This window comes from Chiloscyllium plagiosum, unplaced genomic scaffold, assembly GCF_037043375.1.
Source record: "Chiloscyllium plagiosum isolate Xiang-an unplaced genomic scaffold, Cpla_swu_hap1 HiC_scaffold_30, whole genome shotgun sequence".
Lineage (NCBI taxonomy): Eukaryota > Metazoa > Chordata > Chondrichthyes > Orectolobiformes > Hemiscylliidae > Chiloscyllium > Chiloscyllium plagiosum.
In genome coordinates, this window is record NW_028270168.1 from 46,615,026 (window position 1) to 46,759,204 (window position 144,179).

Genomic DNA, 144,179 nt, shown 5'->3' on the forward strand with positions numbered 1-144,179 from the left:
CTGTTTAATCACAAGGGTGTAGATTGCATCATGCCACACAGATAACAGAACTGTGTATACTTTAGTTGAACATTAACGTTCAAGTTTCAGTCTGGAGGACACGGGCCAGAGTGAATCTCAGCACTTTCAGATTATAAGCCATACTGAGACTTGCAGCTTTTTGTGTGGTCTTGGATCATCATAAAAGCAGTGAAAGGTAAACAGTGGGAATAGGAGAGTGCATAGTATGAGGGGATGCTCTCAAGACGGTCCTGAAGACCCAGGTTAAGCTGACTGTTCATCTGTTTCCCTGGACATTTTTGCCAGTTACAAAAATACAAACGTTATCTATTAAATTTTTTACTCTAAGCTTTTGGCCATCTGATCGAATCTCCTTAACTGGATTGTTATCATATTTTGTTCTAGAACAATGTTGGAATGTTTCATTACACAATAGGTACCATAGAAATAGAAGTTGTTATTAAAGGAAGCAACACCACCTATTGGTGGCTTTGCTGCCCAGCCTTATTATCTAGAACATTCTTTAGGTAGCTCTGCCTCTATTTCATTACAAACCCTGTTCAAAATCCCTCTGTGATCAAATTTTAAGCCACTATTTCATTCCTATATATGGAGAAACGTCATTCCTTATCATAAACTGTATGATATGAATGTTAGCTGTTGCCTCTGCATTGGATATAAAATTGCATTATAGGAGAGCTCAGAATTCAATGGATGATTATACTAATTCACTCTGGAGTTTCCTCTTTAAAAGTTTGAACTGCTAGTTTTATTGACTGTAATCTCAGTTCAAAAATATTTAGTTGGGCTACCCAGTGCCAAAGCAAATCTGAAAGCTTGTGATTTCAAATAAACTTGTTGGGATGATAACCCGGTATTGTGCCACTTGAGATTTAAAGAAAATTTCTGTTTGGGGAAACATTTGACTATTGCCCTTTCAGACTTTCAGGATTAATCGATACCAGAGTTCTTGCTTCTTCATTCACAACAAACTATTTGAAGACCATGTGTAATGCTACTGACCACTGCTTTTTATCAATTTCTGCATTGGGCAGGTTAAATCCATAACAGTAACCCCTGAGATGTTGCTGCTGGAAGATTCAGTGAAGTCACATCAGAATTGAGACATTAACTGCTTTCCCATATGCTGCCAGACCAGAGTTTCCCCAGTGCTTTATTTTTATTTCAGATCTCCAGCATCTGCAGTATTTTATTTTTGCTATTTGACACTTTAGTTACATTTTAGCAACTATTTACTGAATTCAATTGGATTTATTTTTACATTCAATGAATTTTAACTGGACTGTTGCCATGGCAACACCTGGATAGCAAGTGTTTTTAAAATTTGGGAGGCTGTGCATCAATGGATTAAATTAGCATTGCATCAATGGGCAGAAGGCGTGCACTGAACATTACTATCAAGCAACTTGTTCAGCAATACTTCGCTCAGTGACACTGAGCTTATATTCCACTGTGACCACTCATTGCAGCTTTGATTCGAGCATTGACAACAGTCAAATGCCAGACCTGAGATTTGACTGCCAGGTTTACACCCCAGGAACCCTAGCAAAACTGGAGTTAATGGGAATTCAGGGAAAACTCTTCACTGGTTGGACTCAACCAGCAGAAAGGTAGCAGTCATCTCAGCTTCAGAACTTTCTGCAGGAGTTCCTCAGGCCCACCAATCAACAGCTGCTGTAGCAACAGTCATAGAATCCCTACAGCACGGAAGCAGGCCATTCAGCCCATTGAGTCACCCAACGATCTACCCTGGCCCTATAACCCTGCATTTCCCATGGCTAATCCACCTAACCCGCACATCTTTGGACTGTGGGAGCAGCCAGGAGGAACCGCACGCAGACATGGGGAGAATGTGCAAATTCAACAAGTCGCCCAAAGCTGAAACTGAACCCAGTGGATCCCTGGTGCTACTAGGCAGTTATGCTAACTGCTGAGCCACTATGCCGCACCTTCATCCTAAGGCCATAAGTGTTTGCAGATAATTGCAATGTTCAGCACTATTTGCAATTCCTCAGATACTAAAAACGTTCATGTCAAAATCCAGCAATCATTTGTAGGAGCTGGAGTTGGACTGGGGTGGACAAAATTAAAATCACAAAACACCAGCTAATAGTCGAACAGGTTTATCTGGAGGCACTAGCTTTCGAAGCTCTGTTTTTTCATCAGATGGTTATCCTGTTGGACTATAACCTGGTGTTATGAGAGTTTTAAAAATGCAGCAACACACAGACAATATCCACGTTTGGAGTGACTAGTAGTAAATGACATTTACATCACACAAACATCAGGCAATGACCACCTCCAACAAAAGAATATTTAACCATCACTCCATGATATTTAAGGATACTACCATCACAATCTCCCATTATCCTGGAAACCACTGACCAAAAACTGAACTAGGCCAGTCATACAAATACTGTGGCTCCAAGAGCAGGTCAAAGGCTAGGAATCCTGCAGAGAGTAACTCACTCTGTGACTCCTCAAAGCTTGCCCACAATCTGAGGCACATGTCAAAAGTTTGATGAATAGTCCCCACTCATCTGGATGAGTGCAGCTCTAACAGCCAAGGAACATGACACCAAGATAAAGCATCCAGTTTGATTGACACCACTCACAAACATTCACTCCCTCACCATCAACACTCAAAGAGTGTACCATCTTCAAGATGTATTGCAGATATCCATCAAAGCTCCTTGGACAACACTTTTCAAACATACAAGCTCTACCATCTGGAAGGCCAAGGGCAACAGATACAATGGGAACCTGCAAGTTCCTCTTCAAACAAATCACTATTCCTTCACTGTCGCTGGGTAATAGAGTAACACAGCATGGAAACAGACCCCTTCAGTCTAATCAGTCTGTGCCAAACATAATCCCAAACTAAACTAGTCCTACCTGCCTACTCCTGCCTCATATCCTTCGAAGCGTTTCCTATTCACGTACTTATCCAAATGTTTTTTTTAAACATTGTAATTGTACCGACATCTACCATTTCCTCAGGAAGTTCATTTCACACATGAACCACTGTTTGTTAAAACGCTCCCCTCATGTCTTTTTTAAAATCTCTGTCCTCTCACCTTAAAAATGTATCCTCTCGTCTTAATCCCCCATCCTAGGGAAAACTCTATTAACTCTATCTATTAACTCTAAATCCATTAACTCTATCTATACCCTCTTTATTTTTTAAATTTCCATAAGGTCACCTCTCAATCTCCTACACTTCAGTGAAAAAGGTCCCAAGCCTATCCAGCCTTTCTAGTCTCTCCTTAATGTTTTTGGGGTCTACCTATACCAAATATGGTTCAAGAAGGCAGCTCACTACCACCTTCTGAACAGGCAAATAAGGTTGGGTAATTACTGTGCCTGGCCAATAATGATACATTAAAATTTCTTTATGCCCCACTATGAATGAGAATTGAGACAAAGCAGACCCAATAATGGAAATTCACGACTATTGACGCTGGCACAGAAATTTAATTAAAAATTGAACACAATGCTTTGAACCTCAGCAAGACTACAGTTTGAGGGGGGGCAGAACAGAGTTAATACAGAATGATATTTGAGAGAAGAAACCATGGTAACGAATGGAACACAAATAATTGGAGAAATACAAATCGATTAAATTCTGGACAAGAATGGATTTTAACAATTTTAAGTGATAAGGCAGTTCAGCAAAATTTTACAAAAATAGTGCAACCATTATACTCCTCCCAATGTGTTCCCCTCCCCTCAAATCCACTTACTTCTACATGTATAAAAAAATTCAATAGTTATTGCAGTCAGAGCACGTGCCACTTATTTTCAACTTTTTAATACACGTTAAAAAGATACAAATTAAAGAGATCAAGCAAGATGCGGTGAGAGGAATAGGGGAGGCTAGGCATGGAGAAGAAGTGAGATATGTGATTGTCAATATAAAATGTATTTTAATGTTTATCCAATATCTTTTTTTAACATTAATCCCAAGACCTAAAGCAATAAGCAATGTAACATTTGAATTCAGACAATGCAAAGAAATTCACAATAATAAAACTCAAAGAATTTACAATCCTGTTTTGATATTTGCACTCCTTTCCCTTTCCTTGTTTGCAATTGACTATTCTCCTAGTCATGCTACTGACAGCATTTACAGAGACATCATTCAACAGAGTGGTTCACATGGCAGGTGAAAGAATTAAGGCCAGGAGAGAAGGAGTATAACGTTAATGTTCTGGCTTTAGATTGGGGCTCGTGTGCTTTCTAGGCCTGCATTTTAAGAAGATTATTTGAGAGTCAAGTGACAACATATAAAGAAGGGCATCTGCCAAAGGTAGATGGGGTCAACTGAACTGCAAAGCTCCAAAGGGTAAAAACCACTGCAGTTTTTGTCTATATAGTAGGCTTGCTTTATCCACATGCACAGTAACAAAATTCCAATTTGTTGAAATTAAGTAAGGGCATTACTGTTGCAAATGTCTCCTGTTACGCAAGACTGCACTCACTTTGATACTCACTTTTTGCCACATGAATGAGCAATCAAGGATAAATGATACTGATACATGTTTCATGGAATTATTTTACATTCCATCTCTTTGAGACTTTTATTTTGCCAAAGTTTGAAGGGCAATCCGAGGCCAATTGAATTCTCCAGTAATGCGAACCTCATTTTTCTATTCCTTGTCTAGCCTCTCCTCTCATGCAATTGTCTTTGCCAACAGTGGCCTATAAGAGGGGAAAACAGTGGAGGTTTGATGCAGATTTTAAAATTTGGTACAAACAGCGTATATACCGCCTTTTGTTTCCTTCTCGATTGGTAATTCCCCTCTCCACCCATCAAGCTCTTCCCTCCATCAACTTGGTAAATATCAAGCCTGTTCTCACCCAAAATGCAAACACATTTGCTTTACAGTGTAGGTTTCAAGACTGTGATCAAGAGTAAAAATGCAGACTGATTCGCTGCTCAGTCTAATGACCTGGCACCAAATCGTCAGCCATGGTGAGACCAACCAACTCAACTGTGATCCAGGAGCTCCATCACTGAATATATTCCCCGAACCATCAGAGACTTCTAACCTTTGAACAGATCTTAGTCTAGTCCATTGGAGAGATTAGAAAGGGGTAGGGAGAGGGGGATTTAAAGTCGTTAACGTGGACTGTTCTTTGCTTGAAAAATTAGGACAGATTAATGGGAAGTACCACCTTTCCCTCCACTCGACAAATAAACACAATACGAGGCCCAAGCTGCATTGCCAGTTGTGTTTTTTTTTTAGAAAACAACTTAAAAACAAAAATACCGAAACAATTGCTGCCATCAATCACATCCGTGAAAAAGCACAAGCCAAGCGTCGCAACCAAATATGTAGATGGGCAGATCCCAAAAGGAACTAGGGGCAAGAAATTATTAAGGATCCTGGAAACTTGTTCAGCTCTAAAGCCGGCTTCAAAATGTGAAAGCATTTTAAAATCCAGGTTGTTAAAAGAAGCATGCGGAAACATCCAGGGCTCAGTTTTGGGGGAGAGGATCCTTCTACTGTACGGGGTGAGACTTAGAGTACACTTATTTCTTGGTCAGTTCCACATTTTTGGAGCAGTTTCCTACTTCAAACCGAATCAGGTTGCAGTGTAATTATCAGGGAGCACTCAAGTCGCACCATCATACATGTTCATAATTTAGTTTTCAAAATATTTTGGGAGGGGGGGGGGGCAGGTGAGGGGAATTGCACTCCTAGGACGACCTGTAGCTTTTCGATGTCAGCTAATGGGATATCTTACAAGACAGGTACAACACCTGGGGGCGTATACATATTTGTAAGTCGCATTAAAGACAGGTGTTTTTGGTCCTTTCAATCCCAAAGGGTTCTTTGCCTTTACCCCCACCACAACAAATAACCTACTACGTTGTAAACCCTATGGAGATCTGGACAAAGAAATCTCTCTCAGTCTGATCCTAGTGACCAGACTCTATGATCAAATTGATGCAGAGACGCCAGAGGCAGGCCCAGTCCCTTTTGGCACTACTGTTCCATAGTGCCCAGCTTTTTCTCTTCCTGGGTTGCAATGCTGCCAACTTGTCCGTCCTCCTCCTCTTCCTCCTCCTCCTCTTCTACGCCTTCCTGCCCGCTGCCTTGATATTTGTCATGTGTCCACTTGGGGCTGGTATTGGACTTTTTATATAGGAAGCGACCCCTTCCTCGCTGGAAGGTGCCACGGCCCCTTTTATTTGCCCAGTAGTTGTCCCCGTCTCCCTCACGATCATCGTGCTGCAGAGAAACAGAAGGAAAGAAACAACATTACATTAAAATACATATGGTCCAGTCCAGTCAGATATCTACTCTACAAACTGATCTTCTGAACAGTTCAAAGTAAACCTTTAGAAGTACCACAGGACTGGTGTGGGGAATTATAGTCTGTGCAATCTCCTCTCTCCAGGGTCACCACAATGACAGATTGTGTTTCAGAGGATGGGGATTCAATCTGGGTCTAAGGTTAGCATGATAACAATTAGGGGTCAACCTTGGTTGCCTTGGTAGAGATTCTACCTCCAAGTTCAAACTTTTCAGGTTCAAGCCCAACTCCAGTGACTAGAACACTGGCTGGCATCCAATGCATTTTTGAAGGAGATGCTATCATTTGGATAAGACATTAAATGGATGCCTTGACTACATCTACCCTCTAGGATGGATGTAAAATTCTGTCTGGGAAGCCGATGCTCTACTTCAGAAGCAGGTGTATGCTCTCCAGTGACCTGACCATATCCATTCAACTAGCATCTACAAAAAAAAATTAGTAGAGGTTGATCTTGCTTTGTGCAAGTTGGTGACTGGATTTCCCACAGCACAACAGGAAGTACATTTCAATCTATTTCATTGCCTATTAAGCACGTTGAGAAGTCCTGAGGCAGCGAAAAGTGCTATAATAAATGAAACTCCTTTATTCCAGCAAAACATGTGCCCAAAGGAAAGATGCCAACAATTGGTAGCTAATAAGATTTTCTAACAGAGGTAGCTGGATAGTTTCCTGAATTGAAGTCTGCATTCACTCTCCATAAAAATAGTGAACGAAAACTACTGGAAATCAGCTGTTCTCCCAAAATAAAAGGCAGCAATTTTTTTTTGGTGTCCACATTCCCAAATTCCCAAAAGAAAAACTGCTGCCCCTTCAGTTCCAGATCAGGCAGGGTCACCTCAAATTCTGATGGAAAGACAATGGGCATTGAACATATCCGATTGCTTTCAGCTGGAGGACAACTAATTTCTCTCTCTCTCTCTCTCTCCTGACTTCCCCAAAATATGCATTCCTAAACATTCAATATTGGACTGTTTCCTTCCTTTTTACAGGACAAACAAAAAAATCATTCGGGCCCCTTAAACCAATTTCAGCTTCCATATTCTATCTGGGCTGAGAGTCTAGTGCCTTTGGGTGAGATGTTGGTGCAAAGTCCAAGGAACAAATAAAAGCTCTCAAATTCCCATAAAGCCTGCACTCCTCTTCCTCAAGATTTAGCATGTCATTAAAGTCACAAATCAACAGGATTAAGAGGAGACCATTCTTTCCCCTCCAGCCTGTTTCAGCATTCAATTAAATCACTGCTGATCAACTCTACTTATCACCTTAGTTCTATTCCTTTACATGACCCTTGCCTACTAATCAGATTTTTGAAACTTCCAAATGATTTTCCTTCTACCTAGTCCCTCAGCCTCAACACCATCTTTGACGAGTTCCAGATTTCCATCATTCGGCATGTATAGAATTATTTCCTGACATCAACCTTTTAATGATTTAGCTTGAATTTTAAGGTGTGCTCCCTTTGCTCTAATTGTATAATTAGAGCCAGGTCATATCGGGCTGAGGTCAAGAATCACCTTCATTAGAAAGACCAGGAGCCTGCCTGCTCTGCACAGCCTGACTGTTCACTGGATCAACTTGCTGAGCCATTAGGGAACTTGGCTGAGCCTGGTCTGGTTACAAAATAGCTCTTGGAAGCTCACTGACATTTCTTCCTCCAGCACAGATAAAACAACCTGAGCTCTGGATGCTTGTGGACACGTACCAGATAGTACTTTTTGCTTTTTGGTGTGTACTCGGGATCCCAGTCCTCTTCGCGGGGCCTCTTTTGGAAAGTTGGGTTACCGGGGTTACTGCTATTGCTGGGACCAGGAAACGCTCCCCTGCCATATCCTCTTCCTCTTATTCTGAACTGCTGCATTAGCATAAAAAGGAAGGTGTAATTGGGACAGGTATTCAACTTTAATGAGTTACATTTTCAGACCTTGATGCAAAATACAAATGAAGGAGAATGGAAAGTCTGCTTACTCAGCATGCCAAGGTGACAGCACAGGACACTCACTCCATGCTAACTTGGCAAAACACCTCAAGCCAAAAACCTCCCACCCCACAAAACTGCCCCTTCACTGCCAGCAAGACATTCCCGTACACCAAAATCTCAATTGTGATATTTTTAATGTGAAAAAGACAGAAGCGCCAAGCTTTACCACCAGGCTTGGCCTTCCACTAGGAAAGAGAGAGAGAGAGATAGAGTCCAAGACTCAAATCAATAAATTCAGAATTAGCCAATCCTCTCCCTGAAGCTGCTCAGTGCCACTTCCAAACCTTGGAGACTGTGTAATTCTAACTGAGATTTCCACATTAATTAGGAGCAAATGCTATACAAGCCGTAGGTTGGAGGTTTAAAGCTGTGAGGCGAGAGGGAAATTGACAAAAAATTCTGGATGGAAGCATCGTAATCTTGATATAGGAGATCCAAAAAAAGCCTTGTAACTCAGGATCCATAGCGAGCCAAGGCTCAAGAAAAATGGTCTCTTCCAAGAATCACATGTTGCCATCCAGAAATGTCTGCCCAATTTGAAATCTGTCCCTGCTGCATTCTAAAACAGAAGGGACTATAAAGCTCCACTTCTGAAAAACAAACACAAGCTATATTATGAACATAGTACAGTTCAGTAACCTAACAAAGTATTTCCAGTGCTGGGTTCAGTAACTTTTACCACCAAATGTAGCACCAAAACAATATCAATATAATCTGGACAAATCATCTCAGATTCCTAGAATTAACAAGCTGCCCAACCTCATGTAATAAAACATCAACCGAAAATCAGGAAACAAAACATCTGAGGGATTGACAGCACAAAGCATCAGTTTTCACTTTCTGCTTACAAAGATTCCACGCGCTCTGCCTCGTGTTGGTGGGCCAGTAAACTCTCTCGTTCCAAGGCGAGCTTTGTTAAAGCCAGTTGAGGTCTCCTCCCGGCCCACTCCCTCTTCTTGCTCATCTTTTCCCTCGTGTGACGGAGATGAAGAGGAAGATGAAGTGGATGATGAGCTGGTTCTTGGTCTGGTTTTCTTGCGCTTTCTGTTCGAAAGAAAATTGCACAAAAATAAAAACGTCATTTTACAACACCTCCAAATTCGCGTGACACCCTGGGCCTTCAAGTGGCAGCACATTAGTTTGAGACAGGTTGGCGCTAACTCAAATACCACATCCAAATCTGTTCATCCTCAAATGACCAAGTGTCAGCTGGCATGTTGCATAGTTGCCAGATTATATCCTCACTTCCTTTGGCATGTAAACAATGCTGTTTTGCCAACCAATTACCACTATCCCACAGACATGACTGAACCTCAAATCAGTGCTGAGAGGGGTGAACTGAACACTGGGTCAGAAAACAGGCTTGGACTGGCACAAGAGACAAACAGAGCACCTTGTGTACCTCTGTGTGGCAGTGAATCAGAAGGCTTCTGTCATCACTACAGCAATGTGGCAAGATCAGCAGTTACTCTGAAATCCAAGATGCCACGACAGCGTAACCACCTGGGACTCCGACCTCCCATGTTACCTTTAAAACATTTTCCTCTGGTCAAGAACAGGAAAACTCTTTAGGCTGTGAAACCCATTGCCATTGCTTCTTCACCGATCCTCCCACCATGAGATCAGAAATGGGGATACTGACTGACGAGTGGACAGTATTCAGTGTCATTTGCAACTTGTGTGCAACAAGATCTGTAAACTTACAGGGTTCAAGCTGGTAAGTAGCAGGTAACATTTGCACTATAATACCAGGCAAGCACAATTTTCAACAACAAAAGAATCTTAAGCATCTCTTACCATTCACAAAAACACAAGAACGAACAAACAGGATTACCATCATTGAATTCCTCCACCTTTCACACAATGAAGACCTAACATTCACCGGAAACTTAAATCGAAGCAAAATACTATGGATACTGGAAATCTGAAACAGCGATGCTGGAGAAACTCAGCAGGTCTGGCAACAACTTTGGAGAGAGAGAAACTCAAGTCTGATATGACTTCTTCAGAATGAAGACTCCACAAATAACCAAGTACCACCTGGCCAATCTTGAAGACAAAATATGAGAGACTCAAAAGGCTGACTGCTTTTCTCTCTCCATAGATGCTGCCACAGACTTGCTGAGTTTCTCCTACATTTTGTGTGCTTGTTGCACCATAAATTTAACTAAACCAAAAACAAATATTATTGCTGCAAGAACAGGTCAGATTCTGGAAATTCTGCATCAAGGACTTCAGTAAGGCATTCAACAAGGCTCCCCATGGGAGATTGATTAGCAAGGTTAGATCTCAAGGAATACAGGAAGTAGCCACCATTTGGATACAGAACCAGCTCAAAGGTAGAAGACAGAGAGTGGTGCTCGAGGGTTGTTTTTCAGACTGGAGGCCTGTGACCAGTGGAGTGCCACAAGGATCAGTGCTGGGTCCTCTACTTTTGTCATTTAAATAAATGATTTGGATGTGAGCATAAGAAGTACAGTTAGTAATTTTGCAGATGACACCAAAATTGGAGGTGCAGTGGACAGCGAAGAGGGTTACCTCTGATTACAACAGGACCTTGGACCAGATGGGCCAATTGGGTTAAGCAGTGGCAAATGGAGTTTATTTCAGATAAATGTGAGGTGTTGCATTTTGGGAAAGCAAATCAGAGCAGGACTTATACACTTAATGGTCAGGTCCTAGGGAGTGTTGCTGAACAAAGAGACCTTCGAGCGCAGGTTCATAGTTCCTTGAAAGTGGAGTCACAGATAGATAAGATAGTGAAGGCGGCGTTTGGTATGCTTTCCTTTATTGGTCAAAGTATTGAGTACAGGAGTTGGGAGGTGATGTTGCGGCTGTACAGGACATTGGTTAGGCCACTGTTGGAATATTGTGTGTAATTCTGGTCTCCTTCCTATCGGAAAGACATTTTGAAACTTGAAAGGGTTCAGAAAAGACTTACAAGGATGTTGCCAGGGTTGGAGGATTTGAGCTACAGGGAGAGGCAGAACAGGCTGAGGCCTGTTTTCCCTGGAGCGTCAGAGGCTGAGGGATGAGCTTACAGAGGTTTACAAAATTATGAGGGGCATGGATAGGGTAAATAGGCAAAGTCTTTCCCCAGGGGTTGGGGAGTCCAGAACTAGAGGGTTTAGGGTGAGAGGGGAAAGATATGAAAGAGACCTAAGGGGCAACTTTTTCACGCAGAGGGTGGTGCGTGTATGGAATGAGCTGTCAGAGGAAGTGGTGGAGGCTGGCACAATTGCAACATTTAAGAGGCATTTGGATGGATATATGAATAGGAAGGGTTTGGAGGGATATGGGCTGGGTGCTGGCAGGTGGGACTAGATTAGGTTGGGATATCTGGTCAGCATGGACGGGTTGAACCAAAGGGTATATTTCTATGCTGTAAATCTCCATGACCCTAAGTAATTCACCGCCTGACTTTTCAAAGCTCATTCACCATCTACAAGACACACATCGTGAGTGCTGCTCACTTGGCTGATGACAGCATCTCCAACATGCTAGCAGTTTATCATTCAGGACAAAGCAGTTTGCTTAATCTGCAGCATATACATCCATTCCCTTCTCCACCAGCACAGACTGTGCACCATCAATACTGCAGCATTTTTTGAATGTTTCCTTCAACAACAGATCAGAAATTGTACAAGGGAGGGTAACAAAATAGTGACAGTGTAATCTGGTATTCTGCCTGGGCCCATGGTGACTATCTACCAGGAAGAAAATCCTAAGATAACCAGCAGAGGCAGACAGCCCAGCACGACAAAGGATACAGAACATTACCTGTGCTTTTTAGACTCCTTGTAAGCTTTGGGAATTTTTCCAGACTTTTCCTTTGACCGTTCACGTGAATGGCTGGAATCTCTTGAATCTTTGGAACTATCTTTTTTATGCTCTCCTTCCTTGCTTTTATATTTCCTTCGGTGCTCAATATCTAGGCGAAGGTCATCAGGTTCATCCTTTAATTTCCCTCCTCCCTGCTAGAAAGCATTGCGGATAAGAAACAAGAAAACAGATTTAAGATGAAGTCTGGCTGACGAGAGGCAGGAAAAGAACCCAAAGAGTCGCCTCAAAGGCAGCAAAGTGGTTTCACATTTCCATGCTTTTGTAAAAAGATAATAGCATTTGTACAATCTACCTTCTATCAGGGCTGTTGGAGTATACCTAAAGAGTGTGTGTGTGTGTGTGTGTGTGTGTGTGTGTGTGTGTGTGTGTGTGTATACACACACATTATATACTACACACACATACAAACACAAACACAATAACTGGAACTGAGAAAATGCTTTTAATACTGCTGAAGGATATGTCTTCCACTTCTAAATGATTCCTTTAACTTTTGAACCCAACCAGAAGAACAAGCTGATTTAACACTGGTCAGCATCCCTGTGGAATTCTCAGATTACACACAGGCATCCCAACACAAATGTAACATTCTATTTTAAAGCATGTGGCTGAAATCAACGTCACTATTTACACACCATAATTATCCTTTCCTTCTTCTCCAACTCCAAACTCAGCAGAACAATTTCTGAGGAGAAAAAAATAACTACCTGTCGATGACGCCAGGGCAGTTTGAACACCCACTGACGTGAAGGAACTAATACACGAGAACAAGATAGTCAGCCAAGGACTGAGCTTAGTGAACATGGCCAGATTATGAGAAGGGGTATCCCCTAGTTTGTGTCTGGGTTGTCATTTCCTCAGCTCATTACCACCTCCTGATTTTCCTGCTCCATAAATGGAATGTCTTCACTGCTCTCAATCTCTTGTTCTCACACCCCCAACTTGGATTCAGGTAGCCAGCTGGAGCAGTTTAATAGTTTAAAATCACTGCTGGGTTTTTCCAACATGTCCATTACACACATCAACCATTGTTGGGAAACAAGGACAGAAGCGAGACAAATTCACCACTTAAATACAAGGAAGTGAATAGGAGACAAAATTAGTGATTTATGAGGGTAGTAAACAGGATTTGGGAGGGAAAGGGAAGGAAACAATTAAAGATAAAGAATATAATTTCTTCAGACAGTCACCGATTGTTGGTTCAGGCTGCTGCCTTTTGCAATAGCAATGGGCTAAAGCACAAACTGCAGTTTGGTTACTTTGCACTTCAGCAGGGAGTGAAGTGGCAAGGTTTAGGGATTAGACGGAAAATTCCTAGGCAGAACAGGATGCTTGTAGGCTAAGTGACCCCTACTTTATGGCAATACCCCATTCTTATGGTAAATGTTATACCTGGACCCCAGAAAAAACTATACTGGTCACTACCATTTATGGTGGATGTCAGACCTAGGAATGGAACAGGCAGAATGCTTGCCTTCTCCCTGCAGCTTGTGTGAAATCAGTGATATGTATCACAAAATGTTAACATGCAGGTAAAACAAGCAATCAAGAACACAATTCAGCCTTTACTGCAAAGGGATTGAAGCGCAAGCCTAAGGAGGTCTTGCTCTAAGTGAAGAAGGCTTCAGTTACACACCTGCAGAACTACGGACAGCTTGTATTTCCATACTTGCCTTGTAGGGTGGCAACAAAAGTTCATCAGATTGATTTGAGGGATGAGGAAATTAATTTACAAGGAGAAACGAGTACAATGGGCCTAGATTCCCTAGAGTTTAAGAGCATCTAAACTGCTTAGAGGGTGTGACAGAGTAGATAGTAAGGCTGTTTCTGTTTCTGGGAGAATCTAGGAGAACAAGACATAGGCTGATATTGAATGTAGGGGACATTTCTCATTGAGAGGATTGAGAAGGTTTTTAATTATGCTTCACCATGGGTGAAGCTTTCCCCGTAACCACAGCGAGTGACGAACAATCATGCTGGCCTTGGATAGAGAGAACCTGGGCACTTAGCATGGTGACCACATCCCATCAGGTTCAATTTGCTTTCTTTGTTTTAGCAGCTCGTTGGATAACCCTTAAAAGTCAATCTCAGTTGGTGAGAACAGCCCAGCAATTTTTTCTCGCTCTAAAATGATGCAATTGGAAAGTTGCACACTGACCAGCACAACGCTGCAACTGGATAGCAGCCAGCTTCTGGCAAAGTGTTATAAGCAGCTGAGAGTCCAAATGCTTAAAACACAAGGCCTTGGCCCTCTAACAAAGACTCCCATTGTGAGTGTATAATAGCTTACATCCACCAAGGCAATGTTCTAACACAAATGACCAATGCAACTGTGTCTGTCAGAGAAGTTTCCAAACAAAGAATTAAGTGCAACACATCTGGAAAATTAGTTCTGGGCAGACTTAAGTTTGTAGGCTCCATCTAACACTGTATCCAGGCTAAATGTCATAACACTATTTTAAAAAAGCCTTATTTTCCACCTTCCCCTCCTGAAGATACTGGGGTTATTTCACGAGTGCCAACAGGCTGTTACCTCACCAAAGGGGCATCAGTGTGTGCCTGAATTATATGAGCATTAACAGATTACTCAAATATATACAGGACACCAGATCAAGCTTCAAAATGAAAAATAATTACTCGTCAAATCATTGCCCCAGAACATTCCAAATTTTTCTAGAATGTTCTAGAATTGCAGCACTTGGAGCAGATGAAGAGTAGTGGGGAAGAGTTAAGTAAATAGGAGGGAAGAATGAACAACTCATTTGTACACAGTAACTATAACATAGCAAAACAGTTCAAGTTGCTTAGCAAGAGCATGTTCAATAAAAAGAAACATTTCTGACACTGACTGACATGAGGAGATATTAGGATAGGCAATCAAAACCTTGATTCATCAGGTAGGTTTCTAAGGAGCATCCTGAAAGAGGTGCCGCGGGGGGGGGGGGGGGGTGGTGAGTGTGCGTGTCTGTCTGCGTGGTGGTGGTGTTGCCAGAGGGAGAGAGACATCAGTTCAGAAAGCGAATTCAGGGATTAAGGTCAAAATACTTGAAAGCAAGGGAGTCAATGGTGGAACAATTAAAATCACAAATATTAATTGGCCAGTATTACAGCAGGATTTTTCGGGGATGCAACAGAGAATACTGAAGTGAGGGGGAGGCTCTTGAAATGAAGGCACAATCAGTACAAGTCAGCAAGACAGGGGACGGTGAGTGAACAAGACATGGACAGCAGAATTGAATATGCTGCAGATTATAATAGGGTCAGGGAAAGGCCAGAAGAAACTAGGAAAGAAGTGTAAATAAAATTTGCTCTGCACATGTTATTTCATTGAGTCTCAAACCGAAGTTGCCATTAACTCTGAACACAGAACCAGATGGTGGTAATAGTATGCAGTCAACACCAGAACCGTCAGGCATGCTCAACAGAGAGCAGGTTTGATTAAATAGTTCAATGCCATATATTATCAGGTGACTAAAGCCTACTGGCCTGATGAAATATAATTCTGATTGAGCATTACGCTCAGTTGAATCCAGGTGTATTTTTATTTTTAGTTCACCTAATGTCACAGACCTGAATTGCCAATCTCCACATACAGCAGAGATAGGGTCCAACAGATAGAACTGCTCAATTCATCAGTTTTTGACTTAAAACAATGGCTACGGCAGTACAGACATTTACCATTAGACGTCACTGGCACATTCGATATCACAGAACTGATTTCAAAAGAGGGAAGGTGAAACTCCCAAACATTTTATACAAAGGGCACAAATAAACCTTCCTTCCAAGTATGGCAAGAGGAGAAGGACAGTTTCTAATCACTGCACTAACTCTCTTGCTCAGATTCAATCCACTATACATTGTTTGGAGATTTTGGTCTGCAAATTAGAAATGAATTCTTAGTTCCAACTGCAGGCTCTGGCACAAAATGAGGTTCAAAATCACTTTCAAAACAGATATCTGGTATCCAAGCAAACTGAGCACAATATTTCAACTTCCTAATTTTAACACAACCCCCCAGTCAAAGACAACCTGTTAATACAAGTAAATGTAAGTAACCTCACAGCACAAGAAATGACACACAGAATTCTTAAAAATGGCAACTATATTTAAAATTAACATTTTCCTCAGAAAAAATCCAAAATACTTACAGCTCAGTCAGAAAAGAAGTTTTCCTGCATCAGCCACTCGCATTTTTTTATATATGTTTGCATTTTCCTAAAGTTTTTTTTCCAAAAATGTCTCCCAGTGTCTCAAGCTCACCTCAACAGGCTCTGACAGCATCTGCCATACTTTTAAGCACGTCACAGAGGTGAGGATTAACTTAATAAATTAAACACTTTTGCAGCTCAGTTTTTTAGAACAATTGTTTTGGGGCCTTAAAAGAAAAACACAAACTTATGATAGGAGAAACTCCAAACAAAAACAAAAGAGTCATTTGTCATTGTACAGACATTACCCAATATTCATGCAATAAAAGCACAAACACAGCATTAGTAAGTCCACAAGCAAGTTACCTTGTAGCTGCTCTCCTTCTGGTTCTTTATTTCATCACGGAGATGCATACGTTTCTTTAGAGCACTGGGTGAAATATCAATCCGCCTTAAAAATGGAAACGACCATCAGAACCAAGAACATTAAGGGTGCAGTGTCTTTAAAGGTCTGGTCTGAGGGGGACTGCATTAATTTTGAGGTCAACGAGATAAGAGCCGCTTCCAAAAAGAGTAGAACATTTTGCCACTTCGGTATTCAGCAGTGAGGTCTCCCATATCAGATGCAGCACAGCGAGATGCAGAGTAAAGCGCTCTTTATACAATGTACCTAAATTTCAAATCTCTGACGAGCTCTTGCTACCATCAGTATGGCATTTAGATATTCCGCACGCATTGTCCTCTCAGCATTTGGGCAAGATCATCAAATTAGTTCCAATTAATACAGAGTTAGGGACATCTTTGCGCTGGAAGCTCATGTCCATTCGGAAGTGGATACAGACTGTCCAAAACCCACTTCACACTCAACCCTTGGAAGTCAACAGACAGAGAGAAACTTTAATCTCATCATTGTGGGTTGAATTCAAACCTAGTTCCAGGAATGAAAGGACAAACTGACTGTGCTACTCACTTTCCCATCTTGTTTTAAGTTAGCCAAAGCAAATTATAATACCTCGTCAAGTAAAACAATAATCCAGAAGCTGTGTCTTTTAAGTAGTAAACAAAATGTTACCCATCTTCTACTTAAACCTTCCAAACTTGTACTGTGGGTAAAGCAGATAAACACGTTCTCTTAAACTACAAATACTTCTGTCTAACTAACCAGCAGATCCTGTGAACCCTTCTCTGTGCCACCCCATAAGACAATCTGGTTGAAATTGGGAACGCAGCGAGAAAATGGTGGAATTTACAGCTTGGTGACCATGGCACTTTAAAACACATCACAGGCAATAAAATACTTATGAAATGGTTGCTATGCAAGGGAACACATCAGCCAATTTACGTGAAGCAAGCTCCCGTAAACAAATGTGATAAAACATTTACATCATTTTCATGATCTTGGTTGAGGGATCAACATTAGGACAGAAGCACATCTACGTTCTTCAAAATGTTCATGAAGAATTACAGGATCTTTCACAACCTGCTAAAGAGGGTAGGGGTCTCAGTGTAACGTCCCATTTCAAAGTTGAGCCCTTGGAGTGTACAGAAGTCCCGAAGTACTGCAAACTTAAGATTTTGCGCTTAAATTGTGGGACTGAACCCAAAGGCTCCTAACCTGGAGGCAAGAGTGCTACCCCCAAAGCCAAGTACCAGCAGGTAATTCTGATACAAGATCAGAGCTCAGTAAAATAAAAGGGAAGTAAAGTGCCTCAGATTGGTCTGGCAGTAGTGATGTGTGGGTATACAGGAGAATTTACAATGATTCTATTACTAACTGTACTTCAGCAACTGACTACAGAGCAGCATCAACAGAAACCAGGGAAATTTCACTGCCTTGCTCCAGAGACATGCTGCAGTGAGGAGAAAAAAAATGGAAAAGGTCAAAATCCAAGAGCCACACAGCAGACTGGAGCTTCACTGCACCATGTGCTAGGTGATCAAATTAATCAACAAGCAGTGAAATCAGGATTTGAACTTATGAACCTGTGCGTATATAGCCCTGGCATTATATCACTCAAGTTTACTAACCCCTTTCTCAAATAAAAATCCAAACCAGGTACCTATGAATCTCTGGGCTCTTCTGTCTGGGCACTTCTTGCTCGGCGGTTCTCCTTTGGTACATTGTAAAGCGTTCATTTAATGTGACTCCTGCAGACTTGAAGTAATGCTCTGTTGGTGCCAGAGAAGAAAGACTTACTAGTGAGGAATCATATTTTACAGAAAAAAATTCCAGTGATTAAAAATTAGGCACTGTGAATATAACCCAGAGGAGAGAAGCAAAGCAACATCTGGTTGTACTTCAACTCTGACAACTTTTGGGAATAGCTGAATACATAATTTCAAAGATGCTGAAATAGCACAGGAGACATGGATTTATCTCTAACTGAGGCTTGGTTTACCAGTTAAGCTCTGACAAAGGCTCCTCACCACCACCTTTACAAGGTGTGAGAGTGCAACCATCAATAATTTTCTTGTGCAGCACTGCATTCACTCCCAATGTATGTGCAACAGATCAACCCAACAGCTTAAAAACAAACTGTTTTACACTTGCATGAAGAGTGAACAGGAAAAACATGAAATTTTTAAACAATGCTAGTTAAATGCATACAGCAACTGGTCAATCATCTGCTGCCCTCCACAAGATTGGCATTAAAAGGAGGAGCATGTATTGTTTCCCCTGCTCCATCTTGTCCACCCCACCTCTTCTTCAGTTTTATCCAGTTCTGATTTGCTTTGTTTTTGGAAAACAAAACTTTGCTCACTATCACTTTTTATTTCCTTTTCACAACATATTTGTTCAGTTTGATAGGCCCAAATCTCCACCAGCTTTCAACCACTTCTGGTTACAGGACCTGGACAGTGCACAGCATGGCTGACGGTGGAATTGTCAGACAGCAGAATACAAAGCACCTGTCAACATTGCCAGTAAGGTTCAGAGGCGGGACCATCACATAGATAGTGATCAAAAGTCAACGTTCAGGATCAGTAAGCTAACAAATATTGCATTTTTAACATGGAACCCATCAGTGAGAACGTATCAACTTCACTCAGGCAATTTTGACAATGAAGTTCCTTTAAAAATTTAATTATTTGGTAGTTATCACCACTACTAACAGTTTAGCTCCACTAATTATAGCGGTCAAGTGTCTCAGTCAGCAGACAATCATCGTGAAGTTACCCGCATCTTATTTTAAATTCCTTGTAAACCCACAATCAGGGAATAACCTGCAAAGTTCCGATGTGAATTAAGTTCCAGAAAAATATCACTTGTTGGAGTAAGCTTACATCACATATCACTTCACTGGCTTTAGTCACATCTATATACAAACATCAGCAAAAAAAATCAAGAGGCAATTTAACTGATATAATCAGATTTCTGCAGACTGTCAGTATGCTTTGAAGGCAAAAAATATTCAAAACACACTGCAGATGGTAGATATCTGAAACAAACACAGAAACCATTGGGAACACCCAGCAAGAAAGAAAATGCTCAATTCACGCACAGGACAGTTCAAATGGATAGCTATATCTGAAATTCCCAACATTTACTTTTTGTTATAAATACTGCACAACTTGATGAATGTTTACATCATTCTTGCTTGTATTTGATACTAAATTGACTGTGTTCATTTATTGACCAATTAACTGGAGAATACTGAATGCATTAAAGTTGGAAGAGAAATTAGACAAAGAGGAGAGGGCACACAGATTCACTGACTTAAGAAACAGGAATTATTAGAACAATTTGTTTCATAGACAGTGAGTAGTTCAATTCATTAGAATTTGTATAATGCAAGTGGATAGGAAGGGGCCTTATTCCATTTGGGTTCTCAGGGGCAATAAGAATGAGATATTTACTAATAAAACTAACAAAGAATTAAGGAGAAACATCTTGACACTAGGACTGGTGACATTGTGGAAAACATAATTACACAGAACAGTTCAGTCAAATAACATTGATGCATTAAATGCTGCCAAACACATCTTGGCAAAATGGTTCCATCTAAATTCTATCATGGGATCAATACACAACTGGCATTGTAATGAAGGTCCAAGAAAAATCATGAATTACTTTGTTTCATCAGCATTCAACATACAAGATGAGCATTCATTCCAAGAGTGACTTTTACAGATGCTAGAATACCTACAAACTGAAGCACATAAAAATGCACAACTGCAACACATACCTCAGCCACAGGAACAAGATGTAAAAACTTAACCAAGCAGTAACTGTTACTAATGTACCTTTCACGTGGTGAACCAGAGTCACAATGTGCTGAGCAAACAGCTCAGAAGGACTACGTCGAGACTGTGCCATCTGAATATGCTGGAAGATAGAACGAAACTCCTGATCTTTTTTGGGTTTGTGAACAAGGTCGCGACAGAGGCGTCGCTCATGGGTCAGAATGTTGGCAGAGCTGGAAAGATAACATGAAGAGCTCCTTGTTATGAAAGGCCATTGCAAGGCAACTCTCTAAGCCTATCAATGCAGTATGGTCTTCAGTATTACTAATGCCTCACTTTTCGCATCATCTCGACTTTCGTGGGATTTCGCTTCGCATCATGCAGCAATGACTCTAACACAAGCACACTGGTTGTCACATTTAGGTAAAACATATATCTTCCAATTTTAAGTCAATTTTGCTGAGGAGAAAAAGAACTCTTAAAAAGTGCTCAGTAAACTTTGCAGAAAAGTGCATTTGTGAACATGCTTCGCAGAGGAAAGAAATACTCGCTACTATGATAACATGAAATGCAGTCACTAGCTAAGTACTGTAAGGCGTTATTCATCACTGCACTTAAGGAGTAAAAGATGGCAAGAAAATTCAAGAGTGATGGAAATATGAACACAGTAAGGACCCATGTGCTAAGTGCAATACATTATCATTTATCACTTACATTTAAAGGTCTAAATTACACAATAATCAACTACAAATTACAGAGCTGAGAGTGGCTTCAAGATCATAGTCTCAGTTCTCACAAAATCTGAGTGTTCAATGTCAACTCTAAATATAGAATTCTACTTTATGGGGATGATATTAATCTGCAGACAGCCACACTGTTGCTACACCAGACTGCGGTAGGCTGAGTTTCCGACGATAATTCCCTGAGGGGGTGGGGGTGGGGGGGCGTTTATCATCCTTGCAAATCATGTGGTAATGACAAAGCTTAGTCTTCACAAGTGGTTACTTGAAGTGGTATCCAATGAGTTGCTAATTCAAGGTACTGATATTAACTGCTTAGCAGCAAAGAGGAATAATAACTCATTGGGACTGAACTGACTGGACCACTGCCATGTGCCTTGTCAGCTGAAGGGCACATTTTTGAACATCAAGCTGCTCTTACGTTTGGGTTACATAATTAAAATGATTTGGAAAGGCTCCTTTTCTCCCTTGGGAGGGGTGAAATGTTTCCATGCTCTGTAAAATCAATTGGGACATGTAGCTGAACAACTCGTTAGTTGACAATAAATAGCCTCAGCCCTTCCAGGGTTCAGAATGCCTCTCTTTTTATATAAAAGTCTTTCACTGTTCTGGTAGCATAGAAAGAGGTGAAACTGTTTGATTTTGCAAAAGCATCAGTCATGGTCGGAACAAACATTAACTCGACAAACAAACACACAGCATTCAATCCAATTCTTACCCAAGAGAGTCATCGCCAAACTGCAACGAATCCATTTTCAGTGTCACTTCTGTTGGACGATGAGTTGGTTTAAGCACAGGGGTGCTTTCCTCTTGAGCAGCCACGCCTTCCTGCTCTTTGCTATCGGAGCTTTTCCTTGGGGGAGGAGGGCTTTCTGCTCGGCCTCCCTTATACTTTAACGTTTTTGCAGGTGACATTTCCCGATATCTGCTCCCGTCAGCTTTCTTTGATAGAAATCGCTCCTCTTTTTTGAATTTCTCAGGCATTAATTCCTCCTCCTCCACCTCCTCCACCTCTCTAAACTTCTCCTTGGAGATGGCGATGTGCTTAAAGAAATTTATATCTTCCCGTTTGCGTGGTCTATCATTGTCATCATCTTCCTCCTCCTCCTCATCCTCCTCATCATATCGCTCCTGCGTTTTACTTGCAATTAATTTGCTCCTGTACTTGAGCTCATCCTCATACCCATATTCCTTTTGATTCTTGGCTGGGTAGTCCTTGTCATGTTCCTCGACCTCTTCTTCATCATAGTCAAATTTGTGACGCATCTCTGCTTTTGAGATTTTTTCAAACTCCTCGGCAACTCCACCCTTGAACCGTTTTGGGGATTGGCTGCTACGGCTGCCTTTCTCTGGAACGTTTTTCACATGGAACTCCGTTTTCACCACACTGCAAGCAGAAAGCCTATTGTAAGCACTGGCCTGGTCTCTCCCTTTCTCTTTTTCTAAATCTGTTCCTTTCACATCCTTTTCTCTTCCATTCACCCTATCCTGCATTAAAACTTTAGCTTTCTGATCCTCTGTATACCTGTGGTTCAACAAAAAAAAAGACAGAAACACACACACACAAAAAAGAAATGCAACGCATTACATAATCAGGGGATTGTGCTTAAACGAACAAGATCTTATGGCAAGGGGTCCATCTCAAAAGGTCTTGTTTCTACCCAAGGCTGAAGCTAGGACTCTCATGAGAAGTCCACTCAGGTACTTTCCATCAAGAAACTTAGGTGAAAGGCCATAATCCAAATGGTAAGACATCAAGGTTTGAAACAGCAATGTAAATGTCGAGATTAGGACACAAAAACTTTGATTTTAAAAAGGAACTAGGAATAACAGCAAAGAGGAAAGACTGACTATTAAGAGTTTCATAGTTTTGAGATCATGAGATTGCACACCGTTTTGAGTCAATGAGTTACACGATCTATGTACAATTTTAAGGATTCCAACTTTGGGTTCAATGAGGCGCTGAGGTGAAGCACGTGTCATCCTGAGTTCTACTTGATGCTCAACAACACTGGTCTTATGACACAGTAAATTAGCAGCAGATCCTTTTTGCATTTACTGGATAACATTACGAAGATCTCTCCATAGGTCATTGGGAATGATCTAACAGCTGAAAAGTTCCCTAACACGCTTTCACCGAGGGAAATAAGGAAGGGCAATGTCCTCCATTAAACACCATATATTTGCAGCAGAGCAAGAGCATTTGAGACAGTCCCCACCTCGGAGGAAATTCTAACCAAACATGCAAGGAGGAATGGACATTGACGGTTGTTAGATACTGAAAGAGCATTCTAGAATCAGACTCATCAAACGTGCTGGTCCATGTATAAAAACAGTTGTTTTTAAAAGGGGTCTTCACAAATCTTAAAAAGCATCAGCCAAAATATCCATGGCATCCTCAATCGAATGATAAATTTCTACATATTAAAGACATCAATAGATATGGAGAAAATGCAGGAAAATGGTGCTGAGGTAGAAGATCAGCCATGATCCAGCTACTCTGTTCAGGATTGATGGATCAAATGGACTAATCCTGCTCCTACTTCTTAGATTTCTAAACCCAGCTGCATCATCATCATCATGGAGAGGCACTAAGGCAAACTGAAAGCATGTACATAATGGGCCCAAGATATTTACTGTATAAAAAGATTTTCATGTTCATGCCTTATTCTTTGTTCACCTGATGACTGAAGCATAAGGGACAAGTACACAATCAAATCACTGCAGGTGGCAACTTTAATAGGTGTCAAACCACTCTTGCTGGGGCAAAGACTGAACTCGATAGGTGCATGCACTCACACCAGCTTAGATGGGGATGTCAGACTTGAGCTCATGCCACTAAGAGTACCAAACTGTAAACGGATGTCCTTGCAACTCAAATAACCAGCTTTTCCTTTAAAATGCAGGCTATGCTTTATTTAAGATCACTAATGTAGTTTGATTCCAGTGTACTCTTTTACCCAAACAGTCACGCATCCCAGTTAGATGCTTGGAAATTTTCAATTTAAGGTACATACTTTGAAGGAAAAAAGGAATTAACAAAAACCTCTTCCCAAACCAGCTGAGTCAGTACTGAGAAGATTAAGCCCCAGGTGAAAGCAGAAGTATACTTCTGTAAGGATTTTCCACATAATATTGATAAGACCAGATGAATTTGACCCAATATTATATTATATCTCAGGCATTCAAAAGATATTAAATTCTCGGCTATCGAGTTGTTCAGACTATTTGAAAGGATATATCACATACATTATGTGTAGAATCTGCCCAAGAGTCTCAAATTCTCACCTTTGGAATATCCAGATTATCCGTTACTTGATTCCATTAGCAGCCTGGAATTTCTGACAATTTTTGAAACAGTGCTCTTCACACAATTCTTTACTTCCAAACAAACAAAAGAAACGAGAAAGAAATCAAGGATTTAATACTGACCTTCTCGGAACATACCTCTTTAGATATGAAGAGATAGTTGGGGCCGTCTGTTCCACAAACAGGCCAGACATTCCTGGCCTTATTTCCTCTTTCTGTGCAATGCCTTGTGTCAGGCCCACTGGTGGGCTGTGGTTAGCTGGGGCCTGCCGCGACACATTGCGAATTGTAGAGCTGAGTGATGGTGGGCTCTGGTGAGATGCGTTCGGTCTGGTCGGGCTGCGGCTCTGTGGGCTCATCTGCCCAGGGCTCCCGTGAGGTGAAGCATGGCGTGCTGTGCCCGCCAACGAGGGGCTCTGCTGGCTTGGGCTGGAATGCAATGCCGGACTGGTCTTCAACACTACAGTAGAACGTGGGGCTGGACTGGGATGTTTAGGGCTGGTGTCATAAGCAGTTAGGCCTTTCCATGAGTCACTGCGTTTGGGGGCCAGGCCGGCAGGGGCCTCAGAGCTGCCATTACCGGCCTGCCCATCCTCAGATGACCGTTTCTGTTGGTCTTCTCCCTCCTGGACTGGGGGTTTAGAAACAGCTGCCTCTTTCTGGGAAGATTTGGTTTTCTTGCTCCTTCGTTTAGGGGAAGCTGAATGACTGCGGTGAGGTGAGGAGCGAGACCTGGAAGATGATGACCTTGCTGACCGGCTTGATGATGATTTGTCTGTGTATCTGGAGCGACTCCTCGATCTCGGTGATATTGAGCGCCGCTTTGGTGAGCGCGAACGGGACCGGCCGCGCCGTGGGCTGTAGGTTGAGCGGTAGTTATGCCAGTTGGGTCGGTAATTGCCATAATGGTTGTAACTGCCATAGTTGCCATAACCCCCACGGTTATTCCAGTTACCTCTCGGATAATAGCCTCGCCCTCGGCGCTGGATAAAGGGCCGCCTGTAGCCCCGATGGCCTCGAAATTCCCTGGGTTGGTATTCCCGTTGGTAGTTACGTTCCCGGTTATGCTGCGGAGAGTACGACCTGGAGCGAGACCTTGGGCTAAAAAGCAAAACAGAAACAAAATTTAAAAAGCACGTCAAGACAAATTAAAATGACACTTCAATGAAATATTTACTTTCTGGGGCAGTTGGATACACTTTCTACTGTAGCCCTTCATCAATCCCATTACAGGTGACAGTAAAACAACTTGCATTTCACAACACTTTTAATCGATTAAAGCACCTGAAGGCCACGTGTCAAAAGAAGTACTACAAAGTACAATTCTCTTATCAAGCCACAAGAGAGAACACAGGCGGACAAATGATTGACCAATTAGTCGAGGAAACAGCTTTTATTTGAGGGTGCATGTGTTTTGGTGTCGGTGGACAGTGGTTAGTGATTTAGGGACAAAATTCTAGAGTTTGGGATTTAGAAATCTGTAAGCATTGACACCAATGGGGTTGCAGCCACAAAAATGGCAGATGTAGAACTGGGCAATCACTGATGGATGCAGGGATTTCAGAGAGTTGCAGAAGGCTACAGAGTTACTTGTGTTTTTTTTTTGTTTTCCTCTTCCTCTGCAATGATATTAGAATCAGATGTTTGGAAAGACATTTTTTAGTGGTCCCCCACATGGTCAGGTTTTCCAGATTATTGGTCTCACCTGGTGGTTACACAGCATCAGGTGAAGACTATTAATGTTCTAGCAACGACCTTAATCAAGGACAGGGAACTTGGTGTAGACTGGCATTTGCAAACTGGGATCTTTCTGGATTGCCAAGATTGTGTAAGGTTTTAAACCGTATCTTTTCAAAAATAAACTGTAGAGTTACACCAACATGATGGTCACAATACCTCAATGCTTGAGCTAAGACGTGCCTTGCCACCAACTGGTTGAATGATGTAGTGTATTGACATTACTCATCATGATCGGTCAATTTGGCACAGTGATATCGGGCCACACTGGATTGGGTTCCCCAGCAAACAAACTAAAATCCATTCACACCAGTCTTTTCCGATATGTTTGCACTCCACAAAAATCACCAAAATTGTTGAATTATTCCTTACGATTTTGGTGCTAGCTATGGCTCAGCGGAGCCTTCTCACATCAGTTAGAAGCTTTGGATTAAAGTGCTATTTCGCATAAGAAACATACATGATACTGATTGCCACATCAGATTAACCAGAAGTGTTGGTTTCTGATGAATCAATAAATCTCAATACCATCCGTTCTCTCAGGTGAATGTACAAAATCTTACGGCATGACTTTGATGATCTGACATGAAATTCTCCTAGGCAGCCTGCTCAATATTTGTCCCTCAACTATAATTATCCAGCACTATCAAATTATTGTTCATGGGAGGTTGCTTTTGTAAAATAGCTGCTTTGTTTCCTTCAAAAGTGTGTGGCCTTAGCTGTGCTTTCTGATGTCGTAAGATTGTAAAAGGTGCTATTCAAATGCAAAATCTTTATTGTGGAACTCTGAGAATGCCCTACTTCCCGTATAAATTGAAGGAACATCCACACTGGTGAGGGTGACATCATTATAATTATCAACCTCATCTCATCCCTTTCAAGCAAGAAGTCTTATCTCACGAACAGCTTGTTGTTCTACAGTCAGGTTCAAACCAGAGAAACATTTACTAAGAAAGAGCCACAGCTTGGAACCTTGTGAAGTGGTCAGCAAGGACAGCTGATGTGTACATGGAAGTCGGAAAGGCTGATTAGCAAACTCCCAAGAGTAATTTAGTGTCAATTTGACCATCTCTAAACATCCTGGTAAAAGATTGAGAAGCTTTGATGGAGTTAAAAGGAAGAATGGATGCAGTAATCAGAAGACAAGATTATTGCCAAATAAACCAGGGGAGTGAGCAGATTTTACACAGTTATGATTTGGTAGAAGCCTTCAATTAAAGCAGACAGTGAATGATTTGGAATGCACTGTATGCAAGGGTACTGGAACCAGATTCAACTGCAACTTTCAAAAAGGAACCGAAATACTTGAAAAGGAAAAACATGCATGGCTACTTGAACAACTCACTGGGAAACGGGATTAATTGGATAGCTCAAAGTTCCTCAACAAGCACAGCAGAACGAATGGGTGGCTCCTGTATGAGGGATTTATGATCCTAACCATTAATGAGTTGGCCGTTTCAGTGCTCATCAATTATGCTCAAGTTTTTGATTTGGGTTAAACATATGCACCTAGTCAAGATGTTGTTGATGTATTAACACAAAATGTAAAAATATACAAAGTAAAACTTGAAATAAAAGATAAAGTGCTAAAAGAACATGAACTTCCAATCAGCCCCCAAATGAAGATGACAATTTGATATATTAGTGCATACATTACATCAAAATTCTGGGCAAACTACTTTGTAGTTCAACATTTCTGCTGCTTTTCTAAAAGGCTCATTAGGATTGTGACAAAATCAATGATATGGCAAGGGAGTGGAATAGTTGGCAACAGGCAGACACTGTGATAGCAAAACACGCCAGTATTGGCGTGCAACTGATCAATCTGTCTGTGAAATGCTGCTACCTGGTATTTTAGGAGGCATCAATGCAATTTTGATGTTAAAGAGTTTAATGCCTCCACTGATTTGTGTTCTATCCCCAAAACTGCTTATTTCCAACTCTACCCAACCCACCTCCATGCCACTAAATTTATTATTTGTGCTTTTACCTTCAGAATTTGTTTTAGTCATTCAGGGATTTACGGGCAAGCCATCCCAAGAATCCTCGAGAAGGCAGTGCTGAGCTGCCACTTTGAACTGCTGCAATCCATTTGTTCTAAGTACAAGGCTGTTGTGGAGGAATCTCCAAGGATTTGACCCAACAACAGTGAAGAAGCACATATTTCCAAGCCAGCATGGTGAGCAGATTGGAGGGGAACGTGTTCGTCATATTTGTATATGATGCCTTTGTTCTTTAAGACTGTAGTAGTCATGGATTTGGAATGCTAAGGAACTTTGGTGAAATCCTATACTGCATCTTGTAGATGCCCATCTGGTTTGCAGCTTCTCCCCGTGCCATACTGACATCCATAGTTTTCATCAGGGACTGCCCATCCAACAAGCCCCAGACACATTGCTAGAACAACCACTCACCTCTAGCATTGATGCTGCTACTGCTCATAAACATCTTGCTGCTACTGTGCATTGGTGGAGGAGGGAATGAATCTTTGTGGATGTGGTGTCAATCAAGGGGACTGTTTTGTCCCATATGGTGTCAAGTTTGAATGTTGTTGGAGCTGCACTTATCCAAGCAAGTGAGTATTCCATCACCTCCTGACTTTAATTTTGCAGACGGTGGACTGACTTTGGAGAATCAAGAGGCACATTACTCACTGCAGGGTTCCTAGCCTCGGACCTGCTGTAGCCGCAGTATTTAACTGAATATGCCAGTTCAGTATGTGGTTAATGGTAATACGCAGCATGCTGATCATGGGAGATTCAGCGATGGTGATAACACTGAATGTCAAAGGGCGATGGTTAGATATTCTCTCGTTTGAGATAATTATTGCTTGGCATTATGTAGTGCAAATGTTACTTGCCACTTTTCATCCTGAGCCTATTGTCCTGGTGTTGTTGCATTTGGACACAGACAACGTTCGTATCGGAGTCGTCACAAATTGTGCTGAACATGCTGCAATTGTTCTCAGTCCTCAAAAACTCCCCCAGCCACACACAATCTTTCCACAGAGGAAAAATTGACATAAATGCATGTTCTTAAGTTTCTACTCATCCATATCTTTTACTACCCTCAATTACAACCTCCGCCACTTCCCTGAACTCTTCACCCACTTTGGTTTGAATGAGTGGGACACCTAATCAGCATTTTCACCTTCAGAAACCTGCTCAATACCTCTTTCCTTCCAACGGGATTTGTGATACATCTGCCTCGCACCCCACCATCTGACAACACAGCCGGGGAGGTGGGGGAGAGAGAGGGAGAGAGGGAGAGAGAGAGAGAACTGACGTTGCCACTGTCCATAAGCATCTCCTGACAGTTTACCACCACCCTCACAACTAGCTCGGCCATACTGGAGTTGCCACTGCTGGTCAACAGGGTGGTAGCCATGCCTGATCTCATCAGTCGCCCCAAACTGGACACTGGCAATTTCAGGAACAAATTCTGGTGAGGCAGTGGTTGAAATTGCAGGTCCTTTGCAATGGCAAACTGCAACCTACAGTTAACTGAACAAAGTAGCAGTGTAACCAATTCCATCCAGACTCGGAGCCAGCTACAAGGGGAATCCCACTGGCAACAGCCTGAGTGGGCCATGTAGGTAACAACAGCCAGCAAGAAAGGGCACCGTAAACCCCTACAAAAGCACTACCAGGCAGCAGCCATAATACAGACAGAAACAAGCAAGGGCCCCAGGGTGCAGCCCACTATTCAATGAGCAAACCCCTCTACAACATGGTTGGTTTACACAATAGCCACAGTCATGACAGTTCCTAAGGTGTGGGACTGTGCCTCTCAATCTTGGGTACAAATCTTAGCAAACACAATTAATGAACTTATCAGATGGTTGAGTTCCTGCACATTTTTTTTGAAAACTCCGTCAACTGCTTAACTAAAAAGGAAACAACAGATCAGGAAATAAGACTCTGCTACAGATTTAGTTTGATATTCTGTCTGAGAAGTACTCCCTCACCAGCAGGGTCCAGTATTGAGCTGAGTTCAGCATTGCTTATTTGGAAAGGGACAGCCCCCCCAAAAAATGCTTTAAGTTACTTGAGGTCTCAGAGGATAACGGAATACAGACAATGGTCTTTAGAAATGTCCCTCTCATTCAGAAAGGTGCAAGGACCCAATAAGGTGCCTTACAGAGTTAGTTTCTATATTGTACAAGCTACTCCCTTATGAAAGTAACAGGTAGCTTTCTGGCTGGTCAAACTGATTATGTTCATTAGAAGCACACAGGCCAAGACAAAAGATACTCACTGAAAACAACCAATGCTGGAGATCACAGCAGACAGCATCCATGGAGAGAGAGAGAGAGAGAGAGAGAGACAGCGAGAGAGAGCGAGCGCAAGCTAATGTTGAGACTAGATGATACTCCTACTTGAAGCGTTAAATTATAAGAGAATGTGCTTCATGATCGTCCATTTAGGAAAGGAGGAGAGATTTAACTGAATGCCTTACAATGATAAAGTGAGTTGATAGGATATGTACAGAAGCTATTTCCTCTAGTAGAGATTCAGAATGATATTAAACAATCATAAAATTAGGTAGAATCCTGTAATTAGTATAAAACATTAAGGACTTTCTCACAAAGAATAGTGAAAATTTGGAACACTTTCAAAAAGTTGTGAATGCTGGCAAGTTTTGCAGACTGAGATTAATAGACTGTTATTAGGTGAAAAGATATAGAGTTGAGATACAGATCATCCACAATCTAACTCAATGCTCCAGCAGGATCATGGGGCTGAATAACCTCTGGATGTTATTTTCTTAGTAATGACTCTATACTTAATTATTGCCATGCAGAATGAAGCAGGATTCTTTTCTCTAATCCCATCCTGAAGCTCTCAGGATGACTGAATTCAGTTGACTGAATTCTCCACATTTGCTGCACTGGGCAGCACAGGCATATATACGGGGAGGATTCCTCACCATCACAACTTAGATAGATGCAGTTCGTGTAACCTCACTGCTGGTGATACCACACAGTCTCATTCCTTAACTTCTAAAGTTCATTTTGCAATGCAGCCTGATACCTCAAATAACTTGGAAACCACTGGCCCAGAGGGGTGCTCAGCAAGAGTCTTCAGTGAGTCACCCACTGTCTTTTCCCTTAGCAAGGCAGCTGGCAGAGCAGCTGCAGGGAAACAGACAGCAATAACAGGGATACGACAACCGGTAGTTCCTAAGTGACATGGGTGCACAATGATGACGTCAACAGCACCAATATCCTGTTCAAATATACCATTGCCAAATAGTTCTCCCCATCACCCATCCCACCAAACACTTTCATTGGTTCTCAGAGTTCTAGTATCTTTCACTGTGTTTCAATCTTATCCATGTCATTCCAAACAATGAATGTTGTATGTTTCAAGAGTGAGGCAAAAGCTGACAAAACAATGCCAATTAGGAGGAATCTTTCAGGGCTTGTAGAAACTGACTCAGGGTGCAAGGGTGGCAGAGGAGAGAAAGTGATTCCAAACCTTCCTTTCATATAATTCTAACACCAGGAACCTTGCAACAGTAACAAAACCTGGAGATATGCACTGGGGTGGAAATAGTCTCCCCAACTTCCCCACATTAATTTCCACCCAGTAACGGTAGCATGGCTAGATCAGCAACACGGTATGGCCAAGCCAGAACTCGGAACATTATTTCTAATGACTCAAACTAACAAAGATTATGAGGGGTAGTACAGATACAGACAAAACAGCATATCAACAGTTAACAGACAAAGCCTCCCGCTCTCCTCACCCGCAGCTGCAGTTAACAGAACAAGCCTCCCCGTCTCTCTTTTTCTCCCTCAACCCCATCTGCGGCCTCTTAAATATGAAAACAATCAATCAATCAGAAACAAAAGGTGCGGCAAGTTTTCAATCTGCTAAAGCTCAAAACATTTAATCTCCTAACAAATATCAAGTTTTGTTAATCTTATTCCAAGTTACTCAAAAAGAGAAAAGTGAACAGATACTTCTCATCTGGCACATGTTCTTTCAGTTGTATGCAACTCCAAATTACCAGCATTTTAAACACACGAAAGAAACAAATTTTAAAAGCTAACACAGGAGCTGTGCTGGCAGCTAAACTAGCTGTTCTACAAAGCTGTCCCTAGGGTAACAGAGGGAAAAGAAACTCTCCAGCTAAATAAATTACAAATTAAGAAGCAAAAAAACAGATTGAGAAGTTTGAATAGTACTGCTTACCCAGCGTAGCTTTTCATTGAGAGGAATGTGTGCCCCGGTGATCAACCACATTGCGAGGAATGACACTGCTACAGCCTGCCTGCTAAATCCATTTTACCAGTATCAAGTGAACAGCTCACCTCAGCTCTAACTCTCACAGGAAGAGGCCGGCTGTTCGGAACACAAGCCAGTTAGGGATTGAACATTTTTTTCAAAGTCTTTATTTCTGGCACCGGTTCTGCCAACAAGAGTCAGAGTGAATTAGCCAAAAGATTTCATTTACTGTGGAAAGAACGGATTTCACTTAGCTGCCTATATATCAAGCCCGAGACAGCTCCAAGTATTTAGCAGCTGGTGAGTTGGTTAGTCTTAATCTACTTGAGATTTCTGTTGTTCTGCAATTGGGTCACTTGCTCCTATTGAGTCCACAGGGATCAGAGGAATGGGAGTAGCCCTGGTTTAACGGCTGTCTATTCTGTTTATTAATGCAATTTCAGCAAAGCATAGGGGCTTATACCAATTAAGACATGATAGGAGTAAAAAAAAAATGCACCGCTCAATGGATCGATTGTGAATGCAGTCCGATGCGGTACTATCCCACGCAGACAAAGGTAGATTCTAATATAAAGTCCCAATTTGTAGAGTTGGCTGGTCTTAAGTCAGAGTGCAACTAGGGCAAGTACCAAATTCATTGCAGCTTCTAGCCAAACATGCTTATCTGCCTCAGTGCTGAAAGGGAATTTCATCAAGTTTGCCCTTTAAACTGGAGTACAATTTTTGGTCATGGAATCGCCCCCAATTAAATGTCATTTCGAGTGCATGCTTGACTATAATTAATTGGGTACAATGATATAATGGTAACATTCCTAGACAGGCAATCCAGAATCCAATTTTCCCAACTTTCCCATGGCCTACTCAGAATCTGAGTTCAGTTTGAATTTCTGAATATAAATAATTAGTTTTCGTAAGAGAGACAGCAAATCTTACATTGTCCAAAAGTGGCAAGACCTGGATAACATTCAAGCTGGGTTTGATAAGTGACAAGTACCAGTTTGCAACTCAGTTCCAGGTGATGACCATTGCCAACAAGAGTGTCTAATCATTGCCCCAGGACATTTATAGCAAGCTACTTCTGAAACCCACCAGAAAACAAACTAGAGCATTCATTCAAACATTGTAGTTATAAAAGCAAGTCAGAGGCTGGCAATTCTGCAGTGAGTGACTCCCCAAATCCTGTCCACCATCTATAAGGCACAAGTCAAGAGTGTGATGGAATACTTGCCTGGATGGCTGCAGCTCCAACGTTCAAGGAATTTGATACCATCAAGGACAAATCAGCTCATCTGACAGGCACCACATCCGCAAACATTCACTCCTTCCAACACTAATGCTCAGTAGCAGAAGTGTGTACAATCTACAAGATGCACTGCAGAAATTCATCAAAGATCCTTAAACAGTACCTAAACGCATAAGGCTAACAGATGTATTCATTTTCTTTTCTTTATATTCACTCTCGGGACATGGGCATCACTGACTGGCCAACATTTCGAGCCTATCTCTAGTTGTCCTCGAGAAGATGGCAGACAGCTGCCTTCTTGAACCACTCCAGTCCATATGCTGTCGGTTAACCCACAATGCCCTCAGGGAGAAATGACTGTCAGGTGGTGAGTTTCTTGCCACAGCATGCTAATCCTCTGATCTGCAATTCTAGCCACTGCATTTACATGACAAGTCCAGCTGAGTTTCTGGTCAATGGTAACCCCAGGGTGTTGATAGTGGGGGGATTCAGTGATGGTAGCCCCAATGAATATCAAGGGTAGTAGTTAAGACTCCGGCTTATTGAAGATGGTCATTGCTGGGCATTTTATGGTACAAATGTTACTTATCATTTTGTACGGATGTGCTGGGCTTTTCCATCATTGAGGATATTTGTGGAGTTTCCTCCACCATTCATGACTGGATGTTCAAGACTGCAGAGCTTACATCGAATCTGCTGGTTGAGAGATCACTCAGCTGTCCATCACTTGCTGCTTATGCTGTTTGGCATGCAAGTAGTCCTGTCTAGTAGCTTCACCAGGTTGACCTCTTATTTTTAGGTATGGCTGGTTCTGCTCATGGCATATCTTCCTGCACTGTTCACTAATCCAGGATTAATCCCCTGGTTTGATGGTGATGGTTGAGTGAGCATATGGTCATCCATGAGGTTGCAGATTCTGTTGGAATATATTTCGTTTAATGTTGATGGCCCTCATGGATGCCCATTTTTGAATAGCTAGATCCTTTGAAGTCTGTCCCATTTAGCACAAAGTTAAAAATAACAACACCAGGTTAAGTCCAACAGGTTCATTTGGAAGCACTAGCTTTCAGAGCGTCGCTCCTTGATCAGGTCGACTCTGTTAGGATGTTGTTCGACTAGTCTGTGAGACAGGAGGCCTCACCTTCATTCCCCCTACGCTCCCGGATTAACGAATTCAATACGGCGAGACATCGAACAATTCTTCTGCCGCCTTCGCCTCCGCACCTACTTCTCCAACCCGGACTCCCGCCCACCCTCTGACGACCCCTTCTCCCACCTCCAACACACCCCATCCACCTGGACACCCCGTGCTGGCCTCTTACCTGCCCTCGATCTCTTCACAGCCAACTGCCGCCGTGACATTGACCGCCTCAACCTGTCCACCCCTCTCACCCACTCCAACCTCTCACCCTTGCAGCGTGCAGCCTTCCACTCCCTCCGCTCCAACCCCAACCTCACCATCAAACCGGCAGACAAGGGAGGCACGGTGGTAGTTTGGCGCACTGACCTTTACACTGCTGAAACTAGACGCCAGCTCGCGGACACCTCCTCCTACTGTCCCCTTGACCATGACCCCACCTCCCACCACTAAACCATCACCTCCCAGACCATCCATAACCTCACCACCTCAGGGGATCTCCCATCCACCACCTCCAAGCTCATAGTCCCACAACCCTGCACCGTTTCTACCTCCTGCCCAAAATCCACAAACCTGACTGCCCTGGCCGACCCATTGTCTCAGCCTGCTCCTGCCCCACCAAACTAATTTCTGCATACCTTGACACGGTCCTGTCCCCCTTAGTCCAAGAACTCCCCACCTACGTTCGGGACACCACCCATGCCCTCCATCTCCTCCATGATTTTCGCTTCCCCGGCCCACAATGCCTTATCTTCACCACGGACATCCAGTCCCTATACACCTCCATCGCCCATCACGAAGGCCTCAAAGCACTCCGCTTCTTCCTTTCCCACCGTACCAACCAGTACCCTTCCACTGATACCCTCCTTCGACTGACTGAACTGGTCCTCACTCTTAACAACTTCTCCTTCCAATCCTCCCACTTCCTCCAAACCAAAGGAGTAGCCATGGGCACCCGCTTGGGCCCTAGCTATGCCTGCCTCTTCGTTGGATATGTGGAACAGTCCATCTTCCACAGCTACACTGGCACCACCCCCGACCTTTTCCTCCGCTACATTAATGACTGTATCGGCGCTTCCTCGTGCTCCCACGAGGAGGTTGAACAGTTCATCCACTTTACTAACACCTTCCACCCCGACCTCAAATTTACCTGGACCGTCTCAGACTCCTCCCTCCCTTTCCTAGATCTCTCCATCTCTATCTCGGACGACCGACTCAACACGGACGTATACTATAAACCGACTGACTGCCACAGCTACCTAGACTACACCTCTTCCCACCCTGCCCATATAAAAACGCCATCCCATATTCCCAATTCCTTCGCTGCATCTGATCCCAGGAGGACCAATTCCAATACCAAACAACCCAGATGGTATCCTTCTTCAAAGACCGCAATTTCCCCTCAGACGTGGCTGACGATGCTCTCCACCGCATCTCTTCACTTCCTGCTCCTCCGCCCTTGAACCCCGCCCCTCCAATTGCCACCAGGACAGAACCCCACTAGTCGTCACCTACCACCCCACCAACCTCCTGATACATCGGATCATCCTTCGTCATTTCTGCCACCTCCAAACAGACCCCACCACTGATACCCTCCTTCGACTGACTGAACTGGTCCTCACTCTTAACAACTTCTCCTTCCAATCCTCCCACTTCCTCCAAACCAAAGGAGTAGCCATGGGCACCCGCTTGGGCCCTAGCTATGCCTGCCTCTTCGTTGGATATGTGGAACAGTCCATCTTCCACAGCTACACTGGAGCAGGAAGTGAAGAGATGCTCTCCACCGCATCTCTTCACTTCCTGCTCCTCCGCCCTTGAACCCCGCCCCTCCAATTGCCACCAGGACAGAACCCCACTAGTCGTCACCTACCACCCCACCAACCTCCTGATATATCGGATCATCCTTCGTCATTTCTGCCACCTCCAAACAGACCCCACCACCAAGGATGTATTTCCCTCCCCACCCCTATCAGCGTTCCGCAAAGACCACTCCCTCTGCGACTCCGTCAGATCCACACCCCCCCCACCAACCCAACCTCCACTCCCGGCACCTTCCCCTGCAACCGCAAGAAATGCAAAACTTGCGCCCACGCCTCCCCCCTCACTTCCCTCCAAGGCCCCAAGGGATCCTTCAATATCCATCAGAAATTCACCTGCACCTCCACACACATCATTTACTGCATCCGCTGCACCCGATGTGGCCTCCTATACATTGGGGAGTCAGGCCGCCTACTTGCGGAACGTTTCAGAGAACACCTCTGGGACACCCGCACCAACCAACCCAACCGCCCCGTGGCTGAACACTTTAACTCCCCCTCCCCCTCCCACTCCGCCAAGAATATGCAGGTCCTTGGCCTCCTCCATCGCCAGGCCATAGCAACACGACACCTGGAGGAAGAGCGACTCATCTTCCGCCTAGGAACCCTCCAACCACAAGGGATGAATGCAGATTTCTCCAGCTTCCTCATTTCCCCTCCCCCTGCCTGACCTGCTGCGCTTTTCCAGCAACACATTTTATAGCCTGTGAGACAGCTCTCCCAATTTTGGCAATAGCCTCCAGATATTATTAGGGGAACAGGGCTATTTTCGCTGTTGTCATTTCCTGTGCTTAGGTTGATGCCAGGTGGTCCATCTAGTTTCATTTCTTTCTTGAGACCTGTAGTGGTAGCGTGCTAGGCCATTTCAGAGGGCTGATGAGGGTCAACCGCACTGCTGTGGTTCTGGAGTCACATGTAGGCCAGGCCAGGTGACAGATATGAGTTAAAGCTCCCTCCAAACCACACACCATCCTGACTTAGAAATAAATTGCCACACTTCACTGTTGCTGGGTCAAAATCCTGGAATTGCCTTCCTAATAGTATTGGGGGTTACATACACCGCATGGACTGTAGTTGTTCAAGAATCAGCACCTTCTCAAGGGCAATTAGGAATGAGCAACAAATGCCGGTCTTGCTAGCAACACTGACATCCATGAAAGCATAAACAAGTACGTAAACCTACCAGCCTTTACCCACGTCGGCTGGGGGTAAACTGATGCCCATCCAGGAATCCTGCTCAGACTGTCATCTAATTTTCTGGGATTGATCTGAATTTTGGGCTTTGTAGGTATTACACATTTTTAGATTTCACCTTCAACATTATCAAGCAAGCATGCTTCAATGGGAACAGTTATGGTACGATGCTGGGCTTGACTAAGCGTCATTTGCTCTGTTTAAGTGTCAGAGGAAAGCTGAAGGTTTAAGCCACATCCTCAGTTTTCTCCTTTAAACTTAATTAGTAAAGCTGAATCTTTGTGTGGCGTTGGAAAAGCACAGCCGGTCAGGCAGCATCCGAGGAGCAGGAGAGTTGATGTTTCAAGCATAAGCTCATCAGGAACATTGGGGGGGGGGGGGGGGGAGAGAGAATGGTGGTGGTGTGGGGGTGGCCAAGGGATTGAGAGATAAATGGGACGGGGTGGGGCTGGTGGGAAGGTAGATGGGAATGTAACAGGTGGATTGAAGGTAGGAGCTGATGGTGATAGGTCGGAGTGGAGGGTGGAGCAGATAGTGGGAGGGAAGATGGACAAGTCAGACAGTTCAAGAGGGCATTGCTGAGTTGGAGGGTTGGATCTGGGATAAGGTGGGGGGGGGGGGGGGGGGAAATGAGGAAACTGGTGAAATTGACATAAAATCAGTGTGGTTGGTTGGTCTGAAGAAGGAAGATTAGGTGTTCTGCCGACAGTTGTCAGGTGGCTAGGATTTGGCAGTGGAGGCAGCCCAGGACTTGCATATTCTTGGCAGAGTGGGAGGGGGAATTGAAGCGATTAGCCACAGGGTGGTGGGGTGGTTCAGTGCCACCTATCGTCACCATCACCCCCTCCCCCACCATCCCCCGCCATCGTAACCATCACCCCCACCTTCATCCATCATAACCATCACCCCATCCCCCACCTTCATCCCCCATCGTAACCATCACCCCCTCCCCCCCACCTTCATCCCCCATCGCAACCATCACCCCCTCACCCGCCTTCATCCTCCATCGCAACCATCACCCCCTTCCCCCACCTTCATTCACTTATCGTAACCCCCACCTATCACCATCACCCTCCACCTTCATGTATTCACTCTCCTCCCCCCCCCCCACATTCCTGATGAAAAGTTTATGCTCAAACAGTCGATTCTCATGCTCCTCTTTCCAGCCTCACAAGTTTGGACTCTGATCCCAGCATCTGCAGTCCTCACTTTCCCAAAGTTGACTCTTTGTTTGACCTTCAATATTCTGGAGTGACCTCTGTTCAACCTGAGGTTGAAGAGTCCCTGGCCTCATCCATGAAAAAGATTATGCTTTTCTCCCCCATTTCATACAACAAAGTATTTGCAATTATATACTACAGTTCCAGGATTTGCCAAAACAAATGTAGCCAGTAAAATAATTTTCAAGTGTAACTGCTATTTTACTACTATATTAAACTATATTGTTTGCGGAAAACACTAATCAATCTGTACAAAATAAGCTCCCACTACTAAGTAGCCTGATAATCAGTTTTAGTTGTGCTGATTGAGAGGCACCAGGAAAAAAGCTTTGTTCCTTAGCAGTCAATTGACCTTTTAAGTCAATTTTGTGTTTTGTCTCCCATTCTGGAAAAGCTTAATGCAACATCCTCATGATATCACCACTATCATAACATGTGACCTGATGGCATAAAAGTCTCATTCTCCATTTTCCTTAAGATCACCTGAAGCACAATAATTTATTGAAAATATACTGCTCTTAACTGAATTGCTTGATGAGCCCGGGCACTAACGTGCCTGAGAATGTAACATATGTGGTATTCATGAGTTACAATATATGTCTATTAGATTCTTGAGTATCACATGATTCACACCGAAAGCAAGGGATAGGAGTGATTAAAATCAAGAGGAGTCTGAATATAGTAGACGGGAAGAAATTGCTCCCTCCTACAAAAGGTTTGGAAAAAAAGCAAGCACAAATTTCAAGCAATTTACAAATGCTGCAAATGTAGTGTGGGAGTAAGCAAGTGGTTTGGGTCTGAAATGCACTACATGGAAATGTGGGAGAGGGAGAATGAATTGAGATATTCAAGAGGGCATAAAATGATTATTTGAATAAAAACAATGTGCAAGGGTATGAGCCAAGGTAGGTGGACAACACCAAGTCATAAAGCTCATTGAGGATTGGGTGTGAACATGATCATGTCAGACAGCATCCAGGGAACAGGAGAATCGACGTTTCGGGCATAAGCCCTTCCTGAAGAAGGGCTTATGCCCGAAACGTCGATTCTCCTGTTCCCTGGATGCTGCCTGACCTGCTGCGCTTTTCCAGCAACACATTTCCAGCTCTGATCTCCAGCATCTGCAGACCTCACTTTCTCCTGTGAACATGATCACCCAAGTGATCTCCTTCTGCATTGTATCAATTCTGTAATTATCCAACTAACATCAAATAAATGTACAGCAAAGAAAATATTTTACTCCAAGGCACAAAACAGGAAGATGCCAAAAAAAGCAACCTCACATGTGTCTCTCTCTCAGTCTTTCTAGCCATCCTGCAAGTTCAAAGTGCTGCCTTTCGTTTGATCATTTGCACAATATGGGAAGTGGTCAGAATTAACTCAGCAGCTGTTGATGCCATTTGAAAAGATAAAATGCCTACAGACACCTTTATATCATTTCTATGATAAATCCAAAGGTCACTAAGCCCTATCTGAAAGCACCCAAGTCAATAGGTAAGATTTTTAAACTTCTAACTTTTATTGATGTGGAGTTGTCAGTCTTGGATTGGGGTGGACAAAGATAAAAATCACACAGTTTATAATCCCGGTGTATTTGGAATCACTTTTGTTGGACTTTTGAAAAGCACTACCTGTCCTCCACTTTTAACTTGCATGTGTACTCTTGCATATGAGAGAGAGAGATGGAGCAACTTTAAAAATCATTTTATTTAGTTGAAGTGTTAAATACAATCAATGTACTTGTTTTTTAAGAACTTAGAGAAGCTTGTCTGTGTGCGCACTTAAATACTTAAACACTCGCTGATTGGCAAGCCTATGTGACAAAGAAAAATTGGCAGTTAAATGAGAATGGGAAAAGACAGGAACTATTCTAGTCTTCCTTCCCTGGTCTTAACAACTCATCCACTTTTTCATTTAAACTGTTATGATTGGACTTGCACCCAACATTTAGCTCAGAGGTGAGAATGCTACCATTGAGCCACAGTTAACACTGTATATTTGGCAGTGACAATTTGAAATATGGAGATGAAGTGCACACTTCTCTCAGGTGGAAACAACTGAGAATGTACAGAATTAGACAATGGCGGTTATCATTGGCCGTTAGGGAAGCTCAACGTAGGGGGCAGCATTGTTGGATTTTAACCAGCTAGAATCATACATTTTACCAGAGCAGAGCACTGGAAAGATACCTTTCCAGTGATAATCAGAGAGTGTTAGCTTCATAAAATCAGGATGTAATCATCTCAAGAAATTCTCTCACCTGTACTTCCGTTTTCGAGAGTGAGACCGGGAGCGAGAACGCGAGCGGGACCTTGTGAAGGACCGGGACCGAGAACGAGAACGGGATCTCGAATGAGATGACTGCGACCTGGACTTTGAACCTGTGGCTTTCGACATTTTCAATATGGATGTGGTAAAGTGAGCTTGTCACTTTGTACCTGTCAAAAAGGAGATGCAGAAACTTATCAAGAGGACACCAGAGAAAGATAAAAGCATGCAAACAAATAAAGCCAGCTTTAACAAGAGCACCTGGATTGAATGGTATGTCATACAACTTGATATTTCTTTTAGTTTTACATTATTTCCCTCTCCAATTTCATTCCCATTTCACTGGCAAAAGTTGGACCCTACAACTGGGGCACATATTAAACCTCAATATTGTAACAAAAAAATGAATTTATTGAGTTGGAATTTACAGAAAAGATTACTTATACAATTATGTTTCAAGAGAACATTGCAACCTTTGACTGCAGGGCAGTGTGGGAGAACAGCATTGGTATATGAGAGACTTTTGCCATTTCTGTAATCACATGGGAACAAAAAGGGTGAAGGGATTCATGCGCTTTTTGCTGGAGAAGAGTTGAATCTGGAGTGATTAAAGTGTGGAAAGAGCCTGAATGCCTCCTGTACCTCAGATGCTCATAATTCTATCCAAAGGTGACATCTAAACCACATTCCTGTTGATGTAACGAATCAAGCTCACCACTGAGCATGCAATATTGTTAATAAGATGTTTGATATTCACAATGATGGGACAATTTCACCACTGCCCCAGTAACCTGTATGTCTGTGCAGAGCAAGCTAATGCTGCAAGTTGGCATGGGCAGACCAAACTACCTGCTCAAAATATATTAAGTTGGCCTAGACCTTAACGTTTTCTTATTTTAAAGGCAAGTGTAAAGCTTGAGTTCCAAATGCAATTTGATTGGTCAAACTATTCTACTTTAAGCAAAAAAACACTTTTTACACTACTGTCAAAATACAGACAAAATAAAAATAAAAGAATTGGCTTAACTGTAACTCCATCGAAATGCTTAACAAAATAATATGCATTAACTACTAATTAACTGTTCCAATATAGGAATATCCCATAAACACACCCTTGGCAAAGGCAAATTCAGTAAAACAGATGTCTCACATGCAATTCTAGCAGCAGGAAGAGAACCCCAGTTTTTAGCTGGAACAGAGAGGGAAACAAGAGCATCCACACCCAGATTAGATTAGATTACAGTGTGGAAACAAGTCCACACCGACCCGCCGAAGCGTAACCCACCCATACCCCTACATTTACCCCTTACCTAACACTACGGGCAATTTAGCATGGCCAATTCACCTGACCTGCACATCTTTGTGACTGTGGGAGGAAACCGGAGCACCCGGAGGAAACCCACACAGACACGGGGAGAATGTGCAAACTCCACACAGTCAGTCGCCAGAGACCCGGGAATTGAACCTGGGTCTCTGGCGCTGTGAGGCAGCAGTGCTAACCACTGTGCCACCCAGCTTCATGATCCCAGCAAATGCTGAAAACTAAAACTAAAAAACTTAAGGCCTCACAAATGATTTACTTGTTTGGCTTTGAGCAGCCTACTCACTCTGTTTCAACCTTTCTTGATGAAAGAAAACAAGACAAAAATACACCTCTTAAAGATATAGCATTGACACAAAGTCTTACACTTATTGTCAGAATTAATTTTCTCCTGGATACAGAACAATACAAAAACTGCACTTTTGTTTTAACTCTGACATGATGCATGGAAAGCCCCTGCTTTGATAAGAAGCACAACCCAGCTAACAGCCAATATGCTTTCACACTTTAAAAAAGGTCAATCTCTGAACTACAAAGTAAATTCCACTGTTGCTGCAAACAAAGGATTTCCAGGTAACATCTCCTCCCTTTAGCCAGATAAGAGTTCCATTCTTATTCACGTAACTGAGAGAGAATGGCACAGAAAACTCTCCCCAGCACTGATCCGACAGGAAGAGGGGAGATGGCCACGTTTCTAGCAACAAAACATCAGGAAAGATCAAACTCAGATACAGGCTTATAGTTCAATGAAACTCAATTCTGCATCCCTAAAGTGCCCTCATCCACTTCATCATTCAGATAATCATTAAGTCTGTAACCTCAAGAAATCATTTTCACATAAATGAGTTAGAGAATCTCAGAATCCTGCTTTTAAAGTGTCTTTAAGAAACTGGAATTCGCCACATTTCATGGAAGGACCCAAGGAATACTTGAGATTTCATTTAATTCCAAGTTTCCAATGTGTCTACAGGGGCACTGATCAGCATGGAATAATGCATTATACTCTGCAAACAAAACAACACTACAAATGGATATTAGCTGTCTACCAAACAATTGAGCTACAAGTTTCAACTCCAGATACTAGAGTCATTGTAATGTTTACCATTTAAGAGAAATACCAGTAATTAAACTATAGCAGAAGAGAAGAAATGGAGAAGAGAAAAGAGGAAAAAGATGTATAGAAAGAAAGATGATAAAGAACATTAGTAGCAGGGAATGGAGTTGACCATATGGCCCTTAAGGCCATCACTCAAGATCCTGATTGATCTTCAGCATCCTTTCTCACTATCCCTGTACTCTCAATTCCCTTGCTATTCAAAAATCTGCCAATCTCAGTCTTGAATATGTTTAAAGAGAGAACAATGTGAACTCTCTGGGGTACAGAACTCTAAAAACTCACTAACATTTGACTGAAGAAATTTGTCACTTCAATCATAAATGTCTGACCTCTATTCTGAGAATGTCAACTTTAGTTATAGACTCCCCAGCCAGAGGAAATATCCTCCTAGCCCCTTCCCTGACAGAATCCTTAAGAATAGCATATGTTTCAGTGGAATCGTAAGACAGACAGACCTGGGACACTCAACCACTTCTCTTTGGACAATCCTCAGATTAGGAACAAGTCAAGTGAAGAGCTTCTCAATAGCTTTGCTTTTGAGGCTCCCAATCGTTGTGATAAAAAAACTCAATGACTCTGTAACACAAGTATTTTTTTTTCTTTGAGAGTTCCCCTTGATTTAGTGAACTCTGGCTGCACTTCTAAGTAGCTATATCCTTTCTTAAGGAAAATGAAATCTTATACAGTGATTCAGATGTGATCTTACAAATGCCCGACATGATAAGTTCACGGTAACTTATCTCTATGGTAAGTTCACTTTTGCGCTCCAAACCTTTAAGTGTGAAAAAAGGCTAACAGACTATTTGGTTTCTTAGCTGCTTTCTGTACCTACATGTTGACTTTGACATTCATGCACAAGTACATCCTGGTCCTTCTAAACATTAACATTTCCCAGCTCTCACTACATAAAACACAATCTGCTTTTCTATTGTTTCTACTAAGTGGACAGCTTCACACTTCTCAACATCTTTTTTCAATTGCCATGTTCTTGCCCACTCCCTTAATGTTCCCTTACCCCATCGAAGCTTCCCCAGAGGTTACATTTCTACCCAACTTTATATCATTAGCAAATTAAAATGAGTGTGCAACAGAGAAGAAAGAGAAATGGAGGCAAAGAAATAAAGAAACTGGGCAGATTTGATGCATTGCTGAAACTGATCGAAGTTCTAAGTATTTTGCCTTTTCTCCTGTTCCATATAATCATATTGCAGTGAAATAATTTTACTAGACCATTCCACGACAAATATATCAGCCAGAATGCACAACGTGAACCAGGTATGGGGGTTGGGTAATAAATTATGCTAGAGATAGCTAGCACTTTACTGTTACACATCTCAGATTCTTTGCCCTTTAAAATTAAGCCTATGACCTTCCTCCTGGGCAGTTGGGTTTGTGCAGTAATGCTGGCAGAGAAAAAGTAGTAGTTCAGTAGCTCTTACCATAGTACAGTGGGTACACAGATCGCCATACCGTGAGAAATAGGACCAGTAGGCCATAAAGTCCAGCAAGCCTGCTCCAACATTCTATGCTTGCCTTCAACTCAACTCTATTTCACTCCCTCCAATCCTCACACACCTTGATTCTTTCAGAGCCCAAAAATTAACCCCTTGTCCTGAGACTATGCCACTCTAGCTCAAATATGTCCAGTGTACCAGTCTCTCAGCATCTAACCTGCCAAACCCTCCCAGAATCTTTTATCAAAGGAGATCATCTCTCATTCTTTTAAACTCCAGAGAGTATAGATTAATTCCACTGAATCGCCCTGAAGATGAACAACCTCACCCAACTTAGCAAATCTTCACTGCATACATTCCAAAGTTTATTTTCCTATAGGTACAGAGATGAGAACTGCATTGGACACCCCTTGGTTGTGGTCTCACCAGTTATGTAAATGGCAGCAAACCCTAATTTTGATCATCCAAAACACTTGCAAATAAGCCACAATACCATGGAGTCACACAGCAGAGTAACAGACCCTTCGGCCCAACTCATCCATGCCGACCAGGTTTCCTAAACTGAACTAGTCCTATTTGTCTGCGTTTGGCCCATAATTCTCTAAATCCTTCCTATCCACGTACATGTCTAAATGCCTTTTAAAATATTGCAATTGTACTTGCCTCAGTCACCTCCTCTGAAAGCTCGTTGCATATAGCAGCACCCCGTGTAAAAACATTCCCTCTCACATTAAACCTATGCCCTCTAGTTTTAGACTTCTCTACCCTAGGGAAAAGACCTTGGTTATTCATGTTATCCATGCCCCTCATGATTTTATAAACCTCTATAAGGTTATCCCTCAGCCTTCTACACTCCATGGGGAAAAAGTCCCAGTATTTCCAGCCTCTTTATAACTCAAACCCTTCAGTCTCGGTAACATCCTTGTTAATTGTTTTTGCAACCTTTCCAGTTTAATAGCATGCTTCCTATTGCATGACAACCAGAATTGTAGGTAGTACGCCAAATGTGGCCTACAAATGCTTTGCATAGTCGTAACATCACACTCCAACTCCTGTACTCGATGCTCTGACTGTTGAAGGGAAGCATGCTAAATGTCTTCTTTACCTTGCCTTGTCTACCTGAGAACACCATTTTCAAAGAACTGCGTACCTGCACTTCTAGGTCCCAATGTTCGACAACACTCCCTAGGGCCTACCAGGCTCATTCCTGATGAAGGGCTTTTGCTGAAACGTTGATTTTCCTGCTCCTCGGATGCTGCCTGACCTGCTGTGCTTTTCCAGCACCATTCTAATCTCCAGCACCCTCAGTCCTCATTTTCGCCTACTACGTAAGTTCTGCCCTAGTTTGTCTTATCAAAATTCAACATCTCGCTTTTATCTAAATTAAACTCCATCTGTCATCTCTCTGGCAAGGTTCACATGTGTAGCTTCCAGAGTAATAGGAGGTCCTGAAGGATAATTTTATGGCTAGCATAGGGTTGTGCTTACACTGTGAAACTGGAGCTTTAATGGGAATGCGGTGTCTGCTGTTCCAGTGAATAGGCCTTCTCCATCCAACACCATGGGAAACTAGATTGTCCATTTATTTCACCTTCTTTCCCTTAATAACATATCTCCATGGTTGAGACAGTAAACACTCCATGGAGAACATATTTGAGGCACCTTCCACTTGAAACAAACTTTAACTTCATTGCTCCACTGCTCTGATCTCTTTTACATCTCTCAGTGATGACTGTTGATGAAATGAGATGACAGGTTGTCAGAGATGGCTTACTGAGCAGGTCAAGAAGTTGTTGTTTAGAAAAGTACACAGTTAAAATTAGACGATAAATCTGTCTCCACCATTAAACTTATGACTATCCAGTTGTGCTGTTGGTTCAGCTGTCTTTTGCAAAGTAGCATCTTGGCCACTCTTTCCAGCCCACTCTCCAACTGCATCAATACAAGCTTAATGGAAAAGGTTATTCCACAACAGAAGAAGTGAAATGTCAACCCCTAAAAGTTTTTTTTGTCAGAAAAAATGCACCACATCTCAGTGTAGTAAATGGATTAAGCTTTTTAAAGCCCGTTTTGCTTGCGGACAAAACTTTACTGTGAAGGCTCCCTGAGTTAATGTGGCGAATGCATGGTCCGGAGGACCATGAGCAGGGATCTGTTTACATTAGCTGCTTATGGGCTAAGAACAAATTTGCCATGGTGACAAGTCCCAGCAGTGTGATCCATCACAACAGGATCTAAATGTCAGGCAGATGCGGGAATTATCTGTACATTTGTTGATCATTAATTTAAAAAAAGTCAGTACTGCCAAACTCAGGAATGGCAATACAATATACTAGACAAACCAGGAAAGTCAAGAGGGGGCAGAACTGCACATCAGAACTTCATAATTTTATCTAAAATAAGGAACTGACATATATATAGGACCCACCATATCCTAAATGTAACAAGTGTTCCCTGAATTCTAAGAACTCAAAATCTAGGATTCTGGAAGACCACTGCACATCCCACTGGATAAAATCCTAACCTCGCATGTTTTCTCATGAATTTTCACACCCCATGTACTGCTGTTTTGGCACAATACATACTTTGATAATTTAACTGCAATATTACAGGTTATTTGTAGCCTTATGTCCTGCCAAGTAGAGTCTGTGTTTGATTAGCTGGACTGAGGCACATAGTTCCCGTGAATATTCTCTGTTCCTGACCAAAACAAATTGCTCTGCTGGCAGGTTGGCCCATGTTTACCCCAGAAAATCAGATTTTAACTGTAATACAATAACAATCCTTTCCCTACAGCCAACAGTCAAACAGCCACCGTGCAAGTGTGTGCATCTCTCTCTTGCTCCACGTGCAAAGGAAGCCAACAAGCAGGAACTATGGCAAGTTGCACAAGAAAGGTGTGCAATAAAACCGCAGACAGTAACTACAGAAGCAATAAGGGACAGAAGATGAAATGTGAGGGAAAGCTAGCTGGCAATATAAAAGATTGCAAGACATTAGAAAGGAATTTTTAGATCTGTAAAAGAAAGAAAGAGACAAGAGCACATGTTGGACTGCTGGAAAATGAGGCAGGAGAAGTAGCAATAGGGAACATAAGAAATGGCAAAGGAAGTGAATAGGTATTTTGCACCAGTTTTCACAGGATGCAGGACCAGCAGCATACCAGAGCTTCATGAGTCAGGAAGCAGAGGTGAATGTAGCAGCCATCACTAAGGAAAGTGTGCTGAGGAAGGTGAAAGGTTTGAAGGTGAACCAATCACCCGGACCAGATGAACTACACCCCACAATTCTGAAGGAGGTAGTTGAGAAGTTGGTAGAGGTATTGGTGGTGATCATTCAGGAATCATGAGTCAGGGGAGGGTGCCAAAGGACTGGAAAATGGCTAATATAACACCCCTGTTTAAAAAGAGGGAGGGAGAAGTTAGGAAACTATAGACCTGTTAGCCTGACCACAGTTGTTGTTAAGATTTTAAAGTCCACTCGTAAGGATACAATTGCGGAGTACTTGGAAGTGCATGGTAAATAGGGCTGAGTGAGCACAGCTTCATCAAGAGGAGGTCATGCCTGACAAATCTGCTACAATTCTTTGAAGAGGTAACAAGCAAATTAGACAAAGGAGAGTCAGGTGCCTGGGAGAAGACAGAAGAATGGGATTGAGAAATATATCGGCAAATGATCAGTTGGCAGGTGAAGACTTGCTGCAGTCAATGCAATCTGAAACATTTTGTTCCAAACCACTTCAAATTATTGCGTAATTGACCGCCAATTCAATGCCACTTACAAATCTCTTCGGAATGGAGGACCAGAGCAGGGATAGCTTGAGGAATGTACATTTTTCTAACAGTGCTGCAAGATTATTATAATTTTTAATATAAAAATGGCAGTGCGATTTTGTTTTGCATTCCTGGCCCCAATTTCAAGAGTTCCTACAGTTATAGGATAAGTGGCTTTGGAGCTAATAGGCTGGAGAGAGAACATTAGTGACTGATAAAGAGAGGCAAAGGTTTAAAATTGGAACACAATTCTAAAACATGTGCCCCAATTTCAGCTGTCGCTGAAAATACCGAGAAAGTTAGAGTCCCTCAGGCACACTCCTACAATGCAGCAAGCACCACAGGTATGTGGTTTCAACAATTGGTATAAGTAGTCTCTGGCTCAATACTAAATACAATCTGAAGCCTCCAATGTTTTTGCCCCGGTTTGCAACAAGCAAGCGGATCTTATCAGGGCAGAAATTGCGGGACAACAAAAGACTCAAACGATGCTGAAAACGACCCAGTGAGGATCGGAATCAAGCTCGGCTATGAGCAGCAAACAAACGCCAAAGCATTATAAACTCTGATGCACTCAGATATGAGTGATTCCCACTTCGTTGAAGTGCAGTACAGTCCCACAGAACCATCCCCAGAATTATAACATTCAAAGGGAAGAGGGGAAAAACCGGAGTTAAGAACCAAGATATTCATGAGAAGCATTTGGAAAATAAACTGACAAAACTAGCCATGGCAACTGTTATTGGGGAAAGGAGCGAACTGACCAGCAAATCAACTTGTGCTGGAAACAGGGAGTGAACTAAATTTTAAACTGACTTAACAGAGAGTCAACTACATTGATTATTATTTCATAATGAAATGCCTTTCCAATCAACTTACGTCTGAAGTCAATCTTAGAATGCACCAAAAATTGTTGCATCTTACATAACTGTATTTGAAGCTTACAGCTTTAGGGTGGCAGTGTGCTTGGACCTATAATGCTTTATAAAGCAGGTGAAGGAAATACAGCACTAGTCTGCATGGAACTGCTGAACTGATTTGATTCCCACTAGAAAGAACAAAGGCACCACAGTGAGTAAATTGCAGCAGAGGCCCTGGTTGAAGTTCCATGTATCATGTTTCCCATGATTCTATCTACAAGCCATGACTGGGGTTGACCACCAGCTTACAAGTTGGGAACAAAGCTTGTCTTGAACTGTTTGGTAGTGGCGGGGGTCATTTCCAGCAACAATCTATATATATGAACAATCTATAATATAATAAAATGAATAATGTTTAACAAAGCAAAATTTGACCTTAAGTCATCAGGCATATTGGTGCAGATGGTCAAATTGGATAAATTTAAAGAACATCCTAAAGAAAGAGGTGGAGTACCAGAGAGGATGGGGGGAAGCAACTCCTGAATTTAGAATCAGGCAGCAAAAAAAACTACTACCAGAGGAGCAATTAAATCAAGGAGGCAGAATTAGGGAAGTGCAGATACCTCTGAGGGTTGTAAGGTTGATAACAATGGAATCAAGCAAATGCTGATGACTTATGTGCATAACTGAAGAGACAGGAGGAAAAGTATGTTTCATGATTACATTACAGTGTGGAAACAGGCCCTTCGGCCCAACAAGTCCACACCGACCCGCCGAAGCGCAACCCACCCATACCCCTACATTTATCCCTTACCTAACACTACGGGCAATTTAGCATGGCCAATTCACCTGACCTGCATATCTTTGGACTGTGGGAGGAAACCGGAGCACCCGGAGGAAACCCACGCAGACACGGGGAGAATGTGCAAACTCCACACAGTCAGTCGCCTGAGGCGGGAATTGAACCTGGGTCTCTGGCGCTGTGAGGCAGCAGTGCTAACCACTGTGCCGCCCACAGTTATCAAGCATGACTAAGGCAGCTGACAGGTTTGGAAAGATAAGGAGGAATCTTTGTTATGGTAACAACAGCATGCAATTTGCAACTTGATAACAACGATTTTGGTACAATGGCATGAGTAGAAACTTTATTGGAGGTGTTCAAACTCTAGAGCTCCAGGCAAGTCTAGTACAAATGTGAAAGATGCCAATATGTTCAAGGACTTTTAGCTTGTGTGACAAAGTGATGGTGATACTGCCATCTTATAGATTAAAATGATAGGAGGCCCAGGTTCAAGTCCGACCTGCTCCAGAGATGTGCAAGAACAGCTCTGAACAGGTTTGCAAGAGGATGTATTTCTGCAAAAACTTCAAACGAGGTGGAGAAGAGAGACAGGGCTGTTGTGCGCAAAGGCAATGATTGCGGAGGAACGATGTCAGCAGACTTAAAGTCGAGGGTGACAGCACCCAAAGACAGAATAATTAACAATATCAATAAAACTGGGTTATCAGCAGGGGCACAGTGGTTAGCTGGGGTGTTCACAGGGAATCAAGTCAATGGAGCAAGATGTGGGTCTCAAGGATGTAATGAATTCAACAAAGTTATGAAGGAGATGGAGAGAAACTAGAGAAAGGTGCAACTTCACAGTCAGGACTACGTGACCCATGGCAGCAAGTTACATCAAGAGTAGAACAGAAAAGCAGAGGAGTAACCCTTGTCATCTCTTCCGGGAAGAGTGGGCAAGTAAGAGGATCAAATCAATGAGCAGCTTCCTAAATAGTGTCCAGTGTCTCACTGTGTCTCAACTGTTGCCTCAAGATTGATGATGGCTACTGCAAGGTCCTTAGGTAGAAGTGGATGATCATCTCATAGAGACTTATAGAATTCTAACAGGACTAGACAGGGTAGATGCAGGGAGGATGTTCCTCACTTTGGTGATTCAGGATGGACCATTTAGGATGGAGATGAGGAGACATTTCTTCACCCAAAAGGCAGTCAGCTGAGTTTCTTGCCATAAAATTCTCAAGCACTAACCTGTTCAGATATTTTAACTGACCTGTTCAGATTGTTCTGACAAACCTCTGGAACAAGTCAGACCTAAGCCAAGGTTTTCTGGCTCAGAGCTGGAGACACACCATTGTGCTATAAGTACCCTATATTGATCTATTTTAGTGAGCTTGTGGAACTCATTACCACAGGAAGTGGTGATGCCAAAACATTGAATATATTCAAAACACAGCTAGATATAGCACTTGGGCGAATGAGATTAAAGGTTACGGGGAGAAAGCAAGATTAGGCTACTGAGTTGGACAATCAGCCATGATCGTGAGCAGGCACAAAGGGCCAAATGGCCTCCTCCTGCCCCTATCTTCTATATTTCTATGAAACAACATTTAGTCATTATTCTACCAAATTGAGAGAGCTTGTTGTACACAAACAGACTTCCATATTTCCTACATTACAATAGTGAGTACACTTCAGAAGTACCTCAAATGTCAAATCAAACACGGTGAAGTGCTTCCAGGTATCTGAGCTTATGAAAGGTGCTACATAATGCAAGTCTTTCTCGTTTCGAGAGACAGAACTGTGAAAGGAGATAGCAACTTCATCAGTGTCCAGGTGACATTACACTTTCAGCAGATTAAAATACATCCTTGTTATTTGTTGCCGATCATGAGTAACCCCATATTAATAAAAGATTCTCAGAACAGGTTATATGGATATCAATCTTCTATTCCTGGCTGAGGTGCGAAAACCAACTCTCACAGAGATGAGGCGCAACAGAGTCGAACATGTCAGATGGATAGAGAATTCAAGCTGCCTACAGCTGTCCTCCAGCCAGATGGCACACGGAAGGCAGCATAATCACTTTTGAATTTTTATAGCTATAAATGTCCCAGGTTAAATTTCAGGATTATCCAGCTACAAATATCACAAAGTCCAACAGACAGCTGTAATGCAAGCTGACAGCACTATCATCTGTTTGTATCATCAACTCCATGTCAACAGAAACAATGGATCCAATTATGCAGAAATCTTAAGATACGGCAGCAAACCACAGCCAGTGCCTCTGCATGTCTAGTTTAAGGCACATTAAGTTCTCAATTTAATTCAATACCTACTCTATACTATGTGTGGAGTGCTGGGACAGTACCATAGATGCTGAGCAACAATAAAGAATGAGTGGTGTAAGGACTTGTGGTCTTTGTAGCACAGTAGTGGTGTCCCTGTGTCGTCCCGTTCCCGCCTCAGTCGAAGCAAAACGCTTACAGACACAGCATGGCTTTACCTCCATCTTTACTCCAGGCCCTGGAGGGAGAGAGAATGGTCGCTCGTGTGCCAGAGACAGGGATTCCTGGTCTTCTCTTGAACAGCAGATTCTTAAGGAATTATATAGTTGCTTACAGGGAATATCCAAATAAGGTAATGCCTCCCCCCATCCCTCCCCCCTCCCCCCCCAACACAGTCACATGCCACTCAAGACAACCCAGGTTACTCATAGTTCCAAGTTACCCCAGGTACAATGGCAGGATGAGGTCATCCTCAGAGATAATGCAAATGCTAATGCCCTAATCCTGGTGAATTGTTTGTTATGCAGATGATTTCCTGACTCAGTGATTCCTCAATTATCACATTGCCGCGCGATTATCACATGTTCAGTGATAATTAATAAGCCACAATTAGTCAACTAATTAAAGGTATATGACCACCTAAGTAACATCGACAAGGTTTGAAATTTAGCCAAGTGCAGCTTTGAAGAGATGAGGGAAAACCAAACACAATAAATTGATGAGAGATAATAATATACATGAGCAGTAGGTGTTCAAAGAAATCATTAATTCAACACAAGACCAGTATGTACTCCTGAGCATCCTTGAAGGAAACCTGTAGGTAGTGGTGCTCCTATGCATGTGCAACCTTTGAAGCTGGAAGTTTGGAATGTGTTCTCGCGGAACATTAGCAAGTTTTTTTTTTAGATTAGATTAGATTACTTACAGTGTGGAAACAGGCCCTTCGGCCCAACAAGTCCACACCGCCCCGCCGAAGCGCAACCCACCCATACCCCTACATTTACCCCTTACCTAATACTACGGGCAACTTAGCATGGCCAATTTACCTGACCTGCACATCTTTGGACTGTGGGAGGAAACCGGAGCACCCGGAGGAAACCCACGCAGACAGGGGGAGAACGTGCAAACTCCACACAGTCAGTCGCCTGAGGCGGGAATTGAACCCGGGTCTCTGGCGCTGTGAGGCAGCAGTGCTAACCACTGTGCCACCGTGCCGCCCACTGCTTGTTGCAGTGTTGCAGTGCATCATCTAGATTATCCACACTATCAATGTGAGCTAGTAGGGGAAGGTGTTTGACAAAGTGCCAATTACACTGGATGCTTTATCCTGGATGGTGTTCAGTTTCATGGATGTTGCTGAAGCTATACTCATCGAGACAAAAGGGGAGTGTCTATCACACTTCTGATTCATGCCTTGTCCACAGTGGTCAGGCTTTGGGCAGTCAGGTGAGTTTCTTGCACAAAATTCTCAAGCACTAACCTGTTCATATTGTTCTGACAAACCTGTGGAACAAATGAGACTTGAACCCAAGGTTTTCTGGCTCAAAGCTGCCAACACCACTGTTGTGCTATAAGTGCCCTTACTGATCTGTTTATTGCACGAGTATTTAGTTTTAATGATCAGTTAAGTTTCTAATCAGTGAAGCCTCCAAGACATTAATGGTGGAGTATAGAGCAATGGCAATCTAAAGGATATCAGGGAAGATGGTTAGGTTAAATTGTCTCATTTTGGAAGACAGTTGTGGTCTAGTACTTGTGTGGTGTAAACGTTACATCAGCTCAACCCTGAATGCTGTCCATGTCTGAAGTGAATACAGACTGTTTTGATATCAGAAAGGTTTTGAACACAAATCATCAGCAAACATGCCGACTTCTGACCTTATGATGGAAGGAAAGACATCACGATGAAGCAGTTGAAGATAAATGGGCCTAGAACAATGCCCTAAGGAACTCCTGCAGTAATGTTCTGGTACTGAGATTGGTCTCCTGTAGCCACAATTATGTTTGTTTGTGTTGGATAGGACTTCCATCAGTGACTAGAAACACTTTCTTCACTTCCTTGAATAGTCCCACATATGCTGAAAACGATATATCAAGCCTCACCATTACAGCTGACAACGAAGGAAGCCTTTGATAGGCTTGTGCTTTCATTTAAATTCCATTAACAAAGGAATAAAATATAAACTCAAAAAGCAAAAATTTTCATCAAACCAGCTGACAACCTGTACTATTATACTTCATATAGAATAATATCACTCTAATAGTTACTGCAGTAGAATACACCATCTTTGTATAATACACCCCTCAAACAGCAATCCATTACCCCTGTTCATGAAGAGAGACAGAATATCTACCTTAACGTGTTACTATGATAAACATTCTTCTAAAACAAAATTTAGACATCTACAATTAGAACATTCCACTACTTTGGCAAGTAAATACACAACTTTTATTTATATAAAATCCTTAATGCAATGAAACATCTAGAGCTGCTTAACAGGAGCATTATAAAACAAAGTTTGGCACTGATAGTAAGTCAGATGATGAATAACTTGGTCAAAGAGACAGATTGCAAGGAGTGTCCTAAAGGAGGAGAGTAGAGAGCCAATGACTAGGGAGAGTACTCCAAAGCTTGGGACCTAGCCAACTAAGGACACATCTACCAATGGTGATGCAACTAAAATGGAAGATGAGCGAGGGGCGAGAATTATAATACAGTCAGTTCTGATATAATGTGATAGTTCTGTTCTTGTGCGATCTCATGTTATAAGAAAATCTCACAATTGCTGCACCATTTAAACTAACGGGGCTGGAATCGGGTTATTGCCAACACAGACAAGAAAAGTTCACATTCGACAAATAGTGGTCTAAATTTCAATCACATTAAAGCCAATTCACGTTGAAGAAACACATATTATACCAGAACTGACTGTATAAGTATGCTGGAAGATTATGGTGATAGGGAGACACAGGGCCACGAAGCAGCTGAAAACAACAATGAGAATTTAAAATCAAGACTTCACCAGGAGCCAACATAGACCAGCGAGCACAGGGCGAAAGGGGAACAACACTTGCTGTTAAAGGCACAGGTAGCAAAACTTTGAATGATCTCAAGTTCACAGAAGGTGGAATGTAAGAGAAAAACCACAGCTGCACTGATGCAGTCAAGTCTAGAGGTAACAATGCAGGAATGAGGACAATATATCCATGTTTATAACCTGTTAATTCTCATACAAATGAATTTTCTGCACCATATAACAAAACATTTAATTGCATTACTGCAGTAGAACATTGCTCTACAGCAGAACTACAATGCCCTCGAATATATGAGATCATTCACCAACAACATAAAACAAAACAAAACCTACAATACATCACACTGTATGTCTAACAAAGCTGCATACTTATTTAAGACAGGACCTTCATAAACATTTAAAATCGGTTGAAGTCTACTAATGCTGATCCTCTAAAGTTAGAGACTGTCTAATCCCCAATGTCATGATTCCATTGTCAGGTATCCCTACAATAAGGTTAAGATGAGCAGTAGAAAATAAACAGTACATGGAGTGGAAAATGTGATTTTTACAGTATGTCAGACATATCTTTTAGACAATGTAACACTGAGGACCCATATTCAGTATAGTGTATCTTAACTGCATTACCATCCAATTAGCCATGGAAACTCTCACCTGTATCAGAATATCAAGTCTGAGGTAATAGGAATAGAAACCAATTAAACCCATGAAGAAATGAGAAATACCAATCGCACTTAGTACAGTAAATGGATTTTTTTTACCATCCCAATATCTTTACAGTAAGAGACCTCAAAGCTGAACCGACTGGCATCTCTTGTGAAATGCTCGATGGCAGACAGCAATTCAAGATCAGCTATTAGGATGAATTCAAAGGTCAATACAGAGATAATCTGCCAGTTCACAAATTATTGGTGCAACCACACTTCAAATACCACACTGGTCTTCCCAAAGTGGAGGGTGGAAACCCTGACATTTTGGAATGGTGAGCTCAGAGGCAGAAACAGTTGCCATGTTGTGCTGCCCACCCCCGAGGTCTCATGTCTCACCTCCTGCCAGAGTGTCGACATGGATGCCACCATCACATGTGGGGACACCACTCACCACGGACACGGCAGGTATTCACATGACTCGACCAACGTTGTCTCTCACAAGCTGCAGGCAAGGATGCCCAGAGGCATGGTACATTGGCAAGATCAAGCAGACGCTACAACACCTGATGAATGGACATCGCGCAACAATCACTAGACAGGGATGTTCACTCCCAATCGGGGAGCACTTCAGCAGTCAGGAACATCCAGCCTCGGATCTCCAGGTGACCATACTCCAATGTGGACTTCGGGATAGGCAACAAACCAGAGTGGCTGAGCTGAAGCTGATAGCCAAGCTCGATGCCTCAACTGAATGTCCTCAACTGGGACCTGGGTTCATGTCACACTACAGGTGGCCCCACTACATTACACCCTTACATATTCACACACTCATGCAGACACACACTCATACACATGCTCTCTCTCAGACACACACACCCTCCACACTCACACCCACCTGCACACCCTGTTACAGGCTTATACTCCATCATGCTCATGTGCACACACACACACCCCCAAATGGGGTGAATTTGTATTTGCAGATACATTCTATTTTGCTCAAAAACCACACAACCTGCAGGCTGTCAATCCATGTGACAGTTTGTAAATTCCTACTTTGGAAATAGAACCAGTCTGACTCATGATTGGGATACAGACATACTCTAACTTCACACCTTTAATGTATTATCTGAGCTGAGATGTCACTTTTTCCACAAAACCTTAAGTTATCTCAAAAATGCAACTTGAAATAAGTTCTTGGATTTACAAATTAATGAATTGAAACCTGCAACCCATTCTAAATGATTAAAGACTTAACAGCAATCTAGGTTTGTTCTCGGTTGCATGACACTGATCTTGTGCTATAAATTTTGTCTTATGATCCTATCCGCTAGCCACCTAACAAAGTAGCAGTCTTCCAAAAGCTTGTATTTCCAAATAAACCTGTTGGACTATAACCTGGTGTTTTGTGATTTTTAAATTTGTCCACCCCAGACCAACAATGGCACCTCCTCCTCAAAGGTCTTGACAATCCACTCAGTTCTCACAGAGCTTTGAGTTTTCAAACCTTAAAATGGGGTAAGTGGGAAAAAGTTACATGCAGTTCTAGTTGCCACTGTACAAAAAGGATATTGCAGGTAATGGACAGAGAAGAAAACAATGAGATTGATTGAGGGGATGGAATGATCAAACAATGAGGAAAGATTATGCAAATGAAGCATGACCCTCACTGAAGAAATGCTGAGAAGTGATAAGATTGCTGCTGTCATGATCTAAAATGGACTAGGATCATATAAAGATACAATACCAAAGGAGACACTTGGTCTAATGTACCTCCTTCTGAAAGACACACCCAAACTACTGGAACAGGACGAGGTCATTCAGACCCTCAAGCCTGTTTCGCTATTCAATGAGATTATGGCTGATCTGTGGCCTAGCTTCATATACCTGCCTTTGACCCAAGTTCCTTAATACCTTTGCATAACAAAACTTTATATCTAACTCAGATTTAAAAATAATGATTAATCCCATAACCATTCCAGTTTGTGGAAGAGAGTTCCAAATGTCTACCACCCTATGTGTGTAGAAGTGCTTCCTAACATTTCTCTTTCACAGTCTGGCTCTAATTCTCAGACTATGCCCCTAGAAGAAATAGTTATCGTTACCTACCCTGTCTTTTCCTGTTACTATCTTCAAGACTTCAATCAGATCATCCCTTAATCTTCTAAATTCTACAGAAAATAGGGCTGATTTGTATAATTCGTGCTCATAATTTAAGCTCTGAAGCCCAATATCATTCTTATAAAACCATATTGTACTCCCTTCAAGACCAATACATCCTTCCTTAGGTGTGGTGCCCAGATCTGCTCACAGTACTCCAAGTGGGGACTAACCAGGGTTTTGTATAACTGCAGAATAGCTTCTGCATCCTATATTCCAGTCCTACACGCCAGCATTCCACGAGCTTTCTCAATTATTTTCTGCAATTAGTCCGACAGCCTTACTCCCACCCCAAAAGGTCTGCAATTTCTGTCATTTGAAGAGGTTGTTAGTTAAATATGTGCAAGACACTGTTGTTTGCATTGCCACCACCCTTTCAAACAATGCATTCCAGATTGTGACTCACTGATTAAAAGGAATCTCAACTTAACCTAATGTCCTTCAGGATATTTTACTTTTGGATAGTCAATTTTTCCTCCAAAGTGGCATGTGCACATTTACCTGAAAAGAACCGTGAAAACGGTTCAAATTGTCCCATTTAAAATAACGCATGTTTAAGCGATTTGCAAGCACAGTATGTTGAAACAAACACGCTGTTTAAATTGTTTTTTTTAAATTAGAGGGGTCAATAGATACAGTATTGGAGTAATTTGAAGGGAGGGCTCTTGGCATGGATGAGCAGTGTCCCTACCTTTGAGCTAGGAGGCCTGGTTTAAAATCCCACTTGCTCCAAAGGTGTGTAATAACATCACTGAACAGGCTGATCGGAAAACATGTAGGAGTAATGCGAGAAGTGACTTGTGTAGTAAAATAGAGGTGGGAGAAAAGCCTTGAACCTCAAGTTTCCAAAACCATCCATCACCTGAGTTCTGTCTGGGTTTGCAGCAGACTAACTGATGGTTTCCAGCATCTGCAGTCATTGTTTTTACCTCGTTGATTTTAACCCTACTGTGAATCCTCTTGCAAGGATGCCTGCCTTGAAGAAGTTTTCCTCCTCTCTCTACAAGAATCTCAGGGAGTCCCTCTCCCACTGCAACTCCCAGGTCATCTACTTTCTCCCCACCCCCACTCTCCTCTAGCTTATCTCTCCATGCTTCAGGCTCTCTGCCTTTATTCCTGATGAAGGGCTTTTGCCCGAAACGTCGATTTTGCTGCTCGTCGGATGCTGCCTGAATTGCTGTGCTCTTCCAGCACCACTGATCCTAACTCTGATGAAGACTGATGATATGATTCATCAATAAGTTCATTTTGTTTTTATCATATAACTATCAGGCTCCTAAGAGATGGAACAAGATCAAATTTCTGACTTCTGCCATGCCTACCAGCAATAGACTTGCAAGCGAAATGCCATTCCTGGTGGTCAGGACCACCAATTGCAATGGAATGTGTTTCATCATTTAAACCAGACACAAATCCCCTTCTTCATAAAGATGTCACCAGTGGGGAATCAAGGAAGGGATATGATTTATCGGCACCCTCAATTGTGTGAAATGACTAACATAACCTACTCAGTACACTTTCTTGATTGTGCAGATTTTCTTTCCTGTGTTGAGGATCATACACAGTATTGAATTACAGGCTGGAACCTGATGGAGTGATTCAGATAGTATTGAATTACAGGCTGGAACCTGATGGAGTGATGCATTATGTGTGACACCGCAATCATAAACCAACTGTGACATATATAGACCACCTTAACAGTTCAGATTCTAGCCACTAATTGTTTTGGTGTAACTCTATATAAAAGAGCAAACCGGCATTGGCAAGGATGAGAACGAGTGAGATATGATAAAACAACTGTTCATACTGCAAACACTAACCATCCATGGTCAGTTTTCTCGGTACCCCATGACAGTCCTGTGGTTTGCGGGGTTTCTTCTCAGTTGGTTGTCTTCCTGTGTTGTGCCTAATGCTGCTAACAAATCTTTTTAGTCCACATCTTGAAACTTGTAATTTAATCCTCTTACTTAGATCGCTTTTTCAGTGTCCATTAAGGATCGGTCAGAAAAGTTTTTTTTAGTCCATGCTTCTGTGTTGTCTGTGCTGTTATTTTGTGTAAGTTGTCTAGTTTTTTTTTCTGCAGGTCTAGTTTTTTTATTTTGTGCTTGTCGCTGCCAAATGTTGATGGCTTGTTGTACTGTGTCTGTCCATTCATGGTCTGCTGCCATGAGAACAGAATGACAGTCCTACTCAAAAAAACTTCAGGAAATCTGGAGAAATAAATAAGACCAACTTCCAAAAAAATGAAACCAGACAGATCCAACACACCACACTTCTACAGATTACCCAAAATTCACAAACCAGGAGGCCCCTCAGACCCATTGTCTCACTACCTGGAACACCAACTTACAGACTGGCCAAGGAGCTACACCAAAGACTAAAACACTTAGAAGACTCATGCCACTCCATCCAAGAATTCCTGAAGACCAAAGACACCAAGATAGAAGAGGATGAAATAATGGTCTTGTTTGATGTAACAGACCTGTTCACATTCATCAACATCAACCTGGCCAAGGAAACACTGACTACACTATCCGAAGAACCAAAGACACATACACCAAACACCACCAACTTCATCAGCAAGGATAATATCGTCGAGCTAGTGGGCCTATGCCTTACCACCCATTTCACCTTCAACAACAAAACCTACAGACAAACCAACTGAACCCCCGTGGGATCTCCGATATCAGGGTTCTCAGCAGAGGCAGTAATGCAGGGACTCAAAAAAAGCTCTGCCAACCATCCAACCCAAACTTTGGGTTCGTTACATGGATGACTCCTTTTGTCATCACTAAATGAAACAAATTAGAGGAAACCTTTATGACCATCAATAATACCCTGACTAGCAAATAAATTCACTGAGGAAGAGGAAAACTGCCATTCCTAGATGTCACAGTAGAGTGAACAGCCAATGGGGAACTTCAAACCAGCGTCTACAGGAAAACAACACATACAGAGCAAATACTGAACTACAAAAGCAGTCATCCCAAAAACCACTAATGAAGTTGTATTAGAAAATTATTTCAATGAGCTACCACACACTGCAACACAGAGGAACTACAAAGAGCAGAGGAAAATCACCGACACAGTGTATTCAAAAAGAACGGGTACCCAATGAACACAGTCCGCCAATTTCTCAACAACAAACCCAAACAAGCAGACAAAACACGTCCAAAAACCCTAGCCACTCTCCTCTACATAAAAGACATCTCGGAAATGGGTGCCAGACTGCTCAGACCCCTTGGCATCATGGGTAACCTACAAACCCACCAACACACTAAAACAGCAGCAAATGAACTTGAAAGATCCTATACAGACAATAAGCAAAAGTAATGTCATTTACAAAATACCATGCAAGAACTGTAACAAACACGACTTGGACAAACAGGCAGAAAACTAGTCGCCAGGAAACATGAACATCAACTAACCACAAAACGACATGACCCTCTCTCACTAGTATCCTTACATACAGATGAGGAAGGACACCACTTCGACTTGGACAACACATCCATCCTAGGACAAGCCAAGGAGAGACACGTACGAGAATTTCTACAAGCATGGCAGTCGAACCCATTTCAACAAACACATTTACTTGAATCCCATTTACCATCCCCTGAGAAAACCTACAGACAAACCAACTGAACCCCCGTGGGATCTCCGATATCAGGGTTCATCACTATTGTGGGCGGCACGGTGGCACAGTGGTTAGCACTGCTGCCTGGCAGCGCCAGAGACCCGGGTTCAATTCCCGACTCAGGCGACTGACTGTGTGGAGTTTGCATGTTCTCCCCGTGTCTGCGTGGGTTTCCTCCGGGGGCTCCGGTTTCCTCCCACAGTCCAAAGATGTGCAGGGTCAGGTGAATTGGCCATGCTAAATTGCCCGTAGTGTTAGGTAAAGGGGTAAATGTAGCGGTATGGGTGGGTTACGCTTTGGCGGGTCGGTGTGGACTTGTTGGGCCGAAGGGCCTGTTTCCACACTGTAAGTAATCTAATCTAAAAAAAACAGGAAATGACAACACTACAGGAAGTGACATCACCAACCCAACAAAATCTAAGCACATAAATAGAAAGCGGGCCATTCCACCAGTGCTTTATTCGGAGGTTCACTGATTATGTTACCTAGTATGGTGATGAAACGTCTGAAAACGAATCTTCCAGCTCAGCGAGCAAATCTACATCCAGAACCTCAACCTGAGCTACAAAGTGTATTTTCAGAACTCTGTGGAATTCTCCACCACAATAGTACATGGAGGCCAAGTCACTGAATGCATTTAGGAAAGAAATTGATAGTTTTCTAGACAAAGGCATCAAAGGGCAGGAGAGAGCACAAGAGTACGATATTAAGGTACAGCAACAGCTCTGGCCATACAGAATGAAGCAGCAGACTCTATAGCCTACTCTTGCTCCTATTTTCTGTAGGGATTGGATGATATCTATGAGAGGTGATTGATCAGCTCACCAGTGGACAACCTCACAGAAGTAGATTTAACTTTTAAAATTTCTTCTCCGTTGTCTCTGAAGAAATTGACTTTTTATTTGAAAAAGCAATTATACAATGACAAAAATGTACTTTGAACAATTTGGCACAATCAATTTAGATTAAACCAATGTGGTAACAAAAAGTAAAACCATGCACATATTTTTCGCCTAGAAACGCAGCACACCTTTTCATACATCGCAATTCCATTAGACTGAGAGAATGGTAGAAAGGATTTCCTTTAGAAAAGATACTGGCAAGACATAACCAGACTCAAAAGAACATTTTGCATCTCTGCTCAGCGGTATTCCCAATATTGCAAGAGGAATTAGAGAAATGCCCGATATATTGCTGCAGGATTAGCCTGCACTCTGCAGCACATATGACTTTAAGTACACAAAAAGTGAACAAAGGCCATTTATTGAATATGGATATTAGAAGTCCATACACTACTACAGAAATAGACAGAATTATGCTCCAACAAATATTCCCAGCCTAACAGCCCAGGTAAAGCTGGTATCATGTTAGTGCACTTTGTGAAATACGAGTAATTCGATGACAGTTTTAGGGACACGATATTTTGGCATTCCACATGAAGACAGCAAGCATACAAACATGGCCTAATTCAAAAAAACGTCAACTTCCTCTGATACATGTTTTTGACACACAAGTAACACATTATACAACTGCTGGGCAATAACCACTTCCAATGAAAAAATCTAAACATAGTTTCTTGACAGTCAAAGGCATGTCCATCACTGACTATCCCATTATCAAGATAGTTACCACTGATCAGAAACTGAACGGGACCAACCATAAGTACTGTGACTAGACAAGCAGGTCAGAGGCTAGTAATTCTATAACAAATGACTCATCACCTGACTCTCTCAAGCCTGCCCACCACTTAGAAGGCAAAAGCAGGAGTGTGATGGAACACTCTCCACTTGCCTGGAGGAGTATCTCCAACAAAACTTGAGAAATGTGACACCATCCAGGAAAAAGCAGCCTGCTTGACTGGCCCTACCTCCACAAACATTCACTTCCTCCACACTACCGACATTCAGTAACTGCAGAGTGTACCACGTACAGAATACACTATCGAAATTCAATGAGACTCTTTACATAGCACCTTCCAAACCCACAACCACGATCATCTAGAAGGTCAAGGAAAACATACACAAGCGAAAAATGCAAGTTCCCTTCCAAGCCACTCACCATGCTGACTTGGAAAGCATTCCTCGGTGTCACTGAGTTAAAATTCTGTAAATCCCTCTCACGTCATCTACACTAAATGGAGTACAGCAGTTCAAGATGGCAGCTCACCACCACTGCCTCAAGGGCAACGAGGATGGGTGATAAATGCTGGCCCAGCTAGTGATGCCACATTCCTGGTATGAATCAGGAGAGGCATGCAGTATCTGGGCATCAGGATGAGTAGAGATTCAAGTGGATGTTCTGACATACTCAGATGCACAGCACAGAGACAGACCCTTTGGTCCAACTCGTCCATGCCAATGAGATGAACACAGTAAACTGAAAATGGGTCTGCTGACCTTTATTGCAGCCATAACCCCACAAATAAATTAGTTTGCAATAACTTTAAGAAACATTCCCAGATTTTAAAATAGTCTGCATAATGACAATGGACAGCGTTTCAGCCAGAGGTATTTAAAGTTTTGAGAGAAAAAAAAGTGTCTTGTTTCATGCTCTCATGTTAAATCACTAAAATCTTTTCTGAAAGTGTTTTGGTAACTGCTTGCTTTGGTTTGTAACTTGCTCTTTATTATCCCACACCACTTGCACTGCAACATTTTCAGAACACAACAGCTCTCTTTCCTAACCCAACACAACTTCAATCTCCCCAGGCAGCTGCAACTATTTCTATAAAATATTCTCTTCTCAACTAAGCCAGTTTATTTCTGAACCCAAAGGATTACTTGCACATTCTGAGTTTGGCGATAACAGGCATTGCAAGCACCCACAGCTTTTGATTATTTTTGATACCATAGAAACCGCACGATTATGAGTGACCATGACGCAATGAATTGCTGACCAGACAGGATCAGCTGTCCCATATCTTCGCACTTGTCCATCAATGTCAGATCCCATCGAGTGTAGCAGAGAGCAGTTAAGCAAAGTAACAGTCCACATACACTCACCTCTTACTTCCCAATCCCACCAACCCACCCTCACCAGTCAATGGATTATTAGAAATTAACATAACATAGATCTGTATAAATACAATGTTTCTATTAAAGAACTTGAATTCATATGGTACCTTTCACAAGCTCAGGTCATTACAATTATTCAGTCAAAGCTGAGCAATCACATTACAGATCCCAATGTGATGACCAGACAATAAATTAAAAGTTAGCTGAAGGATAAATATTAATGCAGAATGAAATGTTAGCAGCCATAGCCCAGATGCAGAGCACATGGAAATCATTCTTAGGAAGACCGCTTTCACCATTAAAAGGCTCTGGCCAACAATGCTGTTAGGAGGATCCAATGAATCAGATTGCATCTTGGTGGAAGAAAGAAACAAGGAAAGATTGACACTGGTGGGAGTAGTCAATAGGCCCTGTTACAGGAGTTGTTCCATAAGACACAATAAATCATGAGACAATAAGGACATATGTAAAATGCAGTATATGAATCACCATGCAGATGATTCATATCTTCATATAGATTGGGAATATCAAATTGGCAATGCTAGCCACAAAGAAATATTCATACTGTTTTTGGAACAGTTTCCTGGAACAGGATCAACAGGATTGTTGTTGATCCAATAGTCTTTTTTTGGGCTGGTAATATTTAATAAGGCAGGTCTGATAAATGGTCTCTGATAAAATATCGCTAGACAATAGTGACCATAGCATGGTAGAGTTTAGAATTCAGTTTGAGAAGGAGCAACTTAAGTCAGAAACAACTGTGCTTATACTAAAAATGGGTAATTACAAAGGGATATGGTGAATTGTCTGGAATGGACCGGAAAAGGTTAGCAGAAAAAAAAATGAGTTGAGAAACACTACATTGTGTTTTGAGTGGCATGTGACTGTGAGGAAGTGGCTGGGGGTTGTCTTGTGGGCATGACTGACTGTGATATAAAGATTTTGTACAAAGGAAGGATTGTTTCCTTCGTTCAGGGAGACCTCTCAAAGAAGTCTTCGCCATGCTTGTGAAGTGTGAAGAGTTTCTCCAAAAAATTTTAAAAGCCAAGATGATCAAAACATAATAATGGGGAACAAATAGACTTAGGTCAAACTAGCAAGCAATGTAAAAAGAGATGAGCTTCTCTCACTATACAAAGAGAGAAAGACAAATGAGAACAAGGCCTTTATTAAATATAGATATTAGAAGTCTGTGACACAAATATAGAAACAAACAGAATTATGCTAGGTATTCAAAATCTCCAACAGATTTTCTCCGCCTTACAACCGAGATGAAGCTAGTATCAAATCACTGTACTTTGTTGAATTCAAGTCCTTTTATCAACAGAAATTATGAATTTTAATAAAACAAAAGGCACAGTTGTGGTAAGGAAATTGTGCAGCCAATACAAACATATATACGACAGAATAAGAAGTATGCCTTTAAAAAGCATTGCTGGCTCTGTATGTAGTTCTAAAGATACATTAATGACAAATGGTGTGTTTGAACTTGCATGAAGCAGAACTAAGAATTATTCAATGTCAGTAATCATCACCATAAAAAGCTACAATATACAAGGAAAATACAAATGTCCAACCCACCATAGTACATAAATTGGCACCAGAAAAAAAATTAGCATCTTAGGTTTTGTTTTCAAAGTAACTGGCATACATCGACACACAAAAAGCGATCCACTCTCAACATGTCTTCCACAGACTGGTTAGGGCCCTGTACATTAGGAAAAGAGGTGAAGAATGCAGTGTTGCATCGCCATCATCTATAAATTACCCAACTGTTACAAGTTGAACCTTTATAAAAATAAAGGCAATGTAGAAAGGATCTGTCTTGCACACTATCTTACTACGCAACTGACATTCTATTTTCAGTATCTATAGATAAGATTATTCTGATGCTGACTGTATGCACTTTGGAAGGACATTTGAAAATAATGTCAGACTAGGTTTGTAGCAAATCCACTGATTGTCTATTTTCTGGTGGGTATATGACTATTTGCAATATTCGGTGCCTAATTAAACTCTTGGTATGGAATCTCCTGCAATCAAAGTAGGTTAAACACATTCCATCTTGTGGACAGTAAATTAACTCGAAGCTCATAGTCCTTGGTTTCTGGTTTTCTTTGAAATATTGGAAACCAGTCTTTTAATAAATTACATAAAAATTGGGAAATAGATGCAGATTGTTGCTGGATCAGACAGTGAAGCATTGAGAAAATTGGAAATCTGATCAGTAGAATTTACACTCAAATCCTTCGATTAAACCAGTCCATGCCTAACAGATGTCAGAAATTAATCTAGTCTAATTTGCCAGCATGTTGCCCATATCCCTCTAAACCCTTCCTATTCATGTACCCATCCAGATGTCTTTTAAATGTTGTAATTGTACCAGATTCCACCACTTACTCTGGCAGCTCATTCCATGCAACCTGAAGAAGGGCTCATGCCTGAAACGTCGATTCTCCTGCTCCTTGGATGCTGCCTGACCTGCTATGCTTTTCCAGCAACACATTTTCAGCTCTGATCTACAGCATCTGCAGTCCTCACTTTCTCCTCCATTCCATGCAACACACCACCCTCTGCGTGAAAAGGTTGCTCCTTAGGTCTCATATCTTTCCTCTCTCACCGTAAACCTATACCATCTAGTTCTGGACTCCCCGAACCCAGAGAAAATACTTTGCCTATTTACCCTATCCATGCCCCTCATAATTTTGTAAGCCTCTATACGGTCACCCCTCAGCCTCCGACACTCCAGGGAAAAGAGCCCCAGCCTATTCAGCCTCTCCTTATAGCCTAAACCCTTCAACCCTGGAAACATCCCTGTAAATCTTTTCTGAATTCTTTCAAATTCAACAACATCTTTCCTGCAGCATGGAGACCACAACTGAATGCAGTACTCCAAAAGTGACCTAACCAATTCCAGTACAGCTGCAACATGACCTTACAACACCTACATTCAAGGCACTAACCAATAAAGGGAAGCATACCAAATGCCTTCTTCAATACAATCTGTGACTCCACCTTCAAGGATCTGTGAACTCACTCTAAGAACTCTGCTCGGCAACACTGCCAGGGCCCTACCATTAAGTGTCTGAGTCCTGTTCTGATTTGCCTTACCCAAGTGCAACACCTCACATTTATCTGAATTAAATTCCATTTGATGGTCCTGCTATATTCTGAGCTAACCTCTTTCATGTGGGCGGCACGGTGGCACAGTGGTTAGCACTGCTGCCTCACAGCGCCGGAGACCCGGGTTCAATTCCCGCCTCAGGCGACTGACTGTGTGGAGTTTGCATGTTCTCCCCGTGTCTGCGTGGGTTTCCTCCGGGTTCTCCGGTTTCCTCCCACAATCCAAAGATGTGCAGGTCAGGTGAATTGGCCATCCTAAATTGCCCGTCGTGTTAGGAAGGGGTAAATGTAGGGGTATGGGTGGGTTGCGCTTCGGCGGGGCGGTGTGGACTTCTTGGGCCGAAGGGCCTGTTTCCACACTGTAATGTAATCTAATCTAATCACTGTCCACTACATCATCAATTTTGGTGTCATCTGCAAACTTACTGACCATTCTTCCTACATTCACATCTAAATCATTTACATAAATAACAAGAAGGAGTGGACTCAGCACCGAGTTTTGAGGCACATCACTGATCACAGACCACATGAAAAATACCCCTCCTACCTTTAAGACAATTTTGTATCCAAGTAGTTAGCTCTCCCTGGATTCCATGTGATCTAATCATATTTACCTAGATATCATGCAGAACTTTGTCGAACACCTTAAAGTCCATATAAATATCCACTGCTCTGCTTTCGTAAGACTGGTTACTTAGTCATATAGATGTACAGCACAGAAACAGAGCCTTTGGTTCAACTCGTCCATGCTAACCAGATATCCTAAATTAATCTAGTCCCATTTGCCAGCACTTGACCCATATCCCTCCAAACCCTTCCTAATCATATAGCACCCAGATACCTTTTAATTGCTGTAATTGTACCAGCCTCCACCACTTCCTCTTGCAGCTCATTCCATACACACATCACTCTGTGTGAAAAAGTTGCCCCTTAGGTCCCTTTTATATCTTTCCCCTCTCACCTTAAACCTATGTCCTCTAGTTCTAGACTCCCCCACCCCAGGAAAAACACCTTGTCTGTTTATCCTACTGGCCCTCATGATTTTGTAAACCTCTAAGGTCACCCCTGAGCCTCCAATGCTCCAGGGAAAACAGTCCCAGCCTATACAGCCTCTCCCTTCACCTGAAACCACCCCCCTCCCCCCAACCCTGGCAACATTCTTGTAAATCTTTTAGATTTAGATTAGATTAGATTAGTGTGGACACAGACCCTTCGGCCCAACAAGTCCACACCGACCCGCCGAAGCGAAACCAACCCATACCCCTACATTTGCCCCTTACCTAACACTACAGGCAATTTAGTATGGCCAATTCACCTGACCCTGCACATCTTTGGATGGTGGGAGGAAACCGGAGCACCCGGAGGAAACCCACGCAGACACGGGGAGAACGTGCAAACTCCACACAGTCAGTCGCCTGAGGCGGGAATTGAACCCGAATCTCTGGCGCTGTGAGGCAGCAGTGCTAACCACTGTGCCACCATGACACCCACAAACACTTTCAGGTTTCACAACATCCTTCCTAAAGCAAGGAGACCAGAATTGCACACACTGTTTCAAAAGTGGCCTAATCAATGTCCTGTACAGCGCAACATGACCTCCCAACTCCTATACTCAATGCTCTAATCAATAAAGGAAAGCATACCAAATGCCTTCTTCACTATCCTAGCTACCTGCAACTCTACTTTCATGAAACTATGAACCTGCCCGCCAAGGTCTCTTTGCTCAGCAACACTTCCCATTAAGTGTATAAGTCCTGCTCTGATTTGATTTCTCAAAATGCAGCATCTCACATTTATCTAAATTAAACTTCACTTGCCACTCCTCAGCCCATTGACCCATCTGATCAAGATCCTATTGTACTGAGGTAACCTCCTTTGCTGTCCACTACACCTCCAATTTTGATGCCATCTGCAAAGTTACTCACTATACCTATGTTCAAATCCAAATCATTTATGTAAATGACCAAAAAGCAGTGGACCCAGCACCGATCCTTGTGGCACTCCACTGGTCACAGGCCTCCAGTCTGAAAAGCAACCCTCCACCACCACCCTCCGTCTTCGAGCCAGTTCTGTATCCAAATGGCTAATTCTCCCTGTATTCCATGAGATCTGACCTTGCTAACCAGTTCTTCAAAAAAAAAACTCAATCAAATTAGTGAGACACTATTCCCCACACACAAAGTCATGTTGACTATCCATAATCAGTCCTTGTTTTTCCAAATACATGCAAACCATGTCCCTCATAATCCCCTCCAACAACTTACCCACCACTAGTGAGTTCAAAGTATCTAACTGATCAAATTCCTGTGCCTAACCCAGGGATTTTCCATACCATTTTCAGAAATATAAAACTTGAGGCTTGCTCAGCAGAGTGCAGAGGAACAGAAGAGTAGCTTTATGGACAGAATGGCCTCTCTCACTCTGAGAAAACAGCCTGAAAGACTTGCAGTAAGGAGGTTAACAAGCATAACTACCATAACATATGGCCAATGACCTTAAATCTGCTATAAATTTTAAGTAACTCAATACATTGTCCTGTAATGAAGTTCATGCAAGGAATGTTTAATGACTAAAGTAAATATACAATTTAAAAAGTGAAAAGTATCATTGCCAGAACAGTACCTGAGAAGTTATCCTGTGGAATAGCTGTTAAATCAAAATTATGCAATTTTTTCCAACCAAAGTCTATTAAGAGACAGAGGTGAAACAGTTCCCATAACCAACTGATAAGTTATTTCAGTATTGTTTCCACAAGCTCTTTACTCTTAAGCACTGCAAGACTAGTCAGAAAATGAAAAGACAAATTCTCAGCTTCAATCTTGGTCTGTCTACGTTAGCTAATCTCTGATAGGAGACTTTAAAAACTAGGGAGGAAATAAACTAATTGCGCTTCCTGACCTGATCACTAATTGATTCCTGCCCTCATCTTCCATCATCAGGGGTCCACAAGAGGATAAGGTTTAGCCTTAATTCCCATCAATCAAACAGCTTTGAGACTGTCACCAAAGAACCTCGTCAATGCAAAGTAGCCTCAGAGGGGAACCTCTGTGCTGTCGCTTGGTTCAACCTTCCGGAGCAAGGAAACAGGCCAAGAAATGTATTTGATTTGATTTCCCATCCCTCAGTAAAAAAAGTGGGGAACGAGAAGGGAGTTACCAATTTACATCCACCTCACTTCCTTGCCATTGCCCCTGACAGAAATGGAGATAAGGATCCATCAGAATAAAGTACAAACCAAATCAACACCATAAAGCTACGTTGAGAATATTGTAGGATCAATTAATTCAAAAATGAGTTGCCTGGAATAAACCTTTGCCATTGTCCACATTCACTGGGACCAAAGGTGAAGGGGCTAAGAGTGAATACTGAACACAGAAAATCTGCAACCAATCAAAACTGACAGAGGAGCAAAGAATTAAAGCAAATCTTGAGTGCAGCATTCAGAGAAAGAACACATACACTAGCACTGATCTATCCAGTTCTCTTAGGCAACATTTTCTTGACTGTTTGATGAGGGGGCAGTTAAGAATCAACCACATTGTCTGGAGTCATATGTAGGCCAATTTCCTTTTCTAAAATTCGATGCAATTTTACAACAATCCAGTACTTTCACCATCATCGTCACTAAGACTAGCTTTATTTTAGATTTATTAATATATCTGAATTTAAATTCCACAGTTGCTGAGGGGGGTTTGGACTCTTGTTTCAGTATCATCAGTGCAGGTCTTTATATCAATAATTCAGCTAAATATCCACTTTGCTACCATGCTGCCCTTGGACAAGGCTCCTTATGGGTGGTGAACTATGTTCCCTTTAATTTTGCTAGCTGCTATGAGGACCTCCAAGGTTCACTTAGTCATATGCATTGATGGAGCTTTAAAGCAGAAGAACAGCAATTTCTAATCATCCAACTATTTAAGAACAATAAAAGAGGGAGACCAGAGATTAAATTCTTCATGCAAAGGGAATCACAGACAAAGGAATGATTAACAGGAATAAAGTATCAAGAGAGAGGATGCCATTCTGCAGCATTAGAGCAAAGTTCACCAGATAGCTTTGCTTTACAATCACCTTGAAGAGAATGCAGCAAATTCAAAACTTTACTGGTAGAGGCTGTTCACTCAGCACGTTTTATTCAAAAAGACAATCTGATGATTCAGGCTGTGAAGAGGCTCAATATTCATACTCATTAAAAATTGCACCCATCCCCAATTCAAACCAGCTGTTATTGCCTGAGCTTCCAGGGAACTGTCTGTATATCCTGCAGAAATCCCAAAAACTTCAGACACACAGTGAATCAATTATTACGGCACACAAGTAAGGCACAACACCCAGTCAGCAAGACAATTTTTTAACTCAGTTTTCCAAAAATCCCAGCTCCTGAGTTACTTGGGATTGATTGAACACTCTTCCACTTAAACCTTTAACTCCTTACAACACAAAATGAATGTCTACTTCCCATTCAATTGTCTACATTCCAGTCATTTCTTTCACCATACAAAGGTGCTTACCATCAATTAGATGAATTCTCACAGTTGCCAGCAGAACATCGTAGAATCACAGAATCCCTACAGTGTGGAAACAGAACATTTAGCCCAAAAAGTCCACACCGACCCTCCGAAGAGTTTCCCACCCAGACCCATTCGCCCACCTTATTACTCTACATTTCCCCTGACTGTACCTAACCTATACCTCCCTGAACACTACAGGCCATTTAGTTTGGTCAATTCACCTAACCTAATCTTTGGACTGTGGGAAGAAAGCAGAGCACCTGGAGGAAACACACGCAGACACGGGGAGAAAGTGCAAACTCCACACAGTCACCAGTGTGCCGCCCAGATCTCTACAACATTAACCAGAGAGCCTGTTCTTCCCATGTGAGCCCAGGGAGTAATTAATCCATAACATATTCACCAAGGGGAGACATCATGTCCAAGGCTCACCTAAAGGCACGGTCAGCAACACTGTGCAACTGACAAGTCTGAGACAGGAAATGTTGGATGACTTATTTTCCAATCCTAACAAGTTGGAATACCTCACATGGCTTTAAGGAAATGATTAAATAAAATCGATAAAACTTGAGATGATGACCAATTGAAAGTGACTCTTACATCCATTCCAGCATGATTCAGTCTTTAAGCAGCATATTTAATACAATTATATCCCAAGCACTTGACAGGAGTATAAATTAGACTGAAACAGTCAGCTTGTCAAAGGAAGAGATGTTTTAAAAAAATTGATCATCCTTGATCAGAGGCAGGCATTATTGAAAGAATTTGCATTTCTATAGCATCTTTACCTCAGGACATCAATTACATATAATGATTAATGTAATGTGGGAACAATAGAGAGGTAATACTTTGTTTTTCCCCTTTAAGTGAGAGACGTGGAATCACAGAGGGATGGAACCCAAGATCATGATAAATAACTAAACCTGTTCATGATGCAGCTGGCGGGGAGAGGGGGGTATGTTGAACAGGATAACACTATTTCCTACTCCTCTGCAAATTTAAAAATATACATATAGTATGCAAATGCACAAAGCCTCATTGGAAAATATCAAAAGACTGTTTAACATCTTATTAGAGACAGCAACTCTAACTAAACATGCTCGATAGAACACTAAAGTTAAGATGACATTATCGGTTCAAAACCTGTAGTGGAGCTTGAAACTCACTAGACTCCAGTCACTGAAGTATCCATAGCTGAGCAAAACAGCACAACTTGATCAAATCGGAATTAACACTACACCAGATTAGACACTATAAACATATTCTGCTCGACCACACCCAACCCCAGGAGCCACCTAGAGCGCCTGGATTTTGATGTTTGGTGCACAGGGAGCCTTCTGAGATTTCAAGCTTTCACATGTTTTTCAACAGACGGTAAGAAATTGCAGCAGTGCCAAAATCTAGATGATGCTTACTGACATTGTGGTAAGTTAAATGGAGCCAGGAAGGCTGCCTCCAGAGGTGAGGATGATGTGTTGCAATGTGGAAAAGAAAAAGCAAGTAATTCAGGGAAAGTGAACACCTGAGACAGAATGATACAAAAATTGAAAATTATTCATTTCCTCAGAACACTGTCTTCTCTCAACTCAGGATCCCAATAGTTCCTTCCAATTTTCCAAAGGATTCTTTACAACTGCATCACCCAGTTTTATCTACATTTATAGAGTCATAGAGGTGTACAGCATGGAAACAGACTCTTTGGTCCAACACATCCATGCCGACCAGATATCTCAACCCAATCTCGTCCCACCTGCCAGCACCTGGCCCATATCCCTCCAAACCCTTCCTATTCATATACCCATCCAAATGCCTTTTAATGTTGCAATTGTACCAGCCTCCACCACTTCCTGGCAGTTCATTCCATATACATACCACCCTCTGCGTGAAAAAGTTGCCCCGTAGGTCTCTTTTATATCTTTCTCCTCTCACTCTAAACCTATGCCGTCTAGTTCTGGACCCCCTGACCTCAGAGAAAAGACTTTGTCTACTTATCCTATCCTTGCCCCTCACGATTTTGTAAACCTCTATACGGTCACCTCTCAACCTCCGACGTTCCAGACAAAATAGCCCCAGCCTATACAGCCTCTCCCTATAGCTCAAATCCTCCAACCCTGGCAACATCCTTGTAAATCTTTTCTGAACCCTTTCAAGTTTCACATCGTTTGTAACTTACAAAAAGCCACTGTCCGAAATTTGCCTTTTGGCAATCCAACCCTATTGCCTTGATTGGGCTGCCACACATTTGTCATCTGAATTGTTAAACAGGCACTAGCTGCGTTCTCCATTAGATTCTGTAAATCCCATGACACTACTGGCAAGTACAGAAGGGGCTTCTCACCCAACAGCAATCCTTCAATCAATGTCTCACAAAAATTCCCATCCACTTACTGTATTTAAATTGGTGACTACATTCCAGTCCCTCCATTACAACAGTGATTACACTGCAAAGTGTTGCATTAGCTGTAAATGCTTTGCAACAGTTTACAGCTGTGAAAAACATTATATAATGTAAGGTTGATCCTTTAATCTGAAGTAGTGTCCCCATTTCTATTTTACTGGATGCTCATACTTTCACAAAAGCAAACTTTGGACCCAAATGGAATATCAACTTATCTTTTCTCAGAGAGATGCCAAAAGACCTGTTATTTTGATCACGCACCATCTAGAAAAGGTAAAGAAGAAAATGGGACTGCAGCATGCCATGCTGCATGAAGCAGAATAGCAGTAAAACATATGTGGTCAAAGCTGCAAATGACTAGGATACGAGAGAGATGCATACACTATGAAGGGTATGAGTAAATAATGAAGTTGTGGGGGCTGCCATGCACATTACACCACAGATAATAGGAGCCCAACGATATAGTTGTGTCAGTAACGCAGGAAAATTCTAGTATGATCTGTGCAGGTTGCAGTGCTATGATAGTTTGTTGAATTCTACATCATACAATTCCAGTTATCAACCCAGCAAGAGGCAGCTTGAGACACAAATATACACTGTTCGTTAGTTCTTAATGCAGACTCTCCCACAAGTCATGGAGACACATTTAACATGAGCCAGCGTTGATGGGCAGCACTGTATACAAGATAAACTCACTGTGCAGCCTACCTCACGAAACCCTTGCCCTGAACATGATGCCCAGTATCTTAGATACCGATTTAGAATCTGGCACTATGTATTAAAATGCATAAAATTCTGCCACAAGTTATAGTCAAGCGTTTCCATGATGCATTACAGTACTTGGAATTTTAAAAGAAACATAAACCGCGGATCAGTTACCTCAATTAAAAGATAACTAACATTGCCAAAGATTCAAATAAACCATGAACTCCAAATTAACATATTGACAGAGAGCTGGTCATTGATATACTGCTGTATACATTTAATTATTGGTTCAAACTGCAAACAGGAAAGATGATACACTAATATGAGAACTGGAAGCAAAATCCAGTTGTTCCAATTACTGAATAAACCCATCCCAAGGCTTTAAATAGCAGGCAGAAGATTGGCTGATTTTAGGGTAGAGTACAGAGAACACCACACTCAAAGGTAGCCCCTTTCCTACAACTTTTGTGCCAAACTGTGAAGAATTTCATGATATTAACCCGAGCTCATTGAAAACTGGGGATGAGAAGTTTCAGCACTTTACATCCGGTCTTCACAACCAGCAAGAACAAAACTATGTTTCCATTAAGCAATGGAAAGTGGGGACTCATGCAGCAAGAATGTTAGTTGGTCACCAATGAATCCACAAACCAAAAATTTCTAGCAGCTTTCACCAAGAATGACAAAAGGAATATTCTTTTGTTCAAGATGCAAGCAAGCTTTCTTCTCGCCTCCCACAAAAACCTAAAGTACCACATAATTTTTAAGCATTATCAAGAATAAGTAACTACTTGGTCTTAAAGAGCTTCTTCCATATCATAATACATTCCTGATGTTCATAAAGTGGACTCTGGAGTCAGAATCAGGGTAAGTAGTACCAATAGCACTTTTGTGAGGGTGACCTGAAAATAGGAAATAAAGGTGAAGGAGGCAAGGAAAAAAATGTACTGCAGAATCAGATGGTACAAGCAGGTTCCCAGGGTTAGAGAAATCTGCAAACACACAGCAAGGCTGAAGTGGAATTGGTGTCTCAAATACTTGAGGTGGAAAACAGATCAGGAACAGGAGATCATGCATGCAAGTTGGAGATCAGCCCTCAGTCAACATATAGTCAATGTGATGTGTGTGGGAGTAATGGAGGAGGTGGGCAATACTTCAGAATCCACACATATGGTGCTAGTGAAGGATTAGATGGGGGTTATGCAGCTCCACTCTGGGGTCCAACAGATTGTGGATCACATCACTGACATTTTTCTTGAGTCACGCAATGCTGATGTGTCTCAGTGAGTTCACTTCAATGTTTTTATTCAGCAAGAGACTTACCGTTATTGCTAATTCAATTTGCAATCAGATTTGAAAATACTATTAAAACAATTCCTGTAATTAAACTGCTAATCTTTATTTTCACATCACCTGCTTCACCATTTTACAGGTTATTCCACACTTTGAAATCAATTACTTTGGAACAATGAATTTCTACAGCACCAGGATGCAGGTAACAACAAACTGACAGTTTGGCAAAATTCCAGTCAAATTTTCAAGTTATTGAGAAGAGTAACTAGCATGGAGCTGCTTCAAAATAGTACAACCAGTTAAAAATAAATCAAGGTTTATCTGCCAGAAATACAAACAATTCTTTTAATTGGTCAATATGTAGATTTCCATAACCAAAGACTTCACCAGCTGAAGCCACCACAGAAATGCTTCCTCCCATTATTGTTGTAGTACACAGTCAAGTTCCCAGCTCAGAAGAATAATCAGCAAGATTTCAATTACTGATTATGAGTGGCATGCTGGTCATTGGGTCAAGTTTGACAGACATACCTTGCATGACAATAACCAATCCAGAGTCACAGTCTGGGGACAAATGGAGTTGATACTGGATAAAAACCATTTAGCCAATCACTCTGGGCATTCAGGGCAAGTATGGTCATGGGAATAGACATTTATTGCCCAGCCCTAATTAAGCTGACAAGATGGCAAGACTTCTTGAACCACTACAATTCATGTTGACATCTTGCAGGAATGCCAACAGAACTAAGAATCATTAGAATGATTTGTTTAAGACTTTTCGTGACAACCAACCAGGAAAAACTGCATCCAGCATCCAAAAAAACTGCCAGTGGGAGCAACCTGATTAAGGGATTGTGAATCAGGGTTCACAGTCTCCAAAGGGCAGGAGGGAGCTGAGAAATCAGCTCCAGAAAGTATTTAAAATTATTTAACACAAGCACACAGTTGGTTAATTTCCAAGGTAATGTGCTTGGAAGCGTTCTCCTGGCAGAGGGATAGAACTGCCTCCCCCATGGGGATCAGTAACTTCAACATGACTGGAAAACGGCAATGAGAGCCAAGTAGGGTTTAGCAGATTCCAAGAGAGGCAGGCACACTTATTAAAGTGACAACTGCTATTTGCAGCTCTCATCTCCACAGACACAAGTGGCTCCTCCTTTGAAAGCTGGGCAAACAGTGAAGGAAGGATTTTTAAAAATCCTGCTAAATAAAACAGAGACCATTTTAATAAAGTATTTGCCTTTACAATTTAAAGATGTTCCAGACGCCTTGCAACTAATGAGGCGTGTTCAGTGCGTCACTGTTAGCCTAACAGTCCTACAGCTGAGAAGGTTCACAGCCCCTTATGATTCACATTACCAGTCTGTTCTCAATTCACCTTTTGTACACCCCTTCGGCAAATAGAAATGCTCAGTGCCACTTACACCACTGAGCAAGGAAGAGAAGGATTTACATTCACAGTGCCTTTTGCAACTTCAGAGTGTCCTAAACCTAAATGACTAAAAATGAAGCACTTTATTTAACACATCCTCACAGTTGTAATGTAGCCACCAGTTTGCATACAGCAAGCTTCCACAGTAAGATAAATGACCACACAATGTACTTTTATTAGTTGAGAAATGACTATTGACCAGGTCAACTGGGAAATGTGCCTTGCTCGTCTTCATGATGACATACTGGGAGCTTCTCAGAACCCCACCCAAGGATGCAACAGGACCCCATTTAATATCTGATCTAAAAAGCAACACTTGCCACAGTATTCGGTCCTAACTTCGCAGCAAGCCATCACATGACAAGGACAGTTTTGAATGCATCCACTCGTGGGTGGCGATTTTGTGTTCGCAGTGAGTCATATTCCAATTGCACAAAATTAATGTGTGAATCCTTCCAACCTTCACAGATACCAAGTTGTTAAGTTATTGAATACACATACAAACACAAATGCTTTAACATGTATAAGAATGTATGATAGCTACCAAATGCACTGTACTGCCTAAGAACTCAGACAGACCTAACAAATATAGGTTGAGACTTTCCTGTCGAGCCAGAAATCTCATCAGAAAAACAGACTGTCATTTGGTTTATCAAGACTGTAAATGTACTCAAACTCTCTCACAAGTTGTCCTAAATCTTTCCCCCATCATTTAACATTTTCCCTTTCAAATCTGTTTCCATCATTTTAAAAACAAAATGTTTTGGATTTTGGTTCCTCTAATTTGTAGTATCGTCCACAATATTAAAACATTTCCTGAACCTCTCCCATCATTCCTTTAAAGAAGACTGGAACACCTACTCAAAGCCATTGGAAATAACTCTCTCAAAATTGAGTGCTTCCGTCAGAGCCCATTTTAACCTTCATGCTCCAAATGCTTGAGTCTCTTGTATTTGTCCTCTCATTTTATTATCCTAAAGACTTTATTCTGCATGCTCCCTATAATATTGACAGCCTTCCTAAACTGAAGCAAACAAAACTATAACTGCAGTAACTGTGGCCTTAACCAATGACTTAACTGGATTTCACATGAGGTTGTTTCTATTTTATTGATAATTCCTTGAACAAAAATTGTTTTATAAACATAAGACAACTACATGTAAGACACTACATTCAAAACCATATGGATTGTACCCAAGTTTCTCTGGCTCTCTCTGCCTTTTCAAAGCTTTTATCATTTACTTCCTGTTGTCTCATTATTTGTACTGAAATACATCACCCGACTTCCTTGTTAAATTTCATATAATGTTCACTGGAATATTGGGTTTCATCGCAAACACAAAGGACAGGCAGTTATGGAAACAGCTTAGTCATACCCCAAGTAAAGCACTGCGTGCAATTCTGAGTGCCACACCTCAGGGAGGATACAATCAAATCAAAAAGGGTACACACATTAACCAATCTGATTTCAGGGCTTGTAGTACTAAATCATGTTGCACAAACTTGGTTTGTTTTCTCCTGAGTTTAAAAGACCCTAGGGGATCAAATGGTAGTATATAAAATAATAAAGGGATATTGATAGTGTAGGTATAGAAAAACTATTTCTTCTGGCGGAGAAAAATGAAACAAGGTACACAAGCTTGAAACTGGAGCCAGGCATAATGAAGCATTTTTCTTTGAGCAATATGAATCTTCCCAATATAGGTCATTTGAAATTTTCAACAAAAACTGGATCTTAGAATGAAAGGATATGTAACAAATGAGAGTTTTGAAGTACTGACTAGGCACATTGGAATAAGATAGCAGTACAGGTCTGAGCCTTTGATAACTGTTCGTATATTCACTTGTTACCTTTTTTCCTGCTGGTATTGGTCTCAGGAAAACAAGGATGAGAGTGGAATAAGACAAAAAGATCTGAAAATTTGCTATGAAGAATCAGGTACCCATACTGCCAAGTAGCAGAAACTGCAGAATGAGGGGGTAGAAAATTAGATATCACTATGTTGACCTCTAATGCAACACGAGTGCTTCAAAGCCACTTCAAATTAGATGGAATTATTAGACTTCAAATGCATAGACACAGTAGTTTTTCTTTTATTTTTTATTGTCGACAATATATTTGCATAAAATCTCAAAACTGATCTCAGCATTCAATGTAAATGTATTTGCAAATGCAAAAGTTCATACTAAACACAGATCATGATCTTATTGGATTATGTACATGCAAAGTGAAGCAAGGGACTATAAAACATATGGAAGACAGAATACATCAGTATGTTCATAAGTTTATGAACATTTGAGATGGTAGAATTTCACACACTGCAAGAGACAGAATTCTATCAAACAACAGAATTTCTCATCCCAGCAATTAGAAAAGCAAGACTCAGCAGCTGCAAATGCCAATCATCTTCCCACTTAATCACTGCTCTGGTTAGGAGTTGTACTTTTTCAGGTCAAAAAAGGACTAGCACCAAGAAACCAAATATTCTCAATCTCTCACATCTGGACTGCTTCCCCTTCACAACAACATTGACCCGGTGTCCAACAAGGTCACAAGCTTTCACTCTTTATCTGGGCATCAAACCAAGCAGAAAGATTTGCTTGTAATGATCACGTCAAACTTCAACTAGCCATAAATTTTCTTTAAGCATACGAGGCCCATTTTCCTGCAGTTAGTGCCATTAATTGTCCAACATAGAAACAGTGGTACAGTCTATCAGCTATAGTGAGACAAAATTTCATCTACAGACTTCTATCAAAGGTCAGGGGTGTAGCTTTAGGATCAGGCTCAACAGCCACACAAGGACCCAGAGAACCCATGACCAGTGACGTGGAATTTCTTAGGTGCACAATTATACTCATCAGTGAATGAATGGTAATGACGACTGCTTGACAGAAAGTAAGGTTCTTCTTTATATTAATGTAGTGCAGATCTTATCAATATTCAGACAGAATGGGACTGCTCTGGACATCATTCAAGGACAGAATTTGGTTCAGTGTTGGCATAGCTTTCCAGTATTCAACCATGTAGTCGTAGTAACCAGAGGATAACTGATGTGTGGAACTGTACCCAGTTGTAAAGTGTCAATTAGCTCAGGATAGAACAAAGGGAGAAAACTGACAGGGGGAAAAAGAAAGTGCTCTTTCCTGAAAATACACAGCACAATTGCAAACATAGGCCAATGGGTCCCAGCCAAAACAATGAATAAAGTTCAATATTTTGGTGATTTGCTATAATTTCGATAGCCAACAGTTGCATGTAATTACTCCAGAATTTTGTTATTTTCCAGATGCATTAAACAAGAATATTGGCAAGAAATGTCTTTATAACAATTTTTTTGGAATAGTAATAGTTGTTCTAGGCCTTTTAGCACATGCCTCATGTTAGTCCCAAGCCTTGTATAAAAGGCCGACTAGTTAGCAACAGTTCAACGACCAATATCTGGCAATGTCAAGCAATGAGACATTAGGTCTGGTTGTTTCAGGGAAGCGGCACTGGGGCATTGAACAATGCAGACAGAAGCAGCAATCAAATATTCAGAACATCCTCTGGTTTTCATCAGAATATAATTTGTTAAACAGAGAGAAAATCATTACAGATCAGAGACTCAAGATAGTCATAAACAATAATACAATGCATAACGATGGCATCAATAATGCTCCAAAACAGAATTCAAACAATACCTTTGGGTACTGGACAGAGAATTGTTAGGGACTCTACTAGCATATACACTATGTTCATATAAGGGAGGACACATTTTGCATTAATTCCAATCTTAACTTCTAGTCCAGATCTGCTGCCCTGCCTTTCTTCCAGAGTGAACCTTAAATCTCATCATTAACATGGTACTACAACACATGCAAGAATGGAATCATTACAACAACTGCACCTCTATGCTATTCAGTGCTCTCTGACTAATGTCGGGACTAACCAGAGACACGAATGACAAGCTCCAAATATTCAAATCAGAATGCTATTGAGTCCAGTGAAACACATCACAGCGTGGAACAGCGTACTCATCTTCAAGTTGTTCTGTTCCTCATGTAATCAATTCCTCCCTGAAGATGCTGGCTGACACTGATGCAGCATTTCACACGTTCAGTGCCCCATTCCAGTATTCAATCCTCACATACAAGCTGACTGGCAACAGGCAACTGACCCGAGGAGGCAGTTAATTTTACAACATTGAAGACATTTCTCCTAATCAATGGTTGGAATAAAAATACACAAAGATGTGAATGATAATACACAATGAAATCTAACCGTAAGCAATTTAACTTAACAAAGCTGTACCAAATTTTTGGGATTCAAAAGATGTAATGCCCAAACAAGAAGCTTACTTTCTTGGCCATGTAGACTTGACAGGTGGTTACCAAAAATGGCGAAATGAGGAAACACCACGCCAAGTCAAAGCCTTTAGAAAAGGAGTAAACCAAACAAAAATATACAGGGACTGTTTAAGGTTTTAAATGCTCCACAAGACTTTTACCTTTCCAAGAGATGGTGATGAGAAGAAACTTACAAGTAGCCACAATAAACTACTGCATATTTATAGCTAGCCTCAGGACTGTAAAGTTATATCTGCAACGCCTGTTACCATCTGATCTGCCATCAGAGCTGCAGACAACAGTCAATCACAGATGCCCAGCTTCTTGGTCTTCAGCACTGGCTCACTCCCTCTTCACAACAGCTCTCACACAAGGCAACCACTCAAGTTACAACATCACGCAGTTTAATTCTCACTTCTATTACATGGGGATATTAAAAACTAAAACAGCAAAGGTAAAAATTATTCATGTAATGAAGCAGACAGATGGCTAAACCAGCTTACGATAAATTAAAGACTCTGTCAGGGTACAGTATTAGATGAAAAATATTAGACACATATGCAGTTGGATGCTCGGCCGAGGCAGTCAAGGTGCGAAGATTAGCTCCAATGTACAAATTGAATTCCTCACATTACTGCTCTAGCAATTGTTTCAGTAACTTTAGTACAGTTTTAGGGCCATAGAAATGTACAGCACAGAAGCAGACCCTTCAGTACAACTTGCCCATGCCAACCAGGTATCCTAACCTAATCCAGTCACATTTGCCAAGCCTTGGCCCATATCCCTCCAAACCCTTCCTATGTTGTATTTGTACCAGCCTCCACCACTACTTCTGGAAACTCATTCCATACACACACCACGCTCTGAGAGAAAAGGTTGCCCCTTAGGTCCCTTTTATATCTTTCCCCTCTTACACTACACCTATGTAATTTAGTTCTGGATCTCCCCACCCCAGGGAAAAGACCTTGTCTATTTACCCGATCCATGCCCCTCAATTTTGTAAACTTCTATAACGTCACCCCTCAGCCTCTGACTCTCCAGAAAAAAACAGCCCCAGCCTCTTCAGCCTCTCCCTATAGCTCAAATCCTCCAACCCTGGCAACATCCTTGTAAATCTTTTCTGAACTCTTTCAAGTTTCACATCATCCTCCCGATAGGAGGGAGACCAGAACTGCACACAACATTCCAAAAGTGGCCTAACCAATGTCCTATACAGCCGCAACATAACCTCCCAACTCCAATATTCAATGCTCTGACCAGTAAAGGAAAGCATACCAAATGCCTTCTTCACTATCCTATCTACCTGTGACTCCCCTTTCAAGGAACTATGAATCTGCTCTCAAGGTCTCTTTGTTCAGCAACACACCCCAGGACTAGATGAAGTTTCACATTGATTGCACTTGAATGGTTTAATAAAAACACTGCAACTGGAGGTTCTCTCTTTCCAAATATACATGTCAATAAAAACATCTTAAGCTTTAAAAATTGGGCTCAAACATTGGCAATTACAATTAGAGGAACCAATAGGAACAATTTGAGTCCAAAGACTGAAATAAAACAGTTTTCCTTGCTCCAGAAGAATTGCTTCAAATTAGTTAATTATTCTCTATTTCATCATCAGGTACTTATAAAACACCTCATTATTTTGTTTTAAAGGTAGTCGTGTTCTGGGATTTTTGATAATTTAAATTAATACAAATTACTTGAAATTCCTCATGTAACCAGTTCAATTCAGCTTTGAAGTGAGTATATTCAGGACAAGCATCCTCCACTAACAGGTCAAAACTCACAATAAGGTGGTTATCCAGAATGGTGTTCCTCACGTCAAATCAACTTGAAGTAATGAGGACTTCTGAAAGATATTCCTGCATATTCTAGCTGACACTTATTTGATAAATGAGAATACAGAGTTCTTCTATAATCTGATGGTTGCGTTCTTGTGCAACCCCGCATTATAGAAAAAGTGCTGTTTCTACAGCATGATTTAAGCATTGGCAATGTAATTGTTTTACACGTTTGAAAAATTTGCATTTAGAAACAGTGTCTCCAATTCATTATTTGTGTTAACGAAATGCATGTTATATCAGAATGACTTACAGTTTCACTCTTGCAAATTCAGCAGGAATTGACTGCCCGGAGAATTAACAGAAGTGGGTGCAAGCAAGTTTAATTGGTAACTCAACTGATCACATTCTAGGCAGAGATTGCTGGGTGTTTATGAGTTGAGAATTTGATTATTCTGGCAATCCGTCTGCTTTTAAGTGAATCAGTCCTCGTTGAATGCTACATGGAGAAGTTACAGGGACAGCCAGAGTACATCACAATGTTTATCATGAAGAATAGCTTAGCTGTATAATCCATTGACTGAGTTGCTTATGTTCATTAAATTGAATCATGCATCCCTACAGTGCAAAGAATCACTATTTGGCCCATCAAATTTTTACCAACCCTCGGAAGAGTATCTCACCCCGATAACCACGCTAGACTATGGTTTTATATCCAAATCAATGATATTACTGGACAACTCAGATCCTAGAATTATTTTTGGTTTAGTCAATGTTTTGGCTTATCACTAAACTATATTCACATACTTTTAATGCAAGCTGTCAAGAGAATTATACGTTGCTTTTCATCTGCCCCAACATCATTTGCCCGAAAGAAAAAAAACGTACTCTTGTCACATACTGGGTCTAGTCTTCGACAGCAGAATCAAACAAGTCAAGCTTCCCAAATAATACTATGCCAGAAATGCTTACCCCCAGCTCACAGACAACTGCTGTGAATGAATTTCTTCAGGAGTGTAGTTTTTCTCTTGTTGCCACTGAAATAACCCTACAGAAGCCAGTATCCCATCACCGAGTCACCTTTTATTTACAGATGCATAGTATTTAATCTAGGTCTGGCTTCTTCAGAGCTAGCTCTCAGTGAGTGAACAGAGCCTCCGATATTCCTGTCTACATCCGTCAGCCAGATCTCCCTGAGTGGACCAACCAGGGAAGTTATTCAACGAGGACCATCTGGCTGACTTCACTACACCTTCCATTTTTCTTCTTACCATGCATGGTAAAGATAATTCAATGACTCCATTATACATCTGACATCAGGAATGTATCACAAACCTGGCTGCCTGCATAACCTGCAGATTTGTTAACAATCACTCTCCTGGTTTTGAAATTTTTACAACCTTTTGATACAGTAAAAGCCCTATACTCATCTTAAAGGAGAAATTAAACTGGTTTCTGAACTTTCTTCAGAACTAAGCTTTTTTTTGTAAAACCTTGTTTAATCCTACATTCTTCTAAACTAAAAAACAAAACTAATGGCTTTGTTCTGTTTACTCTGCCAACCAAATAAAAACCAACTAAAATAGCTAGCCAATAACACCACAGGGACATGGTTTCCAGCAAATATAGGTCACTGTTGACGAATCTCTGACCTTTCAAAATGATCGTTCATGGAAGTAACTTAACACTTAATTGTCTCTATTTTGAATTCAATACTCCAAAAAACGATCTTCATATATATATAAACATTACACTATTACAATTCAATAAAGTGGGAAGAAAAAGGATAAATCCAAGCCCAACAATTATTGCACTATCAGCAAAAAAGTGACGAAATGTTTAGATGGACAGTGGCATGAAACAGCACATGCTCACAATTAAACTGCTCATGAATGATCAAGTTGTTGGAAGTCAATCATCAGAATTCCAGGGCATCATTTCAGAGCCCCTTAAGGAGGTGCCCCAAGTTCAATCATTATCAAGTAATTCAATTATCTCTTTTTCATAGGGCTAGAAATGGAGGCGTTCACTCTTGAATGCAGTCTTCGCGTGAACATATTAATTTTTTTTTTGGGGGGGTGTGGGGGAGACAAAGAGGAGAAGGTGGCCATCATACCCCTTCAGCCTGCTCCACTATTCAATGAGACCATGGTTAACTAGCTGTTGTTTTAACTCCATATTCCTGCCTACCCCCAAAAACCCGCAACTTCCATGTTAGTCAAGACCTGCTCAAAAATATTCAACAATCCTGCCTCCATTGCTCGAAGGAAGCTCAGACTCAGTAAAATAAGTATTTCTGTTTAACCCATGGTTTTAAAACTGTGTTCCCTAGTTCAGCCTTCCCTACAAGAGGAAACATTCTCTCAGCAGTCGTCCTGCTAAGTCCCTTCTCACATTCTTCTGTTCAGTTCCACTGCAATTCTCAATGAAGTACGATGACCAGAATAATATTGAGACTTAGTTTGACTTTCCGCCTAAGTGGTAAGTAACATCTGACATTAAGTAATAAGCAACGACCATCACCAAACGGTCTAACTTTGAATGCTTTAACAACACTATTTCTGAGAATGTGTAACCCGAGACTTACCAGGAATTGAACTGGATCAGCTAATAAATATTGTGGCTACAAGAGCAAGTCACAGGCTAGGAATTCTGAGACAAGTAACTCATTTCCTGACCCTCCAAACCCTGTCAACCAATTATAAGCCACAACCAGGAATGGGATGGAACTGTCTCCACTTAATTGGATGGATGTAGCTCCAACTCTGCAGAAGGTCAGAACCATTTAGGACAAGGCCTACTGGATGGACATCCTATCCATTGCCTTCAACTTGCACTCTTTCTTTCCCCCCACTCCCAGAACACAGTGACAGTAAAGTGCACAATCTACAATGCACTAGAGCAACAGGACAAGGCAGCAGACAAATCAGAACATCAACCTTCACTATCACTCAACACCACATAACCCTCTTGATTCAGACATAAAATGTCAACCTTTTATTACAGTGATAGAAGATTATGGCATCCAATTTACATACAATCTAGGGTTTCTTGCTAAGACTGACTCATGCTATTTAAATGATACATTGGACCATTATGGTAAGTTCCTGACTGTAGGGGCCATGCAGTTATCATTGGTGATATCACACGAGACAGGGGTACAGTCCCGAAGTTTACAGTATGCCTCAGCTTGAGTACCTCTGCCTGTTGGTTGATAACTCCAACTCCTCACCAAGTCAGAAGACAATTGACAAAAATTAAGACCGGGTGGGGAACAGCACTGCAGGTAAAGCGAATATGAATAATGCAGGGTCTTACAGGAGAATAAAGGTTATCACCGTCCTGAAAATAAATTACTCAGAGCTGATTATGGAGCTCCAGCAATTGCTGGTGCCAAGTTTGTTACTCAAACCAGATGTCAACACAAACAGCCAGGAAAGAACTCAATAAATTCATAATGGAAGCATGTAAACCACTTGTACATGGTGCTCACCACAGTACAAACATCCATTGCACTCGGTAATTATTCATTCATTAAACTATTAGTTTTATCTTGAAAAAAACTTAGTAGAGTTCGACTTCACTGCAACACCAGGAGATGCAGATCAGCCTGGCTACTAAGCAACCTGATAGCTTTAGTCAAGAGTACCTGGCACCATGCCATAGCATACTACTTGATGGCAGCAACATCAAGGAGGCTGAACAAGCAGAGGCCAGATGCTTAACAACCCAGTTTGAGATCAATTACTAAAGGTTTTGCGAAGTGAAATCAACTCTGCACAAAAACAGAATTCCACTCTGATTTTCAGCATCATGCAGTGCTTTAGGGTTAAATGATTACAGAATCAAACCCTAATCCACAAAACTGGCAATGCCAGAGAAAGCCACAGGTAAACCGGATTCATTTGACATGCCTACAGAAACAGCGTGTGCATGAACAACATACAGGTCACAGGCTAGCAAGTAAACAAGAGGGGCAGGGTGCTGCACAGAACGTGAACGTATATCGAGACAGATAAAACAACAACAGCACCCACAAGTAATAGTGCAGGTAGAACCGTGAGAATGAGGCTAAGGGAGCTGGAAGGAGAGAGTCCTCGGGGGAAAACAGTGAGTGATGAGAAAAGGAAAGACAAAGGTAGAGACAACAGACACATGGAATTGAAAAATATGCAGAATAGCTCACCAAGTGGAATGTAAAAGACAAAATAAAACAAATGAGACATTTTTCTTGCTCAATTCCTCTTTCAGAGGCGCTAGCTCATTTTCAACTGGCTGCAGGCTGTCAGAAAGCATTTTTTTAAAATGTTTAAATAAAAATCCACTGACAAAGCAGCTGTCAATTCTGAAATGAACTCAATGAACCAGTTCATGAGGAACAAAGTAAAGGGTTAAGTGGCCATTTCTAGAATGGATGATCGGTCCAGAGTTCAACTAAATTACTACACTGTGCCAAACCACAAGGAACTTGTTAAATAAAAAAAATACACCCACTGCGTCATGGTCAAACTGAGACAAAAAGAAAAAGACTCCAGACAAGAGAACTGGGACTGTGATATGATATGAACTGACTTTTATAAGCTACCTTGCTCTCAAGATTATTGTTGAAATAAATTCCAGCCTTCAATCTTCTGAAGAAGAATGCAACAAGATAAAAAAAAAGACAAAGTTAATGACTCCAACCAGGAAAATGCTCTTTTCATGCAACACTCCAAAGTCCAAAAAATATAACACCTCAAAAGTTGCTAAAACTTCTCTGCACTCACTGTAAATGAAAGCTAAGACAGGAAATAGAAGTGACAGCAAAGGCAGAGATGGAAAAAAAATTCTCAATCATCCACACTACTTTTAAGGACTGCCAACACCCGTGAGCAGCTGGTCACCAGAAGATGCATAAACTGTTCCAGGTGACAGCAGTCCATTTTATGCCTGGCAAAAAACTCATAGCTCACATACTAAAAGATTTATGTTGAGTTTGGGTATGAGCAGTTGATCTGCTACTCACCATGGCATTCTATAAAAGAGAACACACTCTCCTATTTGCGCATTACCAGATGAATGGAGCAACTTTGACATATGTGCTTCACATTCTCAGTAAAAACCTCCATTCCACAGTAGTTCTAAAACCTCACTCTGAAGCTGTAAGTGATTTTGATTGAGAGCCCAGGACAGGTACAGCATGCTGGGATATCATAGCAATTACAGAAACATGGCTCAGGGATGGGCAGGACTGGCAGCTGAATGTTCCAGGATACAAATGCTACAGCAAGGATAGAAAGGGAGTGGCATTTTTGATAAAGGATAGCATTACAGCTGTGCTGAGGGAGGATATTCCCGGAAATACATCCAGGGAAGTTATTTGGGTGGAACTGAGAAATAAGAAAGGGATGATCACCTCATTGGGATTATATTATAGACCTCCCAATAGTCAGAGGGAAATTGAGAAACAAACTTGTAAGGAGATCTTAGCTATCTGTAAGAATAATAGGGTAGTTATGGTAGGGGATTTTAACTTTCCAAACATCGACTGGAACTGCCATAGTGTTAAAGGTTTAGATGGAGAGGAATTTGTTAAGTGTGTACAAGACAATTTTCTAATTCAATATGTGGATGTACCTACTAGAGAAGGTGCAAAACTTGACCTACTCACGGGAAATAAGGCAGGGCAGGTGACTGAGGTGTCAGTGGGGGAGCTCTTTGGGACCAGCGACCATAATTCTATTCATTTTAAAATAGTGATGGAAAAGGATAGACCAGATCTAAAAGTTGAAGTTCTAAATTGGAGAAAGGCCAATTTTGACGGTATTAGGCAAGAACTTTCAAAAGCTGATTGGAGGCGGATGTTTGCAGGTAAAGGGACGGCTGGAAAATGGGAAGCCTTCAGAAATGAGATAACAAGGATCCAGAGAAAGTATATCCCTGTCAGGGTGAAAGGAAAGGCTGGTAGGTATAGGGAATGCTGGATGACTAAAGAAATGGAGGGTTTGGTTAAGAAAAAGAAGGAAGCATATGTCAGGTACAGACAGAATAGATCGAGTGAATCCTTAGAAGAGTATAAAGAAAGTAGGAGTATACTTAAGAGGGAAATCAGGAGGGCAAAATGGGGACATGAGATAGGTTTGGCAAATAGAATTAAGGAGAATCCAAAGGGTCTTTACAAATATATTAAGGACAAAAAGGTAACTAGGGAGAGAATAGGGCCCCTCAAAGATCAGCAAGGCGGCCTTTGTGTGGAGCCACAGAAAATGGGGGAAGATACTAAATGAATATTTTGCATCAGTATTTACTGTGGAAAAGGATATGGAATATATAGACTGTAGGGAAATAGCTGGTGACATCTTGCAAAATGTCCAGATTACAGAGGAGGAAGTGCTGGATGTCTTGAAACAGTTAACAGTGAATAAATCCCCAGGACCTGATCAGGTGTACCTGAGAACTCTGTGGGAAGATAGAGAAGAGATTGCTGGGCCTCTTGCTGAGATATTTGTATCATCGATCGTCACAGGTGAGGTGCTGGAAGACTGGAGGTTGGCGAACGTGGTGCCACTGTTTAAGAAGGGCGGTAAAGACAAGTCAGGGAACTATAGACTGGTGAGCCTGACCTCGGTGGTGGGCAAGTTGTTGGAGGGAATCCTGAGGGACAGGGTGTACATGTATTTGGGAAGGCAAGGACTGATTCGGGATAGTCAACATGGCTTTGTGTGTGGGAAATCACGTCTCACAAACTTGATTGTGTTTTTTGAAGAAGTAACAAAGAGGATTGATGAGGGCAGAGCAGTAGATGTGATCGATATGGACTTCAGTAAGGCGTTCGACAAGGTTCCCCATGGGAGACTGATTAGCAAGGTTAGATCTCATGGAATACAGGGAGAACTAGCCATTTGGATACAGAACTGGCTCAAAGGTAGAAGACAGAGGGTGGTGGTGGAGGGTTGTTTTTCAGACTGGAGGCCTGTGACCAATGGAGTGCCACAAGGATTGATTCTGGGCCCTCTACTTTTTGTCATTTACGTAAATGATTTGGATGCGAGCATAAGAGATACAGTGAGTAAGTTTGCAGATGACACCAAAATTGGAGGTATAGTGAACAGCGAAGAGGGTTATCTCAGATTACAACAGGATCTGGACCAGATGGGCCAATGGGCTGAGAAGTGGCAGATGGAATTTAATTCAGAAAAATGCGAGGTGCTGCATTTTGGGAAAGAAAATCTTAGCAGGATTTATACACTTAATGGTAAGGTCCTCGGGAATGTTGCTGAACAAAGAGACTTTGAATGCAGGTTCATAGCTCCTTGAAAGTGGAGTCGCAGGTAGATAGGATAGTGAAGGCGGCGTTTGGTATGCTTTCCTTTATTGGTCAAAGTATTGAGTACAGGAGTTGGGAGGTTATGTTGCGACTGTACAGGACATTGGTTCGGCCACTGTTGGAATATTGCGTGCAATTCTGGTCTCCTTCCTATCGGAAAGATGTTGTGAAACTTGAAAGGGTTCAGAAAAGATTTACAAGCATGTTGCCAGGGTTGGAGGATCAGAGCTACAGGGAGAGGCTGAACAGGCTGGGGCTGTTTTGTCTGGAGTGTCGGAGGCTGAGGCGTGACCTTATACAGGTTTACAAAATTATGAGGGGCATGGATAGGATAAATAGACAAAGTATTTTCCCTGGGGTCGGAGAGTCCAGAACTAGAGGGCATAGGTTTAGGGTGAGAGGGGAAAGATATAAAAGAAACCAAAGGGGCAACTTTTTCACGCAGAGGGTGGTACGTGTATGGAATGAGCTGCCAGAGGATGTAGTGGAGGCTGGTACAATTGCAACATTTAAGAGGCATTTGGATGTGTATATGAATAGGAAGGGTTTGGTGGGATATGGGCCGGGCGCTGGCAGGTGGGACTAGATTGGGTTGGGATATCTGGTCGGCATGGTCGGGTTGGACCGAAGGGTCTGTTTCCATGCTGTACATCTCAATGATTCTATGATATAGTTACACAGCAAAGCTCTCCTTAAGGTGACGCAAGCTCTACCGTAGTAGAGAGACATTCTTCAATTGCCCAGTAAGTTGGTTGTATGTTGTTTGACCAAGACAATTAGGGGAAGAGTGCAGATTTCCTACTGGGACAATATCAGACTCTTTCACCTCGGTCTCGACTGGGCTTGAACACAAGGGGGAAAAAAAACGAAAGACTAGTACTGAACCTATATCACACTACTCCTACAAACTGCGGGATATACATCCATGCTTTGGATGTATACAACTATGCCTCATCCATAATCAATGACTTATATCAGACATTCACATCCAAAGTAATTGGCTTGCAGCAAGATAACATACAACTGGATCCTAACTACAGGAACCAAAGACAAATCTCTATTTGAGTTAGGCACCATAACTGCAGCTATGACCTCGTTTTCCCACTTGCAGGTTCCCTTCACAGGGTCTAGTAACACTTACTCAACTACTTCCTTTCAATGTGCTACATTAAAGTTACACAACCAAAAGCATGCTGACTGGACCAGTTGCACAAAGAATGATCAGAAAGCAATAAATGCTTTACCAGAACATAATTATTGAATGACGACCTGTTAGCCTCATTATAGTCACACATGCTGGGTATGTTAAGCACAATGAAAAAATTCAGATTATTAAGGTAATGACCCAACCTAGGGTGCACAATTCTAAGTTAAGGGGTTTCCAATTTAAGGGGGATAAAAGGGATTTTTTTTTTTAATTTCCAGGGATCATTAGTGTTGGGAACTCTCTGTCCCACTGAGAAGATGAAGTTGGGTAATTAAATATATTCAAGACTGAATTAATCAAGGTTTTGATGCAACAACAGAATTTTGAGAGAAGTAGATGTAAAGAGTTGAGGCCACAATCAAATCAGTCATGATTTTCTTGAATAGTGGAAAAGGTTCAACTCCTACTCCTATTTCTAACGATATTAGTATGCCTTACAGCCCTTAATGAGCTCTGTTGGAGAGGGTGCTTTTGTGGTTACAGGGGCCTGAGTTTATCACCATATTTGTAAATGATTTAAGATGAAGGAAGGGAGGCATATTTAAGGTTGACAACAGAGTTAAAGCAGGAAGGAACAAAAAGTTGATGTGAAACATGGATAAATTGAGCGAATGGGCATAAGTGTGGCAGATGGAGTTTAATATGGAAGAACAGAGGGTCATCAAAGTTGGATGCAAGAAGAAAGACCAGAGCATTATCTAAATGGTGTGATGATGTCAACTGCAGAAAAGCAGAAGTCACTAAAAGCTGGTACACAGGTGAAAAATTCGTTCAGAAGGCTAGGAAGGTTAGTTTCATTGCAAGAGGCCTAAAACACAGAGGAACCTCGATTATCCGAATACCAATTAACAGAAAAAACTAATTCAAAGGAGATCTCGAGGTTCTGACAGAAACATTTTCACAAAGACTTGTGTCTAACACTGATGGTGTCTTTTGTTTCGAGTGATTAGAAGTGCTGCGGAGAACAGTCCTGGACTGATGGAAGCGCAGGCACGATCTCTAAATTACTGACCCCCAACCCCCTTTCTCTCTCCCCACATTTTCCCTGGGGTCCGACACAGACATGTACCCAAAACCACCCCCTTCCCCAGATAATCTCTCCAACACTGTCTTGCATAGGGTAAAGGTGGAATGTGCCAAAATGTTGCAGTGCAAAGTTGTGTGTGTGGCTGTGCGCGCTATTTGGAGACTCCTCTCCCCCCCACCCCGCGCCAAAGGCAGCATCAGCAGTCTTGTTGGGTGTCCAGTCCAGCTGCCCTGTAGAGAGGGGCAAGGGGCAGACGGTGTTGGACGGGGTTTGGGAGGCGGGAAGGTACACGCTATTGGGCAGTGTTTGGGGTGTAAATGGGGGGCAGTGTTTCGGGGCGGGCAGGGGAGGTGTTGGACGGGGTTTGGGGGGCAGTGTTAGGTAGGGTTTGGGGGTGGGTGGGAGGCAGTGTTGGATGAGGTTTGGGGATGGATGGGGGGAGGTATTGGTTAGGGTTTGGGGGGGTGAAAGGGGGGGCAGTGTTAGACGGGGTTTGGGAGGTGGGCAGGCGCATGGTATTGGGCAGTGTTTGGGATGTGGATAGGGGGGCAGTGTTGGACGGGGTTTGGGGGGGCGGGTGGGGGGAGGTATTGGACGGGGTTTGGGCAGTGGATGGAGGTTGGGGGGTGAAGTGTTGGACGGGGTTTGGGGGTGGATGGGGGGGAACATTGGACGGGGTTTGGGGGTGAATGGGGCCAGTGTTAGACAGGATTTGGGGGTGGGCAGGGGGAGGTGTTGGACTGGGGTTTGGGGATGGATGGGGGACAGTGTTGGACGGGGTTTGGGAGTGGATAGGGGGGCAGTGTTGGTCGGGGTTTGGGGGTGGGCGAGGGGAGGTGTTGGACGGGGTTTGGGGGTGGATAGGAGGGCAGTGTTGGACAGGGTTTGGGCCGGGCGGGGGGAGGTATTGGTTTGGGGGTGGAGGGGGGAACAGTGTTAGGCATGGTTTAGGAGTGGGCGAGGGGAGGTGTTGGACAGGGCTTTTTTGGGGGCTGGGAAGGGGTTTCACGCGCGGTATGCTGTGCTGCAGTCTCCTGAACAGTGACCAGACTTAATAGAATACTCCGAGCCCTAGAGGAAAGGCATTGAATCAATTAACCGATTAATCAATTACCCAAACGAAACAGTGCCCACCCATCTCGTTCGGAGAATCAAGGTTCCTCTGCATAAAATAGCAGCTGTGTTATGGAGCTGCTGCTGGGAACACATTTATGTTTTATGAGAAGTGGAATATGGGCATATTTGGACATTACTGGGTTTGCAAAGGATTTAGCAAGTGATTGCTTAGAACTGGAAAGTCAAAAGGTTCAAGAGACAGTAGTTTATTTGTGGTTTACAAAACATAAGCATCCATGGAAAACTGCGTTCAGAAAAGCATTGAAAATGAGATAGAAGTGGGGTCTTATTGCATTAATTGTTGACCAAATATACCTGGAATACCCTCATGGACCAAGCCTGTGACCTAGCAACAGCCTCTGGGCTGAAGTGATGGATGTTTTCTCTGCACAGACTGGGCAGTTGCTCAAGAAGTTTACAAAGACAAGCAATACCATCTCAGTCAATAAGAGTCAGAGCTTAGAGCTGAACACAGCATGCTCCATCTCTCTGCGAAGTGGTTTGAAGAAACCTGAAGATTGCAAATATCAGCACTCCTACTTCCATCTCATCTGAAGTCTCGTCTGAAGCGTTTCTATTATTCTGCAACCGTCAGCATTCAAATTCCATTGAAAAGAATTTTTTTTAAAACTCCAAAGTGTCAAGCCAACTTTGCTGCCTAAATCCCCGCCCCCTCCTTAACCTAGAGACTTTTATCTTTCTTTGTTTATTTTTATTCCCCATCCTCAATGACCCTGCAGAGTCATGTATTATCTTGGTCCTTCTGTGTATAATGTGTGTGTGTGTTTGGGATGAAGGGGGATATTGGGGGTTAATTCACATGGGGCTTAGTTGATAATTAGTTCGTCACTTGCTCGAAACACATTTGCCTGTAGTGAACATGCTATTTTGAGTTTATTGAAAAGCCCGGTACAAGTATGCTTTGTGCCAGTTACTATTTTTGGTGATTGAAAAAGAATTTAAACTTTGATATGGCTTGTGAAGCAGTGGGACTCAATTTCCATCACACTTCTCCTGCCAGTTGAAACACCATACAAAGCTCTACGTGAACTAATTTTGATAAGTTTGTAAATCTTTAGGCATCACAAGGAAGATATACAGGCCATGGTGGGGGTGCAACCCAGATGCACCAAAATGATACTGGGACGAAAAGGGTTAGAAGAAGTTGCACGAATTAGTCTTGTAGGTAGAGAAGATTAATGGTTAAATGTACTGGAGATGCTAAAGACGATGAAAGGAGTTGGTCTGGTAGCGAAGAAACTATTTCCTGTAATGAGGGAATCCAGGAAACAATCTTAAAATTAGATCAAGGCCATCAAAGGTATGTCAGGAAGTATTTCCTCACACAAAGGTTGGTGAAAATCTGGAATCCCTGCTCATCTAAAAAAAGCAACTGAAACTGGAAGTAATTGAGAAATTCAAAGCTGAGATTGATGACTCGTACTAGGTGAGAATGTTAATGGATAAGGACCAAAGGCAGGTAAGTAGAGTTAAGGTATAATTGAACGCTGGTGGAACAAGTTTGATTAATGTGCACTTTCACTGTAGAAAATCACGACTTGGCCCAATAGCAAAGGATTGGCACACTTCTCATTTTATTTAGATTTGCAAGTTAACAACGGGGCACTGGAGGTATTGGAAATGGGTTAACAAAGTGGGAAAACATTCATTATGAATAGCCATTTAACAATGTTAGAAGCATTCAGTATGTAAGGTCAGTTTAACAAGGTGGAAAGTATTCATTATGTGAAGCCAGTTAAGGAAAAAACATTTATTGTTTAACAGCAGATGGCTTAATCTTTCTTGTTGATGCTCGTTGACTGCAACATTCACCCAATATGTATGTTGCTTATCTGAATGCTCCTCCCTGTAAAATGACTATATAGTTCATTGAGAAACTGCTGTTCAAAAGAAGATCGGGAATCCATGTGCACCTGGGTGATCATTCTCTCTCCCTCTAGGGCCCGGAATAAAGATGAAGGAGATAAAACTATACTGTCTCTCTGAGCGTTTTGCTTCGACTGAGGGGGGAAACAGGATGACAATATTGGTGTAGTCAGCAGGATCCAAATGACTGGTTACAATCGGACAGTGTCAGCGGCCACCCGGAACATCGGTACCTCGAGACAGACGGGCCCACAAGATAAAATTTTAAACCTTTGTCCCTCTCGATATTCCTGTGTGCCAGAGATGGTCCTTCACTCAAATTGCTCTCTATTCTACAGATTCCTTGAACGGTAATTAGTTCAGTCGAGAGAGACAGTTTTGCAAGCACGCTGACAGGCAGAGATTCGAGTCTTTGGCACAGTACTGGGGTTCGGCTCCCCGGGGTGGGTTAATTTGAGTTTCGAGTTCTCTGGGTGGGTTAATTTAAGACTCAAGTCCCCTGTGTTTAACTGCGGCTTGTGCCCCTTGTGAGGAATAAAGTGAGAAAGGGGTTAAGATTCCCTAGTGGCAAAATTTGAGGCTCTGCAAGTTTTGTTCTGGGGGAAGAGCGTGGCTTGGATTGCAGAGCCATGTGGTCCGCTGCAAGGGCTTTCTCTTTTTATAAGTGTAATTTCAGTGAGCGGATGCAAAAAAAAACAAAAATAAAAATGAGCAATGCTGAAATTATGGTTGTACTAGTACTTGGGATGAAAAAGGAAAGTTTCAATCTCAATTGTGCCATGCTGTGTTTGGTATGTAAAAATTTTGGTTTGTTAAAATACTGGTTTGGAAAATCCTTTTAAGTAACTGTTTTGCCTTGTTTGAAACAGGATCTCAATTTAGTGTGTTTTGTGGGCTATGTAATGGGGCAGATTTTGTTTTTACAATGAAACTGTACAATATTATGTCCTTTTTAAAATTATCAAACTTGCAACCTTAAAACAAATTGATTCAGTACTTTGAGCCCCTGATTTGCTTCAAATCTACAATGCCTGTTTTAAAAAAGTCAGTGGTCATGCTTTAGCCAGAGGAGGGTACTGTATTAAAATACCTTTGCTGCTGCTGTGTTTTTAATGCAGAGCGTTCACAAAAAGAAGAGTGCATTTTGAGTTTGATGTTTTGTTAAGATTTTCAAGAATATGAGAACTTGAGGCTGAGCTGTTTCAGTTCTGTTAATTAGTGTTATGATTTCATTGGCCCCCTTCATATTGCAAATTCAAAGCATGTTGATCTCGACCAAAGTTGCCACTGTAATTCTGACTTTTATTTGGAAAGTTTCATTTGGGGAACATGGTTTAAAATATTCAACATTTGTTTTCCACGAATATTTGAGACTTAAGTCTGAACCGAAACTGCTTCTTCAATTGCTAAAGCACAGGAAACATTTGGTTGTTTTCTTGCTGTTCCAAATTTTGGAAATACTTTTCCTGACCGCTTTCACATTGGCCAAGTATAAATTTGTTAAAGGAAAATTATTTCTAATAACCTGAATGGGGTCCCCTGAGGGTTTGATTTTAGGATTATTGATTGATGTTTATAATTGACTGAATTGCTTTGACAGTACAATTTAGACGTTTATGGATTGTAAACCAATTTGATGATGTCATAAATAGTAAACAGAATAAAAGACTTCAAAACGACTAAGAATGTTGAAACAGGCAGACACAATTTAGTGTAGTTAAATGTGTAACTGTCTTCATACTGATATCCACCTTGGTAAGGAAGGAACGAGACAGGAAATGCAGAGATACATTCAGTAGCTAATATCTTAGAGTTTCTCCATTCACAGGTAAGCACGCCTTCAGACCACTGCCCTCCACTGATCTAACGGATCCAATCAGCTCCCCAGTCATGAGCATGAAAAGTGAATAAGCTAACAACCATGAAGAGGAGATTGGTACGCTTTTTGTAGGTGGCCTTTCTATGGACATTAAACCACATGAGCTTTATCTTGTCTTTCGATCATTTAGAGGATATGAAGGTTCACTGATCAACCTAATATCACAACAGCCAGTTGGCTTTGTTACATTTAACAGCAGAGCAAGAGCAGAAGGGCTTGCAGTGGTCATTAAGGACTGTGGTTTTAAGAACTTTACTGGTGAATTTTTTTTCCACAGCAGATTTTGCAAACTCTATTTACTGCAATGGACTAGTAAGTTTTGTTATAATCAGTGTATGTTGTGTTTCAATAACTTGCTTAAATACTGGCTGTCAGAGTCTGGTTATCATGAGATGATAAAGGAGGGAATGAGAATATGTATAGGGTATAAGCAGGTAGGGAAAGTGTTAAGTTCTGAGTTTTGTGAAACAAGGTTCAGCTGAGCATGATGCAGATCAGATAAGAACTTACAGTTAACAATGAGGACCTGAAGGCAAGGGTAATGGGTTAACAAGTTGGAAAAGCAGTCATTGTGAAGAGTCATTTAACAAAATTAGAAGCATTCAATATATAAGGTCAATTTAACAAGGTGCAAGGTATTCATTATGAGAAGCCCATTAACAAGGTTAAGAACATTCATTGTGTAACAGCAGATGGCTTAATCTTTACTGTTGATGCTTGCTGATTGTAACGGTCACGCAATCAATATATATGTTGCCTTATCTGGATACTCCTCCCTGTAAAATGAAGTGAAAAGGGAAATGATTGGGATTAGCTTAGATAGAACCCTGGAGTGGGCATCAGCATAGCTGCCACTGATTTTATGATTTGGGAGAACTGGGTAGAAAGTTGGAAGATTCCAAAGATCGGGTAGGGAGGGTGTAGGAATTCCCCCAGACCTACAACAGCAAGTGAGTAAACCAACATTTGGAAAAGTGCTTCTACTCCCACTGCACAGAAAGAGAAAGGAAATTATTACATCAAAATCAACAAATAATCTGCATTACTCAAACAAACCCTATAGTCAGGACTCCCTCACAGCTACTTGAGTAAAGTGGGATATCAAGTAACAGCCCAAGAAATTCTGAATATTTATCATTCAATTCAGAAAGCAATGATCTTCCATTTTGAAGTTAAACTTTCGATTTGTATTTTGCTTAAGGAGATAGCAGATGTAACACATTGCCCAGCATCCCCATCATCAGACAGCTCTTGTCTTAACTCAAATTCTGAGGGTCTGGCAATTTTGACAGATACTCCCAATGGTTTCAAAGTGAGTAAATTTAACTTGGCAAAAGCTTGGGTCCAGTTGGGTAAGAGTCTGGGGTAGAGTTGGAAGGGACTGTTTGTATGTGAGACAGGGTCACACAGAACAGAAGACTGAGTTCAAGTCCTGACTTGAGACCGATTGCTCTAAAGAGGTTCTGCTGATCGGGCTCTCCAAATGGCCCCAAGCTCGGGTCTGTTCAGAAGGCAGGAAATTACTCAAATACAATGTTTTTGGTAATACATCTGGCCTATCATTACTCACAGGTTGGACTCAGCTTCCAGTATGACCAAGGGTGTGTAATAATCTCCAAATAGATTGATTTGAAAATATCTCTAGTCTGGCCAGTGAAGTATTGTTGCTGGCAGTGCAAGTATACTTCAGCAAGATTGAAGGTCTGAAACAGAGGAAAGGTAGAAAAAAGTTCTTAAAAACAGAACACTTGCTAACATGTTTCAGACTTGAATTCTGAGCTTAAAGAACTGAAGAAACTGGCTTGCTTTGGACTGGGATCCAGATTCAACCACAGAATTTGTTGCAGGCATTCCCTCTAAATTCTTCCTTCAAGTTAAGGAATGTGGACAACTACACAAAAAAAGGGGCCAGGTACTTCAGCTCTCCAGTGACTGAAAAGATTAGGAGGGTATGTTGACTGCCAATACAATAGACATTGATGTGAATATGCTTTGTCAAAATTTTAGTTTTACATTTATGAGAAAAGTTCTTAGAAATGCTGGGTGTTTCCACTTAATCTACTAAAACATTACCTGCATTCTGGTCATCAATGAATAGATCACATTGGACTGGGGTTCCTAGTTCCTCATAGCATTCTCACCACAAACCAAGAGACTAACTGGCTCTTTAACTGGTCTGCAATAATCATGATTTACTCGGAAACTGCAGTACAACGACCACCTCATATGCTCATAACGCATTCTTTTAAAAACCGAGCAAATTTCAAAATGTACAATTACCGAACAATACTCCCACAAAATAGCATTCTTTTCATGTCCAGAGGAAGCTGCAGAAGTGGAACTATTCTCAGTCCAACACAATTCTGACAATAACCCTGGACCCAGGATGGGGAAGGGTGCAGACAAGGTGGTCACCAGTCAGTGGAAACTTCCTTCCCAGTGGCTGTTCTAATCAAAGTGAACTTCCATTTCCAAAGAAAACACAAGCAACATTTAACCCCACAGTCTGTACTGGGTAGCTGTCAAGCTGAAATGGGACATTTAGCCCTTAGCCTACTCCACCACTCAGCAAGTTTTCTGTTCAATTCCACTTCCAAGCAATACCACCATGCTTCTTAGTTTTTGAGAAGCTATTAACCTTTCCTTACTATACCTAATCACTGATCATCCACTGCTTTCTGGTGTGTACAATTTTTGAAAAAAGTTGTTTTTTTTCCTTCCATTAGCTCTAAATGTAAAGTCCTTTAAGAATGTTATGTTTCAATTAAATCAATTCTCATTCTTCTAAACTCCAAGGAACAACAGACATGGCTGCTCAATCTCCCCTCATCCCACTCAACCCCATAAACTTTCAGCACATCACATCCAGGCTATGTCCTCCCTCAGATAAGGAGCATGTGGTATTGCACACAGTACTCAAAGTGTGACAAAGTCCTTGTATAAAATCACTCTTAAAAAATTCCAATCCATTCATAACAACAGGCAATACGCCACTTGTCTTCCTCATTACTTAATTTAATACATATCCACTTTGAGGTTCATACACAAGCAACTGTCAGTCAGAATGTCGATCAGAAATGCCACAGAAAAACTGCATTCTTTCCTGTTAAAATGACCAACATTGCTGCACTCAAAAAAGTTTAAGGCAAATCACAATCCTATTTCCAGAAACCCCTGCATTGTATAGATATTTCAGCTAAAGCTAACACAAAGTGCTTGGAGTTGAGCCATCTGCTTCCAGCTAGTTCCAGTCAAGAGAAAACCCCAAGATCCATTCTGTTAAAATGGGTTCTTTTAGTTGCTTCTTCAGTCAAAATGGATAAGCTGAAGGAGCTGTTAGCTTAATGCAATTTCAATTAACACAACGAGATGGGCCCTCAGTACATGAAATCTCATGAGTGAAATGAGAGCTTGTTCAATTACAAATATACAATTCTGAGATTCTAATCAATTTCTATTAATCTGTCCAGGGACAGAAGGACTTAAGGCTGAGCTAGCTGTCCACGTCAAACCATCCATGTCTAACTCTAAACGGTTAGCTGGAAAGAAGCCTACACTTCACCGCAAAGACCAGTTCACCGAAGAAACCATTACTGGGCACTGACCTCTGGAAATTTGTAACTCACATGAACTGATTTTCAATGCTTCTACATTCACCAAAATCTGTAACTCATAACTTTGATTCTGCATTCCTTAATTTCCTGACTGCTTATATGTGCAAATGAAGCTGCATGGCAATTCCGCCAATTTTCCATTTTTAAAAATTAACCCCCTATCTTTGATTTCACCTTCAAGGATTTTGTTGTGGGTAGTTTTTGCCTAAAATTTGGAATTCAAAACCCAAGTTTTGGTAAACACACTCTTGCTTACCTTAATAGCTGATAGGATATAAAAAGGGAAAGGAGTAAATCAAACAATACTTCGCTGTCTCAGACCTAAGAGAGGGAAATCAATCATAATTTAAAATTAGGCCCAATCTCCCTTTGTCTGTTAGAACATTCAGTTACTTCTGAAGGCAAACTTTCCCCAAACTCTCAACATTCAAAAGATATACTGCTTTAGTTATACAATCAAAATGAATACCTCCACACTTCATGATGCATTCCATGTGCCACGTTCTTCTGCGCACACACCTGTCTACAGGTCTTTCCAACCTCTTCCAGACTTATCTAATAAAGATAGGTCTGTTGAATTCTAACCCAGTTTATATCTACCTTAGTACTGTCATCAAGCTTAAAAAAAAGGACTGAGTATAGATTATCAAGCACTAATATCCAATCAGTGAGCCTTGCAATATCCCGCTCATAGCCTGAAAATATCCCAGTTACTCCTCCTGCTGCTTCCGCCTGCTATAATTGTTGTAAAAGGTAAAGATATCTTGATAGCAGAGATACATTTGTCGTAGATCTAACTTGTACTGAATCTGCCCTCTCAATGTTTTACACCCAAACCTGGGAAGGAAAAACCATAGTTCAATTACAACATTTAAAAGGCATCTGGATGGTTTAGAGGGCTATGGACCAAATGCTGGCAAATAGGATTCTATTCATTTAAGATATCTGGTCAGCATGGGCGGGTTGGACAGAAGGGTCTGCTTCCATGTTGTACAACTTTATGGCTCTATTCTATTTTAAGGCTAACTGCACATCGCTCTGAACAAACACATGAGCAAGAACTACTTTGGATCTACTCTAGCAAAGTACATGCAGGTTTTATGAACCACAATCCTGGCCTAATCTTCCATTTTTTACCATTAAATGAATAATAACAGAGCCTAAAATTATAGCAATCAAACCACCCAGTCTACAATGAAATTACATTGTGCAAATTAGCTAAATACAACTCGCTTCTATGTCTATTATAAACAGCAACACAAAAAGATTCAATCACAATTGCAAGCATCAGTATCCCTCAAAGTACATTTCTAATTATTGGGACATTAAAAAGGCCACAGTCTGAGAAGAGAAATGAAGTTGATAATGTCAATGTCAGATCTTTCAGAAATGAATTCCAACATACTACAGTGGTGATCCAAACAAGTTTCTGGTGGGGACCTACATGCAATATTCCTTGTAGAAACCAGAGATTCTTGTGGTGGAACAAGTCACCAATATTCGGATTTAAAATCCTCCAGTCGCTGGTATGAATCAACAATCCTAACATTAATGATTGGCTGCTGCTTACCTACCGCTTAACAGGGCTCAATCTCAGGATGCCACAGCAACCTGCCAAAGAACACAAACTCATGGTTAGTGTGATGGTAGCAACATTTCATGCAAATTAAAAACACAGACACTGCAGTGAAGGGGAGGAAGAGGGACAGTTCCATTGAATTGTATTAGCTTGGCCCATTTGACACTGTCAGTTGTGTCATGGGCTCTAAACGACATCAAAACTGATACTACAGTGTATTATTAAAGAGGTATTGCATTGCTGAAAGCATTGTCATGAGTACAGGATGTAAAACGAAGGCCCAATCTCTATGTCCCAGTCTATGTAAAAGTTCAAAGAGTCCTGAACAATATCCATCTCTGAACTAATGGATTTTTAAAAAATCATTGTACAAATGCTCATAAATGAAAACACCTGTGTGCTAACTGCCTGCTGCACTTGTTATATTGGTTATGATCCCAGTTAATGTCATTACTGGATGAGTCAGATCCCAGATTGAAATCAGGCTGAATAGATCATATTTTGTTTTTTGTCCTGTTTTAATGAGTTGGACTCTCACTAAGGCAGAAGGTGAAGCTCCAGATATGGGCTCAATAACAAAACAGAACAAAGCAAACTAGGTGTATATAACATGCACAAAGATTTTGAAACATATGATAAAAAGTATAATCCCACTAATCCAAAAAGCACCTCTTTACAGTATTCACACTAAAGAGATTCTCTTCTCTAATACTTCTATGTGGCTTAAATTAACTGTGGCTTCAACTCCTAGTCTTCAGAATCAGACAGCCTGTTCCTGGAGCCTTCGGGACTGAGCTTAAACTTAGTCAGCTTCAACCAACACCTTCAACATTTTAACCAAACACTTTTGTTCTGGAGCTTTTACTGAATGGCTTACATTGAGATGATCCATTTCTTAACAATTCTGACTACACTTCCTTTCTCAGGAGCAACTACCTAACGCAGCCACCTTTAGCCAAGTACTCTTGTCGAACTGCCCAAACTAAAACTAAAACAAAAATCCAGGTATTTCCCTAATCAAAAGAAAAAGATCAATTCCTGATCCTCATTCTGGAGCCTAATGCACAATTGTTTACTTTGTTCACTCCTAAACCTCTTCCAATGTAAACACAAAACCATTCTCTCTCAAAAGATTCTCTCTCCCACCATGTAAATGAAATCACTATGTCTACAGAAATACTTGCATGTTAATCATTAAACTCTAACATCGACACAAAATCCACAATTCAAACTGAAACATTGAAACTCAAAAATAAATGATATTAACAAATAAATCACAAACCTTTAATGGTGACTACATGAAGTATATTATCTGTTAAGCATTTTAGATGCTTCAAAGTCACAAAAAGTACTACTATAAGACAGTTTTCTCTCCTTGAATAGGTTTCTGGAGTAGAGTGGTGCTGGAAAAGCACAGTTCAGGCAGCATCCGAGGAGCAGTAAAATCGACGTTTCGGGCAAAAGCCCTTCATCAGGAATTCAGGGCATGTATTCCTGGTGAAGGGCTTTTGCCCGAAACGTCGATTTTACTGCTCCTCAGATGCTGCCTGAACTGCTGTGCTTTTCCAGCACCACTACTCCAGAATCTGGTTTCCAGCATCTGCAGTCATTGTTTTTACCTTTCTCCTTGAATAGTTGAGGCAAATGTCAAACCTAGATGGGTTGTACTTGGTGAATGCTGATACGTGTTAAATGAGGATATAGTGATCAATTCAGAGAAGTGAATGTGAAAGACAATAAGATGCAGATTAGGTCGGTCACTTAACTTGGAGAGATTTAGCTGTGTGGAGAACTGGCCACAGCATCTACCTGAATAAGAACCGTGACAACAAAATTTTGTTTGTAATTCACTTTGGAACTCGGTACAAAAGAGCCACATTATTCAAGTACTTCCTTGCTCATGCAGCCAATTACCCAAATTATAAACAGGTGAGATGGTCTTCAGAGAAGTAGAATGGATCCATAATATTCAACGCTATCCTTAGACATACATCTCATTATATGGATGAAATTTTTAAGTTGAGTTGCATATTACCATGGAAATGTGTTGCTGGAAAAGCGCAGCAGGTCAGGCAGCATCTAGGGAACAGGAGAATCGACGTTTCGGGCATTAGCCCTTCTTCCTGAAGAAGGGCTAATGCCCGAAACGTCGATTCTCCTGTTCCCTAGATGCTGCCTGACCTGCTGCGCTTTTCCAGCAACACATTTCCATCTGATCTCCAGCATCTGCAGACCTCACTTTCTCCTTGCATATTACCATCACAAGTAGACACACATTGTGCATAATATTCAATTCATTCAACACTGCAACTTGCTGTCAACATGCAATGATGGACCAATGCCTCCGGGATTTAAACATGTAACAGAGCTCATAAAAGGTTCATCCAGACATAGATTTTTCTAAACATAGTCTAGCATCATCCTGCTGGATGTTTCACATTTCAAATCAGGATGCTGCAATCTCATGCACTTCTTATATTTCATTGAAATCCCAGGGAGGTAGAGATGTTCAAACACTGGGTGAGAAACTGTTCACATTCTCTCCCCATTCAACCTTAGTTAGAGACTGCTAAGCTCGCTAATCTGCTAACCAACCCAACTTTGAAGTATAGATATTATTCAAACTTTCCTTATTCTCCAGTGCAAATTCAGAGAATGTACAGAGATTAGATATTTCTACTTTGCCTCCACAGATAAACCCTGCCTGAAGATGCTGGCTCATGAAATATGTAGCTTAGCCAACACCTCCCTGGTTTAATGCCTAAGTACAGAACGACCTCGATTATCCAAATGAGACCGGCAGAGAGTATTTTGTTCAGATAACAGATTGTTCGGATAATGGATAGCATTTTTACAGGACCTTGGGATTTTGTTTGGATAACCCGAAATTCAGATGATTGATGTTCAGATAGTCAAGGTTGTACTCTATAGAGTATGAATAGAAAATACAATCGAGTTGTCATGATACTGTAGCTTTAAGGGGTGTGTTTTGTCCTCGATTCTTTTCGAGAAATATTGGGGGGCATGTTACGGGCAGTCTAGGAGAAGATAAACTATTTGAGAGGATTCAGATTTTTTTAAAAGTTGGAACAATAGAAGTCGTCTGATTAAGTGTGATCAAGCCCTCAGATCCAGGATTTTTAGTTTAGCTTTCAGCAGTTGTTGTTGGGGTTTCAGCAGGGGGAAAGGCAGTGAATTCCTCATGGCTGCTACACATTCTGGAGTTTTCTCTCAGAATTGCCTTTTGATGTTCTTTCCTCCTGGACTGGAGAACTGCATGTGAGACAGTTTGTTTTCTGAATTTGCCATTTTGCCACAGGTCTGTTTATGGGCTGTTCCTATATTGAATTAGCTACTATTTAGCAGCACAATAATCTAGCTATGGTTCTGTTCGCCGAGCTGGAAGTTTTTGTTGCAAATGTTTCGTCCCCTAACTAGGTGACATCCTCAGTGCTTGGGAGCCTCCTGTGAAGCGCTTCTGTGGTGTTTCCACCGGCATTTATAGTGGCCTGTCCCTGCCGCTTCCGGTTGTCAGTTTCAGCTGTCCGCTGTAGTGGCCGGTATATTGGGTCCAGGTCGATGTGTTTGTTGATGGAATTTGTGGATGAGTGCCATGCTTCTAGGAATTCCCTGGCTGTTCTTTGTTTGGCTTGCCCTATAATGGTAGTGTTGTCCCATTCGAATTCATGTTGCTTGTCGTCTGTGTGTCTACTAGGGATAGCTGGTCGTGTCATTTCGTGGCTAGTTGATGTTCGTGGATGCGGATCGTTAGCTGTCTTCCTGTTTGTCCTATATCGTGTTTTGTGCAGTCCTTGCATGGGATTTTGTACACTACATTAGTTTTGCTCAGGCTGGGTATCGGGTCCTTCGTTCTGGTGAGTTGTTGTCTGAGTGTGGCTGTTGGTTTGTGTGCTGTTATAAGTCCTAGTGGTCGCACTAGTCTGGCTGTCAATTCAGAGATGTTCTTGATGTATGGTAGTGTGGCTTGTTCCTTTGGGTTGCGGCATGTCCTCGTTCCGTTGTCTTTCCCTTAGGCATCTGTTGATGAAATTGCAGCACACCAGAACTGCAAAAAGAGGAACACCTACACAAGGTATTCGCCAAAAACGGATATCCTCGCAATTTCATCAACAGATGAACAGCCACAAACCAACAGCCACACTCAGACAACAACTCACCAGAACGAAGGACCCGATATCCAGCATGAGCAAAACTAATGTAGTTTACAAAGTCCCATGCAAGGACTGCACAAAACACTATATAGGACAAACAGGAAGACAGCTAACGATCTGCATCCACGAACATCAACTAGCCACAAAACGACACGACCAGCTATCCTTTGTAGCCACACACGCAGACGACAAGCAACATGAATTCAACTGGGATAACACTACCATTATAGGGCAAGCCAAACAAAGAACAGCCAGGGAATTCCTAGAAGCATGGCACTCATCCACAAACTCCATCAGAAAACACATCGACCTGGACCCAATATACCAGCCACTACAGCGGACAGCTGAAACTGACAACCGGAAGCGGCAGGGACAGGCCACTATAAATGCCGGAGGAAACACCACAGAAGTGCTTCACAGGAGGCTCCCAAGCACTGAGGATGTCACCTAGACAGGGGACGAAACGTTGGCAACAAAAACTTCCAGCTCGGCGAACAGAACCACAGCAACGAGCACCCGAGCTACAAATCTTCTCACAAACTTTGAAATCCTGTTAAATTTTCCAACGGAGTTAAGTTATTCCAAGTTCCTTTTTTTGTTTATTTTAACTATAGTGTTTGAATAAATTTGCTTAACGTTGAGTTGCTTGACCAATCGAATTGCATTTATCATTGAAATAAGAAAAAGTTGGGTCTAGGCTGCTACCATCTTACTATATTCTGAGAGGTCTGGTCTGATTCATAACACAATTGATAATAGGTCTCATGATCACTATTACTGAAACTAATTTGAAACTCCAGATTTTATTAATTGACGTTAAATTACACCCACCATCTGCCAAGATGGGATTTTATCCCAAGCCCCAAAAGCACGAATTACTAGCCCAGTCACACCAACACCACACTGCTCCATCTCCAAAGTGGAAATGGCAGGAAACAACAATAGCTGCACCTATACTAGGTATTCTGCATCAGAAGAATAAGGCTAGACCTAAGCTATTACCAGGTTCTGCACATGTGTCAATATCAGAGGAACCAGGTTATATCATCAGCTATCACCAGGCTCTACAGCAGTTTAATACTTACCTCAAATTACAGCTACTGAATTTGCTCAGTCTATAATGCGGGTTTAGGATGCTTTCAGCTCTCTCAAAGTTCAGCATGAAATCACTCCAATCAAAGGCCATTAAACAATGGCTTCAGATCAGAAAACTGCACACAGTAAATAAGATGTTTCTGTTGGCCTTTGTAATGTTATTGCAAACGTGCATTTACTATCAGAATAAAAACATACAACAAACACTATTTCCAAAATCCAGTGTTCATAACTTGGCTTTCTACACCATCAATGTTTAATATGGGCCAATAAAGAGAAAGTACAGTGGATATACAGTGCACCTCTCTCTTTCCCATACCCATGGGAAGGTATGCTCCAGGACCTACCGCAGAGCTTGAAACCATGGATAGGAGTGAACCCATTCATTTCAATGGGAAATGTATGTTGCCGGCAGCCTCCTGGTTCGGGAATGTTCCCTATAATGTGTTCTGGCTGTGATAAACCACGGGTAACTGAAACCGCGGAAAATGATTCTGCGGATACAGGGGTCGCCCTGTAGTTACAATAAGATAACACTCAAATGTGCCACCACATCTGCACCACAAACAGATAAGGACCACAGTTGATCGAATTGTTATTGAATGACGAATTTGACAGCAACTCAACTAATTAAGAACATACACGAGGCACTGGAAAGTGGGTATGGAGGCTTAAGTACAGCACAAACACAGCAATGACAAGCTGGGCTGAAGGGTCTGCTTTGAGCAGGTTATTCAAGAGGTGGAAAAGGGAAAGGTTACAAAACATCTGCCTACATAACCAAGCGAAACAGATTTCATCCAGTTTCAATCTGCAGCCCACCTAACCAATAGGCAGTGTATAACTCACATATGGTCAATCTATTGCACTCTCAGCTACCTTCCCCCCAGCTTCACCCCCCCCCCCCCCCCCCCCACCTCTCATTTATCTCTTCACCCCCTCAGCTCACAAGCCTCATTCCTGATGAAGAGCTCTTGCCCGAAACGTCGATTCTTATGTTCCTCGGATGATGCCTGATCTTTTCCAGCACCCCACTCTCGACTCACATGTGCTCAATCTGGTTGTTCAGTTTATTGGGCGCTTTACAAACACAGCAACTAGAGATGGGATAGGGTCAGGTTGGAGGACAACATTATGCTTAAAACGTGGGGGTTGAGTGCAGAAAATCAGATATCACAACTGTGCCAACAACGAAGTTATCAAAGTCAAAGAATGAGTTTCTTCAACTCATTCAGTGAGGAGCAGTGTCACCAAACCACATGCTTTCTCTTTCACACATTTATTCCGGTGGATGCTAGTTAAGGGCCTAGCTCATGTTTTTCTCTAATTCAACAGCAGGGGAAAAGTGAAATTGCACCTAATTTCCAATACATAATAGTTTTTTTAAACTCACTCACGCAATAGATATACCTAATAACATTATTCAAAAATATAAACCCCAACATGCATTATTTTTAAAGTTTCCAATTATCTTCAACAACAACAAATAATGAGCACTCTATAACACCATGGTGTAGGCTTTAAAGATCTATTTGGCATGACACAAAAATGTGTCATTCATTCTTACTTCAAGTTTCCAGCTCCACTCGCTGCACCTCAATACTGCACTGGTTATCAAAAAGTCACATTTAGTAAGACTAAATACAGATGTTCTATCGTACATTAAAACATTCCTGGAATGCTTATAAGATGCAAAGCCTCAGAAGCAAAAGGTTTGAGAAACTCTACAAGAGATCCTTTGCAATGCAAACAAATGTCTGCGCCCAACATCTTTTAGTTGGAGGAAACCTTCTCATAATAACTCCTACTTCCAGAAAAGCATCTTAAAGACAATGAAACAAAGGCTTTACAATGTTGAGAACTTTCTCACGTGTCTCACTAGCTTGAAAACTATTTCAGATTCAGAATCCACTGTCTGCCAACAAATAGTCTTAAACTTACTTAAATTCACATTTGTAATATTTTCCTTCTATGCTCTCAAGGATAGATTAGATTACTTAGTGTGGAAACAGGCCCTTCGGCCCAACAAGTCCACACCGACCCACCGAAGCGCAACCCACCCAGACCCATTCCCCTACATTTATCCCTGCACCTAACACCGGAGCACCCAGAGGAAACCCATGCAGACATGGGGAGAATATGCAAACTCCACACAGTCAGTCGCCTGAGGTGGGAATTGAACCCGGGTCTCTGGCGCTGTGAGGCAGCAGTGCTAACCATTGTGCCACCGTACTACCCACTAAGGAGAATCCTCTTCTCAAAATAGCACAGAAAGGAAAGACAGGAGAAAGAGGAATCTTGCAGTCATTCATCACCTTTCCAAATTTCTCAGGGGTCCTTTTAATTGATCCATGAAAAGTGATTCACTTTGAATTGAAGCAAAAAAAATGCAGCAGCCATTTTGTACACACCAACATCTCATAGCATTGAGATGAATGACCTGATAATTATTTTCAGCGTGGCTGCTACAGTGTGGGTTAATGCCCTTGATCACTGCAAAAATACCCTGCTCCTTTGTGAATGGTGCCTTTTAGTATCTGTTCATGACCCATGATCTGTGTTCAGATCTGCAAACAGCAGTGAATAAAGCAAGTGAACCTCCCTGTATTCCCAAAGAAACATCAGGGGACCCTTACACACTGATGAAATAAATGATCTTACAACAGCATAATTCAAGAGAAGGAAGGCAAATATCAGCAACTCAGTTCAAACCAAAAACCCAGCAAACAGCCCAATGTCAAAAAGACAAGAACTGTAAATCTATGAAAAAGCTATGCTGTCAACATTTCAAAAGCTAATCATATTTCTAACTCAACAAACCAGTCACAAATTCCAAGAATACTTAGGATCAGGTTGATCCTGGTTGAGGCATTAAGCGAATTCCACATCCTCCCTCAGACCTATTCAGTGACTGATCCATGGAAGCTAATGCAGTACAGGGAGCTACGCTATGAGTTGAAGTCAGGCACAGGAGCCTTGTCTGCTGGCGGTAGCCAAACTCTAGGCCTCTAGCTCATTGGTGCTTGGTATTAGATATGGTCTATAGACTGAAAACAACAGGTCCAACAACTGCACATGCTGCATCACTTCCAGTGTGTCAGTACCCTGGAATTCACAGCGCAAGAGGTGCAGTCAGTCTAATTGGGATATAAAGGCTTTGTGGAAAAAGGCACAGCAAAAGCACAAATTATGCAGTAATACAGGACATTAGAAAAGTAACACATAAATCACTTGTTGCATGATTTCTATCTGACCCTGAGGTCCTAAGAAGTGAACACATAGCAAAAGGAGTTAATGTTTTGGCAGGAAATAGATGTTGTTTTACTGATCCCAAAAAACATGTTTGACGAAAACTGAAATGCAAATTTACAGCAATGACTTTAACTGTTACTGTTTTGCTTTCCTTTCACACATTGAAAACCATTTGAAACGGTGTACACAGCAGTGTCACCAAACAACACCATTTTGCTTTCAAAATCCGTCATATGTTTTAACAGGCAGTGAAATTCCCTTCATCCCCATAGGAAAACAGGAGATGATCACAACAAATGACAGAAGAGAATATCACATGTCAATTTCAGACTGGGCACAGTCCAGTTTGATTATTTCTCTCACCTCGCCAATAGGACAACCTTTGCTACCTTATCCAATTGATCGTTGCTCACACCAGTCAAAGGTGTTTGCTTACTGGCAGGATGTATGACTGATAGGGCAGTGACACCAAAATGCTCAAATCCTATCCTCAACTGCGGCCTTCACACACTTGCAACAGGACTCACTTCAAAGATAACAGAAGCAGAAATCATGGCTCAGCCCTATATGGGATCACAGCACAATGAAGACAGCAAAGTAACTACTGAGATCAGTAAAGGGCACCAATCAAATAGATGTTTTTAATAGACAAGTAGACATAGACATTTGAAATTAAATGGCACAATTTAAAATGTGGTGCAGAAACAAAGACTTAGGATTATCTTACACACAAATGCAAAGCTTTTGACAGCTGCAGGACAGTAAACAAGTTGATAAACAAACCTGCAAGGGTTCCTCCATGATTTGTGTGTTTCGTCAAGTACCCCATCTTTCATCACTCACTGGCAGCCACCACCTCAACAATTTAAGCCCCAAGTTCTAGATTTTTCTTTCTCAACCTTTCTATCACATTCTCCTCAGAAAGTATCTCTTTGACCAATCTTTTGGTCAGATAGCCTCCCTCTTTGGTTGTGTCAATATTTGCTTTATTCCATTTCTGTGAAGTATTTTGTAAAGCAGCGATTAGGCTGTATCTGGGTTATTCTGCACTATTCTAAGCACCACACATTGAAGCAGCGGCCAAGGTCCTATCACTACAAACATCAAAAGGGCAGGGCAACTAAAGTACAGAACTCTATTGTCAGATAATGATGTAGGTGTACAGAACTTCTTTGTAGCAGCAATCTAAATTCACAAAGCCCACACTAGGTGCAAAGTGGGCAAAATCTAGCCGGTATAAATTTAACAGATTTGGGAACCCAAGAATGCCAAAGGGGTCTGACAGTGAGGTTTGTGAAAAAACAAGACTGAGAAAAATAACCCAGTCAACCAACTTGCAGTTGGTTAATTATTAAATGCATGCAGCTCACCATGAACTGCAGCAAGGGGAAAATGACAGCTCTCAGTTTGGGAAAGGTACAGCTTAATGGGGGAGAAGGGAAAGACTCGGTAGCGGGGGAAGCTGGCCGTCAGGGGTGGCATGAGGTGTCTGGGTTTTTGAGGGGTGGGCAAACCAGCTGTTTTTTTTGGGGGGGTGTACTTGGGCATGGGGCAGCAGAGTTATCCAGGTTGGTGGAATAGCAGGTGCTGGGCAGGGGAAGAGAAGGGCTGGGGGGAGTGGGTGTGAGACAAGGTGAAGGGGTTTAAACAGTTGCGGGGTGGGGGTATTAGGTGGGGATGGGGGGTTAGCAGTGTGGGAGGGTAGCGGGGGGGTTGGCAGGGTAGCGGGGGGGGGTTTAGCAGGGTGGTGGCGTTTACTGGGGTGGGGGTTATAAGGGTTGGGGTGGGGTGGGGGTTTGCTGCATAGGGGTTTGAGGTTTGCAGGTGGGAGTGAAGAGTTAGCAGCGTCAGGGGTTACCAGGGTGTGGGCTGGTTACTTCGGGGGGGGGGGGGGGTTGTTGTTAGGAATGGATTTGCGGGGGGGGGGGGGGGGAGTCCGCAGGGTTGGGGAGGAACCGGCGGGGGGGGGTGAAAAGGAACCGGCGGGGGGGGAGAAGAGAGAGAGAGAAGGAACCGGCGGGGGAAGGGGGGCTTAATTACCGGGTGGGGTGGGGAGGGGGGGGTGGTTTGGATTGGGGGTGGGCGGAGAGAAAACGGGCGGGAAGTGGGTAAGTTGGTGAGGAAGGCACCGGGGAGTGTGGGGCAGAGTCCACCCCCCGTCTCCGGGGGCTTTGTGCGCGTTTCAGCCGCTGGGATCCGGCCACGGCCCCGGCCCCGGCCCCGGGGGCCGGATTTCAGCAGAAGCCTCCTCACTCACTCCGGCACATCCAGGGGAGATCGAGGCTGTCAGCCGGAGCACAGGCCCTCTGCCCCAGGCCTTAGGAGGAAGCTGCTTCTTGAGCCCGCACTCAGGCAACGCACTCGCAAGGCCCCTGCGCCCCACTCCGTGCGGCATCGATGGGCGTCTCAGGCTGGAACCTGCCGCGCAGTGTATCTCCCCGGCTCGCACCTACCGCCCGTCTCTGGTCGGTTGGTCGCTGGGAGGCTCTGTCCGGCCCACTCCGCGTGTCCGCCTCACTCCGACTGCTCACCGTGCCGCCGCTCACTGCGCGTGCGCGGCCGCGGCTCCTGCTGGGAAATGTAGTCTTGCTGCACGCAGGAGGACTACATCCCCCAGAATGCATCTCTCGCCTCCTTCTGCCAGGGGTGGAGTGTGAGCATTGAACTGAAAGCCCCAAAAGGGCATTCTGGAACTGCATTGTCTCTGCAATCTGAATATAAACAACCATTCCTGCAAAATCAAAACTCTGGAAATCTGAAAGCAAAATATAACGTGCTGGAAATAGTAAGCAGGTCAATTTGAAAGAATTAACTTCACATGTGTTGATGGCACTTCAGCAGATTGTCAATGATGTGGAAGCATCACAATTTGAAATATCAGATCTTTCATTCTCTGCAGATGCTGCCAGCCCTGCTTTGTATTTCCAGGATTTTCTTTTATTTTTATTCACCATCATTCTCTGCCTTATCTTTGTCCTGAAGAAGGGTTACACCCAAAATGTTGACTTCTCCACCTCCCTTTGCTGCCTGGCTTGCTGTAATCTTCCGGCCTACTGCCTGTCTATTTTGGATTTCAGCATCTGCAGTTTTTTTTAATCTCTGTCTCAGTCAGTCTTGAATTCAGGCTGCTGCTATTGGACTTTATAAGACTAATGTAAGGTATTTTGTCAAATGTCCATCTGCACAATGCTACTGCATAACCTTCATTAATATCTCAATGAATTCAATCAAGTTAATCGATCATCACCATCTGCAAGTTCCCCTCCAAGCCACACACTGTCCTGACTTAGAAATGTATCACCATTCCTTCATTGTCACTGGGTCAAAATCCTGGAATTCCCTCCCTTATAGCTAATTGGTCAACCCACAGCAATTATCCTGCAGCAGTTAGAGAAGGCAGTTCATCACCATCTTCTCAAGGGCAGTTAGAGAGGGGCAAGAAATTGCTGGCCAGCCAATAATGTCCATATTCCAAAAGTGAATTAAAAGCAAAACACAATCTGCCTTTCTCTTCCTTTAACTGTGACATTGGCAACATCTTCAACTTTAGTGAAAACAAATGTTAGGGTGCTTGAGGGTTACAAGGTAGCCAGGAAAGACCCAAAGAGAGAGCTCAGAAGAGCCAGGAGGAGACATGAGAAGTTGTTAGCGGATAGGATCAGGGTGAACCCTAAGGTTTTCTATAGGTATTTAAGGAATAAATGGAGACAAGAGTAAGATTAGGGCCAATCAAGGATAGTAGTAAGAAGTTGTGTGTGGAGTCAGAGGAGATAGGGGAAGCACTAAATGAATATTTTTCGACAGTATTCACTCTAGAAAACGACTATGTTGTCAAGGAGAATACTGAGATACACGCTACTAGACGAGGTGTGATTGAGGTTCACAAGGAAGAGGTATTAGAAATCCTGCAGAGTGTGAAAATAGATAAGTCCCCTGGGCCGGATGGGATTTATCCTGGGATCCTCTGGGAAGCCAGGGAGGAGATTGCAAGCCTTTGGCATTGATCTTTAAATCGTCACTGTCTACAGGAATAGTGCCAGAAGACCAGAGGATAGCAAATGTGGTTCCTCTATTCAAGAAGGGGAGTAGAGACAATCCTAGTAATTATAGACCAGTGAGCCTTACTTCAGTTGTTGGTAGAGTGTTGGAAAAGGTCATAAGAGATAGGATTTATAATCATCTAGAAAAGAATAATTTGATTAGGGATAGTCAGCACAGTTCTGTGAAGGGTAGGTCGTGCCTCACAAGCCTTATTGAGTTCTTTGAGAAGGTGACCAAACAGGTAAATGAGAGTAAACCGGTTGATGTGGTGTATATGGATTTCAGCAAGGCATTCAATAAGGTTCCCCACAGTAGGCTATTGTACAAAATACGGAGGAATGGGATTGTGGGAGATATAGCAGTTTGGATCAGTAATTGGCTTGCTGAAAGAAGACAGAGGGTGGTGGTTGATGGGAAATGTTCATCCTGTAGTCCAGTTACCAGTAGTGTACTGCAAGGGTCGGTGTTGGGACCACTGGTGTTCGTCATTTTCATAAACGACCTGGATGAAGGTGTAGAAGGGTGGGTTAGTAAATCTGCAGATGACACTAAGGTCGGTGGAGTTGTGGATAGTGACGAAGGATGTTGTAGGTTACAGAGAGACATAGATAAGCTGCAGAGCTGGGCTGAGAGGTGGCAAATGGAGTTTAATGCGGACAAGTGTGAGGTGATTCACTTTGGTCGGAGTAACTGGAATGCAAAGTACTGAGCTAACGGTAAGATTCTTGGTAGTATAGATGAGCAGAGAGAACTCGGTGTCCAGGTACACAGATCCTTGAAAGTTGCCACCCAGGTTGACAGGGTTGTTAAGAAGGCATACGGTGTTTTAGCTTTTATTAATAGAGGGATCGAGTTCCGGAACCATGAGGTTATACTACAGCTGTACAAAGCTCTGGTGCGGCCGCACTTGGAGTATTGTGTGCAGTTCTGGTCACCGCATTATAAGAAGGATGTGGAAGCTTTGGAAAGTGTGCAGAGGAGATTTACTAGGATGTTGCCTGGTATGGAGGGGAGGTCTTACAAGGAAAGGCTGAGGGACTTGAGACTGTTTTCATTGAAGAGAAGAAGGTTGAGAAGTGACTTAGTAGAGACATATAAGATAATCAGGGGGTTAGATAGTGTGGACAGGGAGAGCCTTTTTCCAAGAATGGTGATGGCGAGCACGAGGGGGCATAGCTTTAAGTTAAGGGGTGATAGATATAGGACAGATGTCAGAGGTAGTTTCTTTACTCAGAGAGTAGTAAGGGTATGGAATGCTTTGCCCGCAACGGTAGTAGATTCGCCAACTTTAAGTACATTTAAGTCGTCATTGGACAAGCATATGGACATACATGGAATAGTGTAGGTTAGATGGGCTTCAGATTGGTATGACAGATCGGCACAACATCGAGGGCTGAAGGGCCTGTACTGCGCTGTAATGTTCTATGTTCTATGTTCTCTAAATTCTTATTTCATATCGCAGTCATGTCCTTGACCATTTTAAGATCTTTTCAGTCTCAAATTGACCTAATTCTTTACTTGACAACCTTGTGAATGTTTCTATGATTTGGTAACCACTATCTTTTATAATAATTGAATGTGCTCAACAGGTCTGGAAGAATCTGTGGAGAGAAAACAGAATTGGCATTTCAAATCCAATATGATTTCTTCAGAAATGATCAAGCTTCGGGTAATCTAGCTAAACATCATAGATTACCTACAGTGTGGAAACAGGCCATTTGGCACAACAAGTCCAAACCAACCCTCGAAAGAGTAACTCACCCAAACCTATTCCCCTACCCTACTTTTACCACTGACTAATGCACCTAACACTTTGGGCAATTTAGCATGGCCAATTCACCTAAGCTGCACATCTTTGGATTGTGGGAGGAAACCAGAGCACCCAGAGGAAATTCACACAGACGCAGGTTGAATATGCAAACTCCACACAGATAGTCACCTGAGGTGAGAATCAAACCCAGGTCCCTGGCAATGTGAGACAAAACTGCTAACCACGGAGCCACCATGTTGCCGGGGGCTTAATGTCAAATTTAGTTTGATAACCTTCCTGTCATTTATCTTGGTGTGTTCTTCTATGAAAAACGTAGCTTTTAATGCAATATCTGACTCCAGTAAGTTATATCTACTCTCCTGAGCTTGACAGTGTCTCAGTTGCTGGTGGAGAAAATAATTGAGGAATAAAGTCAGTCATTTTCTACAAGCAGCAGTGTTGGACAATTTGTTAAACTTGTGTTGGTTCCACAAAGATGCTCTTTATGCTTCTTTCATGTTTTGGAAGGAGTTGAAAGGATTTTTTCTCTCCTGAGAAAAGGACATGGTCATGATGGCAAATCCAAACAGCATCCCACAAAAGTTGATTGGATTCTTTGTCAAATGCAGTAATTAAGGTTTTATATTTAAGCCCAAATTAATACTAACAAAACTAGGAACGGGGTACTATCTGGTTGCTGATGGTGTCCTTTTATCACTACACCTAAGTTTAATTCAGCCCTGCTTTGTAAATATTACTGTCTCATTTTTCATCCAGCCTGAAGAAGGGCTTATGCCCAAAACGTCGATTCTCCTGTTCCCTGGATGCTGCCTGACCTGCTGCGCTTTACCAGCAACACATTTTCAGCTCTGATCTCCAGCATCTGCAGTCCTCCCTTTCTCCTCACACCTCAGTGTAGGCTCAAATTGCCTCCAGTTAACAACAGGCTTGCAGGAATGAAAATGCATGCTAGGTGGATTAATTTTTTTTTATTATTCATTCATGGGATGTGTGTATCACTGGCTGGGCCAGCATTTTACTTCCTATTCCCAATTGAACAAAATGTGGTTCCGAGTTAGCCACATCACTGTGGGTCTAGGGCAGATCAAGTAAGAATGGCAGATTTCCTTCCATAACAAGTTTTCACAACAATCAACAGTGGTTACGCAGGCACCATTAGGCTAGATTTTAAGTCAAAATGTTGGTTGAATTTAAATTCAACATCTGCCATTGTGGGTTTCAAATTCATGTCCACAGAACGGGATTTTACTACTCTAGTGACATCACAGCATCACCATCTCCCCTCAGACTATGACACTGTAGCAACAGGCATCCCATTAACTGGCACTGCAGAAGCTGTAGGCCTGTAGGTATGGATAAGTGAGTATGGATCAGGGCCTGTTCATATTTCAACAGAGATGTCCCATCAGACCTCAGGACAATCCACACCATTTTACGACTGATAGAGCCCGTTTTTGAAGTGTAGCTGCAGTGTAGGGATGTGGTAATCAAATTGCATCCAGCATCATACCCACTCACTTCCTGCCAAAACACCATTATGTTAAAGGCCAATTGCCTCAATTTTAACCAAGTCAGGACAACGTAGGAGCCCTTTGAAAATGGTAGCTGGAATCCAATAATGAATAGAATTGAATAGTAATTTATTGTCACTTGTAGTTTTACAAAGTGAAAAGTGTAAGTCGCCATGCCTATATTAAGCCCATTTTTGTTTATTTCACGGCTCATGGGTTCCCAGGCTCGAGGAGAAGACAGGAACCGCATTCTCCACCGCTGCAGAAAGCCAACACTGAAGCTGCTGATTCTCAGGATGTTGCACTGAAGCAGACCATCATGCCGAGCCGTTGGAATCCTGGACTGGAAGACGTTGTAGAAGAGTCATATCATAGTCTTAGATGTACAGCACAGAAACAGACCCTTCGGTCCAACTCTTCCATGCTGACTGGATACCCTAAATTAATTTAGTTCCATTTTCCAGCACTTGGCCCATTTCCCTCTAAACCTTTCCTATTTATATATCCATCCAGATGTCTTTTAAACGCTCTAATTGTACCAGTCTCCATCACTTCCTCTGGCAGCTCATTCCACCGCCTGTGTAAAAACGTTGCCCCTTCGGCCCCTTTTAAATCTTTCCCCTCTGACCTTAAACCAATGCCTTCTAGTTCTGGACTCCCCTGATCCAGGGAAAAGACCTTGTCTATTTACCCTATCCATGCCCTCATGATATTATAAACCTCTATAAGGTCACTGCTCAGCCTCCCTGTGCTCCAGAAAAACAGCCCCAGTCTCTCCCTATAGCTCAAACCCTCCAACCCTAGCAACGTTCTTGAAAGGATTCAGAAAAGATTTACAAGAAGCTGCCTCGAGGAATCCTGGGCCAAACCCACCTCATTGCTGAAGGTGCCAAGCAGACCACCACTCGGGAGGACCCACGAGCACACAGCTGCGATGGCCACTGAGAAACATACCACACCACTTTCACCGCTGTAGCAGCCTCCCGAAACATCCTTTCTCCATCGAAGCTGCTAAAAGAATGTAGGATGAATTTTGATGTTAAATGATTAGATTCCCTACAGTGTGGAAACAGGCCTTTCAGCTCAACAAGTCCACACCAACCCTCTGAAGAGTAATCCACCCAGACCCATTCCCCTACCCTATATTTACCTAATGCACCAAAGACTATGGACATTTTATCAGGAGGAGCGGTTCCACCATAGAACACACCAGATGGCCTCCTTCTTTAGAGACCGCAATTTCCCTTCCCACGTGGTTAAAGATGCCCTCCAACGCATCTCATCCACATCCCGCACCTCCGCCCTCAGACCCAACCCCTCCAACCGCAACAAGGACAGAACGCCCCTGGTGCTCACCTTCCACCCTACCAACCTTCGCATAAACCAAATCATCCGCCGACATTTCCGCCACCTCCAAACAGACCCCACCACCAGGGATATATTTCCCTCCCCACCCCTCTCCGCCTTCCGCAAAGACCGTTCCCTCCGTGACTACCTGGTCAGGTCCACGCCCCCCTACGACCCACCCTCCCATCCTGGCACTTTCCCCTGCCACCGCAGGAACTGTAAAACCTGCGCCCACACCTCCTCCCTCACCTCCATCCAAGGCCCCAAAGGAGCTTTCCACATCCATCAAAGTTTTACCTGCACATCCACTAATATCATCTATTGTATCCGTTGCTCCCGATGCGGTCTCCTCTACATTGGGGAGACTGGACGCCTCCTAGCAGAGCGCTTTAGGGAACATCTCCGAGACACCCGCACCAATCAACCACATCGCCCAGTGGCTCAACATTTCAACTCCCCCTCCCACTCTGCCGAGGATATGGAGGTGCTGGGCCTCCTCCACCGCCGCTCCCTCACCACCAGACGCCTGGAGGAAGAACGCCTCATCTTCCGCCTCGGAACACTTCAACCCCAGGGCATCAATGTGGATTTTAACAGTTTCCTCATTTCCCCTTCCCCCACCTCATCCTAGCTTCTAACCTCCAGAAACTCGATCCCCTGACCTGTCCGGACTTGTCCGACCTGCCCAGCTCCTTTTCCACCTATCCACTCCACCCTCTCCTCCCTGACCTATCACCTTCATCTCCTTCCCCACTGACCTATTGTACTCTATGCCACTCTCTCCCACCCCCACCCTCCTCTAGCTTATCTCTCCATGCTTCAGGCTCTCTGCCTTTATTCCTGATGAAGGGCTTTTGCCCGAAACGTCGATTTTGCCTGTCCTCGGATGCTGCCTGAATTGCTGTGCTCTTCCAGCACCACTGATCCAGAATCTGGTTTCCAGCATCTGCAGTCATTGTTTTTACCACATTTTATCACAGACAATTCATCTGACCTGCACATCTCTGGATTGTGGAAGGAAGCCAGAGCACCCAGAGGAAACCCACACAGACACAGGGAGAATGTACAAATTTCACACAGATAGTCACCCAAGGCAGGAATTGAACCCAGATCCCAGGTACTATGAGGCAACAGTGCTAACCACTGAGCCACCGTGCCACCCCAAAGTTATGAATATCTTTTGAGAAATGATGTGGCAGCCCTGGTGATCAGAAGCAGATGGGCTCAGGAGCCTGAATACTTCCTACCCACCATTACAGGATTACAGGATTCAAGACCCCATTTCCATTCCTGCCAATTTCCGCCAGCACAAGATATAAGTTCAGAAGACCCACCTGCACACTGCACTCCTGCCAGCTCCGTAGTAGGGCTGGGCAGTTTAAAACTCCCCCACAGTTTTAGTGGAGCTCTGATCATTCAGTATGTATGCATGGTTCACGGCATCTTAGAGGAGGCTTAATCCACAGGGTGGCCTCAGTCACAAATGGGGAAGCAATAGAAAACACCATTTTTAAATGGATTTTTTAATTTGACAGCTTTGAAATTAGAAAAAAAACAGTCAATTTTGCTATTCAGATGCTGTATTGTAAGAAACATGTGTATTTACAACAGTGATTGTGATTTCTTACAGTAATAATTCAGAATGATTTCAACACCCAGAGTCCTTTGAAAATGAATAAAATCTTTAGAAGCTATCAGTTGGAAAAGAAATACAGTCAGTTTCTACTCTTGGACCACTTTGTTTAAGGATCTGGATATCTGGTATAGTTTTAACAAAAATAAGTGTGAATTGTTTTTGCAATTTCAAAAGGCTATGAGCTGAAATGGTTCGTTACAACGGCTGCAGACATTTTGAATGTTTGTCTGAGTTTCAGAACATTCAGAGCCACTTACCTGAGCAGAGCGCTGCATAAACTTTATGCTTGATCATTTTAAAGAGTTTATTAAATAATTGTCTGCATTTGGTATGGTTAGTGAAATAAATATCTGCTTGTTTTTATAACAGATTATTTCACGAGTAGCTTTTTTAACATTTTTTTCTTTGAAAGAGAATGTTTTCAATACAGAAATGTTTTTTTGACATGAGATTGTTCGAAGTTTATTTGTTTTAAAGACATCCCGAGGTTAGTGGATACTGGATGAGTGGTTTCTGAGGATATTTTAAGAACAATCCTCTACACATGGCTTCTGAAGAATTGGGCAACTTTTTTTTATTCAATTGTATGATATAAGCATTGCTGGCTGGGACAGCAATTATTGCCTGTTCCTCGTTGTCCTTGAGAACGTGGTGGTGAGCTTCCTTCTTGAACTGCTGTAGTTTGCCTGATGTGGGTTGAACCACAATGCCATTAGGGAGGGAATTCCAGGATTTTGAATCAGCAACCCTAAAGGAGCGACAAATCAGGATGGTAGTGGTTTGGAGGGGAACTTGAAGGTGGTGGTGTTCCTGTTGTTGTTCTGGGACTGATTAAGCCAGTAATTGTTTATACACTCCAAGCAAGCTAAAGGGGTACAATAATTAAAGCAACTTAATTCAAAATAAATGATATATGCTGTAATGTGAAGAAAATCAAGTCTAGAATCATTGATGACCCATGACACACTTTCTAAAAAATAAAAAAACAAAAAAATCAAGTCGTCAACCACCTTGTAAATGTATACTGTTGGAACAGGATTGAAACCGGAGAATGTGTACCTCTGTTTGACTCATTCATGAAGAGTGGGTATTTCAAGCAAGGCTGGCATTTGTTACCCATCCCTAATTACCAATCACATTGTCTTTCAAGGAAAGACACCTGCTGTACTTAGTGGGCATGACCCACATTTGACTAGTGACCCATAGCATTTGTGAACTGGATGGATTTTGACAGGAAGAGTGTAGTGCTGGAAAAACAGTCTAGTCGGGCAGCATCAAAGGAGCAGGAGAGTTGATGCTTCGAGCATAAGCTCTTCATCTCATAGTTTCATGATCGCTGTAACTATTTCAGATTTTTAAAATTTACTTGAATTTAAATTCAACAGCTGTTGTGGTGGGATTTGAACACATGCCCTCATAGCATTAATGAACACTCATCCAGTTACATTACCATTATGGCCTCTTCTGTACCTTAAGGAATCTCTCAAATACTTAGTACCGTTGGATCAAACGTGTCAACTTTCACTGAAGAAGAGTTTTAGGCATATAAGAAGCTGATGAAGCAGAGGAGAAAGTTGATTGATGGAATTTGTGCTGAAGACATAAGAAGGAATTTTCAATTGCATGGCACCTTTCACATTCTAAAACATTTCACTGGGAACATTGTAATGTGGGGAAATTGGCAACCAAATTGCACTCCCACGTCACAAAAGCAGACATGACCGGATAACTGTTTTAGTAATGTTAACTGAGAATAAATATTCATGACCATATCATGTGGGTGGCACAGTGTCTCAGTGGATGGCATGGTGGCTCAGTGGTTAGCATTGCTGTCTTGCAGCGCCAGGGACCTGGGTTTGATTCCTGCCTTGGGCAACTGTCTGTGTGGAGTTTGTACATTCTCCATGGGTTTCCTCTGGATGCTCTGGTTTTCGCCTCCAGTCCAAAGACATGCAGGTCTGGTGAATTGGCCATGCTAAGTTGCCTATAGTGTTAGGTCCATTTGTCAGGGGTAAATAAAGGGTAGGGGAATGGGTATGGGTGAGTTACTCTTTGGAGAGTCAGTGTGGACTTGTTGGGCCAAATGGCCTACTTCCATGCTGTAGGGAATTAAATCAAATCACTAGATAGATCTCTGATGGTCTTCTTTAAACACTGACTTGTCTCCATTGAATGCATTTAAGAATGCAAACAGGGTCTACCTCAGTCAGTGTAACATTCTGTCAGGGATTAGGCTGCATTTTAATCTCTGGAGCAGGGCTCATATTCCCCAGTCTTCGTGACTCAGAGGCAAGTGTGCTGCTAAGGAAAGAATATGTCAAGGGGGGATCATTCACAGATTCAATTCCTGAAATGTGTTGGCCTAAGTTTGTTGTCAAGATCATCATTTTTGGAACTATTTATGTTTCAAAGTGTTTTTGAGTAATGATATTTAGAGGTGATTGTGCTTCCTGCTGTCTGAGATGAGGCACAGGACTACTTCCTTTCTTTTTGGTGTCTAGAAAATGAAATTTGTAATTCACTCAGGGGCATTGCCTTGCATTCCCAGTTCAATTATTATTTGTAAGACAGAAGAAACATAAGGTACATGGGATCAGGTGTACCAGGTGTCTAATAAGGACTTAAAATCATTAAATCCCGATATGTACTCCTTATTATTGGAGGGAGCTAAAGGACACCAGGATAGTGATTTGTAACTTAATCATTAAAAGGGCGCCATTCACCACCGGCAAGCTGACAGTGGATTTGAGCAAAATAAATAGGAGAAGGGTAAACTATAAGGCCCCTTGAGCCTGTGCTATTCAATTAGAACATCCTGTAGCTAAGCGTACTAATTAATTCAACTTTCCTGCTGTATCCCCATATTCCCTAATCATCTCAATCTGGAACATACACATTGATTGAATTGCTCGAATTCAGTTTGAGCTCTGCCAGGGTCACTTAGCTCCTGACTCCATTTCAGCCTTGGTTCAAACATGGACAATAGAGTTGAATTCCAGAGGTGAGATAAGAGTGACAGCCCTTGACTTCAAAGCTGCATTTGACTGAGTGTGGCATCAAGGAGCCCTAGCAAAACGGGAATCAATGGGTATCAGGAGGCTGGTTAGGATCATACCTGGCACATGGGAAGATGGTGGTGGTTGTTGGAGGTTAGTCATCTCAGATCCTCTGCAGGAGTTCCTCAGGATAGTGTCCTAGGCCCAATCATCATCAGCTGCTTCATCAATAACCTTCCCTCCATTGTAAGGTCAGAAATGAGGATGTCAATGGATGTTCGCTGATGATTGCACGATATCCAGCATCTTTCATGACTTTTCAGACACTGAAGCAGTCCATGTCCAATTGCAACAAGGTTTGGACAGTATTCAGAATTGGACTGACACATGGCCAGTGACATTTGCACCACACAAATTACCATCTCCAAACAGACAATCTAACTAACGCCCCTTGACATTGAATGGTGTTACTATCCCCCACTAACTACATCCTTGGGGCTACCATTGAACAGAAATTCAACTGGACTCGTTACATAAACACAGTGGGTACAAGAACAAGTCAGAGGCTAGGAACCCTGCAGTGAGTAACGCACTTCCTGATTCTCCAAAGCCTGTCTAACTCTACAAGGCACAAGTCAGGAATGTGGTAGAGTACTCTCCTCTTGCCTGGATGGGTTCAGATCCAACAACAAAAGCCTGATGCCATCTAGGACAAAGCAACCAGCTTAATTGGCACTACATCCAAAAGCATCCACTCCCTTGACCACCGATGCATAGTAACAGTAGTGTGTAGTATCTACAAGATGCACTATAGAAATTTTTCAAACATCTTCAGACAGCACCTTCCAAATCCACGACCACTTACATCTAGAAGGACGAGGACAGCAGGGACTGTTGCTGAACAAAGAGACCTTGGAGTGCAGGTTCATAGCTCCTTGAAAGTGGAGTTGCAGGTAGGTAGAATAGTGAAGAAGGCGTTTGGTATGCTTTCCTTTATTGGTCAGAGTATTGAGTACAGGAGTTGGGAGGTCATGTTGCAGCTGTACAGGACATTGGTTAGGCCACTGTTGGAATATTGCGTGCAATTCTGGTCTCCTTCCTATTGGAAAGATGTTGTGAAACTTGAAAGGGTTCAGAAAAGATTTACAAGGATGTTGCCAGGGTTGGAGAATCTGAGCTATAGGGAGAGGCTGAACAGGCTGGGGCTGTTTCCCCTGGAACGTTGGAGGCTGAGGGGTGACCTTATAGAGGTTTACAAAATTATGAGGAGCATGGATAGGATAAATAGGCAAAGTCTTTTCCCTGGGGTTGGGGAGTCCAGAACTAGAGGGGAAAGATATAAAAGAGACTAAGGGGCAACTTTTTAACGCAGAGGGTGGTACGTGTATGGAATGAGCTGCCAGATAGTGTGGTGGAGGCTAGTATGATTGCAACATTTAAGAGGCATTTGGATGGGTATATGAAGAGGAAGGGTTTGGAGGGATATGGGCCGGGTGCTGGCAGGTGGGACTAGATTGGGTTGGGATATTTGGTCGGCATGGACGGGTTGGACCAAAGGGTCTGTTTCCATGCTGTACATTTCATTGACTCTATGACTCTATGACAGCAGATATGTAGGAATGTCATCACCTGCATGCTCTACTCCAAACCACTCATGATCCTGAAGTGGAAATTATCACTGTTTCTACACTGTTGCTGAGTCAAAATCCTAGAATTCCCTCCTTAACAGCATTGTTGGGCAACTTACAGCAAATGGGTAGCAGTGGTTCAAGAAGGCAGATCACTACCACCTTTTCAATTACAGCTATGGATGGACAATAAAATGCTGGCCAGCCAGCAATGTCTACATTCCACGCATGAATAAAAACATTCACACCCTTCTGGGTGGGAAAGTCTGAGTGCTGACTGGAAAAGTTTAGATTTAAAATTTACATTCAGTGAGTGATGTGTTCACCCAACTTATACCACTTGAAAGCGGTTACTAATTAGGATTTGTATCCAGTAGTTTGTTGCATTTGTTGTTTTGGCATGGTGAAAGTGCTAGCCCATGTGTTCAATGTTTTCATGTCCCACTTGAAAGACTGCTCCCAACTCTTCAGTATCCACTAGATCCCCTGATTGCCTGCTCCAGTGGTGTAGGACACAGCATGCCTGGATTATGAGACACACACAATCTGCAGTATATTTTGAAATGCCTCCAGGTTAATCCAAGCCCAGAACTACACCTTGAGGAGCCCCATTGCTTATTCCATGACAGCCTCGGTGAAGGTATGGGCTGTGTTGTATCGATGCTCAGTCTCAGGAAGGGTATTTCTTAACCAGTCCTCTATAATGGTTGGAGAGCGGAGCCCTTGTGTCCCAGGAGCTGTCCTCATATGGCATTCGGCTCTTTGAATGACTCAGGAATTGTGAGTTACCAAGAATATGCAGCTTCCAGGACATCCATTGCAGAGCTTCCAAATGCGCTAACAGTGCTTACATTGACTGAGCAGAGCCCTGTTCTGTTAATGACTTCAGCAGTAGTGTAATATTGTGCTCTTGACACAATGTGTGTACAAACTATAACTCTGCTCTAGAGAGAAGCCAGCACAGTTTGCAAATCCCTGATAGGAGAAAGTGAAGACTGCAGATGCTGGAGATTACATTCGAGAGTGTGGTGCTGGAAAAACACAGCAGGTCAGGCAGCATCCGAGGTGCAGGAGAATTGACGTTTCGGGCATAAGCCCTTCCTGATTAAGAGCTGATGCCCGAAATGTCGATTGCCCTGCAGCTCGGATGCTGCCTGACATGCTGTGCTTTTCCTTGCAAATCCTGCTGTCCCGGCTGTAGCGCAGACATCATTATGAGGAAACAAGATAAAGTGGCGTGAGCCGCCATAAATTGAATTGGTTATATCTTTGATAGATTTACGGGTTGAGGAATGTGAGATTCTACACTGATTCCTGGGGGATACTTAGAACGAGCCATCACTTTAAAGCATTTGATTTCAGTGGGAAGGGATGACCAGCAACCCCTCCAGACCACAAGAGCTGCTCTTGCTAATGACACAGTTCCATTGCTGCACCCCAGGACACCCTCGGTCTGTGCTGACACTGGTCTTTGGTCATCAACAGGAAATTCCAACAAGACTGGTACATTCTGGCCTTTCCAAAGCTTCAGAAACTGCTGGGGGTTGCTGCTGTTCCAGTGTTTGCTGACTCCTTTGATTCTCTTCAAGGTATTAGAGTTGCCTTTGTACGATGTGACAGCGATGATAGTGACTCCCTTCGCTGGATCTATTCAAGGCAGCGTGATAAACCTATGTGGGGGTTGGCATAAACAGGGCACCAAATCAATAAGAATCAAAGCAAAATACTGCAGGATGCTGGAGATCTGACATAAAAGCAGAAAGTGCTGAAGGAACTCAGCAGGTCTGGGGCATCTGCAGAGAGAGAGAAAGGGAGTTAATATTTCAAGTCCAAAAAAGAGACCAGAGAGGCATTGTGTGAGATGGGTGTATATCCCAGTGTGTGAGGTGACCTAGCAGGAGCGTTAGAATGTAAGGTTGTGATGAACTAGTGAAGTACTGGTGTGTTCTGAGTTTTAAGTGAGATCAGCCATCATGATGTGGTGAGGCTAACGCTTTGCTGAAGTCAATGTCAGTGGTTGGAGAGTGGTAGTGGTCACTGCCCACTGCGTGTGCTCTGAGATGCTGGGAAATGATGATGCACATGTAGGGCTAGAAAAGACACTGACAAGCTGCTACCACCCAGTAACTGATAAGACTTTCACATCAGGAACTAGCACTACCTAGTTTCTCACTGGAATATGGATGCGCTGCATAGATATGAGGTAAGATTACCTCATAATAAGGTGTTAATGCATGCAAATGGGACCCATGACCACTTATTTAACAAGATCCTAATCTAGTTATTGAAATTGTAACAGAAAGATTGACTTTATTTTTCTCAACGTCAAGACTGTATTTTTTTCATTCTGTCTACATTCTTCAAAGCATCTCTCCATCATTCATGCTGCTCAAAGGCTGGGAGGGTTGTACCCATGGTAAAGAGCAAACTGTAATAATGGACAAGGCACCAGAAATATAGATAGGGACTGGACTGTGTGCTGGCTACATTTCTAACTGGCAATGGGGAGGAATTTATCCACAGAGATTTTAGGGACATATGAACATTTTGGACACAGCAAGTCCCTTCAGCCATGGAATATTTGACAAAAATCATGCAGTAATAGATGAGATGCTTCATAAATTCTTAACAGACCAAATAAACTGTAAATTAAGGAGTAAATTACTGCAGATGCAGATCTGGACTGAAAACAAAAAATGCTGGAAATCACTGCAGGTCAGGCAGCATCCATAGAGACAGAGCAAGTGTATGTTTCAGTCCAGATGACCCTTCATCAGAACTCTAATCACTTAGTCATCTCGACTCAAAACATGAACTTGCTCTCTCTCCAGCATTTTACGTTTTCAACTAAGCTGTAAATTAATATCTGTCCTGGCAAGGGCAAACCATGCGGAAAGTTCACTGCAAATGTTTGGGAAATACAGTCCATATCAATTGTTTTTTGGGAGAAATCCAAAAATTCCTTCATGAATGAATGAGATGTACAGCACGGAAACAGATCCTTCGGTCCAACCCGTCCATGCTGACCAGATGTCCCAACCCAATCTAGTCCCACCTGCCAGCACCCGGCCCATATCCCTCCAAACCCTTCCTATTCATATACCCATCCAAATGCCTCTTAAATGTTGCAATTGTACCAGCCTCCACCACATCCTCTGGCAGCTCATTCCACACATGTACCACCCTCTGCATCAAAAGGTTGCCCCTTAGGTCTCTTTTATATCTTTCCCCTCTCACCCTAAACCTCTAGTTCTGGACTCTCCGACCCAGGGAAAGACTTTGTCTATATATCCTATCCATGCCCCTCATAATTTTTTAAACCCCCATAAGGTCACCCCTCAACCTCTGACGCTCCAAGGAAAAAAGCCCCAGCCTGTTCAGCCTCTCCCTGTAGCTCAAATCCTCCAACCCTGGCAACATGCTTGTAAATCTTTTCTGAACCCTTTCAAGTTTCACAACATCTTTCCGCTAGGAAGGAGACCAGAATTGCACACAATATTCCAACAGTGGCCTAACCAATGTCCTGTACAGCTGCAACATGACCTCCCAACTCCTGTACTTAATACTCTGACCAATAAAGGAAAGCATACCAAACGTGTTCTTCACTATCCTATCTACATGCGACTCCACTTTCAAGGAGCTATGATCCTGCACTCCAGGATCTCTTTGTTCAGCAACATTCCCTAGGACCTGACCATTAAGTGTATAAGTCCTGCCAAGATTTGCTTTCCCAAAATTCAGCACCTCGCGTTTATCTGAATTCAACTCCATCTGCCACTTCTCAGCCCATTGTTGTAATGTGAGGTAACCTCCTTCTCTGTCCACTACACCTCAAATTTTGGTGTCATCTGCAAACTTACTAACTGTACCTCTTATGCTCACATCCAAATCATTTATATAAATGAAAACTGAGAGGACCCAACAACGATCCTTGTGGCATTCCACTGGTCACAGGCCTCCAGTCTGAAAACAATCCACCACCACCCTCTGTCTTCTACCTTTGAGCCAGTTCTGTATCCAAATGGCTAGTTCTCCCTGTATTCCATGAGATCTAATCATGCTAACCAGTCTCCCACGGGGAACCTTGTCAAACGCCTTACTGAAGTCCATATCGATCACCTCTACCGCTCTGCCCTCATCAATCCTCTTTGTTACTTCAAAAAACTCAATCAAGTTTGTGAGACATGATTTCCCATGCACAAAGCCATGTTGACTATCCCTAATAAGTCTGTATACTTATAATACTATCAGTATATTATAACTTGGTAAGGGACTACAATAGTTTCACTTTATTCTGAGCACCTGAATTCCCTGCATGCAGGGAGAACGATATTAATCTAAGGCTGAAATTTCAGCAAGCTTTACAGTATTGTATAAGGCCATTGGAAGTAAGTTTTAATTCATGGGACATGGAATTTTACCACAGAAGAGGGCAGAACAAGTGGAAAAGATTAAGTAAGGCTATAGATGGTGATGAAAAAACAGTAATTTTACAGCATGGTAACAAATGATTTTGTATCACTCCTCCAGGTTAATTGGCACAGTGATAAGGCCCCATACAACTTGCCTACACACATATGATGGACAATTATGAGGGCTGACTGAATGAAGACAAAATGATACAAGATGCAAGATTGGACTACTTGCCCAATTAACAACCACCAAACTTTGGAGCCAAGATAATATATGCCAGAAGGGGCCAGCAAATGGAGGAGGGCCACAGTTATAGAGAGAGAGAAGGGAAAGTCAGCAGCAATTAAAAGTATTGGCCAAATGTGCAAGATGTGGGTCTGCAAGGAATGGAAGAAAACACATTACTCTGAAAGTGGACCTGGGATGAACATAGCCCCAAACTTGTGAATTCTGATAATGGGAGAGGGGAGATCTTGCAGTCATTCTCTAGAATGAGATAGGAGGATGAGTAGAGGTTTGACAAGAACAGGGACTGTGGAGCAGTGTGGGAATACCATGAAAAGCTGAAGCCTTTATGATTGAGATATGTTATTGTCTACAACAAAGGAAGAAGACAACTTTCTTCTTTTACCAATTGATAAGAGTTGGAAATAATTTGGTGTATACAGACATACTCATGGTATGAGATATGGGATAACCAGCTTCATCTAATGGTTAGTAATGCACTGAAGAAGTACTACTTGAAAGGACATATAGGTGTTTCATGGTTCGGAGGAGACACTCTGCCCCTACTCGAGGAGAAGTGATCACCAAGATCTTCTTGGCTCCTTTAGCAACGTACTCCTGGGAATACAAGCCTGTCAATAAAAATCCTGAATTTCTTCACAGTGAAAAGTCTCAAAGTGAAGTATTTTGAACTCATCTAAATAAACAGTTGTTATAGAAGGAAGCTATTAAAATTCAATAGATGTGTTTATGGTTGGAATGATGTAGTAAGGATATGGTATTTCTCAGTAACCTGCCAACCTCCCTTCCCACCTATCCACTCCACCCTCCTCTCACCTCCATCCCTGCCCCCAATTCACCTATTGTACTCTTTGCTACCTTTCCCCACCCTCCTCTCTGACCTATCACCTCCATCTCCTCCCCCATTCACCTATTGTACTCTTTGCTACCATCCCCCACCCTCCTCTCTGACCTATCACCTCCATCCCCTCCCCCATTCACCTATTGTACTCTTTGCTACCTTCCCCCACCCTCCTCTCTGACCTATCACCTCCATTCCCTCCCCCATTCACCTATTGTACTCTTTGCTACCTTCCCCCACCCTCCTCTCTGACCTATCACCTCCATCTCCTCCCCCATTCACCTATTGTACTCTTTGCTACCTTCCCCCACCCTCCCCTCTAACTTATCACCTCCATTCCCTCCCCCATTCACCTATTGTACTCTTTGCTACCTTCCCCCACCCTCTTCTCTGACCTATCACCTCCATCCCCTCCCCCATTCACCTATTGTACTCTTTGCTACCTTCCCCCACCCTCCTCTCTGACCTATCACCTCCATTCCCTCCCCCATTCACCTATTGTACTCTTTGCTACCTTCCCCCACCCTCCCCTCTAACTTATCACCTCCATTCCCTCCCCCATTCACCTATTGTACTCTTTGCTACCTTCCCCCACCCTCCTCTCTGACCTATCACCTCCATCCCCTCCCCAATTCACCTATTGTACTCTTTGCTACCTTCCCCCACCCTCCTCTCTGACCTATCACCTCCATCCCCTCCCCCATTCACCTATTGTACTCTTTGCTACCTTCCCCCATCCTCCCCTCTGACTTATCACCTCCATCCCCTTCCCCATTCACCAGCACTCCCCTCCCCCCATTTATCTCTCCACCCTGGAGGCTTCCTGCCTCTATTCCTGATGAAGGGCTTTTGCCCGAAAGGTCGATTTTCCTGATTCTCAGATCCTACCTGACCTGTTGTGCTTTTCCTCTGATCTAAACTCTGGTTTCTAGCATCTGCATTCCTCACTTTTGCGTATTTCTCAGTTAGATCTGTCTTGCTGAAAGTAGGTTGCAGTCAGCTTAAAGCAGACACAGCAATGTTCTCCGAATATTAGAAAGGGAAACTGGTGGGCATCTTTATGATGCATACTGATGATTAACTGCAAAACGATTCAATGGAGTTTGAGCAATATGAGATAGTTAAGTGAATTTAAGATTTGAAGTCAGGCTTAATTTGTCTTTATATTTACAGTTAACCTTCACAGTTTATAGTAATAGTCAGAATCAAGTGAAAAGATACCCTAATACTTGCTGCAAATTACTTTGAGGCTCTCCAATTTTGACCCTTTACACCATAACACTGAGGGGGAAACCACTTCACCCCTCTGCCACTTCTTTTATAAATACTTCTGACTAACTATTGGTATTTTATATAGTAGCAATGGTGCCAGAGGTTCCTGTTAGTGGAGCTTTCTGGTGGGATAGGTGCCAGATAATGTGACTTTTACTGTACATGAAAATTAGATGGGCTGAATATAAATGGTCAAATTGTAAATAATGCTCACGACCACAGAAATAGAAGAGTTGGCTCAACTTTCTTTCAAAAATTGAGCTGGACAAAATATAGCAGTGGCTAATGATATTTAATGCAGTCCAATGTAAGGTGCTATATATAGGGAGGGAGAAGAAAAGGAGTGGTTGATTTGGCTAAGGCTAACTTGAAAAAGGCTTGAGAACCTTTGTAATCCTAATGCTTAATATGTCCAGACTAAGATTAGAGTGGTGCAGGAAAAGCACAGCAGGTCAGGCAGCATCCGAGGAGTAGGAAAATCAACGTTTCGGGCAAAAGCCCTTCATCAGGACACTGATTTCCAGCATCTGCAGTCCTCACTTTTGCCTTTTACATATGTCCAGCCTAAGCAGAGGCAGATAACTTTGACAAGCGGAGCCCAAGAAGCACAATGCAAGTCAGAGAAAGTCATTGTGATTTCAGGAGAAGTACACGTGCCAGGAATGCTACAAAGATGTTCCCCAGCTGGATGCTGGAAGAACACAGCAAGCAAGGCTGCATCACTCTTCCATCCTCCTGCTTCTCTACTTTGGATTCCTGCATCTGCAGTTTTTTTGTCTCTTTGCAAAGATGTTCCCCGCTTGTCAAAGTGTCAATGAAGAGGACAGACTGCCGGGAAACAAGGCAGGGCAAGGGACTGAGGTGTCATTGGGGGAATACTTTGGGGCAAGTGATCATAATTTTACTTGTATAAAAATTAGTTGTGGGGGGGATCCAAGATGGTGGTGATCTGAAAGGTCTGCTTTGCTGGGCTCTGCATCACAGCACAGGCAAAGTGATGCTCTAACCCACCCCCCCCAAGCCATTTATTCAAAATTCAACACTAAAAGAGCTGTAAAATCTTTATTAGTCCCATTTTGTCGAGTGGGAATGACAAAACACAGGAAAAGATCAAGTAAGTCCCAACACGCGGGGCACCTTTCAAAAGCATCGAGGGCACGCTAGTTCAATGGACCCGGTTACTCACTAGGCCCTGGTCACGGAGTTCGCAAACTTGCGAGAAATGATTGAAGTCACGTTGAAGGAAAGTTCAGCAGTAGGTTGGACCTGCTTTCAGTTGTGCTCCAAAACATGAGCAGCAACTTGAAAGCCTTGGAAAGAGAATGGATGAAGTCGAGCACCGAACCGCCGTGGCAGATACTGCAATCAATTCCTCTAAGGTGCAGATCCAAGCCTTTGAAAAACAGGTCCACACTTTAACTGAACAAGTTGACAACCTCGAGAATAGGGGCAGGAGGAAGAACATTCGTATTGTTGGTCTGCTGGAGGGGATGGAAGGCGGTCAGCCAGTGAGGTTTCTTGAGAACTGGCTGCTGTGATTCCTTCACTTAGAGGCTGAAGCAGGGTGGGTGAAGATTGAAAGAACTCATTTGGTTTTGGCACGTGGGTCAGGATTGGACCAGCGCCCTCGCCCTGTCCTTGTCCGGTTTCACAGTTACAGGGACAAACAAAGAGTTATGGAAGCCTCCAGAACCCAAGGGAAAGACTCGACAGCTTTAATTCCTGAAGGCTCCAGGATTATGTTCTGTCAGGACTTTTGAGCGGTGGTGATTTGGAAAAGGCAGTCTTTTGATGATATCAAGAGAAGACTAAGGCAACTCGAGATTCAGTATTCTTTAAGGTACCCAGCAGTGCTCTATATTTCTTTCAATGGATCCACATGCTCATTTGACTCTCCAGAGAAAGTGAAAAACTTTGTGGACACGTTAAAATAGGCTGGATGCTTTAATGGATTTAGGTAATCATTTTTCTTTTCTCTTAAAGAAAATTTGTTGGATTTTTCTGGTATTAACCAGTGTTAAATTATAGTCGGGGGTGGATAGTGTACTCACTTTTAACTTTTTTGTTAACATTAATATTTTCTGCCTTTTTTTGCTTGGGTCTGCGGTGTGACTCAAGCTGGAGGGAGTTATGAAGTTGGTTGTGATGGCTAAATGGAGGAGAAAGTGAGGACTGCAGATGCTGGAGATCAGAGCTGAAAATGTGTTACTGAAAAAGCGCAGCAGGTCAGGCAACATCCAAGGAGCAGGAGAATCAATGTTTCGGGCATGAGCCCTTCTTCAGGAATGAGGAAAGTGTGACCAGCCTGCTGGTGGTTCCACTCCACATGTAGGGATTTTACTTTTTTCTCTAATCCGCACAAATGCCACACTAGGATTAATCTCTTCCTTACCCCTGCAGTACTCTTAGATTCGGTGGCATTCTGCACGATTGGTAATATTACCATCGCTGACCATGCAGCAGTATACTTATTGGTTAAGATTAAAGGCACTATAACAGATTCACAACTCTGGCAAATGGATTCCTTTATACTTAAGGTAATAAGTTCATTGAGTATTTCTCTAATGAATTCAGATCTTTCTTAGCCATTAATTCAGATTCAGCCAGTAACCCATTCATTCTTTGGAAACTGCTCAGGCTTATGCCAGGGAGATAATTATTTCTTGCTCAGCCAGTAGCAAGTGGTAGAAGGGAAAGCAGCAACACTTACCCGAGACACGTTTGAGGGCAGCCGAGACGGCATAATTTGATAGACCCTCAGTGGCTAAGCTATAGGGGGTCACAGCACTTCAGTCCATATTGAATTCCACGCTCACACAGAGAGCCAAGAAGGAACATGCTTTTGCAAAACAAAGGTTGTTTAAGCATGGTGATAAGCCAGGCAAATATTTAGCACACCTTGCCAGGAAAAAAAAATGCCCCCCCCCCCCAAGCCATTACCTCAATCAGGGAGAGGACTGGGACCCTTACCTGCGATTCCAAAAAGACCAATACAGCATTTCAGAGATTTTACTCTGAATTATATCAGGCTGAGTGTTGTGAGGATAGTTAGGTTAAGATGGAGTCTTTTTTCAAGAACCTGGATTTTCCAGGGGTAACCCCTGCACAAGTGTCTTGCCTTCATGCCCCTTTGTCAGTGCAGGAGGTGCAGGAGGCTGTGAAGCAGCTTCAGAGCGGAAAGGCACTCAGAAAGGGCCGATGCTTAATACACTTCAACCACTCGTACAGTCATGACTGCCTCCCACCATCCTTAAGAGAGGCTAATATCTTGCTTATTCTTAAGAAAGGCAAGACCCTGGAGGATTGTGCTTCTTATAGGCCCATCTCACTTTTAAATGTTGATTTCAAAATCCAGTCTAGGACCCTTGCTTTAAGGCTGGAAATTGTGCTGCTTTCCATTGTCAAAGAGGATCTTCCAATAACGTTAGGAGATTACTCAATATGATTCAAGTGCATTAACATCAATTGGTACAGGGACTAGTGATCTCTTTAGATTAGATTAGATTACATTACAGTGTGGAAACAGGCCCTTCGGCCCAACAAGTCCACACCGACCCACCGAAGCGCAACCCACCCATAACCCTACATTTACCCCTTACCTAACACTACGGGCAATTTAGCATGGCCAATTCACCTGACCTGCACATCTTTGTGACTGTGGGAGGAAACCGGAGCATCCGGAGGAAACCCACGCAGACACGGGGAGAATGTACAAACTCCACACAGTCAGTCACCTGAGGCGGGAATTGAACCCGGGTCTCTGGCGCTGTGAGGCAACAGTGCTAACCACTGTGCCACCGTGCCGCCCAGGGAGATGCAGAGATGGCATTTGATCATGTCAAATGGCCGAACCTCTTCTATACTTTAGAACAATTTGATCTTGATGAAGATTTTATGAACCGTGTGAGGGTCCTTTACAGTGATCCTCTGGCCTCGGTTCTCATCAATGGTGAGCGATCCAGTAATTTTAATATTTCTAGGGGCAGTCGACAAGGCTGTCCCCTTTCGCCATTGTTATTTACATTGCTGACTGAGTCACTGGCGGAGACCATCCCTAACATATCTGCCTCAGAACTGGGATTAAAGTCACATAAGATTACATTGTATGCAGGTGATGTTATCTTTTTGTCAAAACCAGCAGTTGTAGTACCTTACCTGATACAATGTATCAATTCGTTTGGCGCCTTTTTGGGCTAAAAGATCAATTCAGCTATCACCTGATGAAGGAGCGTCGTTCCGAAAGCTAGTGTGCTTCCAATTAAACCTATTGAACTATAACCTGGTGCTGTGTGATTTTTAACTTTGTACACCCCAGTCCAACACCGGCATCTCCAAATCATGGTTACAAGATCAGAGGCTATGCCTATGGGAAGTCTTAGGGAAATACCTGATGCCGAGTGTGAGTCCTGACTTCCTTTTAAATGGTCGCAGGGAGGATTTTCTTTATTTAGGTATATTCATTGCTCCCACCTTAGATCAGTTATTTAAGGTGAACTTTGTTCATTTGTTTGACAAAATTAAACAAGAAGATGAGAGGCACTTCCTATACCCTGGCGAGTTCGGATAGCTCTTATTAAAACGAATGTCCTCCCTTGTTTGCTATATGCCATGCAAATACTTCCTTTGATGTTTCCCAGTCAGACATTCAGGAGACTTAAAGGCTGGCTTAGCTCTTTTATTTGGCACCATAAACAACCCCTTATCAAGCTAACCAAATTCCAACTACCCCATAGATTGGTGGGGAGTAGACCTCCTGGATATTAAAACCTATCAATTAAGCTCTCTTTTTTCCAATGTTAGTGACTGAGCCTGTCAGAACTTGCCATCAAAATGGTTACATATTGAAGCTTCTCAGACAAAGTGCCCTCTTATGCTGTCCTTAGACACAGTGAGGTTGGTTATGGAGTATTGTTATCAGCCAATAATTATCAATACTGTTAAGCGTGAAGGGCAATGTGTCAGATCAAAGGTAATAAAGCCTCATTCCATATCCCTAAGGTAAGGAATGGTATTGGTATGTCAGGTTTCCAACCAGAAATAATGGGTTCCAGGTTTAAACTATGGGCAGCTAGGGGTGTGTCCTGCTTGGGTGATTTATTTGAGGGAGAAACAATGATGTCCTTTGCTCAACTAACCCCACAAGTACGGACTACCTAGTAGAGACCTTTTCTGTTTTTTTCAGATCAGGGTTTTTATTTTAAAAAAGAACCACACTTTTAACAGATCTGATATAGAGAAGAGAGAGCTTAGTGCTAACAACACACTCTCTGTCAGCACCCTTTATCATCTGTTGGAGAGTGGCCCCCTCAGACGAGGCTGAGCAACTTTGTGAGGTCTGGGAGAGAGAGTTGGGGGTTGAGATCTCCTCGGAGACATGGGAGGATGTTTGTGAAAAGACAAGGAGGATTTCGATCTGTAATAGGACCCATGCCGTGCAGTTGAAGACTATTCATAGAGGCCCATTTGACCGCAGATCATCTCTCAAAATTCAAACTGGGAGTATCTTCAATATGTCCCAAATGCAGAATGACTACAGGCACCCTTACTCATTGCTTGTAGTCCTGCCGTAGGCTTCGTATATATTGAAGTGCTGTGTTATGTGAGATGGAGAAAATCTTAGGGACCGAATTGGAGATGGACCTGGTTTCTCTTCTCCTGGGCCTGCCCAGGATACCTTACTTAGACATTTTAATATTCTTACTTTTACCTCTAGGAATAATATTCTGTTGTGCTGGGTGTCTGAAAACCCTCTGGGTCTATCGGGTTGCTGTGAGCTAGTCATGGAGCATATCCCTTTCGACTTGTTCACGAGCATGGTGCACCAAAAAACTGTGGATTTGTCTAAGACATGGCAGCCCTTTTTACAACCCAAGATACAGACTTATCTGCCACTCTAATAAGGGCTTTTATATAGCCATGATGATCTTGTCTAATGAAACTAATATCCTAAGAGGAAGAATTACAAACATGTTAATGTGTATTACTTAATGCTCTCGAAGATCGAGAGCTACCGTTTTGTTACGCTGAGCTGTATTGTTTATTATTTATTTTTATTTTTCTCCTGTGCACTTGTTTACCTTGTTGGGTATAATCGTGTTCAGTTTGCATTTTTTTTTTAGTTGTGATGTTGTTGGTTTATTGTAATATTAAAAAATCTCTAACTTGAAGTAAGGCCAATTTTGATGGTATTAGGCAGGAACGTTCATAGGTTGATTGGTGGTAGATCTTTCACAGGTAACGGGATGGTTGGGAAGTGAGATGCCTTTAAAAATGAGATAATGAGAGTCTAGGGACACCATGTTCCTGTTAGTCCAAGAGGTAAGGCCGGTAGTTATAGGGACTGCTGGATGACGAGAGAAATTGAGTTTGTGGTCAAGAAAAAGAAAAAGGCATTGTCATGTACAGGCAGCTGGGATCGAGTGAATGCCTTGAGGTTTATAAGTGCAGTGGGAGTATACTCAAGAGGAAAATCAGGAGGGCAAAAAGGAGACATAAGGTAGTTTTGGCAAACAAATTTAGGCGAATCCAGAGAGGTTCTAGAAGTACATTAAGGGCAAAAAATTAATAAGGGAGGGAAAAGGGTTCTTTAAAGGTGAATGTGGCTGTCTATGTGTGGAATTACAGGAGATGGGTGAGGTACTTAATGATTATTTCACGTCAGTTTTGACTGTGGAGATGGACATGGAAGCTAGGGACCTTCAGGAAATAAATAGTGATGTCTTAAGAAGAGTTCATATCACAGGGAGGAGGTACTGGAGCTGCACAAAGGTTGATAAATCCCAGACCTGATCAGATGTATCCCAGAACTTTGTGGAAAGCTAGTGAAGAGATTTCTGGGCCCCTTGCTGAGATATTTGTATTATTGACAGCCTGGTGTGCTGCCAGAAGACTGGAGGTTGGCTAATGTGGAGTCGTTATTTAAGAAAGTCGGTAAGGAAAAGCCAGGGAACTATAGACCGGTAAGCCTGGCCCAAGTGGTGGGCAAGTTGTTGGACAGGATTCTGAGGGACAGGATTTACCTGTATTTGGAAAGGTAATGACCTTAAATTTACCTGGACCATCTCTGACACCTCCCTCCCCTTCCTGGACCTCTCCATCTCCATTTAATGACGATCAACTTGACACCGACATTTTTTTACAAACCCACCGACTCCCACAGCTACCTGGATTACACCTCTTCCCACCCTACCTCCTGCAAAAATGCCATCCCGTATTCCCAATACCTCCGCCTCCGCCATATCTGCTCCCAGGAGGACCAGTTCCACAACAGAACACACCAGGTGGCCTCCTTCTTTAGAGACCGCAATTTCACTTCCCACATGGTTAAAGATGCCCTCCAACGCATCTCGTCCACATCCCGCACCTCCGCCCTCAGACCCCACCCCTCCAACCGTAACAAGGACCGAGCACCCCTGGTGCTCACCTTTCACCCTACCAACCTTCGCATAAACCAAATCATCTGCTAACATTTCCGCCATCTCCAAACGGACCCCACCACCAGGGATATATTTCCCTCCCCACCCCTTTCCACCTTGCGCAAAGACCGTTCCCTCAGTGACTACCTGGTCAGGTCCACGCCCCCCTACAACCCACCCTCCCATCCTGGCACCTTCCCCTGCCACCGCAGGAATTGCAAAACCTGTGCCCACACCTCCTCCCTCACCTCCATCCAAGGCCCTAAAGGAGTCTTCCACATCCATCAAAGTTTTACCTGCACATCCACTAATATCATTTATTGTATTCGTTGCTCCCGATGCGGTCTCCTCTACACTGGGGAGATAGAACGCCTCCTTGCAGAGCGCTTTAGGGAACATTTCTGGGACACCCGCACCAATCAACCACACCACTCTGTGGCCCAACATTTCAACTCCCCCTCCCACTCTGCCGAGGACATGGAGGTCCTGGGCCTCCTTCACCGCCGCTCCCTCACCACCAGATGCCTGGAGGAAGAACGCCTCATCTTCCGCCTCGGAACACTTCAACCCCAGGGCATCAATGTGGACTTCAACAGTTTCCTCATTTCCCCTTCCCCCACCTCACCCCAGTTCCAAACTTCCAGCTAAGCACTGTCCCCATGACTTGTCCTATCTGCCTATCTTTTTTTCCATCTATCCACTCCACCCTCCTCCCTGACCTAGCACCTTCATCCCCTCCCCCACTCACCTATTGTACTCTATGCTACTTTCTCCCCACCCCCACCCTCCTCTCATTTATCTCTCCACCCTTCAGGCACTCTGCCTGTATTCCTGATGAAGGGCTTTTGCCCGAAACATTGATTTTACTGCTCCTCGGATGCTGCCTGAACTGCTGTGCTCTTCCAGCACTCTAATCCAGAATCTGGTTTCCAGCATCTGCAGTAATTGTTTTTATCTAGTTGATTTTAACCCTACTGCGAATCCTCTTGCACGAATGACTGATTAGGGATAGTCAACATGGCTTTGTGCTTGGGAAATACTGTCTCATAACTTGTTTGAGTTTTTTGAAGCGATGACAAAGAAGATTGATAAAAGTAGAATTTGTGAAGATTATCTATATGGACTTCACCAAGGCATTTGTCAAGGTTCTCCCTGACAGACCAGTTAGTAAGGTTAGGTCACATGGGATCCAGAGGGCCAATTGAATAAAAAGTTGGCTCGAAGGTAGGAGACAGAAGGTTGCTTTTCAGACTGGAGGCCTGTGATCAGCGGTGTGCCACAAGGATTGGTGCTGGGTACATTGCTTTTTGTCATTTAAAGAGGGACAAAACTCTTGATTCCACAGGTCAGCGCAACATCAAGGGCTGAAGGGCCCGTACTGTGCTGTAATGTTCTATATTCTAAAACTGGTGCACAGGTTCAAGATCTAAATTGGAGCAAGGCAAATTTTGATGGAATTAGACGGGAGCTTGCAGGGGTGATTGTAATAATTTGTTTGCAGGCAAATGGGACTGCCAGCAAGTGAAAGGCCTTTAAAAGTGAGATCGCGAGAGTTCAAAATCGAAATGTTCCTGCGAGGGTGAAGGGCAAGGTTGGCAGGAATAGGGAACACTAGATGACAAGCGATATTGAAGCTTTGACCAGAAAACAAGGAGGGGGCACAGCTCAAGTACAGCTGGATCAAGGAAATCCCTGGAGGCATAAAGGAGATACAGGAGTTTACTGAAGAAGGAAATCAGGAGAGCAGAAATGGAACATAAAGTAGTCTTGGTTGAGAAGATTAGGGTGAATCTAAAGAGGTTCTTTAAGTATATTAAAGGAGAAAGAATAACTAGAGAGAATAGGGCCCCTCAAGGACCAAAGTGGAT

The 144,179-nt window shown here is 42.4% G+C and overlaps 1 protein-coding gene across 10 annotated transcripts; it reads right to left on the reverse strand.

Annotated features, from left to right (window-relative positions):
- Positions 1-3,475: 3,475 nt before the first annotated feature.
- thrap3b (thyroid hormone receptor associated protein 3b) lies at positions 3,476-115,758 on the reverse strand. Of its 10 annotated transcripts, none has more exons than XM_043717921.2 (12): positions 115,648-115,742; positions 104,671-104,707; positions 41,394-41,571; positions 24,675-25,652; positions 21,961-22,629; positions 20,563-20,735; positions 18,378-18,486; positions 16,684-16,768; positions 12,107-12,303; positions 9,175-9,370; positions 8,051-8,200; positions 3,476-6,260 (listed from the first exon to the last, which is right to left on the reverse strand). In XM_043717921.2, exons 3-12 carry the CDS (start codon positions 41,528-41,530, stop codon positions 6,015-6,017), a joined length of 2,940 nt encoding a protein of 979 aa, XP_043573856.2. In that variant the 5' UTR covers positions 41,531-41,571; positions 104,671-104,707; positions 115,648-115,742; the 3' UTR covers positions 3,476-6,014. The 10 variants fall into 10 exon arrangements, with proteins under 10 accessions (XP_043573856.2, XP_043573858.2, XP_087833044.1 ...); XM_043717923.2 differs by having other exon boundaries at positions 104,667-104,707; positions 115,648-115,704; XM_087976918.1 differs by lacking the exon at positions 115,648-115,742 and adding an exon at positions 115,452-115,577.
- Positions 115,759-144,179: the final 28,421 nt, after the last annotated feature.

Excerpts from the sequence above, each read along its gene's own strand:
- thrap3b (XM_043717922.2), bottom strand. The coding sequence starts at position 41,530 with ATGTCGAAAGCCACAGGTTCAAAGTCCAGGTCGCAGTCATCTCATTCG. Across the intron at positions 25,653-41,393 it reads TCTCGAAAACGGAAGTACAG|CCCAAGGTCTCGCTCCAGGT; the intron begins GTGAGAGAATTT and ends TTTGCTTTTTAG. Across the intron at positions 18,487-20,562 it reads TCTGGTTCACCACGTGAAAG|AGCATTACTTCAAGTCTGCA; the intron begins GTACATTAGTAA and ends TGGCACCAACAG.